Source organism: Salmo salar, chromosome 03 (assembly GCF_965601325.2).
Source record: "Salmo salar chromosome 03, fSalSal1, whole genome shotgun sequence".
NCBI classification, from domain to species: Eukaryota; Metazoa; Chordata; class Actinopteri; order Salmoniformes; family Salmonidae; genus Salmo; species Salmo salar.
Genome location: NC_138293.1, coordinates 32802926 through 32932863, shown reverse-complemented (window position 1 = coordinate 32932863; position 129938 = coordinate 32802926). Strand labels below are relative to the sequence as shown.

General features: G+C 41.8%; 4 protein-coding genes and 1 long non-coding RNA gene across 10 annotated transcripts; 3 read left to right on the top strand and 2 right to left on the bottom strand.

The window, feature by feature from the left end:
* The first annotated feature begins 32274 nt into the window (after nt 1–32274).
* LOC106599769 (uncharacterized) lies at nt 32275–39191 on the top strand. 4 transcript variants are annotated; one of them, XM_045714723.2, is made up of 13 exons: nt 32281–32420; nt 32897–33030; nt 35100–35217; nt 35507–35664; nt 35830–35916; nt 36058–36107; nt 36525–36670; nt 36789–36867; nt 36992–37117; nt 37283–37372; nt 37488–37571; nt 37875–38034; nt 38200–39191. In XM_045714723.2, the coding sequence occupies exons 4-13, from the start codon at nt 35608–35610 to the stop codon at nt 38401–38403; spliced, it is 1083 nt and encodes a 360-aa protein (XP_045570679.1). In that variant the 5' UTR covers nt 32281–32420; nt 32897–33030; nt 35100–35217; nt 35507–35607; the 3' UTR covers nt 38404–39191. The 4 variants fall into 4 exon arrangements, with proteins under 4 accessions (XP_014046557.1, XP_014046555.1, XP_045570679.1 ...); XM_045714726.2 differs by having other exon boundaries at nt 32282–32420; nt 35507–35622; XM_014191082.3 differs by lacking the exon at nt 35100–35217 and having other exon boundaries at nt 32275–32584; nt 35507–35622.
* A 519-nt stretch (nt 39192–39710) lies between these two features.
* On the bottom strand, nt 39711–51753 carry LOC106599765 (ankyrin repeat domain-containing protein 13C). The gene is made up of 13 exons (XM_014191078.3): nt 50863–51753; nt 50028–50069; nt 49264–49368; nt 44156–44241; nt 43682–43727; nt 43251–43317; nt 43021–43165; nt 42714–42845; nt 42269–42430; nt 42044–42123; nt 41750–41848; nt 41342–41442; nt 39711–41211 (listed from the first exon to the last, which is right to left on the bottom strand). Exons 1-13 carry the CDS (start codon nt 51260–51262, stop codon nt 41081–41083), a joined length of 1596 nt encoding a protein of 531 aa, XP_014046553.1. The 5' UTR covers nt 51263–51753; the 3' UTR covers nt 39711–41080.
* Nucleotides 51754–51763: 10 nt separating this feature from the next.
* Nucleotides 51764–54078, top strand: LOC106599772 (zinc finger protein 830). Its single transcript, XM_014191084.3, has one exon. It carries the CDS (start codon nt 51967–51969, stop codon nt 53002–53004), a length of 1038 nt encoding a protein of 345 aa, XP_014046559.1. The 5' UTR covers nt 51764–51966; the 3' UTR covers nt 53005–54078.
* On the bottom strand, nt 53565–81805 carry LOC106599764 (EF-hand calcium-binding domain-containing protein 14). Of its 3 annotated transcripts, none has more exons than XM_014191075.3 (10): nt 81035–81805; nt 74505–74653; nt 74116–74261; nt 73851–73949; nt 71875–71985; nt 71268–71357; nt 70803–70967; nt 67682–67814; nt 67456–67578; nt 53565–56491 (listed from the first exon to the last, which is right to left on the bottom strand). In XM_014191075.3, exons 1-10 carry the CDS (start codon nt 81211–81213, stop codon nt 56313–56315), a joined length of 1374 nt encoding a protein of 457 aa, XP_014046550.2. In that variant the 5' UTR covers nt 81214–81805; the 3' UTR covers nt 53565–56312. The 3 variants fall into 3 exon arrangements, with proteins under 3 accessions (XP_014046550.2, XP_014046552.2, XP_014046551.2); XM_014191077.3 differs by having other exon boundaries at nt 67688–67814; XM_014191076.3 differs by having other exon boundaries at nt 74505–74650.
* Nucleotides 81806–89162: 7357 nt separating this feature from the next.
* Nucleotides 89163–91087, top strand: LOC123741891 (uncharacterized). Its single transcript, XR_014391879.1, has 2 exons — nt 89163–89303; nt 90834–91087. It is a non-coding gene; the product is annotated as an uncharacterized LOC123741891 (long non-coding RNA).
* Nucleotides 91088–129938: the final 38851 nt, after the last annotated feature.

Genomic DNA, 129938 nt, shown 5'->3' with positions numbered 1-129938 from the left:
GTGGCACTATATAACAAGATCTACTCCAATGCTGTTCCTCTGGGTGGAAGCTCATCGTAGAGGTCACATGCAGAGTGCTAGTCACTTAACCAATCACCTTGGGGAAGGTCTGAGACAGGATGCAATGACTGCCCTAGCAGGGCATCACCCTCTCTGGGTGAGTGAGTGCACAGAGAATATTGGCTGTTGTGAGCTGTATTCACAGGAGAAACCAGCCAGTGTAGCTCTCCAGCACTTCTGGTGGATGTGAACCCACTGGTTTGGAATCACTCATGGCTGGCATATGAGTGCAATGTGTGAGTTGGAGTATACCTCCAGAACCCAATTCAGACTACTCTCTGCCCACTGTTTTGTTCTCAAACTACTGTACCCCTTTCTCTCACGTTTACTCTTTCAACTAAATAAAAAATACTTTTATTATTCAAATTTCAGTTATTATTAGACTACTCTACCCAAAATCCCGAACTATCCCTTTAATGACTGATCTTTGCTTCTTGATTTGCATATTCCCAGAATTCTTCACTCTAGTTTGTACTATTTTGTTACAGAAACAACCACAGACCTAGGTGGGATTGTTGATAAACAAAAATGATCATATGTAAAATATATTCTCTGCCCATGATTCTTTTTAAACGGTAATTTTATAAGTAGTTGCAAAACCGTAATAGAAGAGGTCGAGGTTGCTGTGGCACTATATAACAAGATGTACTCTAATGCTGTTCCTGTGGATGGAAGCTCATCATAGAGGTCACATGCAGAGTGCTAGTCTCATAACCAATCACCTTGGGGAAGGTTTGAGACAGGAGTCAATGACTGCCCTAGCAGGGCATTACCCTCTCTGGGTGAATGAGTGCACAGAGAATATTGGCTATTGTGAGCTGTCTTCACAGGAGAAACCAGCCAGTGTATCTCTCCAGCACTTCTGGTGGATGTGATCCCACTGGTTTGGAATCACTCATGGCCGGCATATGAGTGAAATGTTGGAGTATACCTCCAGAACTCTGCCCACAGTTTTGTTCTCAAACTACGTTTACTCTTTCAAATAAATAAACAACTACTTTTATTATTCAAAATTAAATTACTATTAGACTACTCTACCCAAATCCCGAACTATCACTTTAATGTCTGATCTTTGCTTCTTGATTTGCATATTCCCAGAATTCTTCACTCTAGTTTGTACTATTTTGTTACAGAAACAACCACATACAACTGTACCTAGGTGGGATTGTTGATAAACAAAAATGATCATATGTAAAATATATTCTCTGCCCATAATTCTTTTTAAACGGTAATTTTATAAGTAGTTGCAAAACCGTAATAGAAGAGGTCGAGGTTGCTGTGGCACTATATAACAAGATCTACTCTAATGCTGTTCCTGTGGGTGGAAGCTCATCGTAGAGGTCACATGCAGAGTGCTAGTCACTTAACCAATCACCTTGGGGAAGGTCTGAGACAGGAGCCAATGACTACCCTAGCAGGGCATCACCCTCTCTGGGTGAATGAGTGCACAGAGAATATTGGCTGTTGTGAGCTGTCTTCACAGGAGAAACCAGCCAGTGTCGCTCTCCAGCACGACTGGTGGAAGTGAACCCACTGGTTTGGAATCACTCATGGCTGGCATATGAGTGCAATGTGTGAGTTGGAGTATACCTCCAGAACCCAATTCAGACTACTCTCTGCCCACTGTTTTGTTCTCAAACTACGGTACCCCTTTCTCTTACGTTTACTCTTTCAACTAACAAAAAAATACTTTTATTATTCAAATTTCAGTTATTATTAGACTACTCTACCCAAAATCCCGAACTATCCCTTTAATGACTGATCTTTGCTTCTTGATTTGCATATTCCCAGAATTCTTCACTCTAGTTTGTACTATTTTGTTACAGAAATAACCACAGACCTAGGTGGGATTGTTGATAAACAAAAATGATCATATGTCAAATATATTCTCTGCCCATGATTCTTTTTAAACGGTAATTTTATAAGTAGTTGCAAAACCGTAATAGAAGAGGTCGAGGTTGCTGTGGCACTATATAACAAGATCTACTCTAATGCTGTTCCTGTGGGTGGAAGCTCATCGTAGAGGTCACATGCAGAGTGCTAGTCACTTAACCAATCACCTTGGGGAAGGTCTGAGACAGGAGCCAATGACTGCCCTAGCAGGGCATCACCCTCTCTGGGTGAATGAGTGCACAGAGAATATTGGCTGTTGTGAGCTGTCTTCACAGGAGAAACCAGCCATTGTAGCTCTCCAGCACTACTGGTGGATGTGAACCCACTGGTTTGGAATCACTCATGGCTGGCATATGAGTGCAATGTGTGAGTTGGAGTATACCTCCAGAACCCAATTCAGACTACTCTCTGCCCACTGTTTTGTTCTCAAACTACTGTACCCCTTTCTCTCATGTTTACTCTTTCAACTAAATAAAAAATACTTTTATTATTCAAATTTCAGTTATTATTAGACTACTCTACCCATAATCCCAAACTATCCCTTTAATGACTGATCTTTGCTTCTTGATTTGCATATTCCCAGATTTCTTCACTCTAGTTTGTACTATTTTGTTACAGAAATAACCACAGACCTAGGTGGGATTGTTGATAAACAAAAATGATCATATGTCAAATATATTCTCTGCCCATGATTCTTTTTAAACGGTAATTTTATAAGTAGTTGCAAAACCGTAATAGAAGAGGTCGAGGTTGCTGTGGCACTATATAACAAGATCTACTCTAATGCTGTTCCTGTGGGTGGAAGCTCATCGTAGAGGTCACATGCAGAGTGCTAGTCACTTAACCAATCACCTTGGGGAAGGTCTGAGACAGGAGGCAATGACTGCCCTAGCAGGGCATCACCCTCTCTGGGTGAGTGAGTGCACAGAGAATATTGGCTGTTGTGAGCTGTCTTCACAGGAGAAACCAGCCAGTATAGCTCTCCAGCACTTCTGGTGGATGTGAACCCACTGGTTTGGAATCACTCATGGCTGGCATATGAGTGCAATGTGTGAGTTGGAGTATACCTCCAGAACCCAATTCAGACTACTCTCTGCCCACAGTTTTGTTCTCAAACCCTTTCTCTCACGTTTACTCTTTCAACTAAATAAAAAATACTTTTATTATTCAAATATCAGTTATTTTTACACTACTCTACCCAAAATCCCGAACTAATGACTGATCTTTGCTTCTTGATTTGCATATTCCCAGAATTCTTCACTCTAGTTTGTACTATTTTGTTACAGAAACAACCACAGACCTAGGTGGGATTGTTGATAAACAAAAATGATCATATGTAAAATATATTCTCTGCCCATGATTTTTTTTAAACGGTAATTTTATAAGTAGTTGCAAAACCGTAATAGAAGAGGTCGAGGTTGCTGTGGCACTATATAACAAGATCTACTCTAATGCTGTTCCTGTGGGTGGAAGCTCATCGTAGAGGTCACATGCAGAGTGCTAGTCACTTAACCAATCACCTTGGGGAAGGTCTGAGACAGGAGCCAATGACTGCCCTAGCAGGGCATCACCCTCTCTGTGTGAATGAGTGCACAGAGAATATTGGCTGTTGTGAGCTGTCTTCACAGGAGAAACCAGCCAGTGTAGCTCTCCAGCACGACTGGTGGATGTGAACCAACTGGTTTGGAATCACTCATGGCTGGCATATGAGTGCAATGTGTGAGTTGGAGTATACCTCCAGAACCCAATTCAGACTACTCTCTGCCCACTGTTTTGTTCTCAAACTACTGTACCCCTTTCTCTTACGTTTACTCTTTCAACTAACAAAAAAATACTTTTATTATTCAAATTTCAGTTATTATTAGACTACTCTACCCAAAATCCCGAACTATCCCTTTAATGACTGATCTTTGCTTCTTGATTTGCATATTCCCAGAATTCTTCACTCTAGTTTGTACTATTTTGTTACAGAAATAACCACAGACCTAGGTGGGATTGTTGATAAACAAAAATGATCATATGTCAAATATATTCTCTGCCCATGATTCTTTTTAAACGGTAATTTTATAAGTAGTTGCAAAACCGTAATAGAAGAGGTCGAGGTTGCACTATATAACAAGATCTACTCCAATGCTGTTCCTGTGGGTGGAAGCTCATCGTAGAGGTCACATGCAGAGTGCTAGTCACTTAACCAATCACCTTGGGGAAGGTCTGAGACAGGAGCCAATGACTGCCCTAGCAGGGCATCACCCTCTCTGTGTGAATGAGTGCACAGAGAATATTGGCTGTTGTGAGCTGTCTTCACAGGAGAAACCAGCCAGTGTATCTCTCCAGCACTTCTGGTGGATGTGATCCCACTGGTTTGGAATCACTCATGGCTGGCATATGAGTGCAATGTGTGAGTATACCTCCAGAACTCTGCCCACAGTTTTGTTCTCAAACTACGTTTACTCTTTCAACTAAATAAACAGCTACTTTTATTATTCAAAATTAAATTACTATTAGACTACTCTACCCAAATCCCGAACTATCCCTTTAATGTCTGATCTTTGCTTCTTGATTTGCATATTCCCAGAATTCTTCACTCTAGTTTGTATGATTTTGTTACAGAAACAACCACATACAACTGTACCTAGGTGGGATTGTTGATAAACAAAAATGATCATATGTAAAATATATTCTCTGCCCATGATTCTTTTTAAACGGTAATTTTATAAGTAGTTGCAAAACCGTAATAGAAGAGTTCGAGGTTGCTGTGGCACTATATAACAAGATCTACTCTAATGCTGTTCCTGTGGGTGGAAGCTCATCGTAGAGGTCACATGCAGAGTGCTAGTCACTTAACCAATCACCTTGGGGAAGGTCTGAGACAGGAGCCAATGACTTCCCTAGCAGGGCATCACCCTCTCTGGGTGAATGAGTGCACAGAGAATATTGGCTGTTGTGAGCTGTCTTCACAGGAGAAACCAGCCAGTGTAGCTCTCCAGCACTACTGGTGGATGTGACCCCACTGGTTTGGAATAACTCATGGCTGGCATATGAGTGCAATGTGTGAGTTGGAGTATACCTCCAGAACCCAATTCAGACTACTCTCTGCCCACTGTTTTGTTCTCAAACTACTGTACCCCTTTCTCTTACGTTTACTCTTTCAACTAACAAAAAAATACTTTTATTATTCAAATTTCAGTTATTATTAGACTACTCTACCCATAATCCCAAACTATCCCTTTAATGACTGATCTTTGCTTCTTGATTTGCATATTCCCAGATTTCTTCACTCTAGTTTGTACTATTTTGTTACAGAAATAACCACAGACCTAGGTGGGATTGTTGATAAACAAAAATGATCATATGTCAAATATATTCTCTGCCCATGATTCTTTTTAAACGGTAATTTTATAAGTAGTTGCAAAACCGTAATAGAAGAGGTCGAGGTTGCTGTGGCACTATATAACAAGATCTACTCTAATGCTGTTCCTGTGGGTGGAAGCTCATCGTAGAGGTCACATGCAGAGTGCTAGTCACTTAACCAATCACCTTGGGGAAGGTCTGAGACAGGAGGCAATGACTGCCCTAGCAGGGCATCACCCTCTCTGGGTGAGTGAGTGCACAGAGAATATTGGCTGTTGTGAGCTGTCTTCACAGGAGAAACCAGCCAGTGTAGCTCTCCAGCACTTCTGGTGGATGTGAACCCACTGGTTTGGAATCACTCATGGCTGGCATATGAGTGCAATGTGTGAGTTGGAGTATACCTCCAGAACCCAATTCAGACTACTCTCTGCCCACAGTTTTGTTCTCAAACCCTTTCTCTCACGTTTACTCTTTCAACTAAATAAAAAATACTTTTATTATTCAAATTTCAGTTATTTTTACACTACTCTACCCAAAATCCCGAACTAATGACTGATCTTTGCTTCTTGATTTGCATATTCCCAGAATTCTTCACTCTAGTTTGTACTATTTTGTTACAGAAATAACCACAGACCTAGGTGGGATTGTTGATAAACAAAAATGATCATATGTCAAATATATTCTCTGCCCATGATTCTTTTTAAACGGTAATTTTATAAGTAGTTGCAAAACCGTAATAGAAGAGGTCGAGGTTGCTGTGGCACTATATAACAAGATCTACTCTAATGCTGTTCCTGTGGGTGGAAGCTCATCGTAGAGGTCACATGCAGAGTGCTAGTCACTTAACCAATCACCTTGGGGAAGGTCTGAGACAGGAGCCAATGACTGCCCTAGCAGGGTATCACCCTCTCTGGGTGAATGAGTGCACAGAGAATATTGGCTGTTGTGAGCTGTCTTCACAGGAGAAACCAGCCAGTGTAGCTCTCCAGCACTTCTGGTTGGTGTGAACCCACTGGTTTGGAATCACTCATGGCTGGCATATGAGTTAAATGTTGGAGTATACCTCCAGAATTCTGCCCACAGTTTTGTTCTCAAACTACGTTTACTCTTTCAACTAAATAAACAACTACTTTTATTATTCAAAATTAAATTACTATTAGACTACTCTACCCAAATCCCGAACTATCCCTTTGATGACTGATCTTTGCTTCTTGATTTGCATATTCCCAGAATTCTTCACTCTAGTTTGTATGATTTTGTTACAGAAACAACCACATACAACTGTACCTAGGTGGGATTGTTGATAAACAAAAATGATCATATGTAAAATATATTCTCTGCCCATGATTCTTTTTAAACGGTAATTTTATAAGTAGTTTCAAAACCGTAATAGAAGAGGTCGAGGTTGCTGTGGCACTATATAACAAGATCTACTCCAATGCTGTTCCTGTGGGTGGAAGCTCATTGTAGAGGTCACATGCAGAGTGCTAGTCACTTAACCAATCACCTTGGGGAAGGTCTGAGACAGGAGCCAATGACTGCCCTAGCAGGGCATCACCCTCTCTGGGTGAATGAGTGCACAGAGAATATTGGCTGTTGTGAGCTGTCGTCACAGGAGAAATTAGCCAGTGTAGCTCTCCAGCACTTCTGGTTGATGTGAACCCACTGGTTTGGAATAACTCATGGCTGGCATATGAGTGCAATGTGTGAGTTGGAGTATACCTCCAGAACCCAATTCAGACTATTCTCTGCCCATTGTTTTGTTCTCAAACCCTTTCTCTCACGTTTACTCTTTCAACTAAATAAAAAATACTTTTATTATTCAAATTTCAGTTATTTTTACACTACTCTACCCAAAATCCCGAACTAATGACTGATCTTTGCTTCTTGATTTGCATATTCACAGAATTCTTCACTCTAGTTTGTACTATTTTGTTACAGAAATAACCACAGACCTATTGTTGATAAACAAAAATGATCATATGTCAAATATATTCTCTGCCCATGATTCTTTTTAAACGGTAATTTTATAAGTAGTTGCAAAACCGTAGTAGAAGAGGTCGAGGTTGCTGTGGCACTATATAACAAGATCTACTCTAATGCTGTTCCTGTGGGTGGAAGCTCATCGTAGAGGTCACATGCAGAGTGCTAGTCACTTAACCAATCACCTTGGGGAAGGTCTGAGACAGGAGCCAATGACTGCCCTAGCAGGGCATCACCCTCTCTGGGTGAGTGAGTGCACAGAGAATATTGGCTGTTGTGAGCTGTCTTCACAGGAGATACCAGCCAGTGTAGCTCTCCAGCACTTCTGGTGGATGTGACATCACTGGTTTGGAATCACTCATGGCTGGAATATGAGTGAAATGTTGGAGTATACCTCCAGAACTCTGCCCACATTTTTGTTCTCAAACTACGTTTACTCTTTCAACTAAATAAACAACTACTTTTATTATTCAAAATTAAATTACTATTAGACTACTCTACCCAAATCCCGAACTATCCCTTTGATGACTGATCTTTGCTTCTTGATTTGCATATTCCCAGAATTCTTCACTCTAGTTTGTATGATTTTGTTACAGAAACAACCACATACAACTGTACCTAGGTGGGATTGTTGATAAACAAAAATGATCATATGTAAAATATATTCTCTGCCCATGATTCTTTTTAAACGGTAATTTTATAAGTAGTTGCAAAACCGTAATAGAAGAGGTCGAGGTTGCTGTGGCACTATATAACAAGATCTACTCCAATGCTGTTCCTGTGGGTGGAAGCTCATTGTAGAGGTCACATGCAGAGTGCTAGTCACTTAACCAATCACCTTGGGGAAGGTCTGAGACAGGACCCAATGACTGCCCTAGCAGGGCATCACCCTCTCTGGGTGAATGAGTGCACAGAGAATATTGGCTGTTGTGAGCTGTCTTCACAGGAGAAACCAGCCAGTGTAGCTCTCCAGCACTTCTGGTTGATGTGAACCCACTGGTTTGGAATCACTCATGGCTGGCATATGAGTGCAATGTGTGAGTTGGAGTATACCTCCAGAACCCAATTCAGACTACTCTCTGCCCACTGTTTTGTTCTCAAACCCTTTCTCTCATGTTTACTCTTTCAACTAAATAAAAACTACTTTTATTATTCAAATTTCAGTTATTTTTACACTACTCTACCCAAAATCCCGAACTAATGACTGATCTTTGCTTCTTGATTTGCATATTCCCAGAATTCTTCACTCTAGTTTGTACTATTTTGTTACAGAAACAACCACAGACCTAGGTGGGATTGTTGATAAACAAAAATGATCATATGTAAAATATATTCTCTGACCATGATTCTTTTTAAACGGTAATTTTATAAGTAGTTGCAAAACCGTATTAGAAGAGGTCGAGGTTGCTGTGGCACTATATAACAAGATGTACTCTAATGCTGTTCCTGTGGATGGAAGCTCATCGTAGAGGTCACATGCAGAGTGCTAGTCTCTTAACCAATCACCTTGGGGAAGGTTTGAGACAGGAGCCAATGACTGCCCTAGCAGGGCATCACCCTCTCTGGGTGAATGAGTGCACAGAGAATATTGGCTGTTGTGAGCTGTCTTCACAGGAGAAACCAGCCAGAGTAGCTCTCCAGCCCTTCTGGTGGATGTGACCCCACTGGTTTGGAATCACTCATGGCTGGCATATGAGTGAAATGTTGGAGTATACCTCCAGAATTCTGCCCACAGTTTTGTTCTCAAACTACGTTTACTCTTTCAACTAAATAAACAACTACTTTTATTATTCAAAATTAAATTACTATTAGACTACTCTACCCAAATCCCGAACTATCCCTTTAATGACTGATCTTTGCTTCTTGATTTGCATATTCCCAGAATTCTTCACTCTACTTTGTATGATTTTGTTACAGTAACAACCACATACAACTGTACCTAGGTGGGATTGTTGATAAACAAAAATGATCATATGTAAAATATATTCTCTGCCCATGATTCTTTTTAAACGGTAATTTTATAAGTAGTTGCAAAACCGTAATAGAAGAGGTCGAGGTTGCTGTGGCACTATATAACAAGATCTAATCTAATGCTGTTCCTGTGGGTGGAAGCTCATCGTAGAGGTCATATGCAGAGTGCTAGTCACTTAACCAATCACCTTGGGGAAGGTCTGAGACAGGAGCCAATGACTGCCCTAGCAGGGCATCACCCTCTCTGGGTGAATGAGTGCACAGAGAATATTGGCTGTTGTGAGCTGTCTTCACAGGAGAAACCAGCTTTCCAGCACTTCTGGTGGATGTGAACCCACTGGTTTGGAATCACTCATGGCTGGCATATGAGTGCAATGTGTGAGTTGGAGTATACCTCCAGAACCCAATTCAGACTACTCTCTTGCCCACTGTTTTGTTCTCAAACTACTTTACCCCTTTCTCTCACGTTTACTCTTTCAACTAAATAAAAAATACTTTTATTATTCAAATTTCAGTTATTTTTACACTACTCTACCCAAAATCCCGAACTAATGACTGATCTTTGCTTCTTGATTTGCATATTCCCAGAATTCTTCACTCTAGTTTGTACTATTTTGTTACAGAAATAACCACAGACCTAGGTGGGATTGTTGATAAACAAAAATGATCATATGTAAAATATATTCTCTGCCCATGATTCTTTTTAAACGGTAATTTTATAAGTAGTTGCAAAACCGTAATAGAAGAGGTCGAGGTTGCTGTGGCACTATATAACAAGATCTACTCTAATGCTGTTCCTGTGGGTGGAAGCTCATCGTAGAGGTCACATGCAGAGTGCTAGTCACTTAACCAATCACCTTGGGGAAGGTCTGAGACAGGAGCCAATGACTGCCCTAGCAGGGCATCACCCTCTCTGTGTGAATGAGTGCACAGAGAATATTGGCTGTTGTGAGCTGTCTTCACAGGAGAAACCAGCCAGTGTAGCTCTCCAGCACGACTGGTGGATGTGAACCAACTGGTTTGGAATCACTCATGGCTGGCATATGAGTGCAATGTGTGAGTTGGAGTATACCTCCAGAACCCAATTCAGACTACTCTCTGCCCACTGTTTTGTTCTCAAACTACTTTACCCCTTTCTCTCACGTTTACTCTTTCAACTAACAAAAAAATACTTTTATTATTCAAAATTCAGTTATTATTAGACTACTCTACCCAAAATCCCGAACTATCCCTTTAATGACTGATCTTTGCTTCTTGATTTGCATATTCCCAGAATTCTTCACTCTAGTTTGTACTATTTTGTTACAGAAATAACCACAGACCTAGGTGGGATTGTTGATAAACAAAAATGATCATATGTCAAATATATTCTCTGCCCATGATTCTTTTTAAACGGTAATTTTATAAGTAGTTGCAAAACCGTAATAGAAGAGGTCGAGGTTGCTGTGGCACTATATAACAAGATCTACTCTAATGCTGTTCCTGTGGGTGGAAGCTCATCGTAGAGGTCACATGCAGAGTGCTAGTCACTTAACCAATCACCTTGGGGAAGGTCTGAGACAGGAGGCAATGACTGCCCTAGCAGGGCATCACCCTCTCTGGGTGAGTGAGTGCACAGAGAATATTGGCTGTTGTGAGCTGTATTCACAGGAGAAACCAGACAGTGTAGCTATCCAGCACTTCTGGTGGATGTGATCCCACTGGTTTGGAATCACTCATGGCTGGCATATGAGTGAAATGTTGGAGTATACCTCCAGAACTCTGCCCACAGTTTTGTTCTCAAACTACGTTTACTCTTTCAACTAAATAAACAACTACTTTTATTATTCAAAATTAAATTACTATTAGACTACTCTACCCAAATCCCGAACTATCACTTTAATGTCTGATCTTTGCTTCTTGATTTGCATATTCCCAGAATTCTTCACTCTAGTTTGTATGTTTTTGTTACAGAAACAACCACATACAACTGTACCTAGGTGGGATTGTTGATAAACAAAAATGATCATATGTAAAATATATTCTCTGCCCATGATTCTTTTTAAACGGTAATTTTATAAGTAGTTGCAAAACCGTAAAAGAAGAGGTCGAGGTTGCTGTGGCACTATATAACAAGATCTACTCTAATGCTGTTCCTGTGGGTGGAAGCTCATCGTAGAGGTCACATGCAGAGTGCTAGTCACTTAACCAATCACCTTGGGGAAGGTCTGAGACAGGAGGCAATGACTGCCCTAGCAGGGCATCACCCTCTCTGGGTGAGTGAGTGCACAGAGAATATTGCTGTTGTGAGCTGTCTTCACAGGAGAAACCAGCCAGTGTAGCTCTCCAGCACTTCTGGTGGATGTGACTTCACTGGTTTGAAATCACTCATGGCTGGCATATGAGTGCAATGTGTGAGTTGGAGTACACCTCCAGAACCCAATTCAGATTACTCTCTGCCCACAGTTTGGTTCTCAAACCCATTCTCTCATGTTTACTCTTTCAACTAAATAAAAAATACTTTTATTATTCAAATTTCAGTTATTATTACACTACTCTACCCAAAATCCCGAACTAATGACTGATCTTTGCTTCTTGATTTGCATATTGCCAGAATTCTTCACTCTAGTTTTTACTATTTTGTTACAGAAATAACCACACCTAGGTGGGATTGTTGATAAACAAAAATGATCATATGTCAAATATATTCTCTGCCCATGATTCTTTTTAAACGGTAATTTTATAAGTAGTTGCAAAACCGTAATAGAAGAGGTCGAGGTTGCTGTGGCACTATATAACAAGATTTACTCTAATACTGTTCCGGTGGGTGGAAGCTCATCGTAGAGGTCACATGCAGAGTGCAAGTCACTTAACCAATCACCTTGGGGAAGGTCTGAGACAGGAGCCACTGACTGCCCTAGCAGGGCATCACCCTCTCTGGGTGAATGAGTGCACAGAGAATATTGGCTGTTGTGAGCTGTCTTCACAGGAGATACCAGCCAGTGTAGCTCTCCAGCACTTCTGGTGGATGTGACATCACTGGTTTGGAATCACTCATGGCTGGAATATGAGTGAATTGTTGGAGTATACCTCCAGAACTCTGCCCACAGTTTTGTTCTCAAACTACGTTTACTCTTTCAACTAAATAAACAACTACTTTTATTATTCAAAATTAAATTACTATTAGACTACTCTACCCAAATCCCGAACTATCCCTTTGATGACTGATCTTTGCTTCTTGATTTGCATATTCCCAGAATTCTTCACTCTAGTTTGTATGATTTTGTTACAGAAACAACCACATACAACTGTACCTAGGTGGGATTGTTGATAAACAAAAATGATCATATGTCAAATATATTCCCTGCCCATGATTCTTTTTAAACGGTAATTTTATAAGTAGTTGCAAAACCGTAATAGAAGAGGTCGAGGTTGCTGTGGCACTATATAACAAGATGTACTCTAATGCTGTCCCTGTGGGTGGAAGCTCATCGTAGAGGTCACATGCAGGGTGCTAGTCACTTAACCAATCACCTTGGGGAAGGTCTGAGACAGGAGCCAATAACTGCCCTAGCAGGGCATCATCTTCTCTGGGTGAATGAGTGCACAGAGAATATTGGCTGTTGTGAGCTGTCTTCACAGGAGAAACCAGCCATTGTAGCTCTCCAGCCCTACTGGTGGATGTGAACCGACAGGTTTGGAATCACTCATGGCTGGCATATGAGTGCAATGTGTGAGTTGGAGTATACCTCCAGAACCCAATTCAGACTAATCTCTGCCCACTGTTTTGTTCTCAAACTACTGTACCCCTTTCCTCACGTTTACTGTTTCAACTAAATAAAAAATACTTGTATTATTCCAATTTCAGTTATTATTAGACTACTCTACCCAAAATCCCGAACTATCCCTTTAATGACTGATCTTTGCTTCTTGATTTGCATATTCCCAGAATTCTTCACTCTAGTTTGTACTCTTTTGTTACAGAAATAACCACAGACCTAGGTGGGATTGTTGATAAACAAAAATGATCATATGTCAAATATATTCTCTGCCCATGATTATTTTTAAACGGTAATTTTATAAGTAGTTGCAAAACCGTAATAGAAGAGGTCGAGGTTGCTGTGCACTATATAACAAGATCTACTCTAATGCTGTTCCTGTGAGTGGAAGCTCATCGTAGAGGTCACATGCAGGGTGCTAGTCACTTAACCAATCACCTTGGGGAAGGTCTGAGACAGGAGCCAATGACAGCAATAGCAGGGCATCACCCTCTGTGGGTGAATGAGTGCACAGAGAATATTGGCTGTTGTGAGCTGTCTTCACAGGAGAACCAGCCAGTGTAACTCTCCAGCATTACTGGTGGATGTGAACCCACTGGTTTGGAATCACTCATGGCTGGCATATGAGTGCAATGTGTGAGTTGGAGTATACCTCCAGAACCCAATTCAGACTACTCTTTTCCCACTGTTTTGTTCTCAAACTACTGTACCCCTTTCTCTCAAATTTACTCTTTCAACTAAATAAAAAATACATTTATTATTCAAATTTCAGTTATTATTACACTACTCTACCCAAAATCCCGAACTATCCCTTTAATGACTGATCTTTGCTTCTTGATTTGCATATTCCCAGAATTCTTCACTCTAGTTTGTACTATTTTGTTACAGAAATAACCACAGACCTAGGTGGGATTGTTGATAAACAAAAATGATCATATGTCAAATATATTCTCTGCCCATGATTCTTTTTAAACGGTAATTTTATAAGTAGTTGCAAAACCGTAATAGAAGAGGTCGAGGTTGCTGTGGCACTATATAACAAGATCTACTCTAATGCTGTTCCTGTGGGTGGAAGCTCATCGTAGAGGTCACATGCAGAGTGCTAGTCACTTAACCAATCACCTTGGGGAAGGTCTGAGACAGGAGCCAATGACTGCCCTAGCAGGGCATCACCCTCTCTGGGTGAGTGAGTGCACAGAGAATATTGGCTGTTGTGAGCTGTCTTCACAGGAGAAACCAGCCAGTGTAGCTCTCCAGCACTTCTGGTTGGTGTGAACCCACTGGTTTGGAATCACTCATGGCTGGCATATGAGTGAAATGTTGGAGTATACCTCCAGAATTCTGCCCACAGTTTTGTTCTCAAACTACGTTTACTCTTTCAACTAAATAAACAACTACTTTTATTATTCAAAATTAAATTACTATTAGACTACTCTACCCAAATCCCGAACTATCCCTTTGATGACTGATCTTTGCTTCTTGATTTGCATATTCCCAGAATTCTTCACTCTAGTTTGTATGATTTTGTTACAGAAACAACCACATACAACTGTACCTAGGTGGGATTGTTGATAAACAAAAATGATCATATGTAAAATATATTCTCTGCCCATGATTCTTTTTAAACGGTAATTTTATAAGTAGTTTCAAAACCGTAATAGAAGAGGTCGAGGTTGCTGTGGCACTATATAACAAGATCTACTCCAATGCTGTTCCTGTGGGTGGAAGCTCATTGTAGAGGTCACATGCAGAGTGCTAGTCACTTAACCAATCACCTTGGGGAAGGTCTGAGACAGGAGCCAATGACTGCCCTAGCAGGGCATCACCCTCTCTGGGTGAATGAGTGCACAGAGAATATTGGCTGTTGTGAGCTGTCGTCACAGGAGAAATCAGCCAGTGTAGCTCTCCAGCACTTCTGGTTGATGTGAACCCACTGGTTTGGAATAACTCATGGCTGGCATATGAGTGCAATGTGTGAGTTGGAGTATACCTCCAGAACCCAATTCAGACTACTCTCTGCCCACTGTTTTGTTCTCAAACCCTTTCTCTCACGTTTACTCTTTCAACTAAATAAAAAATACTTTTATTATTCAAATTTCAGTTATTTTTACACTACTCTACCCAAAATCCCGAACTAATGACTGATCTTTGCTTCTTGATTTGCATATTCCCAGAATTCTTCACTCTAGTTTGTACTATTTTGTTACAGAAATAACCACAGACCTATTGTTGATAAACAAAAATGATCATATGTCAAATATATTCTCTGCCCATGATTCTTTTTAAACGGTAATTTTATAAGTAGTTGCAAAACCGTAGTAGAAGAGGTCGAGGTTGCTGTGGCACTATATAACAAGATCTACTCTAATGCTGTTCCTGTGGGTGGAAGCTCATCGTAGAGGTCACATGCAGAGTGCTAGTCACTTAACCAATCACCTTGGGGAAGGTCTGAGACAGGAGCCAATGACTGCCCTAGCAGGGCATCACCCTCTCTGGGTGAGTGAGTGCACAGAGAATATTGGCTGTTGTGAGCTGTCTTCACAGGAGAAACCAGCCAGTGTAGCTCTCTAGCACTACTGGTGGATGTGAACCCACTGGTTTGGAATCACTCATGGCTGGCATATGAGTGCAATGTGTGAGTTGGAGTATACCTCCAGAACCCAATTCAGACTACTCTCTGCCCACTGTTTTGTTCTCAAACTACTTTACCCATTTCTCTCACGTTTACTATTTCAACTAACAAAAAAATACTTTTATTATTCAAAATTCAGTTATTATTAGACTACTCTACCCAAAATCCCGAACTATCCCTTTAATGACTGATCTTTGCTTCTTGATTTGCATATTCCCAGAATTCTTCACTCTAGTTTGTACTATTTTGTTACAGAAATAACCACAGACCTAGGTGGGATTGTTGATAAACAAAAATGATCATATGTCAAATATATTCTCTGCCCATGATTCTTTTTAAACGGTAATTTTATAAGTAGTTGCAAAACCGTATTAGAAGAGGTCGAGGTTGCTGTGGCACAATATAACAAGATGTACTCTAATGCTGTTCCTGTGGATGGAAGCTCATCGTAGAGGTCACATGCAGAGTGCTAGTCTCTTAACCAATCACCTTGGGGAAGGTTTGAGACAGGAGCCAATGACTGCCCTAGCAGGGCTTTACCCTCTCTGGGTGAATGAGTGCACAGAGAATATTGGCTGTTGTGAGCTGTCTTCACAGGAGAAACCAGCCAGTGTAGCTCTCCAGCACTTCTGGTGGGTGTGACCCCACTGGTTTGGAATCACTCATGGCTGGCATATGAGTGAAATGTTGGAGTATACCTCCAGAATTCTGCCCACAGTTTTGTTCTCAAACTACGTTTACTCTTTCAACTAAATAAACAACTACTTTTATTATTCAAAATTGAATTACTATTAGACTACTCTACCCAAATCCCGAACTATCCCTTTGATGACTGATCTTTGCTTCTTGATTTGCATATTCCCAGAATTCTTCACTCTAGTTTGTATGATTTTGTTACAGAAACAACCACATACAACTGTACCTAGATGGGATTGTTGATAAACAAAAATGATCATATGTAAAATATATTCTCTGCCCATGATTCTTTTTAAACGGTAATTTTATAAGTAGTTGCAAAACCGTAATAGAAGAGGTCGAGGTTGCTGTGGCACTATATAACAAGATCTAATCTAATGCTGTTCCTGTGGGTGGAAGCTCATCGTAGAGGTCATATGCAGAGTGCTAGTCACTTAACCAATCACCTTGGGGAAGGTCTGAGACAGGAGCCAATGACTGCCCTAGCAGGGCCACCCTCTCTGGGTGAATGAGTGCAAAGATAATATTGGCTGTTGTGAGCTGTCTTCACAGGAGATACCAGCTTTCCAGCACTTCTGGTGGATGTGAACCCACTGGTTTGGAATCACTCATGGCTGGCATATGAGTGCAATGTGTGAGTTGGAGTATACCTCCAGAACCCAATCCAGACTACTCTCTGCCCACTGTTTTGTTCTCAAACCCTTTCTCTCATGTTTACTCTTTCAACTAAATAAAAACTACTTTTATTATTCAAATTTCAGTTATTTTTACACTACTCTACCCAAAATCCCGAACTAATGACTGATCTTTGCTTCTTGATTTGCATATTCCCAGAATTCTTCACTCTAGTTTGTACTATTTTGTTACAGAAATAACCACAGACCTAGGTGGGATTGTTGATAAACAAAAATGATCATATGTAAAATATATTCTCTGCCCATGATTCTTTTTAAACGGTAATTTTATAAGTAGTTGCAAAACCGTAATAGAAGAGGTCGAGGTTGCTGTGGCACTATATAACAAGATCTACTCCAATGCTGTTCCTGTGGGTGGAAGCTCATCGTAGAGGTCACATGCAGAGTGCTAGTCACTTAACCAATCACCTTGGGGAAGGTCTGAGACAGGAGCCAATGACTGCCCTAGCAGGGCATCACCCTCTCTGGGTGAGTGAGTGCACAGAGAATATTGGCTGTTGTGAGCTGTCTTCACAGGAGAAACCAGCCATTTAGCTCTCCAGCACTACTGGTGGATTTGGAATCACTCATGGCTGGCATATGAGTGCAATGTGTGAGTTGGAGTATACCTCCAGAAGCCAATTCAGACTACTCTCTGCCCACAGTCTTGTTCTCAAACCCTTTCTCTCACGTTTACTCTTTCAACTAAATAAAAAAAACTTTTATTATTCAAATTTCAGTTATCTTTACACTACTCTACCCAAAATCCCGAACTAATGACTGATCTTTGCTTCTTGATTTGCATATTCCCAGAATTCTTCACTCTAGTTTGTACTATTTTGTTACAGAAATAACCACAGACCTAGGTGGGATTGTTGATAAACAAAAATGATCATATGTAAAATATATTCTCTGCCCATGATTCTTTTTAAACGGTAATTTCATAAGTAGTTGCAAAACCGTAGTAGAAGAGGTCGAGGTTGCTGTGGCACTATATAACAAGATCAACTCTAATGCTGTTCCTGTGGGTGGAAGCTCATCGTAGAGGTCACATGCAGAGTGCTAGTCACTTAACCAATCACCTTGGGAAAGGTCTGAGACAGGAGCCAATGACTGCCCTAGCAGGGCATCACCATCTCTGGGTGAGTGAGTGCACAGAGAATATTGGCTGTTGTGAGCTGTCTTCACAGGAGAAACCAGCCAGTGTAGCTCTCCAGCACTACTGGTGGATGTGATCACACTGGTTTGGAATCACTCATGGCTGGCATATGAGTGCAATGTGTGAGTTGGAGTATACCTCCAGAACCCAATTCAGACTACTCTCTGCCCACTGTTTTGTTCTCAAACTACTTTACCCATTTCTCTCACGTTTACTCTTTCAACTAACAAAAAAATACTTTTATTATTCAAAATTCAGTTATTATTAGACTACTCTACCAAAAATCCCGAACTATCCCTTTAATGACTGATCTTTGCTTCTTGATTTGCATATTCCCAGAATTCTTCACTCTAGTTTGTACTATTTTGTTACAGAAATAACCACAGACCTAGGTGGGATTGTTGATAAACAAAAATGATCATATGTCAAATATATTCTCTGCCCATGATTCTTTTTAAACGGTAATTTTATAAGTAGTTGCAAAACCGTAATAGAAGAGGTCGAGGTTGCTGTGGCACTATATAACAAGATCTACTCTAATGCTGTTCCTGTGGGTGGAAGCTCATCGTAGAGGTCACATGCAGAGTCCTCGTCACTTAACCAATCACAATGGGGAAGGTCTGAGACAGGAGCCAATGACTGCCCTAGCAGGGCATCACCATCTCTGGGTGAATGAGTGCACAGAGAATATTGGCTGTTGTGAGCTGTCTTCACAGGAGAAACCAGTCATTGTAGCTCTCCAGCACTTCTGGTGGATGTGAACCCAGTGGTTTGGAGTCACTCATGGCTGGCATATGAGTGCAATGTGTGAGTTGGAGTATACCTCCAGAACCCAATTCAGACTACTCTCTGCCCACTGTTTTGTTCTCAAACTACTGTACCCCTTTCTCTCACGTTTACTCTTTCAACTAAATAAAAAATACTTTTATTATTCAAATTTCATTTATTATTAGACTACTCTACCCAAAATCCCGAACTATCCCTTTAATGACTGATCTTTGCTTCTTGATTTGCATATTCCCAGAATTCTTCACTCTAGTTTTTACTATTTTGTTACAGAAATAACCACACCTAGGTGGGATTGTTGATAAACAAAAATGATCATATGTCAAATATATTCTCTGCCCATGATTCTTTTTAAACGGTAATTTTATAAGTAGTTGCAAAACCGTAATAGAAGAGGTCGATGTTGCTGTGGCACTATATAACAAGATTTACTCTAATACTGTTCCGGTGGGTGGAAGCTCATCGTAGAGGTCACATGCAGAGTGCAAGTCACTTAACCAATCACCTTGGGGAAGGTCTGAGACAGGAGCCACTGACTGCCCTAGCAGGGCATCACCCTCTCTGGGTGAATGAGTGCACAGAGAATATTGGCTGTTGTGAGCTGTCTTCACAGGAGATACCAGCCAGTGTAGCTCTCCAGCACTTCTGGTGGATGTGACATCACTGGTTTGGAATCACTCATGGCTGGAATATGAGTGAAATGTTGGAGTATACCTCCAGAACTCTGCCCACAGTTTTGTTCTCAAACTACGTTTACTCTTTCAACTAAATAAACAACTACTTTTATTATTCAAAATTAAATTACTATTAGACTACTCTACCCAAATCCCGAACTATCCCTTTGATGACTGATCTTTGCTTCTTGATTTGCATATTCCCAGAATTCTTCACTCTAGTTTGTATGATTTTGTTACAGAAACAACCACATACAACTGTACCTAGGTGGGATTGTTGATAAACAAAAATGATCATATGTCAAATATATTCCCTGCCCATGATTCTTTTTAAACGGTAATTTTATAAGTAGTTGCAAAACCGTAATAGAAGAGGTCGAGGTTGCTGTGGCACTATATAACAAGATCTACTCTAATGCTGTCCCTGTGGGTGGAAGCTCATCGTAGAGGTCACATGCAGGGTGCTAGTCACTTAACCAATCACCTTGGGGAAGGTCTGAGACAGGAGCCAATAACTGCCCTAGCAGGGCATCATCTTCTCTGGGTGAATGAGTGCACAGAGAATATTGGCTGTTGTGAGCTGTCTTCACAGGAGAAACCAGCCATTGTAGCTCTCCAGCCCTACTGGTGGATGTGAACCGACGGGTTTGGAATCACTCATGGCTGGCATATGAGTGCAATGTGTGAGTTGGAGTATACCTCCAGAACCCAATTCAGACTACTCTCTGCCCACTGTTTTGTTCTCAAACTACTGTACCCCTTTCCTCACGTTTACTGTTTCAACTAAATAAAAAATACTTTTATTATTCCAATTTCAGTTATTATTAGACTACTCTACCCAAAATCCCGAACTATCCCTTTAATGACTGATCTTTGCTTCTTGATTTGCATATTCCCAGAATTCTTCACTCTAGTTTGTACTATTTTGTTACAGAAATAACCACAGACCTAGGTGGGATTGTTGATAAACAAAAATGATCATATGTCAAATATATTCTCTGCCCATGATTATTTTTAAACGGTAATTTTATAAGTAGTTGCAAAACCGTAATAGAAGAGGTCGAGGTTGCTGTGCACTATATAACAAGATCTACTCTAATGCTGTTCCTGTGGGTGGAAGCTCATCGTAGAGGTCACATGCAGGGTGCTAGTCACTTAACCAATCACCTTGGGGAAGGTCTGAGACAGGAGCCAATGACAGCAATAGCAGGGCATCACCCTCTGTGGGTGAATGAGTGCACAGAGAATATTGGCTGTTGTGAGCTGTCTTCACAGGAGAACCAGCCAGTGTAACTCTCCAGCATTACTGGTGGATGTGAACCCACTGGTTTGGAATCACTCATGGCTGGCATATGAGTGCAATGTGTGAGTTGGAGTATACCTCCAGAACCCAATTCAGACTACTCTTTTCCCACTGTTTTGTTCTCAAACTACTGTACCCCTTTCTCTCACATTTACTCTTTCAACTAAATAAAAAATACATTTATTATTCAAATTTCAGTTATTATTACACTACTCTACCCAAAATCCCGAACTATCCCTTTAATGACTGATCTTTGCTTCTTGATTTGCATATTCCCAGAATTCTTCACTCTAGTTTGTACTATTTTGTTACAGAAATAACCACAGACCTAGGTGGGATTGTTGATAAACAAAAATGATCATATGTCAAATATATTCTCTGCCCATGATTCTTTTTAAACGGTAATTTTATAAGTAGTTGCAAAACCGTAATATAAGAGGTCGAGGTTGCTGTGGCACTATATAACAAGATCTACTCTAATGCTGTTCCTGTGGGTGGAAGCTTATCGTAGAGGTCACATGCAGAGTGCTAGTCACTTAACCAATCACCTTGGGGAAGGTCTGAGACAGGAGCCAATGACTGCCCTAGCAGGGCATCACCCTCTCTGGGTGAATGAGTGCACAGAGAATATTGGCTGTTGTGAGCTGTCTTCACAGGAGAAACCAGCCAGTGTAGCTCTCCAGCACTTCTGGTGGATGTGAACCCACTGGTTTGGAATCACTCATGGCTGGCATATGAGTGCAATGTGTGAGTTGGAGTATACCTCCAGAACCCAATTCAGACTACTCTCTGCCCACAGTTTTGTTCTCAAACCCTTTCTCTCACGTTTACTCTTTCAACTAAATAAAAAATACTTTTATTATTCAAATTTCAGTTATTATTACACTACTCTGAGACAGGAGCCAATGACTGCCCTAGCAGGGCATCACCCTCTCTGGGTGAATGAGTGCACAGAGAATATTGGCTGTTGTGAGCTGTCTTCACAGGAGAAACCAGCCAGTGTAGCTCTCCAGCACTTCTGGTGGATGTGACATCACTGGTTTGGAATCACTTATGGTTGGCATATGAGTGCAATGTGTGAATTGGAGTATACCTCCAGAACCCAATTTCAGCCCACAGTTTTGTTTTCCAACTACTGTCCCCCTCTCTCTCACTTCTACTCTTTCAACTAAATAAACAAACACTTTTATTAGTCTATTTTCAGTTTCTTTTAGACTGCTCAACACACACACTTTGTATTAGGCAGTGTTTAGGCCTGCCCACAGTTTTGTTCTCCAACTACTGTCCCCTTCTCTCTCACTTCTACTCTTTCAACTAAATATACAAACACTTTTTTTATTCTAATTTCAGTTTCTTTTAGACCACTCTACACACACACTTTGTATTAGGCAGTGGTTAGGCCTAACTGTTCTGTCCGAGATAGACTCTGGCTCTGTCTCAAATGTTCTGATTTGGCCACATTTCTTTCCCATCTTGCATGACAAAGAATTATGTTTTCCCTGCCTTTAGAGCTGCAGCCACCAGTTTCTCCCATGTCACTTTGTCCGCAGAGGTCAGATCCTCCGTGAACCTCATTTTTTGCTTGATGAGGAACTTACAGTTCTTTGCTCACCTCCAGAGAAGATCCCGTGTAGATCTGTTGGTGAACTGGATGATCTTAGAGTCTTCCCAAACGATGAACGATGTCTACATTTTCCTGAAGTTTTGCTTTGATTCGGGAATGACAGCTCCACAGATGTCAACAACTCTGTGTTTGATGTCCTCATCCGCCTGCTCTGGAATTCCATGGAGCCTCAGGTTCCACCTGCACTGGTATCTCTCCGCCTCATTCACCTTAAACCCGAGTTCAGCCACCTTCTTTTCATTTTCCTTAACTTCCCCCTTCTTCATGTCACTTTTGAGGGTTTTCACTTCTCCAGAGATGAAGTGAACAGATTTTCTTATGGCCTCAACTTTCATCGTATTCCTCCTAACCGTGTCCTCCAAGCCATCTGCCCTTTCATCTATCTTTGCTCTCAAAACCATCATTATTTAGCATCTCAAGAAGTGACATACCCTCTTGCCCTCTCATCTTTTTCCCCTGGGGCTTGACTGGAGGGTCGGGGCGTAAGGTAATAGCCTGAGCTGGGGACTGGATAGGCGTAGGTTGTCAGCATGTTATCCATGCACATCATTTTTTCATCACCAACAGAAGTATTTCCCCCAACAGTTACATTCAATACATGTCATAGACATCATCCAACGTCGTCATAGTGCACAGCTGCGCGGTTGGCTTTTAGCAGCTAGGACCGCTTTTTCTTGTCCCGGAATCCTGCTTAACTGACAGGTTAAAGTCTCCTTGAAAGAGCCGCTAACCTAGCTAAGTTACTAACGTTAGCCATCAAGCTAACAAAGTAAGTCCCAGATGATGAGTTTTCCAACAGAGCCCTCTTTGTCTGGCGAGGTAAATGAACGGTTCCAACGCTGTAGGAGCTGTATCTACTACGCTTTGTTTCAGGACAAACTGGATCACTCAGAGTTCCAATGCGGCAATAGTTTGCTTGCCGAGGATTATAGGCTTGAGGTGGCTTCTTTGATCATGCAGGTCGCCAACCTACGTAAGAAACTTGGGAAACCGCAGAGTGGAATGTTTACCTTTTCTACGCCGGTGGCTGGACGGCATTTGGCATTTGGATGCATCTCCGTCTTGTTGTTTGTCGTTATCCAACTGGCCGGTGCTGCCCGGGGTTCGTTCGCCAGGGGAGCCATCTCCTGCCTCTCCTCCCCCATCTGATAGGGTAGTCGAAGGAGCACAGCAAGAGGAGCATGGCAATCAACGCTGGTCGCATGTCACAAGCCGTGGAAGCCGAAGACCGCGACCTCCCACAAACAACGAATCGTTTCGCTGCCCTGGAGCCTGATCTTCTTATTTGTCTTCTTCTTATTATTATTCTGTGTGATTTATGGTGGACTACACCCAAAAAGGTGTATTGTCGCCACCAACTGGACGTTTGAAAACTTTTTTTTTAAATAAATAAATCCATATGTAACAGTGAAACTAACTTAATCCACCCTAATAAAAATAGTACATTGCCAAAACAAACAAAACTCCCACTTCCTTCTTTTAGTATTTTTTTTACGTTTTAATATTTTTTTTTTTCAAGTTTTTAAGTAAGTTTTTGTATTTTTGAGGACTTTGTAATTCGCGCCACGCCTATCATTGGATATTGGAGCAGGTGTTCCGCTAGCGGAACGTCTAGATGTAAGAGGTTTCACCACAATAAATGTCAGGTGTGTAAAAACGAAAGTAAGAGCACAGTCGGTTTTATCCTTTTTAGAAAGGTTTAACTCAGATGTGTTTTTTTACAGGAGTGTGGTCTACGCTTTTTATCCTCTTACAGTAAATGGCAGGATAAGTGGCAGCACGGGCCCTCCATTTGGAGTGGTTCCAATTTTAACAAGAATGACAGTGTTTCCATTTTAATCAAGACCCCACAGGTGGTGGTGAGGGGGAGCACGGTGATGGTAGGTGGGCGTGCTCTTTTAGCCAATTGCACTTTTATGGGAGGGATTTTAAGGTGCTTAATGGGTATGGTTTTAACGACAAACATGACCGGTAGAAGAAGACCTGCAGTCCCACATGCTAGGGAGGGATCCTCTAGTGGTGGGTGGGAATTTTAATTGTGTTTTAAGTAGAGCAGACAGGAGAGGGGTGGGAAAGGATTTAAGGTAGATGGGATAAGTGTTTTATTGCAAGGGCTGTGCAGGGATTTTAAACTGACTGACTGTTTTAAAAACCTGCATCCAAGAGAGGAGGGCTTCACCTGGACCAGTGGTGACGGCACCAGAGCCTCTCGCATTGACTATCTGTTTACCCGTGACTGTCCCCCAACTGTTGCTAGAATAACCCCTGGTGTGACTGTAGGAAGAGGGCCCTGGAAACTGAACTGCTCCCTTTTAGAAGATGATAGAGTAGTTAGTCAGTACAGGGAGCAGTTCAGCCAGTGGCAGACGCTTACAGGACTTCTTTGACACACAAGCACAGTGGTGGGAAATGGTGAAGGGTAGGACGAGGACCTTCTTTAGAGAGATAGGAAAGACGAAAAGTAAAGAAAAAGATACGCATGGTGGGACTGTAGAGGCGACTGGAAAGGTATTTTAATCTAGGTCAACAGGGCTTTGATTTTATCTGACCTTTAGGGATGTTTTAGCCAACAAACTTCTGACTGTTTTTACTGACTTTGAACAGCTTGACAGACTACCTGACAGTTTTAGAGTAGGGATCGTGAATCTTTTACATAAAAAAAATGACAGAACTGACCTGAAGAACTGGAGACCGATTACCCTTTTAAATTTGATTGTAAACCTTTTACCAATGTTTTCACACTCAGAATGTCTTCTGTTTTAGGGGAGTTAATCCACCCGGACCAAAACTGTGTCATTCCCGGAAGGAAGATCACGGACAGCCTGGTACTGATCAGAGATTCCATCTGTTATGCGAGAGACAGAAACATGCGGCTTGTAGTCCTAAATTTAGATTTGGAAAAAGCCTTTGATCGGGTCTCGCACCAGTACCTCTTCAAGGTACTGCAAAAAAGGGGCTTCCCGGACAGGTTCTTAGCTTGGGTGGGACTGCTGTACAGGGATGTCACCAGCAAAATCCTTATAAATGGGCATTTGTCAAAAGCAGTGGGAGTACACTGCGGTGTCCAGCAGGGCTGCCCTTTATCTCCTCTTCTGTTTGTGGCCTGCATCGAACCACTGGAACAGGTCTTGCAAAGGGACCAACGGCTCAGTGGGGTGGGTATCCCGGGGAGTGGGGGGGGATGACAGCCAAGTGCTTTTTTTTACATGGACGATGTGAACATTTTATGTACCAACTTTTTATCCGTCGACTGGACCCTGGACAGGACTGACTGGTACGGACGAGCCTCTGGGGCGAGACTGAACAGAGACAAGACAGAGGCCCAATTTTTCGGACCGTGGGCAGACCCAGACTTGACCAGACTTCCACTGACTGTTAGAAAGACGGACGTAAGGATACTGGAGGTAAAGTTTGACTGGGAGGGAGGAGGGAGCGGCAACTGGAGTGGGATCCTGGGGAAAGTAAGACAAAGACTGGGTTTTTGGGGACTTCGACAGCTGACTTTTGAGGGCAAGGTTTTAATCATTAAAGCTGTGATTTTACCTGTGCTTTTATTAATCAGTTCTGTTTTTATCCCCCCACAAAGAACTCTTTTAGCTCTGGAAAGGATGCTGTTCTTCCTCCTGTGGGGAAGCAAGTGGGAGAGGCTGAGGAGGGAGGTGGTCAAGAGGCCCAGGTCCAAGGCTTGCCTGACCTCTACTTGTTCCTGGGCAGCTGCTACACAGTGTTTCATCTCAGTCTTGCCACCTCCCCGGTCAACAACAAGACACAGGCCCTCGCATGGTTCTGGCTGGGATCTTACCTCAGAACCCTGAGGCTGATCCTAGTCGACATGCGAGCCCCAGTTTCTTTCCTGCCCCACGCACACTTCGTACAGCTCCAGAAGTTTTTAAGACATTTTAAACTGAAAAAAGAAGCAGTCACGGTTTGAACTTAACACCGCTCTCTTCTCTCTCTTGTGCAAGAGCGGGAACCAGTGTGTCCAGTGCGCGGGCTTGCTATAGGCGAGCCCACAATGGATTGGCGTAACGTGGCCCATCCTGCTCTCCTGAATCCGCACCGGGACCTGTCCTGGATGGTTGCCCACGAGATCCTCCCGGTCAGGGCCGTTATGCACTCCCGGGGCATGGCGAGGATATAAGCATGCCCCCGACCAGGCTGCGGCCAAGAGGAGTCGGTGAGGCACTTGCTCTGGGAGTGCAGAGCCGCCAGGGACCTGTGGAAGGAAGCAGGCCCCCTGATCTCCCCGTGTCTGCCTGCAGGGGAGGACCTAACACCCCAGCTCATGCTGTATGGGGTGGGCCGAAGGCCTATTCCACCGAAGGCCTTCACCAAGCTCTGGTCCACCCTCACGTGTCTGAAGGATGCACTGTGGTCCTCCTGCAACCTGCTGGTAGTGAAACGAGAAGAGACCACCCCCCAGGCAGTGGCCACGGAATCCCTGGGGTGGTACAGAAGAAAGGGTGCCTCGACCCCAGGCGAAGGGTCCCCCTCACACACCCAAGGTCCTGGCGGCCACAGCCTGACAGCGCTGCGGCGCCTAGGGGAGGGATCTCCTCTGGGCCCCGAAGGACAGGACGGTGATTGATTCGGAAGAGCAGGAGGAGGCGAGTTTGTTAAGGACTCACCCCGCTCCTGTACAAAGGACCGAAGACAGCTTTTTTTTTGTTTTCCATGTTTTAAAAATGTTTTACTTTTGTTAAATCATTTGTACACATTTTAAATGGCTTTTACAGAATTGGATGTGTTACATAGAAAATTACTTTTATTTATGGTTGTTTTATTGGTTTTAACAACATGTACTTTTTACACAAAAATATATATGAGCTGTTTTAAAAGAAATGCGATAATAAAACTTTTCAGAAAAAAAAGAAAAGAAAAAAAAGAAAAAACAACTCTCTTTACTGCTTCGGCATATGACACGTTCTGTACTACTCTGACTCTAACAACCTCAATCTGCCTTTTTCTCACCGGACACCTCCAATCTCCAGCTCCACGGACACCTCCACAACTAACACACATAACTTTCCGCTGAACTTTTACTAATAGTAGTAATAGTGTGTGGGGAGAGTAGCTAAAGCCATCTTCATAAAATTGCTAGGTGGATAGTAATATTACAGAGATTATATGTATATATATATATACATGGGCAAGAAAAAGTATGTGAACCCTTTGGAATTACCTGGATTTGTGCATAAATTGGTCATAAAATTTGATCTGATCTTCATCTAAGTCATAACAATAGACAAATACAGTCTGCTTAAACTAATAACACACAAACAATTATACGTTTTCATGTCTTTATTGAACACACCGTGCAAACATTCACAGTGCAGGGTGGAAAAAGTATGTGAACCCTTGGATTTAATAACTTGTTGACCCTCCTTTGGCAGCAAGAACCTAAACAAAAGGTTTTTTGTAGTTGCGTATCAGACCTGCACAACGGTCAGGAGGAATTTTGGACCATTCCTCTTTACAAACTGTTTCAGTTCAGCAATATTCTTGGGATGTCTGGTGTGAACTGCTCTCGAGGTCATGCCACAGCATCTCAATCGGGTTGAGGTCAGGAGTCTGACTGGGCCATTCCAGAAGGTGTATTTTCTTCTGATGAAGCCATTCTGTTGTTGATTTACTTCTGTGTTTTGGGTTGTTGTCCTGTTGCATCACCCAACTTTTGTTGAGCTTCAATTGGCAGACAGATAGCCTTACATTCTCCTGCAAAATGTCTTGATAAACTTGAGAATTCATTTTTCTGTCGATGATAGCAAGTTGTCCAGGCCCTGAGGCATCAAAGCAGCCCCAAACCATCATGCTCCCTCCACCATACTTTACAGTTGGGATGAGGTTTTGATGTTGGTGTGCTGTGCCTTTTTTTTCTCCACACATAGTGTTGTGTGTTCCTTCCTTACAAACTACTCAACTTTAGTTCCATCTGTCCACAGAATATTTTGCCAGTAGTGCTATGGAACATTCAGGTGCTCTTCTGCAAAGTTCAGATGTGCAGCAATGGTTTTTTTTAGACAGCAGCGGCTTCTTCTGTGGTGTCCTCCCTTGAACACCATTCTTGTTAGTGTTTTACATATCGTAGACTTGTCAACAGAGATGTTTGCATTTTCCTGAGATTCCTGTAAGTCTTTAGCTGACACAGTATTCTTCTTAACCTCATTGAGCATTCTGCTCTGTGCTCTTGCAGTCATCTTTGCAGGACGGCCACTCCTAGGGAGATTTGCAACAGTGCTGAACTTTTTCCATTTATAGATAATTTGTCTTAACGTGGGCTGATGAACATCAAGGCTTTTAGAGATACTTGTGTAACCCTTTCCAGCTTTATGCAAGTCAACGATTCTTAATCGTAGGTCTTCTGAGATCTCTTTTGTTCGAGGCATGGTCCACTTCAGGCAATTCTTCATGTGAATAGCAAACTCACATTTTGTGAGTGTTTTTTATATTGCTGGGCAGCTCTAACCAACATCCCCAATCTCATCTCATTGATTGGACTCCAGGTTAGCGGAGTCCTGACTCCAATAAGCTTTTGGAGAAGTCATTAGCCTAGGGGTTCACATACTTTTTCCAACCTACACTGTGCATGTTTAAAATATGGATTCAATATAGACAAGGAAAAAAACAATAATTTGTGTGTTATTAGTTTAAGCACACTGTGTTTGTCTATTTTTGCGACTTAGAGGAAGATCAGATCACATTTTTTGACCCATTTATGCAGAAATCCAGGTAATTCCAAAGGGTTCACATACTTTTTCTTGCCACTGTATACACTACCGGTCAAACGTTTTAGAAAACCTACTCATTCAAGGGATTTCTTTATTTTTGCTATTTTCTACATTGTAGAATAATAGTGAAGACATCAAAACTATGAAATAATACATGGAATCGTGATTGTGGAGGCCAGGTCATCTGATGCAGCACTCCATCACTCTCCTTCTTGGTCAAATATCCCTTGTCCTGTTGAAAAACAAATGATGATCCCACTAAGAGCAATGGGATGGCGTATTGCTGCAGAATGCTGTGGTAGCCATGCTGGTTAAGTGTGGTTTGAATTGTAAATAAATCACAGACAGAGTCACCAGCAAAGCACCCCCACACCTCCTCCTCCTCCATGCTTCATGGTGGGAACCACACATGCAGAGATAATCTGTTCACCTACTCTGTGTCTCACAAAGACATGGCGGTTGGAAACAAAAATCACAAATTTGAACTCATCAGACCAAAGGACAGATTTCCATCGGTCTAATGTCCATTGCTCGTGTTTCTTGGCCCAAGCAAGTCTCTTCTTCTTATTGGTGTTGTTTAGTAGTGGTTTCTTTGCAGCAATTTGATCATGAAGGCTCCTCTGAACAGTTTATGTTGAGATGTATCTGTTACTTGAACTCTGTGAAGCATTTATTTGGGCTGCAATTTCTGAGGTTGGCAACTGTAATGAACTTATCCTCTGCAGCAGAGGTAACTCAAATGTGTTATTTAATAGTTTTGAAGTCTTCACTATTATTCTACAATGTAGAAAATAGTAAAAATAAAGAAAAGGCCTGGAATGAGTAGGTGTGTCCAAACGTTTGACTGGCACTGTATTTATATGTATACATATTAAATATATAATCTCTGTAATATTGCAATCCACCTAACAGTTTTATGAAGTTGGGTTGAGACCTGTTGCTCCCTTCTGATGGGAGCGGTTCTGGGGTTAAAGCCCCAAATTATCAAAAATAAACAGTTAAAAAATAAAGAACATTTTTAAAAGCACGCTATCGTATGATTTTCATTTTACTAAGACTAACACATTATTTTCTTAAAGTACACTGCTTCTATCTACTGGATTGAAATGGGATGAACATAATTTACATCCATGAGTGGTATCCACTTGGGGAAGTAGATTGCCAAAATCCCAAACTATCCCTTTACTTGCCAATCACAGCTGTCCTGATTTGCATATTCCCAGGATGCTTCACTCTAGTTTGTCTGATTTTGTAGTAGAAACAAATGCAGGCAACTGTACCTATGTGGGAATTTTCATAGAAATAATACATATAAAATATGTTTGCTATAATCATGGTTAATTTTAAAAGTTAATTTTAAATGTTGTCATAAAACCGTAACAGAGATTGTCTGGGCTGATGTGAAACTATATAAGAACATTCACACTTCCTCTGAACATGTGGGAGGAAGCTCATTGTAGAGGTCACGTGCAGGGTGCTAGTCACTCAACCAATCACCTTGGGGAAGGTCTGAGACAAGAGCCAATCACTGCCCTAGCAGGGTATCACCTGATCTGGGTGAGTGAGTGCACAGAGAAAATGGGCCATTGTGAGTTGTCTTTACAGGAGAAACCAGCAAGTGCAGCTCTCCAGCACTGCTGGTGGATGTGAACCTCACTGGCTTGGAAACACTCATGGCTGGCGTATGAGTGCGATGTGTGAGTTGGAGTATACCTCCAGAACCCAATTCAGACTACTCTCCCCCCACGCTTTTAAATTTTACAATTCTTCCCACATATTTTCACATAAACACTTTTAATATTTAATTTCAATTTATCGGCTTTATTCTATTTCACTAGAATAAAGCATATTAAAAAAAGAATAAAGACATTTCAAATGTATATGCCTTTTATGTCATTAGTTAAAGTACAAATAGTTAAAGTACGAATGGGAAATTAAATGGTGTTTGTTCTTCACTTTTCTTGTGGCTACAGGTCACAAATCTTTCTGCTGTGGTTGCACACTGTGGTATTTCACCCAATAGTTTATCAACATTGGATTTGTTTTGGAATTCTTTGTGGAAGTCTTTGTGAGTCTGTAATCTGAGGGAAATATGTGTCTCTAATAAGGTCATACATTTGGCAGGAGGTTAGGAAGTGCGGCTCAGTTTTCACCTCATGACTATCAAACTACTCTCCCCCTGTCATAGTGTTTTACAGCAATCTTGTAGTTAATTAGTGCCATTTTGGAATAAGCTCAATAACTGTCTTTAGTTTAACTAGTATTTTAGTGGCATACTCCACTTCTCTACCTGTAGGCTACCTAATCACTCAGTGGCCTGGACTGGATCAGACCAGACTGGACTACAACTAATGTCTGTGTCTGTGTTTGCACAGGAGTGTGTGAGACTGAATTAGATATGAAGGTAATAAAGTGTATTCACAAACAACGCACAGTACAGACTGAAAACACACTAAAAGCACACATACGTCTTATAAGAGCGCTTTGTTGAGGTCAAGTGACATAACCAAAAACATTTACAGACTTTATGGAGATAAAGAGGGACCTTCAACTGAAAAACAGGTTGTGTACTCCCACAGCCCTTTACAGCGTCAGATACAAATGACCTCCAAAAATGAATGACAAACAGACGATAGGCCAGAATACCACCACCCCTGAGATTTGGACTGAGCTGAAGGAGCTGAGAGACATGGTGCACAACAGTGAGGACCAGACAGAGGAGTAACAATTGCTCTTGCTTGTTTGTTTCACTTTTGTGAAAGCATATTCAAACAGTCAATGTCTGTTATCATTATGATTACCATCGGAACATAAAATATCTCTTGGCCTGAGTTGCACCATCTATTTCAATTAGCCTAGAAATCAAATTCACTGTCTATTACATGCCACAGAAACGTGAGAAATTTCACATTTGATTCCTGGGAGAGAGCGACCTCTAACTGGCACACATCACCACTAGCTACATCACCGCAGGACTTTCACAATGCGCATGCGCTGTTTTGTGTATTCAAGCTAAACAACATGGCGGCGAAACGAATCGAGATCTTTATTTGAGTTTCTAAAACGCCTTCGACGAGGATAGCAACTAATTGACTATATTTATAGAATAATACTTCTGGAATAGAGAGGTAATTGTTTATATATATTTGTTTAGACTATTTGGTGAAAAAATGAATTGTACCACGAACGTAGTGCAGGTGACGAACGTGTCGCCAAGCACAACATCCGAGCAGATGCGAATGCTGTTCGGGTTTCTTGGAACCATTGAAGAACTCAAATTGTTTCCACCAGAGTAAGTAGCTCATATTTGTTGAACGGTTGTCGCTAGCTATATACAGTTATTGTTTATTTAGTTAATCACGTCCTACCACTTTGTGATTTGATTGATTTCAATGTAGTATTATTAACGATGCTAACGTTAGCATCAGGAGGCCCCATCTCTGGCCGTCCGCGAAACTTAAGAAGGCGAATCATTAACTACTATAGTTGGGTAACAATATGTTGCTTAGCTACTTCGGGGTTGTTTTGCTAGATACAATCTACTATGGTGTCGCTAGCGGACTAACTAAGGTTAGTTAACTACAAAATCATGTTTTTATTGCAGTGAATCGCCTCTGCCAGTGACGTCGCGTGTGTGTTTTGTGAAGTTCCAAGAGTCCGAGTCCGTGGGGGTGTCTCAACATCTGACCAACACAGTCTTCGTGGACAGGGCGCTGATCGTCGTCCCTTTTGCCGAAGGTTGGTGCTTTGTTCTTCCCTTTCTGTATGAATGATCCTTGATTGTATGATGTAGTGATGGGAGAGTGACGCCTGACGCCCCCATTGATTTCAGGATGGAGTTCTATGAGCCTGTGGTTTGAGCCACTGCTAAACATGTATCCTAACTATTTCAGATTATATCAGTTTCACTTGCTTTGGCAATGTAAACATATCTTTCCCATGCCAATAAACCCCATTGAATTGAATAGTATCCATTTTTGATCTGATAAGCCTATCTGATTCTGTAATCAATGATGTCATGCCACTCTTCCTGTCCTATCTTGTACGATCCCTCTGTTAATTGCAATGAGAGGGGTGTCTATACCAGCTCTCACAACCCAGACCCTTGGTATACTATGGAACTAAAGACCAAACCTATAACCATACACATATTATGTCTTATATAAAGTTTCTGCCACACTGTAAGGTCATAATGTCATCCATGATGCGTTGGACTTGGTAGACACTAAACAACACAGATGACCTTGAGTAGTCTGTAGTTGTCTCCAGAGCCAATTCTTTGTCCTCCTCCACCAGTAAGCACAGTATACCAAGGTCTGCTTTAGGGACTGGGACTTGCTCCGACTGAGAGGGCTGAACAAGCCCAGACCCGTGGGCAGACAGACGCACCTCCTCAAAAGAAAGCAGAGATGAACTTACATGTGTATAAAAACTTAACCATGCTTTTTATTTTCTCCCCCATATTGGACTATCCTCTATTAAACTTCTCTCTGTTATTTGTGTGTGTGATTTGTTGTAGTGGAGAAGGCAAAAGCAGAGCCCCCTCCTTGATGGCTGAAAGTGGTCCTCTGCCTGCCAACAGGGGATTGTAGGCATTTACAAAAGGCCAGCAAGCGTTCAAGCAGCCCCCCCAGACCCTTCTCTTTCTCTTTTTTCCTGTGTCCTTTCTTCTCTCTTTCTCTCTCATTTTCTCTTCTTTAGGGTATTTTAGTTTAAATTGAATGCAGTAGCATAGATATTACTGTTAATACTATAATGCATATCACATGTATTACACAAATATTACTTGACCACTCACAAGTACATATTTATCAAAACAGGTGTGTTAATAATCTGACCTGTATAATGTCCAATCTGGTTTTCTCATTGGATCCAAGTGGTAAGAAGTAAACCATAGCAGAGTATCAGAACAATAAACCATACACTTCTCAATAACACAGCTATTGGTATACCTGCATTTCATACTTTTTTCACCTTTAACGTTAAGGGACTTCCTGGTTTGGGGAATTGGGCGACCAATAGTATCCGATTTAAATTCAGCAAGAAATTACATGCACTCACTCACCACTCTGTCCCTGAAATTGGCAGATTAAAATAGCTAGTCTGTGTGTTTTCTATGTTGACCAGTGATGCTGTACTTTAAGGTTCCTGACTGTATCTAGTTGTTAATTGTCTTAGATATCCACCCCACATGGCAATGGCAACTGGTTCAGTGCTCTCTCTTTAACAGTGGTCTTTCTTTTTTGTTGTTGTGTTTTACAGTTCTTTTTCCTGGCTCAGCCAGTCCTGTATACCAGGCCCCGCTGAAAATACCACCCAACCGTTTTGTCTCCTGCAGCTAAATTCTCTCCCCCATGTGCCCTTTTTAAATGTTGTTTGTGAGTGTGTGTGTTTGTGTGTCTTCTGTATTAAAAAAAATGTTATTTTTGCTATTGTATCTTGATTAAGATATTGTATGTTTTCTTTTTTTAGGTAGCAATGGCAACATTGAGATCTGAAACCATAGTTTTTTTTCTTTTTCTGATCACTATGTTAGGCAAACAAGCTAATCTAATGTTGCCAAGATGATTTTACACTTAAACAAAAGGCATTGGTTCATTTGTTGCATATTTAATGCAGTGACAGGTAAGGTTCTTGGGAGCGTAGATATCACCTACCCAAAATGTGAATGCTAGCTGGGTTTTTTTCCCTACTTATTACTGTATTGCTGGTAAGTAGTAGAAAATGTCAGTAATCACTGTTGACCTCCAACTCTCTGAAATTCTTTTTGTTTTGTGTATCTCGATTTTTCTCTGTGTGCTCCTTAGTAGTGAAGCCGCCAACGTGAGTCGCTTGTTCAATCTAAATGAAAATTGAGAGCACACCCCACTGGAGAAGCCGCTGTGCTAGCTAACGTTTGGTTCATGACTTAAAAAACACGTTCAGGTGATACAATCTTGGCAGTGTTCACTGGAGTAGTGTGTATTGTGATATACTATTTTCCCAATCTTAGTTATTTTTCAATCTACACTGATTAAAATAATAAAGGGAACAAACCTTCTCAAATCTAGCAGCTATCAAAGGTAACAGTATTGAAAGCTTTACAAATGTTTTTGAAGAATACTTGAGCAAGTCATCTGTGTTTTTTTTGTTTTTCAAAATGTCTCTCCTTTTTAGTAGAGTCAAGACGTTGATGTTCTCTTCTTCCCCTAATGCCTGTTTGGTTTTTCTGTAGGCGTTATCCCGGAGGAGGCTAAAGCTTTGTCACTGCTGGCGCCAGCAAATGCTGTTGCAGGGATTCTGCCCGGGGGAGGTCTCCTTCCAACACCAAACCCCATGTCTAATCCACAGGTAGGACTTCTCCCAACACCAAACCCCATGTCCTATCCACAGGTGGGTCCTCAGCACAGAGATACAATGTTTAATTGTTCTATTTAATTCTATGGTCCTTAATTAAGTTATTCAAATTAAACATCTGTCTTAATGACTTGATAATAGTCCGCTCGTGTGTATATATAGACAATGAAGGGGTTAATGATGTGCTGTTGTTTTTTTTAGATGGGTGGCAATCCTTTCGGCGGTCCCTCCATGGAAGCGATGGCAGCGTTCGGGTTTCCAAACCCCAATATGAATATGAACCCCCAGGTGAGTGTTGGCTTGAAATCTGGTGATATTTTTGTGTCCGCGCACAACTGCTGGTGTTGAAGGGAAATGTTTAAAGGATATCAGATATCTAACTTGTATATTATATATTTCACACTTTTCTTCACTCTTCTTCCCCAACAGTCATTTCCCACTGACCAGCTTCTGAAGTTTATGTCGCAGGTGGATCCAAAGTAAGTCATCATGCCTCTAGAAAATGTCCATTACAAGACATTAAACACCTATGAGCTGTTCATTTGTTGGATGGCCCTCCAGTCTGTTCTAATTAAGCAATAAGGCCTGAGGAGGTGTGTTATATAGCCAATATACCACGCCTCAGGGCTGTTCTTGTGCACGGAGGGCCTAGATACAGCGCTTAGCAGATGTATATTGGCTATATACCACACCTCCTCATAACACAAACCCGAGGTGCCTTATTGCTTTGTAAACCGTTTGCCAACATAAGTATGACAGTAAACAAGTAGTTTTGTGTCATACCCTTAGTATATGGTCTGATATACACACGGCTGGAATGCTGTTTCAGCCTATCAGCGTCTAGGACCCAAACTCCTCGGTTTATAATCACCACTAAATAATGTCCTCTTCTTCAGAATGAACCACATGGGTGTAGGGATGAACATGAACATAAACATGAATCCGGGCCTGAAGGCAGACTCCTCCAACAAAGAGATAGAAGAGGCCATGAAGAGGGTCAGAGAGGCCCAGTCACTCATCTCTGCTGCCATCGAGCCTGGGAGTGAGTAGCCCAAGCATTGCATCTCCAAAGGATATATTATGTCTGATAAATTACTGGTAGCCCTAGCTATAAGCTGTTATTTGCTCTACCAAAGTAATTTAATGTTTTGTTTATGCAGACAAGGAGAGCAAGAGGAAGCACTCGCGTTCCAGGTCCAGGTCTAGACGCAGAAGGTCCCGTTCTCGCTCCAGACACAGGTGAACACAAACTCTATTCTCCTGACAAATAATTTGGATTGTGTTAAAAAATAAAGGTAGTACGTTTTTCTGTTTGTTTTCATATTGAGGGTAGAGACTAATGTTGTGTTTGTGTGATCTGCAGGCGTTCAAAGAGCAGGTCAAGGCGACGCTCGCACTCCAGGAACAGGAGACGCTCCAAGAGCCCCCGAAGGAGGAGTGGGAGGTCCCACTCCAAAGACAGGAGCAGACCATCACCAAGCAAATCCAGGTGAGCCACAGAGCACAGACTTGACCCATTCTTAATCCTCAAGCTGCACAATCTGAACTTCTGAGACAGCCCTGTGATTACTGTCTACCTCCTTATCACAACTCTAATCCCAATATACAGTAAGAAATGTTGATCAGATGTAATTAACTTGTCTCCGATCCACAGGGATAGGAAGAAAGAGGAGCGGGATAAAAAGCGCTCCAAAACACCTCCGAAAAGCTACAGTACTGCCAGGAGGTCTCGCAGTATCGATCGGTTAGTGCAGCTTTCATTGGTCAGAGTTGTGGCTCTGTTTCACCATGCTGTCCCAACATGTTGTTGATTGGTCAGATATTTACTACCATTTTTTTTTTCATGCTGTTGGGTATAGAAGGCGGAGAAGGAGTCGCAGTGCCAGCCGATCTCCTAAGAAATCCCCCAAGAGGAAAGTCTCCAGGACTCCCTCTCCTAGAAGGTTGGTGTTTTGGGGATCTCGATTCTCATGATTCTCATAGAACAAGAGAATTTTCTTAGTGAACACATTTTCAATATGCTGCCAGTGGTATTTTATTGCTATTTAGAGACTGACAATGATGAGACATTTTGTTTGCAAAGTGTAACTGTAAATGCCCTCAGAACACTCACTCAAATAATTTATTTAGATTCAAATTTCAAGGTTTCTTTAAATTGACCCGGAAATAAGCCATTTTAGACAGTCAACTTCTCTTTGGATTTGGAGACTTTGTTCCTTAAGCTTTTAACTCTCCTCTCCCTACAGACATAAGAAGGAGAAGAAGAGGGACAAGGAAAGAGAGAAGGATCGTGAGCGCAGGAGCGATAAAGACCGCAGTCGGGATGAAAGGAAGGAAAAGAAAGAAAGGAGTAAAGACAAAGAAAAGGAAAGGGAGAGAACTGATGGGGAGAAAGGAGATGTAAAGGTCAGCACCAATGACATGTTTGATGTCCATGTTAATTTTCTTTCTTCCTTCTGTATTTTGACCTCTGTTAGAGATCTAGCGTTTACTCGCTGTATATGAAAGAATAACAAGTAATATGGAATGAGTGTCCGAAATATTAAACTTGGTCATTTCAAATTTCCTTAGGCGTCTTTGCAGGTTACCAGAGACTATGATGAGGAAGAGCAGGGCTACGACAGTGAGAAGGAGCGGGAGAGGCTGGACAAGAAAGATTCCGACCAGGACTCCGGAGCCCAGTCTCCTCACTCGGTGGAAGGCAATGGCACTGGGCTTTCCAAAGTCAACGGAGACGACCACCGTGAAGAGGACGACATGGATGTCAGTGATTGAGTCACCCAATAATAGAGACGGATGTATAGACCTCTATGTACCCAATCCTCCATTGTAGCAAAACCTCCATGCCCCACTGAGCTTACTGTATTCGTGCTTCATTCAACTCAACCCTTCTTTATCTCAGTTGAATTGTTAGTTTTCCTTTTGGATTGACTAGACAAAATAGATCAAGTAGAAGATGAACCGAAAGATGTTTCTGTTTTGTCATCATTTTCTGTATGTATCATAATTACTTGTTCCTATTTTGAAGGTGAAAATGTGAAAAGGTTGTGGTTGGTTGAAAGTTTTATTGCTGTAATTTGAAAGTGGATACTATTTGGCAAAGCGTGCAACTTGATTTTCTTTTTTCAAGCACATGATAATGGTATTTGTGTATTTTTTGTTGTTTAAATCTAGTTTCTACACGTTGCTAGGAGCAGAAGCAGCCAGTTACACTGCTTGACAAGTTCACTGTATGTCCATTTTCATCAGACAACATGGCTGCTACATAGAACAGCGCTGTGGACTTAGCTTTTTATTATTGAGCTTCTGTATTGAAGTCGCCTCAATAAATTCACCATCTACTCTTTTGTCACTCCTATACGTGGTATATTGTGTTTATATCCCATCCGTTATTATACGGAAGATGTATACCTATACTGAGTCTTGTGGCGCTATAACCTGTCCTTATATCTCTCACCTATTCACAATACCCAGTAGATCTGATGCTTGTTGTAATTCTTAGAAGTTTGTATTGTTTTATCAGTGACTTTTTATATACAATAAAAACCTGGGGAAAAATTTGATTTAAACTTCAGGTGCTCATTTTAGGTTTAGGGCAAAGTTTTAACATGGGCCCTTGTATGACCCAGTATCAAATGCTGAGCTATCAGGCCTGGTTGATCAATAGAGAATTAGGCCAGGGGCTCTATTCAATCACGTATCGTGGAAGTTCAGTGTGATTTAAAGGCAATGGTGTCGTGTTAGTGGAGACTGCATTCACGGGTATATAACTTACACTTTCTCATTAACTTGTAACATGGGTAGGGTATAAGGATGGGTGTGGTTTCATGACAATGACCACAGGAGCAGTCATTCACCAATTTGACAGCTCCAACGCAGTTACACCGCCGACAAAAGCATTAAGGTATACATATGTCGGCTACCGTGGGTTAACGTTGATCTGATTGAATCCAAATTACACTCCCATTGGATTATGGCCAATGTCTTGGAGGCTTGACTCCATGGATTCAGAGACACCTAGCTACAGTCTGCTGGAGACTACAATTAAAATACCACTGAATAAAATACAAAGAAACAGTCAGTGCTGAGACATGATGGTGCTGGTGCTTTATTTAAAGGGATGGGAAGTTGGAAAGCTGCAATACATTTAGAAATACCAGTAGGCCCGAAGCCAGATACACATCTGATTTCAAAAACCATATATATCTTACATTTTAATGAGCTTATACCGTTCAACTGTAAGCTCATTGAAATGTACAGAAAAGTCTGTAAAGTAATACGGACAGGTATACACTCAATGAAAGTAAGTACATTTGACCAAAGGGTTTTAGTGTGATTACAATATTTATACGGTAGAAGTTAGTCTTCCTGAATAATCAGAAAGGATAGGGAGATGGTAGCAGGTATAACAAGTGTAGGAAATATACGCTCAAGAGTATACAAGTAATCCAATTGGGTCAACGTAGCATGCGATTAAATATACTTAATGTCAGTGCAGTATCAAACCAGAACAGCTTTCCTGATACCCCATCTGGGTTCGCTCACACAATCTCTCACACACACACACACACACACACAACCCTTTAAAGTCCTCACTCGCACACAAAACCGATTAAATTCACAGTCACTTGAAACAGACAGTGATAGCCAGGAGGTAAGATAGATGAGCTAACCTGCGCTAGAGAGAAAAGGCTTGGGTGTTGATATCTTTGTAAGAATGCAGTTTTATACCATACTTTCTCCCAGCTGGTTTAAAAAAACATTCTTATGTACTGGAAATGTATTGCTACACAGTGTTTCTCCTTTGACATACATACAGTACATTTGGTACATCATTTTCTCAGTTCAGTTATGACATCTTTATATTTCTAACACTTCATTTATACCATAGTCATTTACAGGCAATGAATGTCCAAGGGTACTTAAACATGTTGAAAAAGGGGCAGTCCCCAAAGGGCAGACGCTAGATAAACTGGGTGCAGTGAGTGCTAAACCTGGAGAAGTGCACGCTTAAGATGTCACAGATGAAGCCAACTCCATAACATTTCACAGGAGCTGGTTTGCAGTACAAAGCAGTGATCACGTAGTCGGTGAACAATAAGCTGTTACGGAGATGACATAAAATATTTTTTCAAACTCCTCATCCCCTCAATTCTTCTCTTCTGGAGTTTGACCTTGTGCTGTTGTTGCTACACAGCTGAAAATTATTGATTCTTGTTTGCTATAAGGAAATAGCTACAAAATGAAAAAAAAAAACTCAGGGCCAAGAGATAATTCCCCTTTTTCATCAGAACACACAGACAGATATCAAATAATACATTGGCATCCTTTATTTAATCTCAACTGTCTTTAGTTGGTTCTTTTCCTTTTAATAGTGTAGGTAGGTAGAGTTCGTTTCTCTCTCAGTTTCCGAATGGGCGGAAGGGAACCTCTGGTTGCTACGACAACCAGGTCAGAGGTCAGGGAAGCGACTGGGATCCTCCTTGTAGTCCGCTGGGATGGAGAAGATGGACTCCTCAAAGTCATCATAGCGGAACTCCTGGAAGGTGACCGTAGCTGTGATAGTGGGGAACACAGGGATGTCTGGCACACAGAAATAGGAGGGGTTATTTAGAGCGTTTAATATTTGTCAATTTCTTCATTATTTCACTTTATTTTTTAACTTTAAAATAAAATCGTCCATGTGGCCACACGATGTACAGTAGATGCATACCAAGCTTGACTGGGAACCCAGGAGGAAGCTTCAATTGAACAAATTCTCTGAGTTTGTTGAAGTGCTTAAATGGGGCTATGACCTCCAACACGTTCAGTAACCTGGAAGAAGATCGAAAAAAAGGGGAAACACTAAATCATTAGGGTCAGGGTTAAATAGAAAATGTTCTTACAGTACATTATTTGATGAGGTCCCATTTAAACAATAAAACCAATAAGTAATAAAAAAATAAAATTAGAGGCCTTTGAAAAGAATTAGCTAGACACGAATCTGCAACAGCCTAATATACATTGAACTAGAACCTGTGTGCACAACAGTGATCAATACATGGACGTTTCCAATAGCACTGCAGTCAGTGATGAGACTGACCAGAGACTATTAGCCAATAAGAGGAAAGATTCTACTCACGACTCAATGCCCAAAGGAAAGTCCTGGCTCATGGCTACATTCGCTTTGAAGTTCTTCTTGCTCTCCTTACACACAAGCTCTCTCCCAAGATGAGGTGCCCTAGGGATGAACACACACTGGCTAAGTCAGCATCATTGGCGTATACATTTGGAGGTTTAACAGTAAGCCACTGCTAGTAATGATCTTCAATGCACCGACTTGTCAATAACTCAATAATAAACACAGTGCCTTGAAATTCCTCTGGACAGTAGTGTCATCTGTGACCTTTCTTAAAAGGAACAATGCAGGGCTTACTTTACGTGCTCTGCAGAGATGTACTCCTCCCAGGAGATAGTGTTAGGACCTGGAGCCATGAGGGACAGCCTTCTCTGAGGCTGAGGGAAAGGCCGCAAGGGAGAGGATCACATGTAGGCTTACTTTTATATCCATCTAATGTGCACCACACCACAACCACCACTGAAGAAGAGACTGAAGGCCCAAAGCTTCCCTCCATCCTAGTGCCTCCCTTCCATCCCTCACCTCATAGTTCTGCTCCACCAGGTTCCCTCCTTTGCTCAGGCTCTCCACGATGGCCTTGTTCCTCAGGATGTCCTCCTCACTCAGGTGCTCCCGGCGCTTCCTGGACTCCAGCACCAGGCCGTTGACAGAGTAAAAGTCTGCCAGGAAGTTACCAACCCTCTCCTTCAGGGACAGACACAAGCCAGATGTATAATACTGGCTGAGTTATGGCACCCTATTCCCCATACAGTACACAGATTATGAGACCCATTGTATTATAAACGTTATATTCCAGTGACTGGCCTGGTTTGACCACAGGGTCGTATTCAGAACGACACACTGTGGGAAAATGTTTTGCAACCGGTCAAAGAAATCTGTGTTCTAATTGGACAACTCCAGGTAGATCCCCATTTCAAAACATGTTGCACCCTTCTGAACAGGACCCAGGACGGGGAGGGGTGCTTACCGTCTTGTCCTCCCTGAAGAGCCAGCCGATCTGACTGCGGGAGAAGGTGATGGACTTGGTGGACAGGGTGGCAGAATAGACGTCACTGCTCATCAGGATGTCCACCTCCTCCTCAGTCTCCATCTCAGACTCCTGCAGGGACACAACAGGCAGTCAGCCAGATAGTATCACGCTGGATGGTGACATGACTTCTGCACAATATTGAATCCGTGCAAATGTTAATTTTACTGTGACCCCCTGCAGAGCATTTCCGTAAGATCGGTTGGCTTGGAGGATGGTGATGTTAAATGTTGACCAGACAGCTCACCTCGTGGTGTATACGCTGGTACACCTTCTGTTCATTGTCCAGAACATAGAAGGACTTGGCGGGCGGAGCGTCTCCGTTGAAGATGAAGCTGAGGTCTCCTCTCTGACACTTCATATCTGTGAAGTCTACCAGAGTGGTGTCCAGTCTGTCAGCGGAGAGAGAGGAGAGAAAGAGTTTACAGGGTTAACTCTGGAAGGTGAGTGGTGTCAGACGTGTATTTGATGCCTTACCTGATGTTGATCCCCTGCTTGTAGATCTTGCAGTTATCAGATGGCAGAATCCGGGAGAGCAAGGGCACTATGAGACAGGAGAAAGAGAAAGTACTGATCGACAGCATTTGATTCGTAAGATTAACCAAGAAACTGAAGAGATAATACGTGGTATCATTACATGGTATATAAATGAACACGGCTGTGGCTAGGCACTGAATCCCTGAGCCAAGAGACAGAGAGCCCCAAACCCACTGAGCAATTAACACATCACACTAACAGCCAGGATAGAATGGGAACAGAACACTAATTAGAGTGGAGAATGAAACTACTTGGCTAAGGTGTCCTCCACCAAGAATAACAATGAATGCAGACAGAGCGTGTGAAAGGAGATGTTGGCTCATCGCTGTAGCATATTTTAATGTACTGCATATGATGTAGAGTCGACTCACCCCAACTTTGAAAGTCCCAGTGAAGCTCCAAGTAGAAGTCCCCAAGCTATGAAAAAAAGTGGTACATTATTAACTTGTCATGCAAGCCACGAAACACCAAACAAAATCCATCAATACTTTTTCTTTATAGCTTGAGGCATAACTTGTTAGAGCATTTTAATAAGGGAAAGAGTGTGTTTTGGTGAGCGGTAGAGGCTGTTACATTGGACAGATGCTAATGTTGGAGAAAAGGGGTAAAGGTGTAGCAAGATAGTGGTTGTAAACCGAAACTCGGTATGGAGTGGACCAGACCTGCCTCAAATGCATATAAAATCCGTCCAAATGCTTTTGGGACTATTCCATTTATTCCACTGTACCAGGCAAACTAAATCAAGCGCAGCTCAAGTATTTGACATATGTATATAGAGTGCAAAGATCCTATTTCTAACCAGACACTGTAGTAGTCCCTCGTCTAGTCGGCTGTCAGAACCTCACCTCTTTCAGTGCTCTTAGCAGCTTGGGCCTCTTGTCCTCCACACTCTCTCTGGACTGCTGCTTCAGCTTCCGCAGTAGAGCCGTAACTAAGGAGGGGAGAGGAGGGAGATAAACAAAGCCTTAACAAGGCCCAACACCACACAAAAGAGACAATATATTCCATAGCCCTAGACATTCTATATGTGTATGTTTCTACACAAACAGCAGAAGGGATTACAAGGGCACATGCTCTTTCAAAAAGCAACGTTCACTAAAGTGAAAAGTGAACTTTGCAAACCCACACTTCATTGACAGTGAAAGTCACGAGCGATAAATCATTCAAACAAGTGATATACTGTAACAGTAATCCAATGGGGTTTAGGATGATACTACTTTGACACTGACAGTGTAAGTGAGCGGTAAGGTGACCCCAGGTCTTCTCTCCAAAGCGTGTCACGTCGCTGCATGTCATCATGAAACACACGTGTGTGACTGTTACAAGACATGAATGCTCAGCACTGACGCAGCCAGCTATCTGGACTGTGGATTGTTGGTGCAGTAGAGTATTCAGGGGAGGCTGCGCATGACATGAGTCACCTTACACACTGCTCGTTCTAATATGCAATTTAATACAGGCTGAACCTCAGTTATATAACCCCACTTAGCAATCTGTCCAAAAACTCACGTCCTAAGTGTGTGCTATCATGCAATGAATTATAATTGGGGTGATCTTCTATCCAGTAATCTTGACCAGTGAGAAACATTAGAATGGGGATTTTGAGTGTGAGGAAGTGCTGACAAAGCAAGCACTCGCTGCAGGGGCAGAGCAGTGTTGCATGGCGGATATGGACACCTAGAGTGAGCTGCTGTCGCAGTGCGTGTGTGAGAGATGAAAGCCTAGTTACTATGACATTATCTGATCTTATGCAATTGAAAAAGAAGGGGGGGAAGAAAAAAAAAAAAATCAGGGCTCCATCTATACGAGATTACCTTCTCTTCTCGCCGTAGGCCTCCCTCTCTGTATCTTTCTCAATAATAAGCCCTAGTACAGTGGTTCCCAACTCCAGTCCTCCAGTACCCCCAACATAACACATTTCTGTTGTAGCACCGGACAAAAAACACCAGATTCAACTCGTGGAGGGCCTGGTGATTAGTTGACAAGTAGAATCAGGTGTGCTTGTCCGGGGCTACAATAAAATGTGTACTGTTGGGGGCACTCGAGGACTGGAGTTGGGAAGCACTGCCCTAGTATACGCTGCATTATTTTCATTTTACCACTACTAGCACTGCCCCAGTCACTGGCCAGAGTTTGGCTGCCTTTGCGTGTCCTTGCTGTACTGTGAGGCTAGAGCCATGCTGTCCTTTCCTCTGATCCCTGCCCCCCACACCCCTCACTGAGATCTGACCTTCCCATGCCTGACCTCTGTGTCCCCAGTCTGCCAAATCATCCCTACTGCAGGACTGGAGCTGCATACTAATACATGCTGGGGTGACAGGGTCATGGCGCTAACCCGCTCAACATATAACAGGGAATTTAATAGGAGGGAAATAAAGATTTGCATACTGAACAAAAATATAAAACAAAACACGTAAAGTGTTGGTCCCATGTTTCATGAGCCGAAATACAAGATCCCAGAAATGGTCCATACGTAAAGAAACACATTTCTCTCAAATTGTTAATGAGCATTTCTCCTTTGCCGAGATAATCCATCCACCTGACAGGTTTGGTATACCAAGAAGCTGATTAAACAGCATGATCATTACACAGGTGCACATTGTGCTGAAGACAATAAAATGGCACTTTAAAATGTGCCGTTTTTCACACAACACAATTAGAGGTCGACCGATTATGATTTTTCAACGCCGATTCCGATTATTGGAGGACCCAAAAAAAGCCGATACCGATTAATCGGACATTTTTGGTATTTATTTGTAATAATGACAATTACAACAATACTGAATGAACACTTATTTTAACTTAATATAATACATCAATAAAATTAATTTAGCCTCAAATAAATAATGAAACATGTTCAATTTGGTTTAAATAACGCAAAAACAAAGTGTTGGAGAAGAAAGTAAAAGTGCAATATGTGCCATGTAAGAACGCTAACGTTTAAGTTCCTTGCTCAGAACATGAGAACATATGAAAGCTGGTGGTTCCTTTTAACATGAGTCTTCAATATTCCCAGTTAAGAAGTTTTAGGTTGTAGTTAATATAGGACTATTTCTCTCTATACGATTTGTATTTCATATACCTTTGACTATTGGATGTTCTTATAGGCACTTTAGTATTGCCAGTGTAAAATATAGCTTCCGTCCCTCTCCTCGCTCCTACCTGGGCTCGAACCAGGAACACATCGACAACTGCCACCCTCGAAGCAGCGTTACCCATGCAGAGCAAGGGGAAGAACTACTCCAAGTCTCAGAGCGAGTGACTTTTGAAACGCTATTAGCGCGCACCTGCTAACTAGCTAGCCATTTCACATCGGTTACACCAGCCTAATCTTGGGAGTTGATAGGCTTGAAGTCATAAACAGCGCAATGCTTGAAGCACAGCAAAGAGCTGCTGGCAAAATGCACGAAAGTGCTGTTTGAATGAATGCTTACGAGCGTGCTGGTGCCTACCACCGCTCAGTCAGACTGCTCTATCAAACAGAAATACGAGCCTTAGGTCATTAATATGGTCGAATCCGGAAACTATCATATCGAAAACAAAACGTTTTTCCTTTCAGTGAAATACGGAACCATCCCGTATTTTATCTAACGGGTGGCATCCCTAAGTCTAAATATTCCTGTTACATTGCACAACCTTCAATGTTATGTCATAATTACGTAAAATTCTGGCAAATTAGTTCGCAACAAGCCAGGCGGCCCAAACTGTTGCATATACCCTGACTCTGCGTGCAATGAATGCAAGAGAAGTGACACAATTTCACCTGGTTAATATTGCCTGCTAACCTGGATTTCTTTTAGCTAAATATACAGGTTTAAAAATATTATTGATTTTAAGAAAGGCATTGATGTTTATGGTTAGGTACAGTCTTGCAACGTTTGTGCTTTTTTCCGCAAATGCACTTTTGTTAATTCATCCCCCGTTTGGCGAAGTCGGCTGGCTTTGTTAGGAAGAAATAGTCTTCATAGTTCGCAATGAGCCAGGCGGCCCAAACTGCTGCATATACCCTGACTCTGTTGCAAGAGAAGTGACACATTTTCCCTAGTTAAAATAAATTCATGTTGGATGGAAATATTAACTAAATATGCAGGTTTAAAAATATATAATTGTGCATTGATTTTAAGAAAGGCATTGATGTTTATGGTTGGAGCAACGTGTACCTAAGCGATTATATGCAACGCAGGACAGGCTAGATAAACTAGTAATATCATCAACCATGTGTAGTTAACTAGTGATTATGATTGATTGATTGATTGTTTTTTATAAGATAAGTTTAATGCTAGCTAGCAACTTACCTTGGCTTCTTACTGCATTCGCGTAACAGGCAGGCTCCTCGTGGAGTGCAATGTAAAGCAGGTGGTTAGAGCATTGGACTAGTTAACCGTAAGGTTGCAAGATTGAATCCCCAAGCTGACAAGGTAAAAATCTGTCGTTCTGCCGCTGAACAAGGCAGTTAACCCACCGTTCCTAGGCCGTCATTGAAAATAAGAATGTGTTATTAACTGACTTGCCTAGTTAAATAAAGGCGTAAAAATAAAAACCGGCCAAATCGGCATCCAAAAATACCGATTTCCGATTGTTATGAAAACTTGAAATCGGCCCTAATTAATCGGCCATTCCGATTAATCGGTCGACCTCTAAACACAATGCCACAGATGTCTCAAGTTTTGAGGGAGCGTGCAATTGGCATGCTGACACGAGGAATGCGCTGTTGCCAGAGAATTTCATGTTAATTTCTCCACCATAAACCGCCTCCAATGTTGTTTTAGAGAATTTGGCAGTACGTCCAACCGGCCTCACAACCGCAGACCACGTGTAACCACGCCAGCCCAGGACCACCACATCCAGCTTCTTCACCTGCGGGAAGCTGATGACAGCTGATGAAACTGAGGAGTATTTGTCTGTAATAAAGCCCTTTTGTGGGACAAAACTCATTCTGATTGGCTGGGCCTGGCTCCCCAGTGGTTGGGTCTGGCTCCCAAATGGGTTGGCCTATGCCCTCCCATGGCTACGCCCCTGCCCAGTCATGTGAAATCCATAGATTAGGGCCTTAATTATTTATTTCAATTGACTGATTTCCTTATATTAACTGTAACGCTGTAAAATCATTTTAAATGTTGCATATTGCGTTTCTATTTTTGTTCAGTATACATTATCAGTATCTTTGGGTATTATTTGAGTAAAATGATTTGCCTAACCTTAACAATTACTCACATGGAATTTTTGATGAACTAGCCTATTTATAATATTATGCAGGTTGATTTTTTGCTAACAAGGCATTAAACAGAAAAAAAACAGTAAGCTAGTAAAGCCCACGGGGAAAACATGGCATTGGATTCAAGCCTCTCTACACTACTCCCACCATTTCAAAAAGGACACTCCACTTAACTGGCATTCCTTACAAACATTCAAATAATCAATACACATAAAACATATATTGAGGCCTGTATTTTACAGTGCTGTGTTAAAAGCATTAGTATGGGGCATTAAATGTGAACAGACAGAGAGGAAGCCAGCCAGCTGTAAAGCTGCTCAGTGCCCTCGCAGTCACACTAAGCCCCTGGCCAGGCTGGGTTCCAGACCGTATGGATGTGGATAGAGCGCTCAGAGAAAATCCCCTGCATGGCTTTGGCTGGCTAGGGCAACCTACAACCCAACCTCTCATCAGCATCAGAGAGAAATCAGAGTTAGTCTACAGCCGGACAGCCCAGGAAGGATCCAATTAGGACAGCGTCAAACAAATACAAAACAAATAGAGGGAGGACCATGAACTGAGATAACCTGAGTGTAAATGTGTAAATTTGTAGACTTAAATACAGGATAAACTAAAATATATATAAAGAAAACTCAGGGATGGAACATCACTGTTCAATGATGCAGAATCTATAATATAAAATAATAGCTTTCCGGTCCCGGGTACAAAAAAAGGATATAAAATAGCCCATATCCTTACTCATCTGTCGGTCTCCATAGCTGATGGCCTCTGCCAGGGGGCTCCAGCCCTGTGCATTCTTCACCTTCACAGGGGCATTATGGGCGAGGAGCAGGAGGGCACACTCTGTAGCACAAAAAAAAAAGAATTTAACAAACATCAAGCTACTTTTAGACAAATTATTTTCGGCTAAGCCTACTACCCGTCTCCATGGCCTTTGTACTTGGACAGTGGATTCTCATTACCATAGTTAATTATGTTACCAGTATATTACATTTTGACAGTTAATTTACTGTCTATGACCTTCACATAAGAGAGATGTTGCTTTGCATTTGAGTCAGACTAATCAATGGGATTAAGGGATCCTGTGGACCTGTCCCACCCATGGGACCAGCCGCTGCTATGAGACGACTAGACTATGTAACACACTGCAGTCTACAGAGGTCAGCCAGGATAAGCTCAGTACGGCAGAACAAAAAGGGAATTTATCCCAGAAAAAAAAGCCATATGGAGGATTTACTGAAGGAGAGCTGGAAAACATGGTGATTATGTTATGTAAATGGAAAAACCCCTGGCTGGGCTTAGATTTAGGCCAGAGATGAGAATATGAGGCAAAACATCCTATCAAACTCGGCTGATATGTGATGTTTAGAGAAGAGTAGTACAGATGTACTAGGCAGTCTGCTCTCAATGGGAAACAAGGCTGTTTGCATGTCTCTGTCCTGCCTATGTATCTGTTATGCTCCATATCAGATATTCTTGATTACAAAAGTCAAAGCCTTTACCTTTGTGGCCCATCATCACAGCTAAGTGAAGAGGTGTGTTTCCTGGAAAGATAGACAGATAACTGTTATGAGATAATTTGTCACAGCTGGTGCACAAGGACAATGTTTGTGTAATTCAATGTACTTGTTGTGAGCAAGCACTGACTATGTTGGTCACATGATTGTCAGGTAAGATTTCATGGCTCCAGAAGTAGAAGTGATAGCCTAGCTATGTGATTTCCTAGATCAGTTACATGTACTAAGTTCGGGTTACCTAGATTTCAAAAACCCTTCTTATCCGTAGGGTTTTCAGCAGTTATCCCCCACGGTTGCTGCATGTTAACTCCAATTCTGACTCGGTGCTTTAACGTTTAGAAACGTCAATAATCACTGCTTGCAAAACAGTTTAAAATATATCCTGATATGCCCTTTACCTTTCATATCAGCTAGAAATAATCTTTCAAACAAAATAAATACACATATACTGTAGCAGTGTTGCACAGATCCATACGCTGTGTGCCTCCAGTTGACAAACTACACTTTCTCCCCAGTTATGCATACATACAGGTGTTCGGAGGATGCTAGACAGCTGAAGCCCAAGTGGCTGCCAATGTCTTCCATAAACATGCGCTGTAACATGGAAATATGGCTATATGGGAACACTACCCTTATAAAAAAAGGTGTGTAGTAATTTAACCTTTTGTTTTTTGACAATTATTTCCTGCTGATATGAAAACCGTTTTAACGGGCGTTCGGGCCTTATCAAAACACCCCCTGACAGAAGATACTAGCTATCATCAATAGGCGCTAAAGGTAGTTAGCGTCTATAAATGGGTAAGGGTTACCATGCACTCACCATGTACATCTTTCTGGGAGATGTTCTGGGTCCGAATGAGTGAGGACAAGCGACGCACATCTCCTTTGAACACACATTCGTGAACAGGGAATTCCAAATTGAAGCCCTCATTGCCATTGGTCAGAAGGATTGGGTTCTTGTTATTATCATCGATGATGCTGACAACTGATTGATTGCCATTGATATTGTTTGCATTGATATTCGACAGCTGCTGCAGTACCAAAGGTTTTACCGTCTTGTTATGGTTCTTGTTTGATTTGTACGTGATGATGGTACCGTTGGGGGTTGGAGATGATATTGTCCCATTTGTAGATTCATCATAGGTTTCCATTATATCCCCATCCTTACTAGGCTTGTTGTTATGGTCTTTCCGCAACGTGCGAATCTTTTCCCCGGTCATGATTTAACGTAACTAACCAGCAAGCAGACTACCTAAAATAAATGTTGTATTAATGATGTTGACTAATTGCCAACGACACCTGCAATTGCTACCTTAACAGTTAGTATTTAGCTAACCTAGCTAGCAGTTTTGCTAACATAGAATGGATGTGGGTAGAGGTGCAGTGTTGACAACAGCAGAAACAACACACACACAAACGTAAAAACAATGCAGATGGAAAATATACTCTCACTATTGTAACAATCGATTAAGAATGGAAATACCAAATTTTTCGGCTACATCCTTGATAACACTTGTTTCAAAAATTTGCTCGTTGCAGCTTGCAGTGCGGTTGTTTGCTTGCCTTGGTTAACTAAGTAGCTAGAAAACAAGATTACCGAGTGAAAAGACTATCTGCCATTTTCCGCTTAGTATCTCACGAGAATGACAAACATCAGACCACATTCCCTTAGATATCGCGATAATTAGTTGTGCATCTATTTAGAAACGCGAAATATTTTTTTTAAAGCACACAAAATATGTTGTAAACTCGTGATGATACATGCAATGTAAAAGTACCAGCGTTAGGTATAATTTACAGTATTTGTTTTCAAACTTAAATCTGGCAATATGTTTGACGCCTACTACGGGTCTTGAATGAAGACACTCCGGATTTTTCTTCTTTCCCAAGCTTTCTGAAATTTGGTTTGAAACTCAATGAAAGAATGCCTCCAAAAAATAAGCTGAAGAAAGTGATACATCAAGATGAACTGCGACGGTTAATGAGAGAGAAACAAAGGCAAACGATAGATAAGAAGAAACGTGTCGAATCCCCATACGCCAAGTACAACAGTCTCGATCACCTTAGCTGCGTACTCTGCAACGAGCGAGTAAAGAATGAACTATTGTGGCAGACTCACATTCTTGGAAAACAGCACAAGGAGAAAGTTTCCGAGCTCAAGGGGTCTAAACAGAGTTCTACAAGTCAAGGACCCCAGACTCCGCTTAAAAGGAAAGCTTTGGATTCTGAAGACACGAATGGGAAGAAGTTTAAACCAGTGGCAGGTACAGAGCAGTTATCTATGTCAGGGCTACCTGATGATTTCTTTGCTAAACCTGCCCCGCCTGGGCCGAAGAAACTACCTGGAATATTGAAAAAAACGACATCTGCTGGGCTGAGTCTTTTGGCCGGAGTCTATGATGAAGAGGAGGCTGGTGACCAGGGGGCAGATTCTAGCTTGGGTGTACAGAAGGGGGAACCCGCCCCAGGACTCCCATCTGATTTCTTCGACAACAGCACCATTCCAGCTGTCCCACCTGCTTCTCATTCAGGGTCTATCCTCAAACCAGATGAAACTGAGAAGAGTGTGGAGAAGGGAAATACACCTGAAGCGCTACCAGAAGGCTTCTTTGACGACCCAGTGAGAGATGCCAAAGTCCGTAATGTCGATGCTCCCAAAGATCAAATGGATAAGGAGTGGGAAGAGTTCCAAAAGGAAATGCGTCAGGTGAACACCAAATCAGAGGCCATTGTAGCAGAGGATGACGAGGAGGGTCGTCTTGAGCGTCAGATTGATGAAATCGATGAGCAAATTGAATGTTACCGGAGGGTTGAGGTATTGAGAGATAAGCAAGATGTGGTGAAGAAGGTTGTGAAGGAGAAAACAGAAGACCAGGAAGACTCCAGCAGAAGTGATGAGGATGAAGAAGAGCTGCTCCACTTGTTGTCAAGGGACTGGAGGGCCAAAGGGGCCCTTGCTTAAAACTCCCAGGGCCTTTTGACCCTAACTTCATCAAAAGGTTTCTCCAGATTATAAAAAAAAGAGTGAAGTTGCATAGGAAGCCACTTCTTTCCTCCCTCCATGTCAGTGACAAACATTTGTTGAGGATATTGAATGTCTAAGTGTTGTCTTCTACAGTTTTTATGTCTATATAACATGCTTTTGTGGTAAATGCTGTTTTTCCTACTGTCAGACTGTCACACACTTGCAGAAATACTATACTATCAGCATTCATTAAAAAAATGAACGGGAGCCAAATCCAGAATTCTCATTCCTGGATCCCTTACACACAGCTCAAACTCATAATAAAATCCACACTAATTTAGTTTCCTCTGTGGTTGCACAACAAATATATCATCACAGCTAACACAAACAAAACATTCAATTTACACCCCATCTGTTTCTCATTATCGGAACCTGGTGCATACTGGTACGTGATACACTGCATTCCAAAACAGAAACTACAGAGTTCTCCTTTATGAGAACCTTGACTTGAATACCGTCTAACGCTTGAAAAAGTATGGAAACTACACATTGTAAAATCCTGTTAATCCACATTTTCATTTATTCATTAGTGCTCGCACAAAACATTCATAAAATTCCCAAAGCACACATCTTTGTAGGGATAATATTCCTGTCGGAAATCTAAATGACAATTCAAAATCTGTTTGACAGAATTCCACACCATTACCCTGCAAAACAAAATTACTTTCAAACAGTCCTTTATGTTAAATTGATAAATTACACATTTATTCATGTTACATTGAGAAACATGCAAAGCACAACTTCATAAAACAATTTCCGTTACAATGCTGAGGATTATCTACAGTCCTCTAGCTATATAAAGCAGCCCAAGTCCCCCCCCCCCCAAGTAAGTCAATCTTACATGATGCCATATAAAACAATTCTACCATATTTACATCATTCGACAGTGTTGAGTGATTTGACATGTCCTGATTTGTACATTTGCATTTCATCATGTAAAGGCCCACACAAAATGACAAAATCAAATAAAGAGGGATCAGTGCTTCTCTCACTACCAGTTACATTATCACAGCCAGGTGTGCCTACTTTGGTCTTTCTAATGTACTACACACAACACTTACAGTACCAATCAAAAGTTTGGACACACCTACTCATTCCATGGTTTTACTTTATATTTACTATTTTCTACATTGTTGAATAATAGTGATGACATCAAAACTATGAAATAGCATATGGAATCATATAACCAAAAAGTGTTAAACAAATCAAAATGTATTTTATATTTGAGGTTCTTCAAAGTCGCCACCCTTTGCCTTGATGACAGCTTTTCATACTCTTGGTATTCTCTCAACCAGCTTCATGAGGTAGTCACCTGGAATGCATTTCAATTAACAGGTGTGCCTTGTTAAAAGTTCATTTGTGGAATTTCTTACCTTCTTAATGCATTTGAGCAAATCAGTTGTGACAAGGTAGGGGTGGTATACAGAAGATAGCCCTATTTGGTAACAGACCAAGTCCATATTATGGCAAGAACAGCTCAAATAAGCAAAGCGAAACGACAGTCCATCATTATTTTAAGACATGAAGGTCAGTCAATACGGAACATTTCAAGAACTTTCAAAGTTTCTTCAAGTGCAGGCGCAAAAACCATCAAGTGCTATAATGAAACTGGCTCTTATGAGGACCGCCACAGGAAAGGAAGACCCAGAGTTACCTCTGCTGCAGAGGATAAGTTCATTAGAGCTACCAGCCTCAGAAATTGCATCCCAAATAAATGCTTCAGAGTAGAAGTAACAGACACATTTCAACATCAACTGTTCAGAGGAGACTGCGTGAATCAGGCCTTCATGGTCAAATTGCTGCAAAGAAACCACTACTAAAGGACACCAATAAAAAGAAGAGACTTGCTTGGGCCAAGAAACATGAGCAATGGACATTAGACTGGTGGAAATCTGTCCTTTGGTCTGATGAGTCCAAATTTGCGATTTTTGATTCAAACCGCTGTCTTTGTAAAACGCAGAGTAGGTTAACGGATGATCTCCGCATGTGTAGTTCCCACCGTGAAGCATGAAGGAGGTGGTGTGGGGGTGCTTTGCTGGTGACACTGTCAGTGATTTAGAATTCAAGGCACACTTAACCAGTATGGCTACCACAGCATTCTGCAGCGATACGCCATCCCATCTGGTTTGCGCTTAGTGGGACTCATTTGTTTTTCAACAGGACAATGACCCAAAACACCTCCAGACTGTGTAAGGGCTATTTGACCAAGAAGGAGAGTGATGGAGTGCTGCATCAGATGGTCTGGTCTCCACAATCACCCAACCTCAACCCAATTGAGATGGTTTGGGATGAGTTGGACAGCAGAGTGAAGGAAAAGCAGCCAACAAGTGCTCAGCATACGTGGGAACTCCTTCAAGACTGTTGGACAAGCATTCCAGGTTAAGCTGGTTGGAGAGAAGGCAAAGGGTTGCTACTTTGAAGAATCTAAAATATATTTGTTTAACACTTTTTTGGTTACTACATGATTCAATATGTGTTATTTCATAGTTTATGTCTTCACTATGACTCTACAATGTAGAAAATAGTAAAAATAAAGAAAAAGGTGTCCAAACTTTTGACTGGTACTGAATATACTGCAAATTGAAGTGATCACTATAGTCCGTTAGTATAAGCTCATTTACACTGTATTATTGCTACATATGCTTCAGGAGTTAATATTTCAACATGATTCATTCTGAACTAGTTAAAAGTGTGTGTTTATAGCCCTTCAAATATTGCAGACTTAAAAACAACTTAAAAACAAACTATGGTTGGGTTAAGGATGTCTACAGTCTCTGTGTTACATTAAAATCCAAATAAGAATGCAGAAAATAACTCAAGACTTACAACAAAACGTATAAAGACAGAAAATAAGCAGACGATCTGAACTTATCTAAAATGGGAGTGTGTGTGTGTGGTAGGAACTACATTATAATAAGTGATATTTTGACCCTTCTCAACAATTCATTTGACATCAACTGGTCATAAATGAATAAAACATTTTTTTTCTGTAAAGTACAATTTTGTGAACTGTTTTGGAAAATAATAAGAAATATCAAAGCTTGGATCTGTGTTGCTTACTCTAGCGTAGGCGTGTAGGACCAGTAAGGTGTGTAAAGGGCGGGGGGCATACCAGTGCTACTGTTCCACATTCAGTTTGTTATTAAATACTCAGTTCAATAAAAGTGCAACCGTCTTTACTGTGTGGCACTCCACACACACACCAGAGACCTCTTCTTCCACTGCTGCCTCTGCCACTCCTCTTCTCACAGACCTGCAGCAGCTTTCATTTCAGCCAGTGAGAACCTCTGGTCCCCATCTTTGTCGTAGCGTTCCAGGCTATGGGGGTCTGGCGTTGCTGTGTCAAAGAATTTCCTCAGGACTTGGTAAGACATTCCCTGAGAGGCGGGGTCGGTACCCGAGCGCTCAAAGAGCTCTTTGAGATCTATTGGAAGTAGAAGAGGTTTCAGGTAATTGTTCACAAAATAAAATGCAATCTGACTTTTACAGCTGCATTTCTCCTTGTGCATGTATGCAGGATACTTTGTAAACAAGCACGTTTCCATCCACAGTTTTTATGTGAGTAAAGTCATGCAGTATAAAATTAAATGACAGGCATGATGGAAACAGGAAGTGTCAGTACAATGTCAAATGTCGAGAGACAATTTGTTCGTTCGACATGGTGGGATCTGTGTGTCGAAAAAATCATTATGCATCAATTGTCTTGGAAACTCCTTTATGTGCAAATATTGATATCATAAACCATGTTGAAGAAAACTTGGAGTCACAGGATGAAATACTACGTTGTACTACTACTACCGCATGAAACACATTAAGAGTTTATAGACAGATTCAATAAAATGAACTTCATGGTGGTTAAGTGATAAAATGCAATTGTGTTCGTTGTCCATAGCTTATGCCTGCCTATACCATAAAACCACTGCCAACATGGGGCACTCGGTTCACAACGTTGACATTGGCAAACCGCTCGCCCACACAACGCTGTCTGCCATCTGCCCAGTACAGTTGAAAACAGGATTAAAAACAGGATTAATCCAGTGGCCATCGAAGGTGAGCATTTTCCCACTTAAGTCAGTTACGACGGCGAACTCCAGTCAGGTCAAGACCCTTGTGAGGACGACGAGCACGCCTATGAGCTTCCCTGAGACGGATTCTGACAGTTTGTGCATAAGTTCCTCGGTTGTGCAAACCCAGTTTCATCAGCTGTCCGAGTGGCTGGTTTCAGACGATCCCACAGGTGAAGATGCGGGATGTGGAGGTCCTGGGCTGGCATGGTTACATATGGTCTGCGGCTGTGAGGCCGGTTGGAGGTACTGCCAAATTCTCTAAAACGACGTTGGAGGCGGCTTATGGTAGAGAAATTAATATTCAATTCTCTGGCAACAGCTCTAGTGAACATTCTTGCAGTCAGCATGCCAATTGCACTCTCCCTCAAAACTTGAGACATTTGTGACATTGTGTTGTGTGACAAAACTGCACGTTAGAGTGGCCTTTAATTCTCCCCAGCACAAGGTGCACCTGTGTAATGATAATGCTGTTTTATCAGCTTGTTAATATGCCACACTGGTAATGTGGATAATCTTGTACTTTTCACACCATACATTTTCCTTAACACCCAAAAGTACTCATTTCATTTTGAATGCTTAGCAGGATAGGAAAATGCAACTTACACACTCAAGAGAACATACCTGGTCATCCCTACTACCGCTGATCTATCGGACTCACTAAACACATACTTTGTAAATTATGCGTTGGAATGTGCCCCTGGCTAAAAAAACAACATGCCGTCTGGTTTTCTTAATATAAGGAAATTGAAATGATTTATATCTTTAATTTGGACACTTAAGTATATTTAAAACCAAATACTTTAAGACTTTTACTCAAGTAGTATTTTACTGGGTGACTTTCACTTGAGTCTTTTTCTATTAAAAATCCATAGCAGTCTAAGCCCTGTCTAATCCAGGGGAGAGGGGTTCTACTAATGAGCTATATGGAATTGTATTATGAAGGTCATAACAAGGATCATTTTGCGATTTGATTTAGAATTTAATAATATGAAGAAAAAAAAAAACAATGTTGGCCTTACATACTGTTTTTTGAATTTTAAAATATAAAACCCAAAACATTTTCCATTAGCCCATACAAACACATAGAACAACAGATAGCCCCCCACCCAAAAAATCAAAAGGATGTTTATTCTGAAGTGTCTGAGAGATGCACATTTTGGGGAATATTCAGAGGTGGAAACTTTCCATGGGAATTAATGGAAATATATGCAAATTATTTATTTAGACATTTAAATGTAGAATTTTTTTGCATTGGATATACTTATATCATATGGAGAACGAAACATGAAACATTTACCTTATTATAATTATGTCTAATTGCAAATGATTAAAACCTTCCAATAGAAATAAAAAAACAATTTAGTTACAAATTGAACTTTAATTAAACGAGTAGTCTCTTCACATGGGATGATTTCACTGAACAACAAAAGGGAATATTGAATGATCCCCAATGATCCATCGCATCTCCTAAAAACGTTTTCAACATACATCTGTAAAATGATAGTCTAGAAACTAAAGCTTTGGTTGTCTTCCTCTCAGGCTTCCATGTCTTCTGCCTGGACCTCCTCAATGTCCACCTCTTGAACATAAGACTCTGAGGCTTCATCTTCACTGTGACCTTCCAACCCTGTTGAGGATGGCATGCTGTCAGCCTCAAAATCTCTAATTTGGCCACCAATTTTTCAACCCTTTTATTGGTCAGCCTGTTGCATGCGTGTTCCCAAACAAGGACCAGTTGCACTCTGAGGTGGCTGATGTTGGTGGGATTTGGAGGATGATGAGGCAACAGGGGAAAGAGCCTCAGATCCACAAAGACCCTTCCACCGGGTGGCTGATGAGATATGTTGGCACGACTGCCATATTGCATCTCCATCCCAAAGCCCTTGCTTGGAAGTGTACTTCGCCAGACTGCCAAGAAAATGGCGAGACACGGTAGTGATGACACCATAGGCCTTGTTGATCTCTGCACCAGACAGGATGCTCTTGCCAGCATACTTGGGGTCCAACAAGTACGCTGTGGTGTGTATGGGCTTCAGGCAGAAGTCTTCACGCATTTTGATGTATTTCAGAACTGCAGTTTCCTCTGCTTGGAGCAACAGTGAAGTGGGCAGGGCAGTATGGATTTCTTCTCTTACATCTGCAAGCAGAGTCTGAACATCAGACAGGATGGCATTGTCTCCCTCAAGCCGTGCAATGGCTACTGCTATAGGTTTCAGGCTGCTTACCACTCTCTCCCAAAATACATCATCCAGGAGGATCTCGGCAGACTGTGATATGGCCATTTCTTGGAGAGACTCCTTCCTCTCCAGGAGACTGTCAAACATGATGACAACACCACCCCAACGAGTGTTGTTGGGCAGCTGCAATGTAGTGCTCTTATTCTTCTCACTTTGCTTGGCGAGGAAGACTATTGCTATAACTTGATGACCCTTCACATACCTAACCATTTCCTTGGCTCTCTTGTAGATTGTATCCATTGTTTTCAGTGCCATGATGTCCTTGAGGAGCAGATTCAATGCATGAGCAGCACAGCCAATGGGTGTGATGTGACAGTAGGACTCCTCCACTTTAGACCAAGCAGTCCTCATGTTCGCCAGTGCAAACTTTCCATGGGAATTAATGGAAATATATGCAAATTATTTATTAATACATTTAAATGTAGTGGTCCAAGGTCATTGATGACTGCCTTCAGCTCATCTGCAATGTAGAGACCAGTGTATCTGTTGTCCATTGTGTCTGTGCTCTTGTAGAATACTGGTTGAGGGGTGGAGATGATGTAGTTAATTATTACTTGCCCACAACCATTCGACCACCCATCAGAGATGATTGCAATATAATCTGCTTTCTCGATGATTTGCTTGACCTTCACTTGAACTCTGTTGAACTCTGCATCCAGCAAATGAGTAGATAAAGTATGTCTGGTTGGAGGGGTGTATGCTGGGCGAAGAACATTCAGAAATCTCTTCCAATATACATTGCCTGTGAGCATCTGAGGTGAACCAGTTGCATACACAGCTCGAGCAAGACATTCATCAGCATCGAGTCAAAAAAACTTGATTCCAAGGAGGACCATGAGCTGTTGCTATCGATAAGGTGTCTGATTCATCATTTTCACCTCGAATAGAAGTAGAGGGAATCTTTGTCAGAGGTTGCTTGTTGTGAGTGCTGAGGGAACTTTATGCACTTGGCCAGATGATTCTGCATCTTTGTTGCATTCTTCACATACGATTCGGCACAGTATTTGCAAATGTACACAACTTTTCCTTCTACATTAGCTGCAGTGAAATGTCTCCACACATCAGATAGCTTGGTCGCAAATGGACAATGACCCCAAATACACCTCCAAAGTTGTGGCAAAATGGCTTAAGGACAACAAAGTCAAGGTATTGGAGTGGCCATCACAAAGCCCTGACCTCAATCCTATAGAAGATTTGTGGGCAGAACTGAAAAAGCTTGCGCGAGCAAGGAGGCTTACAAACCTGACTCAGTTACACCAGCTCTGTCAGGAGGAATGGGCCAAAATTCACCCAACTTTATGTGGGGAGCTTGTGGAAGGCTACCCGAAACGTTTGACTCAAGTTAAACAATTTAAAGGCAATGCTACCAAATACTAATTGAGTGTATGTAAACGTCTGACCCACTGGGAATGTGATGAAAGAAATAAAAGCTGAAATAAATCACTCTACTATTATTCTGATATTTCACATTCTTAAAATAAAGTGGTGATCCTAACTGACCTAATACAGGGTATTTTTACTAGGATTAAATGTCAGGAATTATTAAAAACCGAGTTTAAATGTATTTGGCTAAGGTGTATTTAAACTTCCAACTTCAACTGTACTTGACGGAAGAGTGCACTGCACATGTAATGGAAGAATGCATGAGGAGGGTTGCAATTCCATTGAATTAGGGATAGTTTAACCAAAAAATGCCACAAAACCTAGAATTGCCTTGTGTATCCCACAAAAAAAGGTTCACTGTTATAATCTAACTTGTGATGAATTTAAGCAAAATTCCCCAAATTTCCGGGCTTAACATCACATGGAAATTTACCGGAAAGTTTCCAACACGTTGCAACCCTAATAGTGCACTCGGAAAGTATTCAGACCCCTTGACTTTTTCCACGTTTTATTACATTACAGCCTTATTCTAAAATGGATTCAATATTTTTTCCACCCTCATCAATCTACACACATAATGACAAAGCGACGATTCTGTGCTTCCAACTTTGTGGCAACAATTTGGGGAAGGCTCTTTCCTGTTTCAGCATGAAATGCCCCCACTCATAAAGAGAGGTCCATACAGAAATGGTTTGTTGAGATCGGTGTGGAAGAACTTGACTGGCCTGCACAGAGCACAGAAGCTATTGCTTCGTCACCTTTCACATCAGATGTGGAAGTGCAACATTGGTGGATGCAGTGGATTGAGACGCATCCAGTTGTTGGGTTCTGAGAATATGAAAATATACTTATTCAGGTAACTGATGGAGTGCTGAGGTTTAGAGGGTCTACACCAGAAGATAATGGTTATTGGAGGAAGGTATATAGTGTGCGCAACTAAGCTTGGAATGTGTTGAGTGCAGGGAAGCGATTATGTGTGACAGGAGAGAGAGCCATGGATTGGTGATCAAACCAAATTTTATTGGTCACATACACATGGTTAGCAGATGTTAATGCGAGTGTAGCGAAATGCTTGTGCTTCTAGTTCCGACCATGCAGTAACATCTAACACGTAATCTAACAATTTCACAACAACTACCTTTTACACACAAGTGTAAAGGAATGAATAAGAATATGTACATATACATATATGGATGAGCGATGGCCGAACGGCATAGACAAGATGCAGTAGATGGTATAGAGTAAAGTACACTGCTCAAAAAAATAAAGGGAACACTTAAACAACACAATGTAACTCCAAGTCAATCACACTTCTGTGAAATCAAACTGTCCACTTAGGAAGCAACACTGATTGACAATAAATTTCACATGCTGTTGTGCAAATGGAATAGACAACAGGTGGAAATTATAGGCAATAAGCAAGACACCCCCAATAAAGGAGTGGTTCAGCAGGTGGTGACCACAGACCACTTCTCAGTTCCTATGCTTCCTGGCTGATGTTTTGGTCACTTTTGAATGCTGGCGGTGCTTTCACTCTAGTGGTAGCATGAGACGGAGTCTACAACCCACACAAGTGGCTCAGGTAGTGCAGCTCATCCAGGATGGCACATCAATGCAAGCTGTGGCAAGAAGGTTTGCTGTGTCTGTCAGCGTAGTCTACAGAGCATGGAGGCGCTACCAGGAGACAGGCCAGTACATCAGGAGACATGGAGGAGGCCGTAGGAGGGGAACAACCCAGCAGCAGGACCGCTACCTCCACCTTTGTGCAAGGAGGAGCACTGCCAGAGCCCTGCAAAATGACCTCCAGCAGGCCACAAATGTGCATGTGTCTGCTCAAACGGTCAGAAACAGCCTCCATGAGGGTGGTATGAGGGCCCGACGTCCACAGGTGGGGGTTGTGCTTACAGCCCAACACCGTGCAGGACGTTTGGCATTTGCCAGAGAACACCAAGATTGGCAAATTCGCCACTGGCGCCCTGTGCTCTTCACAGATGAAAGCAGGTTCACACTGAGCACGTGACAGTCGTGACAGAGTCTGGAGACGCCGTGGAGAACGTTCTGCTGCCTGCAACATCCTCCAGCATGACCGGTTTGGCGGTGGGTCAGTCATGGTGTGGGGTGGCATTTCTTTGGGGGGCCGCGCAGCCCTCCATGTGCTTGCCAGAGGTAGCCTGACTGCCATTAGGTACCGAGATGAGATCCTCAGACCCCTTGTGAGACCATATGCTGGTGCGGTTGGCCCTGGGTTCCTCCTAATGCAAGACAATGCTAGACCTCATGTGGCTGGAGTGTGTCAGTAGTTCCTGCAAGAGGAAGGCATTGATGCTATGGACTGGCCCGCCCGTTCCCCAGACCTGAATCCAATTGAGCACATCTGGGACATCATGTCTCACTCCATCCACCAACGCCACGTTGCACCACAGACTGTCCAGGAGTTGGCGGATGCTTTAGTCCAGGTCTGGGAGGAGATCCCTCAGGAGACCATCCGCCACCTCATCAGGAGCATGCCCAGGCGTTGTAGGGAGGTCATACAGGCACGTGGAGGCCACACACTACTGAGCCTCATTTTGACTTGTTTTAAGGACATTGCATCAAAGTTGGATCAGCCTGTAGTGTGGTTTTCCACTTTAATTTTGAGTGTGACTCCAAATCCAGACCTCCATGGGTTGATAAATTGGATTTCCATTGATTATTTTTGTGTGATTTTGTTGTCAGCACATTCAACTATGTAAAGAAAAAAGTATTTAATAAGATTATTTATTTCATTCAGATCTAGGATGTGTTGTTTAAGTGTTCCCTTTATTTTTTTGAGCAGTGTATATACACATATGAGATGAGTAATGTAGGGTATGTAAACATTATATTAAGTGCCATTGTTTAAAGTGACTAGTGATACATTTATTACATCCAATTTTGTATTATTAAAGTGGCTAGAGATTTGAGTCAGTATGTTGGCAGCAGCCACTCAATGTTAGTGATGGCTGTTTAACAGTCTGATGGCCTTGAGATAGCTGTTTTTCAGTCTCTCGGTCCCAGCTTTGATGCACCTGTACTGACCTCGCCTTCTGGATGATAGCGGGGTGAACAGGCAGTGGCTCGGGTGGTTGTTGTCCTTGATGATCTTTTTGGCCTTCTTGTGACATCGGGTGTTGTAGGTGTCCTGGAGGGCAGGTAGTTTGCCCCCGGTGATGTGTTGTGCAGACCTCACTACCCTCTGGCGAGCCTTACGCTTGTGGGCGGAGCAGTTGCCGTACCATGCGGTGATACAGCCCGACAGGATGCTCTCGATTGTGCATCTGTAAAAGTTTGAGAGTGTTTTTGGTGACAAGCCAAATTTCTTCAGCCTCCTGAGATTGAAGAGGCGCTGTTGCACCTTCTTCACCACACTGTCTGTGTGAATGGACCATTTCAGTTTATCCGTGATGTGTACGCCGAGGAACTTAAAAACTTGCCACCTTCTCCACTACTGTCCCGTCGATGTGGATAGGGGGGTGCTCCCTCTGCTGTTTCCTGAAGTCCACGATCATCTCCTTTGTTTTGTTGATGTTGAGTGTGAGATAATTTTTCTGACACCACACTCCGAGGGCCCTCACCTCCTCCCTGTATGCCGTCTCGTCATTGTTGGTAATCAAGCCTACCACTGTAGTGTCGTCTGCAAACTTGATGATTGAGTTGGAGGCGTGCATTGCCACGCAGTCATGGGTGAACAGGGAGTACAGGAGAGGGCTGAGAACGCACCCTTGTGGGGGCCATGTGTTGAGGATCAGCTGGGTGGAGATGTTTCCTACCCTCATCACCCTGGGGGCGTCCCGTCAGAAAGTCCAGGACCCAGTTGCACAGGGCGGGGGTCGAGACCCAGAATCTCAAGCTTAATGACAAGTTTGGAGGGTACAATGGTGTTAAATGCTGAGCCGAAGTCAATGAACAGCATTCTTACATAAGTATTCCTCTTGTCCAGATGGGTTAGGGCAGTGTGATTGCGTCGTCTGTGGACCTATTGGAGTGGGCCTAGGGTGTCAGGTAGGGTGGAGGTGATATGATCCTTGACCAGTCTCTTAAAGCACTTCATGATGACGGAAGTGAGTGCTACGGGGCGATAGTCGTTTAGCTCAATTACCTTAGCTTTCTTGGGAAAAGGAACAATGGTGGTCCTCTTGAAGCATGTGGAAACAGCAGACTGGGACAGGGATTGATTGAATATGTCCGTAAACACATCAGCCAGCTGGCCTGCGCATGCTCTGACGACACGGCTAGGGATGTCGTCTGGGCCAGCAGCCTCGCGAGGGTCAACACGTTTAAATGTTTTACTCACGTTGGCTGCGGTGGAGAGCCCACAGGTTTTGGTAGTGGGCCGTGTCGGTGGCACTGTATTGTCCTCAAAGCGAGTAAAGAAGTTGTTTAGTTTGTCTGGGAGCAAGACATCGGGGTCCGCAACGGGGCTGGTTTTCTTTTTGTAGTCCGTGATTGACTGTAGACCCTGCAAAATACCTCTCGTGTCTGAGCCATTGAATTGCAACTCCACTTTGTCTCTATACTGACGCTTAGCTTGTTTGATTGCCTTGCGGAGGGAATAGCTACACTTTGTATTCGGTCATGTTTCCGGTCACCTTGCCCTGATTAAAAGCAGTGGTTCACGCTTTCAGTTTTGCACGAATGCTGCCATCAATCCACGGTTTCTGGTTGGGGAAGGTTTTAATAGTCATCGTGGGTACAACATCACTTGCTAATAAACTCGCTCACCAAATCAGCGTATACATCAATGTTGTTGTTCGACGCTATCCGGAACATATCCCAGTCCACGTGATCAAAGCAATCTTTAAGCGTGGAATCAGATTGTTCAACGCTGGTCCGACCAGACCTGAGCACGTGCGTTTCCTGTTTAAGTTTCTGTCTATAGGCTGGGAACAACAAAATGGAGTCGTGGTCAGATTTGCCAAAAGGAGGGCAAGGGAGGGCTTTGTATGCGTCACGGAAGTTAAAGTAACAATGATCCAGAATTTTGCCAGCCCGGGTCGTGCATTCGATATGCTGATGGAGGGGGGGGGGGGTTGAGGTCAGGTCACCTTAAGGGAGAAATAAAAGTTTATGGCCCATATCACTAGTGTCCCGCCTAGCAGTAAAGAACGATGTTTGTTCAGATGTGTAGGAGGAGACTCAGCATGAAAGGAACGGTTAAATATCCGTGCTTGTGTGAAAATGTTTTTGTCTAATGCAGCTGTGTTGATCCTCTGGGAAGAATTAAACTTGGTTAAGCTTTCAAAGTGTCCTTCGAGTTTTTTAGAGCTTAACATAGTAAAAAAAATAAAAATAAACAGATCTCTAGCTTAAACTGACAGATTTTTATGGGGATTTAAAAAAAAAAAATCTAATTATACTTCCGTGGGGGCGCGGACATCGACTCAGGGGGTTAAGGTATGTTTACTTTTACTCAAGTACAGCGGTGAAAGTAGATCTCATTTTTTACCGGTACGGGACACCCAAGTGCGCGTACACTTTTTTAATACTACAAAAATGACTGGGTAGCCTACTCTGCCAACATTGAAAAAAAAAAAAAAAAATGATCCATATAATCGGCCTACGAAAAGGGGAGACACAAATACAATATAACGTCCATCTAACCTGGAGGAAATGATTGTCCAAAAACAAACAAAAGTGGCACTGACACAATGATAAAGACAGTGAATATGCACACTCACCGGTAATATGGCTAATGTCCTCCGCATGCCAATAAGATGTTCGCTCAATTAAGTTACACATTTTGTTAACTAAAAGACAGATTGGAGTCTTTTCATTGTCATCTCTTTACAGCAATAGCCATTTGCTTTCCAAACAGTTTTTCCGCGATGGTATTTTTAAATATTGCTATATGCCTGGCTGGATTGCTCTGCTTTTCACTGACAGTCGCAACTCAACAATATATTTGGTATTTGCAGTGAGCCCTGCACAAAATGCAGGCCCTTCCAACTGTAGGCCATGCGATTTAAAACAATCCACAGCTTTGTTGTTGTTGTTGTAAGAAGCTAATGATCCTCTCTGCTCAAATCCTGTTTTTACTGGTGTAGTAGCCTATTTTGAGTGATTTTATTTATTTCTGTATAGACAGGAGTAAGCTAATTTTGGCAATTTAATTCTATTTACTTTAGGGAAAGCTTAGCTTCCCCTAGCCTTATGGACACCCCGCCTATACCTTTTAATGTGGCGTAAACACAACCAGTCATGTTTTCATCTAATTGTCAAACAATCACTTAAAGGTACTCCTGTAGGCTACATTCTGCGATTGTCATTAGGCCTACACTTGTAACATGAATTGATGCATCCATTGTTGTCCACGCACGCCTCGGTCTTGGCCCCTCATCTCCGACTTGACAAAATGTAAGTGTTCTCCTCGAACCACAACTCAATTTACAGGGTATACCACACGGTTTCCAGTTAATTCGCATGCGGCTGACATACAGTAATGTTAAATAAGGGTGTAATAGCCTATAGTTTTTTGGGCATGTTATATTAATTGTGATAGGCTCATGTTTTACCGGTACAGTGTACCCCCACTATTTATTTTGCCATGACGCCATACCGGACCGACTTACATTCACCCCTGCTCAACTATGACAATTGGGTACTTTTTCCACCACTGCGTATGACTAAGATTGTGATGTATGATCACAGATATTAAACTTCATAACTAAAAACGTATCCAATACCTTTAAGAGAGCTGACTCCAGGGAATGACACAGTCTTTGGGCTTTCTGTTCCAGACTCTCTCTTGGTGCGGTTTGGAGTCAAAAACCACGGACGTTTCGTTGGCTTTGAACCTGTGGATTTTTCTGGAGAAAGAACAGGCCAAAGTCATCCAAAAGGTAACATTGTACATCACTGTACTTATTTTTTTATGAAAATGTAATAGACAATTAAGCTTTCTTGTCTTACTTATACCATGTGTAGCTTCTGAAGTTGCTGCTTTAAGTCCATCTGCATTGGTGTCCCTCTCTGTGACCAGGTCCTTTACTGGTTCTGTTGCATCTCCACTGACAGGAAATGGTTCAACTACCTCCACCAGGTCCTTAGAGGTTGAAATGTAAATTTTGTTTTATATACAGTACATTCAGAAAGTATTCAAACCCCTTCCCTTTTTCCACATTTTGTTACGTTACAGCCATATTCTAAAATTGATTGAATACATTTTTCTTCCTCATCAATCTACACACAATACCCCATAATGACAAAGAGAAAACATGTTATTAGAAATGTTTGCAAATGTATTAAAAAGTAAAAAACTGAAATACCTTATTTACATAAGTATTCAGACCCTTCCCTATGAGACTTGAGCTCAGGTGCATCCTGTTTCCATTGATCATCCCTGAAATTGTTCTACAACTTGGAGTCCACCTGTGGTAAATTCAATTGATTGGATATGATTTGGAAAGGCGCACATCTGTCTAGATAAGGTCCCAGAGTTGACAGTGAAATGGAGAACCAATATTAAACTCTTTGGCCGGAATGCCAAACGTCACATCTGGAGGAAACCTGGCATCATCCCTACGGTGAGGCATGGTGGTGGCAGCATCATGTTGTGGGGAAGTTTTTCAGCGGCAGGGACTGGGAGACTAGTCAAGATCGAGGGAAAGATGAGCGGAGCAAAGTACAGATAGATCCTTAATGAAAACCTGCTCCAGAACGCTCAGGACCTCAGACTGGGGCGAAGGTTCAACTTCCAACGGGACGACCCTAAGCACACAGCCAAAACAATGCAGGAGACCTGAAAATAGCTGTGCAGCGACGCTCCCAATCCAATTTCACAGCGCTTGAGAGGATCTACAGAGAAGAATGAGAGAAACTCCCCAAATACAGGTGTGCCAAGCTTGTAGCGTCATACCCAAGAAGACTCCAGGCTGTAATCGCTGCAAAGATGCTTCAACAAAGTACTGAGTAAAGGGTCTGAATACTTTTTGTTTAAATTTTTTATTTTTTTTTGCTTTGTCATAATGGGGTATTGAGTGTAGATTGATGAGGGGAAAAAAAACAATTGAATTCATTTTAGAATAAGGCTGTAACGTAACAAAATGTGGAAAGTCTAGGGGTCTGAATACTTTCCGAATGCACAGTAGATAATCTTTTTTACATTCAAGTGATCATAGCATAATTGATGGTATTGTGATACATGCGAGCACACCTACAAATCATGAACGCCCCAATTTGAAATGCATCTCAACTCCAGTGCAGTAAGAACAGTACTTCTTATCTGGGCAAAAAGCCACTGCGTGGCAAGCAGCTCTTTCTACAGCTCATTCTGAATCTGTATTTTATCGGTCTGTGTGCCATAACAGGACTATGTAATCTGAACCATCTGTAACAGGAATTTCAAGGTGAACCAAAAGGAGAGCAATCATTGATAAATTCAATCAGAAATAAATCCGGTTTATTCCAAGTTGCAGAGAGACACCTCCAGAACAGAACAAGAAAAAATGTCTAACGAGCCTCTTGGAGACAGGCCATTTACATTCTAATCAGAAAGTGACAAATGTTCTCTAAACCTCAGCCTGAGAAGCTTGAACCATGTACAAAGTCAAAACAAAAGACAATGACTTTGCCAGCTGCCACAAACGATATGGGGCGATTCCACGGCAGGAAGGCCCAAAAATATTTTCCGCCTCTCAGATTGTTGTGGCAAGTCTCACATTGGGAAGAAGGCTATTTGATATGCTTTTTACATTTGTATCACAAACCATATGAGAAAATCATGATGAAAGTGGCCATTTTAGGCCCCTTTTAGACCTATACATGCCTTCTGTAAGACCCTATGATCCGTGAACCATACATGATACAGACATCGTGGTGTCATTATACTCCTTATAGGTGTGCTCTAAAATATGGAGCATGTTTAGATTCTGAAATACAATTTTTCACAAATGTATTTTACATTAGTAAAAATGTGTATGAATATCTCAAAAGTACCCTTTATGATTTTGTAAATTTTTAGACATGTACTTTAAACAATACTCTACAAGTACATCAAATTATCAGAGTGGGTACTCTGTTACAGTACTTCTGAAGTCATGATACATTTTATGAGCACCACCACAGTGAATGGGAAAATGGATTCAAAGAGAACTCCTTCTACTGGTGATTTGTTGATGACCTATAAATATACATTTCTATGGTGTAGAGTTTCTTTCCAAAACGCAATATATCCATGTTAAGAAATTTTTATTGTTTAAAGAAATGAAAGAGATTGGTGTGTTTTTTCACTATCGAATCATGGCATGGGGTTGTGTATTTGTTTGAAATCTATCATTGATGGTTTCATTTCAGAGACAAATAAAAAAAAATTGCAAAACGCTATATATAGCCACCTCACTTTCAGAGAAATAAGTAGTACTGCTAGGTTTTACACAGTCAAATGTAACAACTACATTTTTAATAAAGCACTGTACAAATGATACATTTGACATCAATATTATTATAAATGTTGTATTATTATCATCATCGTCATCATCATCAATTACAGTAGGACATTTTAATAATTTAACAGATGCTCTTATCCAGAGGGACTTAGTTTGTGCATTCATCATAAGATAGCTAGCTGAGACAACTAAATATCACAGTCAAATATACAAATATTCCATTCCAGCTAAACAATGGATATATAGCGTTTTGCAAAAGAACATTATAACACACAATCTATGAATGAAATATCTGAAAACAGTAATATTTTACACATAAATGAAGATACCCATAAATAATCATTTCTGGTAAAAAAGAACAAAAAGGTGAAAAATGGGTGGATATAGCGTTTTAGAAATAAACTCGTCATGTATAAAATGGATCACATCTTCAAAAGTAGCAGAGCACCCACTCTGGAAATGTGACACGTTGAGAGAGTACTATAATGTTCTAAACGACACATCTAAAAAAATAAGATCAACCAAAAAGGGTACTTTTGAGTTATTCATATAAATATTTTTAATGTTGAATACATTTTGAAGTCTTAAATTACTGAATATTTATTCATTGTAAATATTCCCATTACACCATCAATGCCATTACTCACACTGTGTGGTGTTGTCTGGGGAGAGCCCTGCTCCATGGAAGACACCCTCTGAGTGAGGTGGGACACAGCGGTTTGGAGATTCTGGATCTGGTCACCAGTCCAGGAGTGGTACAGCCCTTGGGTCTTGTTAACCTCGCTCACAACCTCTCTCAGGTGAGTTACATCCTGTAAGAATACCACACAAACAAACAAATATATATTATTTCTTAATCTGATTGATGGACATATGTGTTAAAAATGAATTTTTGATATGTAAGAAACTGAATATAAAATGTAAAAGAAACTTAATATAATAATATAAAATCATATTAAATGAACCACGCTCTATTTTATCCCAACAAAGTACTTTTGTGTGAGAAAATGAATCCATGAGAAGAATACTCAGTATTCTACACTTCATGAATGGAATGCTTTGAAAGGGTAAGAGAATGGAGTTGATCAACAGTAAGAGTAGTGTACCAGTACCTGGTTTTGAGCTAATGTTGATGAGCGGTTGCTTGTTTCTTTTTCAACTGAGGCTGTCGATTTCACATTTGGTTCTTTAGCCTCGGCATCCTATTTTGCCCACAGAGAATAAAATAGCAAGTCTTTAGTTGATCTGACAGAAACTGACCCAGATGCACTTTGCAGGCTGGCCTATTTTATATGCCAAAACAGGGATCAGCACTTGTGCGGATACTGTTAGATTGTTTCATGTAATGTGGATGGCGCACGCACACACAGCTAATCCCATCCATGTTACACATTGAACATGGGGCCCCATGTTTATTTCACGTATAATCTGCTACAACATTCAAAAGGTGCACAACAAATCAGTGGGGAGAGTTGCTAGTTCTGGCAGCTATAACAAAAACAACTAAAAACTGTAGCTAGTTCAATGATAGATTAGTGTACTGACCTGTTACTTCTTTCTACTGGTCTAGATGTTGTATAATCTGTCATCTAGTTCATTCTGCAGCTCATGCATTTGGACACTGGTACCGCTAACTGGCTCGGACGAACTAAAAGCAGGCATAGGTTCAAGCTGAAAAGAGTGATGTGTAAAGGAAGCTAGTATTTTTATGTTCTTTACCATGGTCTTCTTTAGGTCGTCTGTTTCTTTCTTGTGGTCCTCAAGGGCCGTCTGCATTGTCTTGACATCATGCTGCACACTGGTTAAAGTGCTGCCGATTGTAGCCACACTCTGCAAATTAAAACATTTAAGCCTTACTTTCCAGATGCATAAACATTTTTTAATAGCAATATGACAACCCAATAGACCGTGGGTGAATACCGGACAATATTTATGGGAATAATTGCAAACAAACATGGCAAATACTTCTGAATATACAGTTGAAGTCGGAAGTTCACATACACCTTAGCCAAATACATTTAAACTCAGTTTTTCACAATTCCTGACATTTAATCCTAGTAAAAATTCCCTGTCTTGGGTCAGTTAGGATCACCACTTTATTTTAAGAATGTGAAATGTCAGAATAATAGTAGAGAGAATGTTTTATTTCTTTCATCACATTCCCAGTGGGTCAGAAGTTTACATACACTCAATTAGTATTTGGTAGCATTGCCTTTAAATTGTTTAACTTGGGTCAAACGTTTCGGGTAGCCTTCCACAAGCTTCCCACAATAAGTTGGGTGAATTTTGGCCCATTCCTCCTGACAGAGCTGGTGTAACTGAGTCAGGTTTGTAGGCCTCCTTGCTCCCACACGCTTTTTCAGTTCTTCCCACACATTTTCTATAGGATTGAGGTCAGGGCTTTGTGATGGCCACTCCAATTCCTTGACTCTGTTGTCCTTAAGCCATTTTGCCACAACTTTGGAAGTATGCTTGGGGTCATTGTCCATTTGGAAGACCCATTTGCGACCAAGCTTTAACTTCCTGACTGATGTCTTGAGATGTTGCTTCAATATATCCACATAATGTTCCTCCCTCATAATGCCATCTATTTTGTGAAGTCCACCAGTCCCTCCTGCAGCAAAGTGCCGCCACCCCCGTGCTTCACGGTTGGGATGGTGTTCTTCGGCTTGTAAGCCTCCCACTTTTTCCTTCAAATATAACGATGGTCATTATGGCCAAACAGTTCTATTTTTGTTTCATCAGACCAGAGGACATTTCTCCAAAAAGTACGATCTTTGTCCCCATGTGCAGTTGCAAACCGTAGTCTGGCTTTTTTTAATGGCGGTTTTAGAGCAGTGTCTTCTTCCTTGCTGAGCGGCCTTACAGGTTATGTTGATATATAGACTCGTTTTACTGTGGATATAGATACTTTTGTACCCGTTTCCTCCAGAATCTTCACAAGGTCCTTTGCTGTTGTTCTGGGATTGATTTGCAGTTCACACCAAAGTACGTTCATCTCTAGGAGACAGAATGCATCTCCTTCCTGAGCAGTATGACGGCTGCGTGGTCCCATGGGGTTTATACTTGCATACTATTGTTTGTACAGATGAACGTGGTACCTTCAGGCATTTGGAAATTGCTCCCAAGGATGAACCAGACTTGCGGAGGTCTACAATTTATTTTCTGAGGTCTTGGCTGATTTCTTTTCATTTTCCCATGATGTCAAGCAAAGGGGCACTGTTTGAAGGTAGGCCTTGAAATACATCAACAGGTACACCTCCAATTGACTCAAATGATGTCAATTTGCCTTTCAGAAGCTTCTAAAGCCATGACATCATTTTCTGGTATTTTCCAAGCTGTTTAAAGGCACAGTCAATTTAGTGTATGTAAAGTTTTGACCCATTGGAATTGTGATACGGTGAATTATAAGTGAAATAATCTGTTTGCAAACAATTGTTGGAAAAATTACTTGTGTCATGCACAAAGTAGATGTCCTAACCGACTTGCCAAAACTATAGTTTGTTAACAAGAAATTTGTGGAGTGGTTGAAAAACGAGTTTTAATGACTCCAACCTAAATGTATGTAAACTTCCGACTTCAACTGTACATATGAGAAACCTTACTCGTCTCTCTTTTGTGTCTCAATTATGCTTCATATGCTTCATATGCTTGCATTCTGTATATTTCACAGAAGTGATCAAGTTTAGATCTACCTTTTGGAGCTCTTCAAGTGTAGTTGGAAGGTTGATTAAGTCTGAGGCTGATTTGATGTTGGCCTTTAGATGGTTCACCGCAGTGTCCAGAAAACTGATCTAATGAGAGAGAAACATTCCAGAACACAGAACATTCAATTACACATGGCAAACAGACTTCCCTTTCACTCTACAATCCGAACCTTGATTTAACCTGCTATGGGGGTGACAGATGACAAAACAAGATAGTTCTACAGATAACATCACTTTCCCTTTAACACTTTACCTTTCTGTTAATCTCTGTAAGGTTGGACCACAGTTTGTTCAGACCCTTGTCTCCACTTTCAATATCCTCCAGCATTCTCTGCTTTGTCTTCAGATCTTCACTTAGTTTTAGTATTTCATGTGATGACACCTTCTGGCCGGATTCCACTGTAGAGAAAATATGCATAAAAAAAAGAAACATACAATGTACTAAAACTGTAGTCACTGAGCTGTATGATTGTAAAACTCAGCCATAAGCAATGGATGTGCAAAGGTTAGCCTACTACTTATTGCGAAGTAAAGTGGGATAGTGTGTACTATTGTGGCTGAATTCATGCTTGAACCTGAAGGCCTTTTCTAAAGATTGACATGGGACAAATGACAGGTTGCAGTGTTTGTCTGATGGCTTACTTGTATGCAGCTTTTCTTTGAGGGAGTCTAGATCTTCTTTCAGGGCAATCTGCATCCATATCAGTCCGGCACAAGCCGTAACACAGGCAGCCAGTATGATGAACAGGAACAAGGGATAGCAGACATTGCAGCACTTCACGTAACTTCTTCTATGTAGAATGAGAAAGTTTTTATTAATATTTTACATTCACAAGCTTTATGCATCATAGCTAAATAATGGACTAAAGGAGCCTAACGTTACTCCTTATAGTCCAAGGACCTTACACGTTCTGTTCAGAGGTGAATTGGCTCCATCAGCCAAAACAGCCAAAAACTCCATCTAAACATGAATGGATTCTCAATTCCGATACGGTTCTGGAAACATAAATCCCTCTACTTTCATATCACATCAAAATTATTTCACAAATGCAAAGTACACACTTACTGTACACTGTTTTAACACAGTGACAACATGCTTGTGGCGTCCGTCTTCCATTCGGAAACACAGATAGCTCATTAGCATAGTATATGCCGCAATTGTCAATGGAGCAGTCTGTCAACGCTATGTTGGGGGTGCCGCATTATGCCATGTCTACCAGATGCGCATGCGTTTTGCCCTATGTTGTTTTTTCCGGATGTCTAGCCCGCATTTTCCTGTACACGGAGTATATAATTTTCGCCCTGTTCGACCAAAGCTAATAATTAGAACAGATTAAAGTTATTCTCCCATCAAGCTACTGGTTTCATATACTGCAGGGCTACCAAAAGACTGGTCAATCAAATCTATTAATAAAGCCCTTCGTACATCAGCTGATGTCACAAAGTGCTGTACAGAAACCCAGCCTAATAGCCCAAACAGCAAGCAATGCAAGTATAGAACACGGTGGCTAGGAAAAACTCCCTAGAAAGGCCAGAACCTAGGAAGAAACCTAGAGAGGAACCAGGCTATGAGGGGTGGCCAGTCCTCTTCTGGCTGTGCGGAGATTATAACAGAAGATGGCCAAGATGTTCAAATGTTCATATATGACCAACAAGGTCATATAATAATAATAATAATAATAATAATAATAATAATAATAATAATAATAATCACAGTGGTTGTCGAGGTGTGCACAAGGGCACATTACAACAATTAATATAGTTTGTTTCTATTCTTCAGTCACCCATCTCTAGCAACATTGATAAATTGAACTGGTTGTTCCCATATAGATTACTGACTTCAAATCACTAGCTTGCTAAATTACGTATTCATTTTGCACGCCATTCGGTTGGCTGGTCTCATGAAAACTAGCCAACAGGGCTCACTAACCAAGTGTAGTAATGACGAATTGTCCTAGCGTCATTCTTAACAGACAAATTTACAGTCGGTCAGCTGGTATTTTCTCATCTCTACCTACACAAAAGTCATCATCATTTGGCCTCTGTATGGTGCCACCCCATTGGAACTTTTACGAACTTCCATTTGTACCACTGCATGGTAATGCAACTCACAACTTGAAAGTATTGAACGCTTGCGGTACACTGAACCCACCGCAGCCTAGTGAGGCATCCCTAACTTTGCGGACTGCTCCATTGACAACTCGTGCGTTGCTTCACCGTGTGGTGGTACTATCGGAAGTACACAGACAGACTCCAACTACTGTAGCTAGCTTGAAGCACATGAGCGTCAAGTAAGGAAAATGCTGGCTAGACATCCGGCAAAAGAAAACGCATATGGTGGACAATGGCATAGTCCACTCTGCCCTCCGTCTGTTTTCGTAAACAAGCGCTGTAACATGGTAACATAGAAATATGACCGCGTGGGAACCTTAACCCTATAAAAAGGTATATATCAATTTAGCCTTTTTAAAACATTTGTTTTATTATTTCACACTGATATGAAAAATAAGGTCCGGAAGTGATGCGTGTTAATGTTCAGGCCGAGCGTCAGGGCTCTTAACAAAACTTCCCCATACAGAAGAAGCCTTGTCCAATGACTTGTGTAATGTAAATGGAACAAAGAGTCATGATCAAGAGGGCTACATGGATCATTGATAGACCTATGTGACCCGTTTCAAGAAGCTAGGCGTATGTGTTTTTTTGGGCAAAAATGCCTTCTGGAACATGTTAACTTTCATCTGCCTTAATATCAAACTTGTATGCCATCTGGTAATATGAATAAAACAGAATTACGAGCCTAGTTGGTTTAGCCACAGAAAAAGACAGGAACCTTCCTGCTAGCCATGATTGGCTGAGATAATGGATGGGCTTGGACATGCCGAGAGATGAGTTTGGATTGGTCTGCCACGTAGCACGCTTCTCTCTATAACATGAGCTGCTCAGCATGTGTAGATAATCCTTGCGAATGTGGCCTTTTTGAAAGATATAACGTTAGCCATGGAGAACTGCAAAAGTGTTGCTATGGATCAACTGCCCAGAATTTAGCAGGCGCTATCGACAAAGATCAGTGGGAAAACATTGTGATGGACTACTTTTTGCCCACGGTCACTGTGAACCGGAGTGACTTGACACAACGGGCCAAACAAGCAGTTGCTAGTTACAAACCAAACGGAAAGACATTCTGCCATGGAGCGTTCATCCATGTATACGGGTAAGAGTCTAGCTACATTTCATATATTATTTGTTTCTAATTTTGTCAGAAAGTTGTTTTCATTGCAAGTTAAAGCGTAGTTTTAGAGCTTGCTGGCTCGCTAGCTAACGTTAAGTGTATGATCTGTGTAGTAATACTATTTGTATCTCAGTAAGCCATTTGCATTTCTAGTCATTGCCTAATGTTAGCTAGCTAGCTAACATTGAACTTAGCTAATCAACTAAAATCAGAATGTACATTAGTTTCATCTTTTTTCCCTACCCTTGCCACACTTATTAGATATTATGCGTATTGACAGCTTGATATCAAACGTCCTTGCCATGTGATTTATCATAGTAGCAGGAAGCAGATATCTAATTGATCAGACTCTAAACATGCAAGGAAAAGTGATCGGTGAAATTATGAAGCGAGTGGTACAGGACAAATACAGCTTCACTCTATCCAATCAGAGCAGCAGGATCAATGTACAGCCCGCCCTTCTCTTTGAAGACAGGCAAACTACACAGTTGCGTTTTGACCACGCACATGACTGACTCAATGACAGTACAGTTTGGTTTAGAAAGTCTGACTGACACGAGAAACATGCTTGCTGGCACCCACATTTTTTTTTTTTTATCATAGAAAATAAAAAATATATATACTTGGATCATAATCGTATCCAGAAAATTGTCCAAATCCGTTAAGATACTCGTTTTGTCTGACTACTCGGCACACCCCTAGTGTCTGGATAAGCATCATCTAATAATGATAGAAATTGTCCAGATAAAAATATTGTATTTTTGATATTGCTACTACGCAAATAACCATTTCACTGTACTGTTTCCACCTCTGTATCCTATGAATGTGACAAATAAACTTGTGAAGAACAACATGACCTGCACCAAAGTCAGATTAGGATATAGGACTAGATAAAGTGTATTTTTATCTGGAGTTTTTCCTCATTGTAGGCTACTACTTTCACCACTTTTAGTCTTGAAATCTTTGGTTGTTTATTACACTACCTTACTCACTCTATTTAGCACATGGGCTCACATGTGAATCCTTAAAGAGATGGGTGGGGCTAAGGCTTTAGAGGGTGTGAACTAGAAGTCGACCGATTATGACCAAAAAAAAGCCGATACCAATTAACCGGACGATTTTTATATATATATATGTAATAATGACAATTACAACAATACTGAATGAACACTTATTTTAACTTAATATAATACAGAAATAAAATCTATTTAGTCTCATAAATAATGAAACATGTTCAATTTGGTTTAAATAATGCAAAAACACAGTGTTGGAGAAGAAAGTAAAAGTACAATGTGCCATGCAAAAAAGCTAACTTTTAAGTTCCTTGCTCAGAACATGAGAACATATGAAAGCTGGTGGTTCCTTTTAACATGAGTCTTCAATATTCCCAGTTAAGAAGTTTTAGGTTGTAGTTATTATAGGACTATTTCTCTCTATACCATTTCCATTTCATATACCTTTGACTATTGGATGTTCTTATAGGAGCTTTAGTATTGCCAAGCCTATCAACTCCCGAGATAAGGCTGAAGTCATAACCAGGCTGTGCATCCCAGCATTGCTAAGAGCTGCTGTTTGAATGAATGCTTACGAGCCTGCTGCTGCCTACCACCGCTCAGTCAGACTGCTCTATCAAATAACAAATCATATACTTAATTATAATAAACACACAGAAATACGAGCCTTTGGTCATTAATATGGTCAATTCCGGAAACAAAACGTTTATTCTTTCAGTGAAATACAGAACCGTTCCGTATTTTATCGAACAGGTGGCAGTCCTAAGTTTAAATATTACTGTTACATTGCACAACCTTCAATGTTATGTCATAATTATGTAAAATTCTGGCAAATGAATTAGTCTTTGTTAGGAATAAATGGCCTTTCAACAGTTCATGAGCCAGGTGGCCCAAACTGCTGCATATACCCTGACTCTGCTTGCACTGAACGCAAGAGAAGTGACACAATTTCCCTAGTTAATACTGCCTGCTAACATGAATTTCTTTTAACTACATATGATGGTTAAAAAATATATGCTTGTGTATTGATTAAGAAATGCATTGATGTTTATGGTTAGGTAAATTTGTGCAACGTGATTCAATGATAAATTAACAGGCACCGCATTGATTATATGCAATGCAGAACAAGCTAGTTAACCTAGTAATATCATCAACCATGTGTTGTTAACTAGTGATTATGTGAAGATTGACTGTTTTTTTAAGATAAGTTTAATGCTAGCTAGCAACTTACCTTGGCTCCTTGCAGCCACAAGGTCCTTTTGATGCTGCACTCACGTAAAAGGTGGTCAGCCTGCCACGCAGTCTCCTCGTGGATTGCAATGTAATCGGCCATAATCGGCGCCAAGTTATGAAAACTTGAAATCGGCCCTAATTAATAGGCCATGCCGATTAATCTGTCGACCTCTAGTGTGAACGATGCTGAGTAGGTGTAGACAAAGAGCTCTTTTTTATTTAACCTTTATTTAACTAGGCAAATCAGTTAACAACTCATTTTAAATTTACAATTTTTTTATTTCACCTTTATTTAACCAGGTAGGCTAGTAGAGAACAAGTTCTCATTTCCAACTGCGACCTAGCCAAGATAAAGCAAAGCAGTGTGACACGGACAACAGAGTTACACATAGAATAACATGGAATAAACAATAAACAAGCCAATAACACAATAAACAAGTCAATGACACAGTAGAAAAAAAGAAAGTCTATATATATACAGTGTGTGCAAAAGGCATGAGGAGATAAGGCAATAAATAGGCCATAGTAGCAAAGAATTACAATTAAGCAGATTAACACTGGAGTGATAAAAGAGCAGATGATGAGATGTGTGCAAAAGAGCAGAAAAGTAAATAAAAACAGTATGGGGATGAGGTAGGTAGATTAGGTGGGCTATTTACAAATGGACTATGTACAACTGCAGCGATCGGTTAGCTGCTCAGATAGCTGATGTTTAAAGTTGGTGAGGGAAATATAAGTCTCCAGCTTCAGCGATTTTTGCAATTCGTTCCAGTCACTGGCAGCAGAGAACTGGAAGGAAAGGCGGCCAAATGAGGTGTTGGCTTTGGGGATGATCAGTGAGATATACCTGCTGGAACATGTGCTACAGGTGGGTGTTGTTATCGTGACCAGTGAACTGAGATAAGGCGGAGCTTTACCTAGCATAGACTTATAGATGACCTGGAACCAGTGGGTCTGGCACGAATATGTAGCGAGGGCCAGCTGACAAGAGAATACAGGTCGCAGTGGTGGGTGGTATAAGGTGATTTGGTAACAAACGGATGGCACTGTGATAGACTGCATCCAGTTTGCTGAGTAGAGTATTGGAAACTATTTTGTAGATGACATCGCCAAAGTCGAGGATCGGTAGGATAGTCAGTTTTACTAGGGTAAGTTTGGCTGCGTGATTGAAGGTGGTTTTGTTGCGAAATAGAAAGCCGACAGATTTGATTTTGGATTGGAGATGTTTAATATGAGTCTGGAAGGAGAGTTTACAGTTTAGCCAGACACCTAGGTACAATGACGGCCTACCCTGGCCAAACCCTAACTATTTTTTTTTTGTGCCACCCAATCACAGCCGGTTGTGATATAGACTGGAATCAAACCAGGGTCTGTAGTGACGCCTCTTGCACCGAGATGCAGTGCCTTAGACCGCTGCCCCACGAGTAGGTGTACCAACACATTTAAGGGACATTTTCTCAAAAGTGGGGTTACAAGTTTATCAACTTTCACATTGTTCCTCAACTGCAGTGTATTATTATATATCGTGTTGTAGCTCTGAGTCTCTACTTTTATCATATGTAAAAAATAAAATTATAAAAAAACGATTTAAAAATGTTGCTACATAAGACGAATTGAGGCAGTCAGTCACATATTTGGAATTGACGTTGCGTCAGCGGGAAATACACAGGGGCTAAGTAGCTAGATCGATCACTTACTTTCCAAAAGCAGCGACAGTACCAAGGTTGCTGAATTCATCATCATCTGAGCTTGATTCGGATTCTGAGTCTAGTGGAGGCTCGGTTCTGAGGAGCCTGTGGCCGGACCCCTTTTTGGTTTTCTTCCTTTTACTGTCCCCAAGTCCGATCAATGCATCGAGTTCTTTCCTCTTCTTCATCCTCTTCTGTGGGGTCAGCGAACCCGCTGAGCCCGACTTAAAACCGACCAAATCCAACGTTTTATCCAGTTTGGTTGTTGTATAAAGTCCTCTAGGTAGCTAGTCAGTGCTACAGTTGATTATCTGATAAGGCTTGTTGTTAGCCAACTAGCTAGTCGCTTGGCTAACTAGCTACCTGGCTAACGTTAGCTAGCTAACGTCGTAATTTGAAACTACTACCATGAGCTACCAAGCATGTAGCTAAGCTTGTTAGACAGCTAGCATGATATTTTGAAAGCTCGTTGTACTGGGTCAACGTCTAAAATAGTGAGCTAATAGCTAGCAGCTATTTTGACACTGGCCGCTCAACCCACCGCCCAAGGCACAACCAGAAGTTAAAATGGCGGTTTTGAGATAGCTACTGAGCGAAAGACGGTATACAGTGTAAGCTATACATCAAGTTACTTTTAGTAGCACTTCCAAGCCAGTATACATCTAACCAAAATGGTTTAAATGTCTGTGCAGTCGTAAATGCATCTGACGCGCTAATAATGTTGTTTTGATGTTGAACATCTGACAGAGCCGCCCACACTGGCAGCTTCCTTGATTTTCTTCTTTGCTATCATTGTGTTCGCACATTTTGTTGTACATGCCGCCACCTACTGTGCCGGAGTGTGTGGTCAATCACGTTGCATTTTGTGATAACAAAAATAAAGGGGAAAGGAATAAATTGCACCACCAATTTACCCTACACCTATAGACCACCATTTAACCCTTGTGTGGTGTTCATGTTTTGTTATTCACCCAATGTTCGCGGGTCTGATGGACCCACAACATTATTGGGTTTTTAAAACAATACAGCCATAACAATTTACGTAAAAATATTTAATACTTAATACTTAGATGTTGACTTATATCAATTACAAGCAATATAGACAGCTTACATGGTTAATATTTGCCATTTACCTCTGCTAGATCACATTTATCAATAAAAGCGCTATTCGTTTGCTTTGATAAAATGTAATTTATGTAAACAAAAATCAATTATAATTAAAAATATATATTTCGCCTTTATTTAACCAGGTAGGCTAGTTGAGAACAAGTTCTCATTTGCAGCTGCGACCTGACCAAGATAAAGCAAAGCAGTTCGACACATACAACAACACAGAGTTACACATGGAATAAACAAACATACAATCAATAATACAGTAGAAAAATCTATATACAGCATGTGCAAATGAGGTAGGATAAGAGAGGTAAGACAATAAATAGGCCATGGTGGCGAAGTAATTACAATATAGCAATTAAACACTGGAATGGTTGGATGTGCAGAGGATGAATGTGCAAGTAGAGATACTGGGGTGGAAAGGAGCAAGATAAATAAATAAATACAGTATGGGGATGAGGTAGATTGGATTGGCTATTTACAGATGAGCTATGTACAGGTGCAGTGATCTGTGAGCTGCTCTGACAGCTGGTGCTTAAAGCTAGTGAGAGAGGTAAGAGTCTCCAGCTTAGTGATTTTTGCAGTTCGTTCCAGTAATTGGCAGCAGAGAACTGGAAGGAGAGGCGGCCAATGGAAGAATTGGCTTTGGGGATGACCAGTGAGATATAGCGAGTGCTACGAGTTGGTGATGCTATGGTGACCAGTGAGCTGAGATAAGGCGAGGCTTTACCTAGCAGAGACTTCTAGATGATCTGGAGCCAGTGGGTTTGGCGACGAGCATGAAGCGAGGGCCAGCCAACGAGAGCATACAGGTCGCAGTGGTGGGTAGTATATGGAGCTTTGGTGACAAAACGGATGGTACTGTGATAGACTGCATCCAATTTGTTGAGTAGAGTGTTGGAGGCTATTTTCTAAATGACATCGCCGAAGTCAAGGATCGGTAGAATTGTCAGTTTTACGACGGTATGTTTGGCAGCATGAGTGAAGGATGCTTTGTTGCGAAATAGGAAGCCGATTCTAGATTTAATTTAGGATTGGAGATGTTTAATGTGAGTCTGGAAGGAGAGTTTACAGTCTAACCAGAGACCTAGGTATTTGTAGTTGTCCACATATTCTAAGTCAGAACCGTCCAGAGTAGTGATGCTGGACGGGCGGGCAGGTGCAGGCAGCAATCGGTTGAAGAGCATGCATTTAGTTTTACTTGCATTTAAGAGCAGTTGGAGGCCACGGAAGCAGAGTTGTATGGCATTGAAGCTCATCTGGAGGTTAGTTAACACAGTGTCCAAAGAAGGGCCAGAGGTATACAGAATGGTGTCGTCTGCGTAGAGGTGGATCAAAGAATCACCAGCAGCAAGAGCGATATCATTGATGTATACAGAGAATAGAGTCGGCCCGAGAATTGAACCCTGTAGCACCCCCATAGAGACTGCCACAGGTCCGGACAACAGGCCCTCCGATTTGACATACTGAACTCTATCAGAGAAGTAGTTGGTGAACCAGGCGAGGCAATCATTTGAGAAACCAAAGCTGTTGAGTCTGCCAATAAGAATGTTGTGATTGACAGAGTCGAAAGCCTTAGCCAGGTCGATGAATATGTCTCTTATCGATGGCGGATATGATATCGTTTAGGACCTTGAGCGTGGCTGAGGTGCAACCAAGACCAGCTCTGAAACCAGATTGCATAGCGGAGAAGGTACGGTGGGATTCGAAATGGTCGGTAATCTGTTTGTTAACTTGGCTTTCGAAGACCTTAGAAAGGCAGGGTAGAATAGATATAGGTCTGTAGCAGTTTGTGTCTAGAGTGTCTCCCCCTTTGCAGAGGTGGATGACCGCAGCAGCTTTCCAATCTATGGGAATCTCAGACGATACGAGAGTTTGAACAAGCTAGTAGTAGGCATTGCGATAATTTTGGCAGATCATTTTAGACAGAGAGGGTCCAGATTGTCTAGCCCAGCTGATTTGTAGGGGTCCAGATTTTGCAGCTCTTTCAGAACATCAGCTATCTGGATTTGGGTGAAGGAGAAGTGGGGGAGGTTTGGGCAAGTTGCTGTGCGTGGGGAGGATTCAAAAGGAGGATGCTGGTGCCCCATCCGCAAGACCAGCAGAAGCTGGGGTCATTGGGATTGGTTGCCTCCTCTGGATTTGAGGTCTTACCAATGCCTTGCCCAACTCCTCGAGAAAGAGCCATCTCATCTGGAGCTTCCCTCTGTTCCAATCTGGGTCCAACACCATCCAGATGACAAACACGTTGTACGCCGAGATGTCCAAGATGTTGAAGAATATAACAAGTGGCCAGCGTAGGGTTCTTCTTTTGCAGCTGTAGCCAGTAACCAGCTTGTCTAAATTGTCCACCCCTCCTTTTGTGGCATTGTAATCCATTATGATTTCTGTTTTTTTATGTTCCTGGTCACAGATTCTCCCATCCCTATGCAGCGTACTCATGAGTACCACATTTTTGCCTTTCTTTGGCACGTAGGATACTAGGGACGTGTCGGCCGTGAACACAAACAGAAGCTAATTTATAGGCCTGTTCCGTGTATTCAATAGCTGAGGTGGGAGCACTGGCTTGTTTTTTCGAACTGTTCCGACCAGCGTCAGCTTCCACTTGAGGGGCTCCTATTTCCCAGCTTGTGCGAAGTAAAAACGTTATCGCTTGTGATGTTGTTGCCATGGAGTCCCTGTGTCACATCCAGGACAACCCGCATCCCTTGGTTCTTCTCAGGGGCTCCTCTATCTAGCTTCCCCGTATACACTTGCAAGTGCCACGCATATGATGAAGCAGCATCACAAGCAGCCCAGATCTTGATTGCATATTTTGCGGGTTTAGACGGTATGTACTGCCTGAAGGTGCAGCTCATCAACAGTTACAGTACATATAGACATATACTGCTCAAAAAAATAAAGGGAACACTTAAACAACACAATGTAACTCCAAGTCAATCACACTTTTGTGAAATCAAACTGTCCACTTAGGAAGCAACACTGATTGACAATAAATGTCACATGCTGTTGTGCAAATGGAATAGACAACAGGTGGAAATTATAGGCAATTAGCAAGACACCCCCAATAAAGGAGTGGTTCTGCAGGTGGTAACCACAGACCACTTCTCAGTTCCTATGCTTCCTGGCTGATGTTTTGGTCACTTTTGAATGCTGGCGGTGCTTTCACTCTAGTGGTAGCATGAGACGGAGTCTACAACCCACACAAGTGGCTCAGGTAGTGCAGCTCATCCAGGATGGTACATCAATGCGAGCTGTGGCAAGGAGGTTTGCTGTGTCTGTCAGCATAGTGTCCAGAGCATGGAGGCGCTACCAGGAGACAGGCCAGTACATCAGGAGACGTGGAGGAGGCCGTAGGAGGGCAACAACCCAGCAGCAGGACCGCTACCTCCGCCTTTGTGCAAAGAGGAGCAGGAGGAGCACTGCCAGAGCCCTGCAAAATTACCTCCTGCAGGCCACAAATGTGCATGTGTCTGCTCAAACGGTCAGAAACAGACTCCATGAGGGTGGTATGAGGGCCCAATGTCCACAGGTGGGGGTTGTGCTTACAGCCCAACACCGTGCAGGACGTTTGGCATTTGCCAGAGAACACCAAGATTGGCAAATTCGCCACTGGCACCCTGTGCTCTTCACAGATGAAAGCAGGTTCACACTGAGCACATGTGACAGACGTGACAGTCTGGAGACGCCGTGGAGAACGTTCTGCTGCCTGCAACATCCTCCAGCATGACCGGTTTGGCGGTGGGTCAGTCATGGTGTGGGGTGGCATTTCTTTGGGGGGCCGCACAGCCCTCCATGTGCTCGCCAGAGGTAGCCTGACTGCCATTAGGTACCGAGATGAGATCCTCAGACCCCTTGTGAGACCATATGCTGGTGCGGTTGGCCCTGGGTTCCTCCTAATGCAAGACAATGCTAGACCTCATGTGGCTGGAGTGTGTCAGCAGTTCCTGCAAGAGGAAGGCATTGATGCTATGGACTGGCCCGCCCGCTCCCCAGACCTGAATCCAATTGAGCACATCTGGGACATCATGTCTCGCTCCATCCACCAATGCCACATTGCACCACAGACTGTCCAGGAGTTGGCGGATGCTTTAGTCCAGGTCTGGGAGGAGATCCCTCAGGAGACCATCCGCCACCTCATCAGGAGCATGCCCAGGCGTTGTAGGGAGGTCATACAGGCACGTGGAGGCCACACACACTACTGAGCCTCATTTTGACTTGTTTTAAGGACATTACATCAAAGTTGGATCAGCCTGTAGTGTGGCTTTCCACTTTAATTTTGAGTGTGACTCCAAATCCAGACCTCCATGGGTTGATAAATTGGATTTCCATTGATTATTTTTGTGTGATTTTGTTGTCAGCACATTCAACTATGTAAAGAAAAATGTATTTAATAAGATTATTTCATTCATTCAGATCTAGGATGTGTTATTTTAGTGTTCCCTTTATTTTTTTAGCAGTGTACATACATACATACATACATACATACATACATACATACATACTACATACATACATACATCACATACACAACATACACCCGTCCCGGCCTTGCAAAAGTATTAATCTCCCTTGGCGTTTTTCCTATTTTATTACATTATATATTTTTATTTGGATTTCATGTAATGGACATACACAAAATAGTCCAAATTGGTGAAGTGAAATGAAAAAAATAACTTGTTTCAAAGAATTCTACAAAAAAAATTACGGAAAAGTGGTGCATGCATATGTATTTACCCCCTTTGCTATGAAGCCCCTAAATAAGATCTGGTGCAACCAATTACCTTCAGAAGTAAAAAAAAAAAAGTCCACCTGTGTGCAACCTAAGTGTCACATGATCTGTCACATGATCTCAGTATATACACCTGTTCTGAAAGGTCGCAGAGTCTGCAACACCGCTCAGCAAGCGACACTACCAAGCAAGCGGCACCATGAAGACCAAGTAGCTCTCCAAACAGGTCAGGGACAAAGGTGTGGGGAAGTACAGATCAGGGTTGGGTTATAAAAAAATATCAGAAACTTTGAACATCCCACGGAGCACCATTGAATCCATTATTAAAAAATGGAAAGAATATGGCACCACAACAAACCTGCTAAGAGAGGGCCGCCCACCAAAACTCACGGACCACGCAAGGAGGGCATTAATCAGAGGCAACAAAGAGACCAAAGATAACCCTGAAGGAGCTGCAAAGCTCCACAGCGGAGACTGGAGTATCTGCCCATAGGACCACCTTAAGCCATACACGCCACAGAGCTGGGCTTTACAAAAGAGTGGCTGGAAAAAAAGCCATTGCTTAAAGAAATAAATAAGCAAACTCGTTTGGTGTTCACCAAAAGGCGTGTGGAAGACTCCCCAAACATATGGAAGAAGGTACTCTGGTCAGGTGAGACTAAAATTGAGCTTTTTGGCCATCAAGGAAAATGCTATGTCTGGCACAAAACCCAACACCTCTCATCCCAACACCATCCCCACAGTGAAGTATGGTGGTGGCAGAATCATGCTGTGGGGATGTTTTTCATCTGCAGGGACTGGGAAACTGGTCAGAATTGAAGGAATGATGGATGGTGCTAAATACAGGGAAATTCTTGAGGAAAACCTGTTTCAGTCTTCCAGAGATTTGAGACTGGGACGGAGGTTCACCTTCCAGCAGAACAATGACCCTAAGCATAATGCTAAAGCAACACTCGAGTGGTTTAAGGGGAAACATTTAAATGTCTTGGAATGGCCTCGTCAAAGCCCTGACCCCAATCCAATTGAGAATCTGTGGTATGACTTAATGTTTTTTTGTCTTTTTTCTTGTTTGTTTCACAATAAAATATATTTTGTATCTTCAAAGTGGTAGGTATGTTGTGTAAATCAAATTATAAAAACCTTCAAAAAATCTATTTTAATTCCAGGTTGTAAGGCAACAAAATAGGAAAAATGCCAAGGGGGATGAATACTTACACAAGCCGCTGTATACTCCAAAAACATTCAATTAAATAGGAAAACAAACCCAGTAAAATTCAACATTTGTATAAATGTAACCCTCTGTTGAACATCCTAACAAGCCAGAACACAGAAAATTGACTGGCAAATGCTTGGTAATTAATACCCGTCCTGCAGAGCTGCAGTGTTCACTCGGCTATACAATCTGCAAACCCGTGCCATCTGCCACCAAGCACCAAGGCGAACCAACCAGTCAAATAGTAAAGAATAATACACATGGTCCTTTGGGAGTATACGCTTGTATGTATTAAACATGCTCAGATTATGTTAGTAGGGTATCTTATTAAGGCATGGAAAGAGAGCTCATTGGCTAGCCTTAGGTAGCGACTAGGCTAATTACCACGCCATCTAATTACCGCGCCATATAGCACAGTGGCAATACAGTCGCAGCTAGTTGGTAAAAGCTAATTGTGCCATGTACTGTAAATAAACTACTATTCAAACTATATTGTCCTTGTGAGAACATGTCACCCTATACATACCTTCATTGTTCATGACGTTAAGTTACTGGATGAATATTTGTAATTCTTTTGGCAGCCTCGTGGAGGCACGTTACTAATCAAGATATGACTTCACTAGTTGATCCCTGGTCGCATTAACACGGATAGTGCAGGGTCACAGTATAAGCCCACAATGGCTAGTTAGTATTTTGTCGCCTGTCCTCCAGTGGATGTGGGTGTGCGATAATGTATTCTTTGGACTTGGTTGGGTCTAAGAATGTATTCTGCTCGCTGGAGGGATTAGTGTTCTTCAGTACAGCTGGGTAAAGTATGCCGAACTTGGTGTCCAGAGCGTTGTTGGAGCCCCATCACCTAGTTTAAAGCTGACCTCTTCTTCATGACTGCCGTGGTGTAGTCCAGGTAAATGTGAATATTCCGGCCACCCGTGGGTGATGGGAGACACTCGTGCTTAATTACTGAAGATATCCTCCTTCCCCTGAAGGTAGTGAAATGTATCTACTATGGGTCTGGGTGGCTCCCCATTCTTTGATTCGGACTGTATGCTTCTGTGCGCACGGTCACGAGTGGGGGCGTAAACGAGGCCTAGAATTTCCTGTACCTGTTTAGCTATGGACAGGGTAGGCCGCATTCCGCCTACGGTCTTGAGTCCCTCTCTCATTCAGAAAATGCAACCGTTCCCCGGCGCTGTCTGTTCTCGAGGTCCTCAACCTTGGAAGTGAGTTTGACGACATCTGATGATAGCCGGGTGACTTGCTCTTCCAGTGTCACCACTTTGTCGGAGTAAATATTTGCGCCATCTTCCAGGCTATTCAGATGGGTGTCATGTCTCGCCAAGTCTTCGTTAACGGAGTCAATGTTTATGTTGACCTTGGTGCGAGAATAGCTATTTGTGCGGATAGGTCAGTGGATAATGACTCCACCTTAGCCAGCACAGTGTTAATGATAGCCACCATTACCATGGCTCGGTCGGGGGGATCAGAGTCCGTGACAGGTGAGCCCGAGGCTTCTGCGGAAGCCTGCTCCTTTGTGGCCCACGGCCGTTGTTGTCTCGACATTTTACGATTAAAAGGCCAACATTTTCAGACAAAAAAAGTCAGATTAGTAAATTGGGTTCGATTCCAAATGAAATGTTACAAAATGAACACGGTGGGGGAGGTGCTGATCAAGTATTAATAGTAAATTGTTCGCCCTGGATAGGAGCACCGAGAAAACGTGTCTTCACATGTTGCTGCTCACCACCGCCCCCCCAAACTGAGAAACTTTAACGCAAGGGTGAAAACGTACTCATAATATTCCCCAAAAAACTGAAATCAAAGAGCCAACAAAAAACCTTAGTCTTATTCATGTCTACTCAGATCCCTACAAAGGCTCTGGGGCCTGAGAGGAAGGGGGAACTTATTCTCAGAGTATTCCCTGCAATGTTTTTCGGGTGTGAAGTCCTTGAGATCCAAAAACCTTTTAGCTGCATTCACAATGATATCAAGTTTCTTAGATTTCTTGTTAGTTTGGCCAGTATAATTTATCATCTGCGCAATAAATGCAAAAAGTCCACTTTCTTCAAGATCAGTGTTTCAGGATTCCTTAACTGCTGAACAACATTCTCAGCATGCTGCAGGGACATACACTGCCATGTCTTCCTCATCTCCATTCGGTCCTTCAACTATTTCCACGGTTTACTTCTTACACTTGCAACATTGTAGTGGGTTTTGCACATACACTTTCAAACCGTATCTCACATACCCCAGCATTACGTGTCGGGAGAACGTCATGATACAGCACTAAAACCAATAGGCATTCATCCCTTTTCCCATCCACAATACGAGCCAAATGACGCTTCCCTGTGTTAATACTAGGCATACTTTAAGTAACTTGTTAAAGTATCCCTGTTGATACTGCCTCCAAAAGGTTTGTTAAGTCAGTGCACAGAATGATGTCTCAGAGCCATCTGTACATTGTTCATAATTTGTCTGCATGAGGAAATATCACTCATCTCAATGAATACCAAAGATTGTACATTTACTATTATCTATATGAATACATTCACTGACATAAACAATTCCTTAAATTGAACAATTTCTTGAATTTAAATCATATAGTTTTGGGCACACGTTTAGCAATTAACACTGGAACTTCCATGGTTGAAGTATTCTTCACTTTTCTTCTGGTACTTAAATGGTTTAACACTTTTGCTGTTTAATGCTACTGTCTCTGATGTACCCTTCTCCATTTATCTTCCCCGACATAGCATCAGTGGGGAGCCATCCGTTCCTGACAGAGCTGAGCTGAAGCTGCCAAGGCCCTGTTGAGTGGACTTTGACCTTGGCCTGACCTATCTCCTCTAGAGTGGAACCCCACTGTGAACCTCCTGGCTGGAATTGCCCTGACCTTTTTGCACTTGACCCTTCGGCCTGTATGGACTACTGCGCTATAGGCTACAGTGCACGTGCTTATTAGATCATAAATAAAAGTGAGAAAAATAAAATAAAAATAATAAATAAAGACCCAATGCATATCTTTATTCTATCAACTCACTAATTTCACTCACATTCCTACTTAAGTGATTGATACCGCTACCACACGGTTCTCTCTGTACACCAAACCTGCAAAGGATTGGGGTAAGAGGCCACTAAGATCCAGTGAAGGGAAATCTTAACGCTACAGCATACAATGACATTCTAGACAATTCTGTGCTTCCAACTTTGTGGCAACAGTTTGGCGTAGGCCCTTTCCTGTTTCAGCATGACAATGCCCCTGTGCACAAAGCGAGGTCCATACAGAAATAGTTTGTCGAGACCGGTGTGGAAGAACTTGACTGGCCTGCACAGATCCCTGACCTCAACCCCATCGAACACCTTTGGGATGAATTGGAACGCCGACTGCGAGCCACGCCTAATTGCTCCATATCAGTGCCCGACCTCACTAATGCTCTTGTGGCTGAATGGAAACAATTCTCTGCAGCAATGTTCCAACATCTAGAAGAAAGCCTTCCCAGAAGAGTGGAGGCTGTTATAGCAGCAAAGGGGGAACTAACTCCATATCAATGCCCATTATTTTAGAATGAGATGTTTGACGAGCAGGTGTCCACATACTTTTGGTCATGTAGTGTACCATTATACTCTGCCTTTGTGCTGCAATGGGAATGAACAGAATAGAAACTATTGTGTGCAAGCAAATACATCCAGTATAGCAGTAGAGGCATGTAGGTGGTAGAGTAAAAATTTAATCAGAGGCTCACCTCTACTTAGAACACCTGGTGAGGGGACATGCATCACGCTGTGGGTCTTTGCTAAACCCTCAGCATGATGCTCCAATTCAAAGCATCGGGGGATGTTTCATCTCTTCGCCGGATTTTTCACTTTTTCATCTCGGGGTTAAGACTGAAAAGGATGGCATTTTAACATGCCGCCTAGTCACAGCCATGAAGCAGGGATTGGGTGGTATTACCAGTCTACCGTACAATAAAACACTTGTTTGCACACTTTGTTCACAGTAGGGGTCCCCCTATTCTCATCAGGACTGATCCCTGCCAACGCAACTGTCTGTCAGGCAGTGATCTTTCTCGTGCGTTGAGTGAGAATGTAAATTGTGGGCATGATGGGAGATACTGCATAGAATTGACTACTAATTGGATGCTTTCATCTGACATGACAGCCTGTTCGAATACAGATTAACAGCGTCAGTTCGTGGAAGGGCCACTCCTGGAATACTGATTCTGCTCACTCGGGGCTATGTTACCCATTTCTTGTGGTCCACGGACCTTAATGTTTAATAGCTGTATCCATACATCTCCATCAGGAATTATATTCAAGATGGTCTTATTGTCTATGATGCAAGGCCTAAGGCTAAAACAGTATGTGGTACTCAGTTGAAGAAGAGCTACGCTGAACAAAAATATGTAATGCAACATGCAACAATTTCAAAGATTTTGCTGAGTTTCAATTCATATAAGGAAATCAGTCAATTGAAATGAATTCATTAGGCCCTAATCTATGGATTTCACATGACTGGGAATACAGATATGCATATGTTGTTCACAGATACCTTAAAAAACAGTAGGGGTGTGGATCAGAAAACCAGTCAGTATCTGGTGTGACCACCATTTACCTCATGCAGCGTGACACTTCTCCTTCACATAGAGTTGATTAGGCTGTTGGTTGTGGCCTGTGGAATGTTGATCAGGCTGTTTGAAGTTGTTGGATATTGGCAGGAACTGGAACACGCTGTTGTACACGTCGATCCAGAGCATCCCAAACACGCTCAATCGGTGACATGTCTGATGAGTATGCAGGCCATTGAAGAACTGGGAAATGTTCAGCTTCCAGGAATTGTGTACAGATCCTTGTGACATGGGGCCATGCATTATCATGAATGGCACGACAATGGGCCTTAGGATCTCGTCAAGGTATCTTTGTCCATTCAAATTGCCATTGATAAAATGCAAATTGTGTTCATTGTCCGTAGCTTATGCCTGCCTGCCCATACCATAACCCCACCACCACCATGGGGCACTCTGTTCACAACGTTGACATCAGCACCAAACGGCTCGCACACACAACACCATACACACTGTCTGCCATGTGCCAGGTACATTTGAAACCGGGATTCATCCGTGAAGAGTACACTTCTCCAGTGTGCCAGTGGCCATCGAAGGTAAGCATTTGCCCACTGAAGTGAGTTACAACGCCGAACTGCAGTCGGGTCAAGACCTGGGTGAGGATGACGAGCACGAGATGAGCTTCCCTGAGATGGTTTCTGACAGTTTGTGCAGAAATTCTTCGGGTTGTCTAAACCCACAGTTTCATCAGCTGTCCAGGTGGCTCGTCTCAAACCATCCCGCAGATGAAGAAGCCAGATGTGTAGGTCATGGGCTGGCGTGGTTACACGTGGTCTGCATTTGTGAGGTCAAATTCTCTGAAAAGACAGTGGCTTATGGTAGAGAAATTAACATTAAATTCTCTGGCAACAGCTCTGGTGGACATTCCTGCAGTCAGCATGCCAATTACACACTCCTCAAAACGTGAGACATCTGTAACATTGTGTTGTGTGACAAAACTGCACATTTTAGAGTGCCGTTTTATTGTCCCGAGCACAAGCTGCACCTATCTAATGATCATGCTGTTTAATCCTCAAGAGTCTAGTGACATACCCGTGTGTCAATTTAAGTACCACAATAAAAAAAATCCCTATCAAAACCCGTCAGTTTAAGATAGAGATATCCCCTCCACCCCTACTAACCCCTCCATCCCTACTATGGGGGGGATAATAGGGGTGGAGGGGATATTAGGGGTGGAGGCGATGATAGCAGTAGAGGGGATTTCGCTAGCGTTTTTCATGGGCTGTGTCTCAATCTGCCGCATCCGCCTATGGTGACCTTCCGCATCTGCGGTGGAAGGTGACCAAGCTAGAGCGATGTTTGTCAGACCATGAGACATCCCGAAAATTGGTCTTCTCACGAAAACGTCTGTAGCGTCCCAACAGTTTGGCCTACTGACTAATATGACCCCACGAACATGATGGTGTTCTTCACAAGTGCCACAAGACTCATCTGAAGGTAACCCATACAAATGAATGGAATTATGGAGTTAGTTTTGTGCCAACAAAAATAAGGGGTTAAATATGTATAAAAAAAAATAATAATAAAATAAATAACACACATTTCCTGAGCTTTCTTATCCCTCCTAGATATAGGACACACTTCAAAATCTTATTCCTTATGATTTATTTTCTTAAGGGGGGTCTATCTTAAAACAATTCCATATGTTAGCTTAGTACTCCCCCCAACGGCTTAGACTTTGATTATAATCAGCTTCTTGACATATGTCGCCTGTCAGGTGGATGGATTATCATAGCCTACTCACAAACAGGTATGTAAACAAATTTCTGCACAAAATTTTTGTGCATTTGGAACATTTCTGTGATATTTTATTTCAGCTAATGAAACATGAGACCAACGCTTTACATGTTGCTTTGATATTTCTGTTCAGTATATGTCGGGTCTATAAGAAATATATCTATTAAGATCATTGGTCTCTTCACAGTATGCTTAAAGCTACTTTTTCTCTCAGAATGAGCTGGTGTATATGCAATTGATTATTCATTGACATTCATCTTGTACTGCACATTGTTGGTTCAACAAAGATTTAGCCTCATGAGACATTTGAGACATCCAATTGGAGTTCACTAAATGGAATATTAGAAACCAGTACATGGGCGTTTCGTCCTATACCAGAGCTATTCAATCACAACATTGAAGGACCACATCACTGCTGGTTTTATTCTTTCCTTATTACATTTACATTACATTTAAGTCATTTAGCAGACGCTCTTATCCAGAGCGACTTACAAAATGGTGCATTCACCTTATGATATCCAGTGGAACAACCACTTTACAATAGTGCATCTAAATCTTTTAGGGGGGGGGGGGGGGGGGGGGTTAGAAGGATTACTTTATCCTATCCTAGGTATTCCTTAAAGAGGTGGGGTTTCAGGTGTCTCCGGAAGGTGGTGATTGACTCCGCTGTCCTGGCGTCGTGAGGGAGCTTGTTCCACCATTGGGGTGCCAGAGCAGCGAACAGTTTTGACTGGGCTGAGCGGGAACTGTGCTTCCTCAGAGGTAGGGGGGCCAGCAGGCCAGTGGTGGATGAACGCAGTGCCCTTGTTTGGGTGTAGGGCCTGATCAGAGCCTGAAGGTATGGAGGTGCCATTCCCTTCACAGCTCCGTAGGCAATCACCATGGTCTTGTAGCGGATGCGAGCTTCAACTGGAAGCCAGTGGAGAGAGCGGAGGAGCCTTATGGTTCCACAGTGTGAAATAATGCTGTGTTGATAACCCATCCACTTAACCCGGAAGCCAGCCACACCAATATGTCAGAGGAAACACAGTTCAACTGACTACCGAAGTCAGCCTGCAGGTGCCCGGCCCGTCAAAAGGAGTCGCAAAAGCACGATGAGCCCCCGCCCCCCCCCCCCCCCCGGCAAACCCTACCCTAAAAATGCTGGGCCAATTGTGCGAAGTCCCATGTGACTCCCGGTCACAGCCATTTGTGACACAGCCTGGGATCAAACCCAGGCCTGTAGTGATGCCTCAAGAACTTCAATGTGATGCAGTGCCTTAGACCGCTGCTCCATTCAGGAGACAGTTGCTCTTCTGTTTTTTTTCTAGTATTTGCTTGTGTATATCAGCAGGGGGCAATGTTCTCATATAATACAACTGACTCCTGCCATGCCTGTCAGATAGAGCATGGCAGAGAGTTAGTGTGCAGTGCAGAGTTGACTACCCAGCTAAAAAAGGTCTAGCTTGCAGATGGAAGTATTGTTATTGAGGTGTCAGCAAAATGATATGTCAGTTTGATATTCATTTTATTTCAATCATGTTATCATCAATAATGAATTTGCATATTTGTTGATGATCAATGGCATATTGATCATTAAATATTTACATATCTGTCAGTGCATCTGTAGTTTGAACATACAGTACCTGTCAAAAGTTTGGGCACACCTACTCATTCAAGGGATTTTCTTTATTTTTACTATTTTCTACATTGTATAATAATAGTGAAGACATCACAACTATGAAGTAACACATTGGAATCATGTAGTAACCAAAAAAGTGTTGAACAAATCAAAATATATTTTTGATTTTAAATTCTTCAAAGTAGTGACCCTTTGCCTTGATGACAACTTTGCACACTCTTGGCATTCTCTAAACCAGCTTCACCTGGAATGCTTTTCCAACAGTCTTGAAGGAGTTCGCACATATGCTGTGCACTTGTTGGCTGCTTTTCCTTCACTCTGCGGTTGAGGTCAGGTGATTATGGAGGCCAGGTCATCTGATGCAGCACTCCATTAACCTCCTTCTTGGTCAAATAGCCCTTACACAGCCTAGAGATGTGTTGGGTCATTGTCCTGTTGACAAATAAATGACAGTCCCAATAAGTGCAAACCAGATGGGATGGCGTATTGCTGCAGAATGCTGTGGTAGCCATGCTAGTTAAGTGTGCCTTGAATTCTCAATAAATTACTGACAGTGTAACCAGCAAAGCACCCCCACACCATCACACCTCCTCTTCCATTCTTCACTGTTGGAACTACACATGTGGAGATCATCCATTCACCTTCTTGGCGTCTCACAAAGACACGGCAGTCGGAACCAAAAATCTCAAATTTGGACTCATCAGACCAAAGGACAGATTTCCACTGGTTTAATGTCCATTGCTCGTGTTTCTTGACTCAAGCAAGTCTCTTCTTCTTATTGGTGTCCTTTAGTAGTGGTTTCTTTGCAGCAATTCGACCGTGAAGGCCTAATTCACGCTGTCTCCTCTGAACAGTTGATGTCGAGATGTATCTGTTACTTGAACTCTGTGAAGCATTTACTTGAATTCTGTGAATACTTTTTTTGGGCTGCAATCTGAGGAGTAGTTAACTCTAATGAACTTATCCTTGGCAAATGAAAATAAATTCAACGTTTATTTGTCACGTGCGCCGAATACAACAGGTGTAAACCTTACATTGAAATGCTTACTTACAGGCTCTAACCAATAGTGCAAAAAAGGTGTTAGGTGAACAATAGGTAAGTAAAGAAATAAAACAAAAGTAAAAAGACAGGCTATATACAGTAGTGAGGCTATAAAAGTAGCGAGGCTACATACAGACATCGGTTAGTCAGGCTGATTGAGGTAGTATGTACATGTAGATATGGTTAAAGTGACTATGCATACATGATGAACAGAGAGTAGCAGTAGCGTAAAAGAGCGGTTGGCGGGTGGTGGGTGGCGGGACACAATGCAGATAGCCCGGTTAGCCAATGTGCGGGAGCACTGGTTGGTTGGTCCAATTGAGGTAGTATGGACATGACTGTATAGTTAAAGTGACTATGCATATATGATAAACAGAGAGTAGCAGCAGCGTAAAAAGAGGGGTTGTGGGGGGCACACAATGCAAATAGTCCGGTTAGCCATTTGATTACCTGTTCAAGTGTCTTATGGCTTGGGGGTAAAAACTGTTGAGAAGCCTTTTTGTCCTAGACTTGGCACTCCGGTACAGCTTGCCATGCGATAGTAGAGAGAACAGTCTATGTCTGGGGTCGCTGGGGTCTTTGACAATTTTTAGGGCCTTCCTCTGACACCCCCTGGTGTAGAGGTCCTGGATGTCAGGCAGCTTAGCCCCAGTGATGTACTGGGCCATACGCACTACCCTCAGTAGTGCCTTGCGGTCAGAGGCTGAGCAATTGCCGTACCAGGCAGTGATGCAACCAGTCAGGATGCTCTCTATGTTGCAGCTGTAGAATCTTTTGAGGATCTCAGGACCCATGTCAAATCTTTTAAGTTTCCTGAGGGGGAATAGGCTTTGTCATGCCCTTTTCACGACTGTCTTGGTGTGTTTGGACCATTCTAGTTGTTGTTGATGTGGACATCAAGGAACTTGAAGCTCTCAACCTGCTCCGCTACAGCCCCCTTGATGAGAATGGGGGCATGCTCGGTCCTCCTTTTCCTGTAGTCCACAATCATCTCCTTAGTCTTGGTTATGTTGAGGGATAGGTTGTTATTCTGGCACCACCCGGCCAGGTCGCTGACCTCCTCCCTATAGGCTGTCTCGTCGTTGTCGGTGACCAGGCCTACCACTGTTGTGTCGTCTGCAAACTTAATGATGGTGTTGGGGTCGTGCCTGGCCATGCAGTCGTGGGTGAACGGGGAGTACAGGAGGGGACTGAGCACGCACCCCTGTGGAGCTCCAGTGTTGAGGATCAGCGTAGCAGATGTGTTGCTTCCTACCCTCACCATCTGGGGGCGGCCCGTCAGGAAGTCCAGGCTCCAGTTGCAGAGGGAGGTGTTTAGTCCCAGGATCCTTAGCTAAGTGATGAGCTTTGAGGGTACTATGGTGTTGAACACTCAGCTGTAGTCAATGAATAGCATTCTCACATAAGTGTTCCTTTTGTCCAGGTGGGAAAGGGCAGTGTGGAGTGCAATAGAGATTGCATCATCTGTGGATCTGTTTGGGCAGTATGCAAATTGGAGTGGGTCTAGGATTTCTGGGATAATGGTGTTGATGTGAGCCATGACCAACCTTTCAAAGCTTTTCATGGCTACGGACGTGAGTGCTATGGGTCTTTAGTCATTTAGGCAGGTTGCCTTTGTGTTCTTGGGCACAGGGACTATGGTGGTCTGCTTGAAACATGTTGGTATCACAGACTCAATCAGGGACATGTTGAAATGTCAATGAAGACACCTGCCAGTTGATCAGCACATGCCTAGAGCACATGTCCTGGTAGTCCGTCTGGCCCCGCAGCCTTGTGTATGTTGACCTGTTTAAAGGTCTTACTCACGTCGGCTACGGAGAGCGTGATCACACAGTCATCCGGAACAGCTGATGCTCTCATGCATGCCTCAGTGTTGCTTGCCTCGAAGCGAGCATAGAAGTGATTTAGCTCGTCTGGTAGGCTCGTGTCACTGTGCAGCTCGCGGCTGTGCTTCCCTTTGCAGTCTGTAATTGTTTGCAAGCCCTGCCACATAAGATGAGCGTTGGAGCCGGTGTAGTATGATTCAATCTTAGCCGTGTATTGACGCTTTGCCTGTTAGATGGTTTGTCGCAGGGTATAGCAGGATTTCTTGTAAGCTTCCGGGTTAGAGTCCCGCACCTTGAAAGCGGCAGCTCTAACCTTTAGCTCAGTGCGAATGTTGCCTGTTCCATGGCTTCTGGTTGGGGTATGTATGTACAGTCACTGTGGGGACGACGTCCTCAATGCACTTATTGATAAAGCCAGTGACTGATGGGGTGTACTCCTCAATGCCATCGGAAGAATCCCGGAACATGTTCCAGTCTGTGATAGCAAAACAGTCCTGTAGTTTAGCATCTGCTTCATCTGACCACTTTTTTATAGACCAAGTCACTGGTGCTTCCTGCTTTAATTTTTGTTTGTAAGCAGGAATCTGGAGGATTTGAGTTGTGGTCGGATTTACCAAATGGAGGGCAAGGGAGAGCTTTGTACGTGTCTCTGTGTGTGGAGTACAGGTGATCTAGAATGTTTTTCCCTCTGGTTGCACATTTGACATGTTGATAGAAAGTGGTAGAACTGATTTAAGTTTCCCTGCATTAAAGTCTCCGGCCACTAGGAGCGCCGCCTCTGGGTGAGTGGTTTCATATTTGCTTATTTCCTTTACAGCTGACTGAGTAGCTGACTAGCTGAATATTCTTGTCGTCATTCAGCCACGATTCCGTGAAACATAGGATTTTACAGTTTTTGATGTCCCGTTGGTAGGATATTCGTGATCGTACCTCGTCTAATTTATTGTCCAATGATTGCACGTTGGCGAGTAGTATTGACGGTAACGGCAGCTTTCCCAGTCGCCTTCTCCGGGTCCTGACCAGGCTCTTTGTCCTCTGTACCTGTGTCGCTTCCTCTTACAAATAATGGGGATGTCGGCCCTGTGGGGTGTTTGGAGAATGTCTTGTGCGTCGTCCTTGTTGTAGAAAAAATCTTTGTCTAATCCGAGGTGAGTGGTCACTGTCCTGATATGCAGAAGCTTTTTTTGCCATAAGATACGGTTGCAGAAACATTATGTACAAAATAAGTTACAAATAACGCAAAAAAACCCATAATACCACAATTGGTTGGGCGCCCGTAAAACTGCTGCCATTTCTTCCGCCACCATTTTCTGGGTGAACAACAGAGGTAACTCTGAGTCTTCTTTTCCTGTGGCGGTCCTCATGAGAGTCAGATTCATCATAGCGCTTGATGGTTTTTGCGACTGCACTTGAAGAAACTTTTCAAGTTCTTTAAATTTTCCGGAGTGACTGACTTTCATGTCTTAAAGTAATGATGGACTGTCGTTTCTCTTTGCTTATTTGAGCTGTTCTTACCATAAAATGGACTTGGTCTTTTACCAACACTTTTTTGGTTACTACATGATTCCATATGTGTTATTTCATCGTTTTTATGTCTTCACTATTGTGATGTAAACAATGTAAATATATATATATATATATATTCTACAATGTAGAAAATAGTAAAAACAAAGCAAAACCCTTGAATGAGTAGGTGCCCAAACTTTGACTGGTACGGTATATGTACCATGGTCTTTTGATCCTTCTCCTACTTTTTTTTTACGTATCCGTGACCAATTTATTTCAGTTGACTGATTTCCTTATATGAACTGTAACTCAGTAAAATATTTGAAATTGTAGCATGTTGCATTTATATTTTTGTTCAGTATATTTAATTACTACCAATGATATATTGTTTAAAGTTTTGCATATTCAAAGACAGTTAGCATTTCTGGGTATTCACATTACAATCTAGTTATATTTTAGACAAAAAACGTGTGTCCGAGCGAATGTTTCTCATTACCATAGCATTTCTTCAAGTTCCTGTACAAAGTATTTTTTATTATTTATTTATCATTTTTATTTTATTTTACCCTGAACGCATTACTAAGAAGAGAAGATCAAAGATGACTACAAGGTAAGCTAGTGTTTTCGCTTTGTAATACTTGATGTTGAGCAAAATTATTGATTCAACTATTTACAGTATAATAGATTAGAAAGAGCATGAATTGATTATGTAATTTTTTCTGCCATAATGGCTTCTGAAATTTGCTGAGGGCTTCTTATTACCATAATGCCCATTTCTCATCATGCCATATGGTTCTCTGTTACGGTAATTATAAGTTCAGTTACGGTAACGATAAAAACTGTTTCTGGTGCATGTACAATGTAACTCCATCACACCGCTAACCAAACAACAATGCTAGGTGCATGCACACCTGAATTAAAGGGTAACTACACTACAAAATCTTTTTTATTTAATGTATTTGTCCCAGACCTCAAAAATTGTCTCCTGGTGTGGTTTAAGCTTAGCTAGCTCATCTAATGTTGCTGTTTTTCTATTAGAAAGGTGTAACAGTGTGAAAACCTGAAGTAAAAATCTGAACAACCACCACCCCTTCCCCCTTCCACGGCCTTTTCAGTACCACCACTGCTAGAAAAAATATACTGGAGGGGCAACACTGAGTTACCATTTATAATTAGGCTTTTTAAAGGGACATTACACTTAAAAATCTAAAGTTTGTCTGTTTTCAGAACTCAGAAGTGGTCTTCTGTCAACACATTTTCCCATCCTAGACCATCTGTAGATCCAGCTGTTTGCAAACAATCCAAAATGAATGGAAAAAATGACCACCAAATAATTTCCAGATTTGTGGTGCTTATCTTTTACACTAAAAACTGAAGCTCTTGGTGTTATATTAGATTGTAAACTGTCATGTTCAAAGCATATTGATTATATTGTTGTAACGATGGGGAGAGGTTCGTCTGTGATAAAGAAATGCTGTGCTTTTTTAACATCAAACGCAACTAAACAAGTCCTGCATGCTCAGGTTTTGTCGCATCTTGACTATTTTCCAGTTGTATGGTCAGGTGTGGCAAAATAGGACTTAGAAAAGCTGCAGCTGGCCCCCGAACAGAGCAGCACGTCTGGCCCTCAAATGTACACAGAGGGCCAATGTCAATAACATGCAGGTTTGTCTTTCCTGGTTTAAGGTGGAGGAGAGATTGACTGCATCACTGCTGGTCTTTGTTATAAGTATTGACATGCTGAAAGTACCAAATTGTCTGTTCAGCCAGTTAATTATTCATAGTTAAAATTTTTGTTGCTGTTCCTGTCCATTAGTGTTCTGTATTTGATCTGTTCTATGTTTTGTGTGGACCCCAAGAAGAATAGCTGCTGCTTCTTCAACAGCTAATCGGGATCCAAATAAAAATAAATACAATTACTAATTTGGTGTTGAGGCATATAGCACTATGTTATAATTGTTTGCATGCGTAGTGGACTCTTGACATTGTACTACTTTTGAGATCTGAAAACACCTGACAAACTGTGATATAAACTGTTAAAGGGGCGTTACACTCAAAAATAAAAAATTAACTATTGTCAGATTGAATACAAGAAGATGCCGAAACGTTGGTGGTTTACCCATAGACATTACTGGGAGCTTATGCATTGTGTCTGACTATCTATATTTTAGAGCCTACAGCTTACTCATTGTTAATCAGCACCTCTACTAACGTTTTTGGGGTGTGCACCAGCTCATGCTTTATACAAGATAAATGCAGACCCCATGTGATTGATTGTGTAGAGCCAGCTGTATGCCTCAACACCAACAGGAAAAGAGGAACGCCTTATGATTTCCAGGTCTTATTTGGTGCTTATCTTTTCTTATTCATGTGGGGTTTTTGCATATAGGTGTATCTACACAATTAATGCCCTGGGATGTGGACTTAAAGGGATAGTTCACACAAATTACAAAATTACATATCGGTTTCCCTACCCTGTAAGCAGTCTATGAACAACATAAGACAGCAATCGATGCTTGGGTTTTGTTTACCTGGTCACTGTCTCCTTTTTAGTTTTCATAGCACAAAACCAATGTATGTGAATATCCCTGATATTAGCATTTTTCGCTTTTCATTTCCAAATCATCTTCAAGTAGCTTTATTGAGCTATACAGTCAATTGTTGACACCTTTGGGATGATTTGGGCTTGGAATGTGAAAATGCTTATAATGAGGATACCCCCTTGCATTGGTTTTGTGCTATAAAATGCTAAACAAAACCAAAGCATAGAATACGGTCTTACCTTGTCCAATGACTGCTTACTGGTTAAGGAAACAGCTGTACCAATGATGCAATTTGTGTGAACTATCCCCATAAGACTACTTTTCAGGTATTGAAACATCTGACAGACTTAAAATGTTTTGAGTGTAATGCCCATGTAGGTGTTGTGTAGTAATGTAGTAGTCTAATAAACCGAACAATTGAATTAATCTAAACTTCTTGTTGTTAAGATTGGCAGATAAGGAAAGCGGGCTGCATCAGAAGCCAGGGTGGAAAAGCATAGAGAGTAACTGTACAGAAATCCAGAGCTTCTTGAGGAGTACAGAAGAAAGGAAAAGAGGTATATAGAGAAAAGTTGCCAACAAGAGTGTTATTGCTCACTCCCTTGTCCTTACAGAAGTGTTTGGTAACAATGCACAACATTGCTTTTATACCTGTGTTGTAACCATGGCTTTTTTAATAATGTTCATTGGTAACACTGTTTTTCATTGGTAGAAATTTTAGGAGCACCACATACAATTTAGAAGCACCAGAAAAATAGATTTATAAACTGAATGAGATATGGCCTACAATGGGCCAATGTGAATCCTACTTACTTTTGAAGCTCATCTCCTGAAGAAGATAGCCATTTTCCTTTCTTTCTGTGCCACCAAATGTTTGCATATACTGGTACCAAGTTATTAGTAGGGCTGCACGATATGGGCCCAAAATAATCATATTGCGATTTTTCAACCAAAGATTGCGATTTGACTTGCGCTATAGATCAGAACAGGGTGAACTGTTGTAATCATAGAAATATATTGGTTATTCTAATTCTATGGTTGGTGCTGTTTGGCATGACAACAAACGAAAAAGCCAGGTAGGAGTTATAATAGGATAGGAATCAAAGTGTTGGCTGATGTTTCCCAGGGGACCCTAATCACATTTGAATAGCATTTAAACAAAGATTTTAGAGTAGGCTATCTGATTCAGAACATGCCATTGTACAAACAACATGCTGATCTAGATTGTAGCACCACCACTTGTAGCAACCTGTATTAGAGCTAATGTTTGCTTTTCCCTAGCTAGTGCATTTAGCTAAATGGCATTTAGCTAGCCAGCTAGCTAGTTAGCGATTAGCATTATTTTAGGCGTTGGTTGTAACACTGTAAGCCTACACTAGTAGAACTGTAATCATGTTATTGCATTGTAATTGCATGCTAATGGAGTTTAGATGTGTATGTAATTACACAAGAGGAATAGGGAGGAGCTGGGCAGTGGTGGGGAGTTATGATTAATTTGTTGTGATGATTAAAACATTGCTTAATGCTTCAAATTGTTAATATGTTTAAAAAATTTATATTTTTTTGCTCTTGATGAAGCACTGTTTGCTCATTTGCTCATTACCATAATGCAGTCTCTCATCTACTGTAACATGGATCTCATTACCAAAATACAACATCAATGATAAAATATTCCTAGAATAATATTACAGAATTCAAAATATTTGAGCTGTGCATAAAATTATTTGCTCTTTATATTTGTGTACTTTTTAAACAATAATAATAATAATAGTTTAAAACATAAATAATTAACAATCCAGGTTATGAACATGCCACACGTAACAGTAATGAGAACTGATTAAAATGGAAATATATTTAAAATCAAAATGTCATTTTTTTTATCAAATATATATTTTTGTAACTATCCAGTATCTTAGGAATTATTCTTTATTTACTTTTCCACCTTCCTATGTTTTTTTTTTTATGTGTAAAATGTGTAAAAAATAATTAAATCTGAACAGTTAAGATGATTAATTTAACATGGACAAAAATTACAGATGGTATTTAATCCATTACAAAAGATGCAATTTTTCTCTTTGTGTTTTCAAAATGTACCAAGAGTAATATCAAGTGAAGTAAAAGACCATCGATGGAGTGTTAGGAGTAGATGACCACAGTACGGTGACTCTTTCTGTAGACTGCAATTACACTGATACAGCAAAGGTTGGGTAACATCTCAGATGGATGAAAGAGAATAGATTAATACATTTAGTAAATGAAAGAGGGTAGGGAGATCGAGCGAGAGGCATTTGATTCATGGCAAATACATTTATTTAATAAGCCTATCAGCCCCCTGATGTATTGCATTTAAACTTTTATTTGGTGAATAATTTCATAAATTATGCTCTTAATTCATCACTCAGTTAGACATTTAAATATACAAGTCATTTAATACACATAGCGAAGAGCCTGCTGAGAAACAACACCACATTCATTTTGTGTGGTGCTAATTCAAAGGCATGCTTGAGCATCCACAGGTAAAACACACAGAGAGAGTCAAAGACTGAGCATGTGTAATCAGTATAGGGATCAATAGTTCATAGAAATACAGATGTTATTGAGACATCTTCTGCCAAATAATATTTACTTAATAATGTTGACAATAATACATTAATATCAAAATGAATGAATTCTTATGCAATGGTAACAAAAAACTGGACATTAATTCTGACGTTTTAGATGCAATCTGCAAGCCACTGAAAAATAAAAAAGGAGTATTAATACTTGCTATTATGTGCAAGGTTTCTTTTTTTGCTTATAGGTCACGCCTTGTTGAATAGGATTTGTAATTCTATTGTTGTGGTAGAGAAAGAGGCGTCCCTGTTTGGGTCTTCCTGTGTTTGACTGTATTCATGTACTGAGGTTGATCAGGGATTCTCTTTGTATAGGCTTCTCTCCCTGCACAGCTTAACAGGCCAGCCACAAAGAGAGAGAGAGAGAAAGAAAGAAACAAAGAAAGAAAGAGAGAGAGAGAGAGAACCCTTGATGAGGTGCAGAAGAGGGAAACCAGCACATTCATTCGGCTATAACCAACCTTCTTCAAAGCATTCTCAGAGAACTGGATCATATATGCTCCAGCTAGAGGCACAGAAAACAGCCACACTGCACGTTGGGAAAGTGAAATGCCATATTTTGTCATCATATTTTGTGTGTTAGGACTCTAAGGTCTAGTGTTACTCTCAACAATATGAGTGTGAAACTGCGGCAGAGAGCCAATCTAAATAGAAGAATATATCTGCTGCTAATGAGACCAAGAGCAAATGAGAAAGGTATATTTACAGGAGAAAAGGAGGAAGAGAGAGAATTAGGAGTGGATTTATATGTAGCCTCCCACTAAGACAAGCATGTCCTGCTGTGGAGTGCCCTGTAGATGGCAGGGCAGGGGGTGGAGAGGACTGAGGAGTTCCCTGTGGATGGCAGGGCAGGGGACAAGGGATTAGTCTAACATGGGGCTGTTTAGAATGGAAGTGACTGACAGGCAAAGACAAAAAGTTGTAGGGAGAACACATGCAAAATGTCAACTATTGTTGTGATGGCGACAGTGATGTTGATGGATAGAGGGTGATGCTGATGATTGTAGTGAGGGTGAGGGGGATGATGATGATGATGATAGTCTTGGTGGCTGGCTTTATGCTGCTGTAGGCTACTGAAAGTGTGTTCTATTTAACCTGTGTTTGTGTGTCACAGGAAAACATTTATTATGAGAGGCTCCATTCCATATTCTGAAAACAATTGGCTTTGATGTTCAACAGAATAACACTCAAGGCAGTTCAGATGGTTCTTTTAACTCACTAATAAGAGATGATGAAGTTAAGACTTTGCCCTTCTGGGAAATTGCCGCAAAGAAACCTAGCAGCAGCCTCATGCATATTCATGAGCTGTTGATGGTTATCAAGTCATCACAATCAAAACAAACATCCAGGGCCATCGGTATTGGTTTCTAAATTACACCGCACCAGGAAATAGGACCAAAACAGCTCGGCACCAGATGGAATCCTCAAAGCACTGTGAAATTTGACAAGGAAAACCATGTTGTGTTTTTATTGGGGAAACTATCCATTGGTCCGTGTTGATCAGAAAAATATATATTACTGATGAAAACGGACAAAATCTTTGCAGAATGTGTTGTTTAGGGGTTCAAATGTGTGGTTTAGAGATGATAGCAAGTATTTTTTTCTCAGCATGGCAATTTAATTGAATCGAGTTAATGGGATAAGAAACAGAAAAACAACAACTCAAATATCAAGAAAACTGAATATGAAAATTGAAATGACTAAATAGTAATAGCAGTGTATTTCAAGGTTTTGACATGCATCAACATTGGTCTAACTTTGACCAATTGGACTACAAAAGTATGATTTGAAAGGTAATTGTTATTATAATGATTACAGATAATGCCACACATGAACCAGAAACAAGCATAAATGGTTAACTTGCAGTGTACCCCAACATTCTTCCTACTGAACTAGTAGGTGTTTAGATCTAAAGTCCAACTTTCCTAATTGGAGCAATTACTATGCTGAACGGAACACATTTTGGCTGGCTTTGAAACAGGTCCACAGACGTAAAACCATATCCTTATTATCAAATCAAGGTAATAATAGGCTTGATTGATATTGGCAATGCGAATATTAACAATTTTCTGGAAAGTAATGACGATTTGCCTATTTTCCCTCATGGAATATAGGCAATTGAAAGTACAGTTACTTATTGAAAGTACGCTCACTCATTTTGGCCAAGGCCAGTACTGATGTCCGGAAATAGTACAGTGGATAAATAAATAAATAAAATGACTGAAAATCCATTATTTCTATGTGTGGAGGTTTTACAGCAGAATAGCGGTGACGTCATTGTTCCAACATATTGTAAAATCTCCCTCACTATGCCTCTAACAGCTCCTTAAATCGTATCAGTCAGACCATTTAAGTTTTTCCTGCAATCTTCAAACGCTTATCGGGTTGACCACCCTACCAATTACTGCTCAGCCATGCTGCAGGGCCTCATACACCAACACCACACAGAGCACATCGTAGAGTCAGAAATACATTCAGAAATACACACTCCACTCAAAACATACAGTGACAGGTTTTTTACTAACACAGGTCTTAAATGACAGTTTCATTTGGATAACACAAAATGATCATAAATGGACTTCACTGTATGTAATATAATCACGTCACATTGGTCGTTTTTAGTGAAGGGAAGTGGCTCATCCAGGTTAAAGGTATGCTACAGTACATTTTTTACATTTTTACATTTTAGTCATTTAGCAGACGCTCTTATCCAGAGCAACTTACAGTAGTGAATGCATACATTTCATACATTTTTTTTTTTTTTTTTTTCCTGTGCTGGCCCCCCGTGGGAATCGAACCCACAACCCTGGTGTTGCAAACACCATGCTCTACCAACTGAGCTACAGGGAAGGCTGAATACAGTAAATGTATTCAACTCATACATTGTCTTCTTATAAAGTCAAAGCTATTTAATCAAGCAAAATATGAAACGGAATGATTCTGCACAGTGTATATAGTGAGTGGGAAGATACTTCTCATGATAAAATGTGCCATTTTCAATTAACCAAAACCACCTGTGAAACAGTCTGTTTGGCTGGATAATGAAACAAATCGCCATGGTGACACAGAGGCAATGAGGATGAAGGAGGAGGATGTGCCCTGTTTCCCTCACTGTCTACCAGTGTGTGTATGTTTCAGTGTGTGGGTTTCAGTGTGTGTACAGTCTCCTCAGTTACCCAGAGGGATTACCAAGGGAGAGGAACACTTATACCATCCAATTCCTGTTTCATAAATTACTGCTTCTTGGGTCATTTCCAGGAGGAAAAATAGACCTGTGACATGTTTAATTCTCCTATAGTACCTTCAGAAATAGAGAATCTCTTCCCAAGCAGGATCCCAGCTCACTTTTGTTTGACATTTTGTAAGAAGAATTACTAGAAAACTTTTAACAACTTCCATTCTGGGCCATTTTCAATCAAACTCACACTGCAGAAAAATTGGATAATTTCCATTTACATCAAAATGTGTTTTGTTTTATTTTAAATTGCCTGAGCTCCACATGTTTGATTGAAACCCAACCTGTAAGCAGCTCAATTAATTAAATCCAACTGCTATTGCAATTTTGACACAGTAGCTCAACCTTCATCACAGAGTGGTTTTGGGTAATATAAAACTCTAACGTGTATATTTCAAATTAGGAAGACTGTTTTTTGCTCATTAAGATGAGTTTTGAAATTAAATTCAAATAAAATAAGTGTCATGAATATTGACTTAGAGGGACATTTCAGAAATGTTCTACTTAATATTCATCAACTCAAGCACCACCCCAACATTAACAAATGGCATGTTTCTACAGTACCAGTCAAAAGTTTAGACACACCTACTCATTCAAAGGTTTTTCTTTATTTGTAATATTTTTTACATTGTAGAATAATAGTGAAGACATCAAAACTATGAAGTAACACATATGGAATAATGTAGTAACCAAGAAAGTATTAAACAAATCAAAATACATTTTAGATTTTAGATTATTCAAAGTAGCCACCCTTTGCCTTAATGACAGATCTGCACACTCTTGGCATTCTCTCAACCAGCTTCACCTGGAATGCTTTTAAACAGTCTTGAAGGAGTTCCCACATATCCTGAGCACTTGTTGGCTGCTTTTCCTTCACTCTGCGGTCCAACTCATCCCAAGCCATCTCAATTTGGTTGAGATCAGGTGAATGTGGAGGCCAGGTCATCTGATGCAGCACTCCATCACTCTCCTTCTTGGTCAAATAGCCCTTACATAGCCTGGAAGTATGTTGGGTCATTGCCCTGTTGAAAAACAAATGATAGTCCCACTAAGCTTAAACCAGATGGGATGGCATATCGCTGTGGAATGCTGTGCTAGCCATGCTGAATTCAAGTTTGCCTTGAATTCTAAATAAATCACTGACAGTGTCACCAGCAAAGCACCCCCACACCATCACACCATCTCCTCCATGCTTCACAGTGGGAACCACACATGTGGAGATCATCTGTTCACATGCTCTGTGTCTCACAAAGACACGGCTGTCAAATTTGGAATCATTAGACCAAAGGACAGATTTCCACTGGTCTAATGTCCATTGCTCGTGTTTCTTGGCCCAAGCAAATCTCTTCTTATTATTGGTGTTGTTTAGTAGTGGTTTCTTTGCAGCAATTAGATTATGAACAGAACTAAACAGATGATGTTGAGATGTGTCTGTTACTTGAACTCTGTGAAGAATTGATTTGGTCTACAATTTCTGAGGCTGGTAACTAATGAACATATCCTCTACAGCAGAGGTAACTTTGAGTCTTCCTTTCCTCTGGCGGTTCTCATGAGAGGCAGTTTCATCAGAGCACTTGATGGTTTTTGCGACTGCACTTGAAGAAACTTTCAAAGTTCTTGAAATGTTCCTTACTGACTGACCTTCATGTCTTAAATAAATTATGAAGTGTCGTTTCTCTTTGCTTATTTGAACTGTTCTTGCCATAATATGGATTTTTTATTTTTATTTTTACCAAATAGGGCTATCTTCTGTATACCACCCCTACCTTATCACAACACAACTGATTGGCTCAAACACATTAAGAAAGAAAGAAATTACACAAATAAATGTTTAACAAGGAACATCTGTTAATTGAAATGCATTCAAGGTGACTACCTCACGAAGCTGGTTGATAGAATACCAAGAGTGTGCAAAGCTGCCATCAAGGCAAAGGGTGGCTACTTTGAGAATACAAATATATATTATATTATATTATATATATTTATTTATTTATTTAACACTTTTTTGGTTACTACATGATTCCATTTGTGTTTTTTCATAGTTTTGATGTACTCATTATTATTCTACAATGTAGAAAATAGTAAAAAATAAAGAAAAACCCTTGAATGAGTAGGAGTGGCCAAACGTTTGACTGGTACTGTATGTTCTATGGATAAATAGATAGAGGAAGATACGTTTTTCTAATGACATCAGTGTGCATCAAATAATTGTAACCAATTATGAGTAGGTATTGCCTACTAATTGCTTCCTTGCCTACTAACCAATTAATTGCCTACTAATTGGTTGATGATGTCATTGGAAACACTTCCTCTATCTATTTTGAAATTTCCCTTTAAATATAAAAGCTGTGGATGGATTATTTAATCATTTATATTCACTTGTATCCTTGATTATTCCAGTCACAACACAATATGTTGACTTCAGATTCATCATAACCTAAAGTAAAATATTCAAATAATAACGCAAGTTATTCAATTATAAAATGCCAAATTTTAACTAATTGGGATGTTCTTAGTTGGGATGCTGAAGTTTTTATTGATGCTGAAATGTGATTCCTCTGAATTTGTTAATAACTTTCATATGTCATTGAGCTGTTCTCAGAGTCATGGGACAATTCTCTTTAGCTCCATGCTCGTAGAATTGAGAGCCCAACCTTCTCACATAACATGGTTTATATACGGGATGTGAGGTCACTTTTCCATCGTTGAATGAGACAGTGACTATACCCAAAGGGATTTTTTTTTTACTCTGTAGGAAGGCTGCATGGAAAGACAGTCTCTCAGGTGTCATGTCAATCATAGCAGGGATCATGGTCTGACATCCATTTGACATGTGTTTGCATTTTCTCAATTTCCCTCCATTTTAGAGAGCAGATCTACTCTATGATAATGTCCTGGAGTCAAACTCTAATACCCTTGGTGTCCATACATTCATCCCGGGATTCCTCCTGTGAACTACAATTTATATATAGTATGACAGGAAAGTCCTCATTTATTTTTGTCCAATAGCTATGCACAGTTGAAGCACACAAAAATAATAGTATTAATAAATAACTAGCTTCATCAATATTATTTCAGTAATTATAACACCACACTAAGAGTCCAGACTAATTTGTGCAAAACATGTAATTATAGAGGCATTATTTCAGGGTAACTATAAGGGAAAGGATTTATGTCATTACAATGTACCAGGCATCTTAGACTAGTCTGTAGCATAATACCTGGCTAATTTCTAACTAAATCCAAACATATGAGATCAAAAGTGGTAAGTACATCCACAAATGTAACTTATTACTAGCTTGTTACAGTAATTACAAAGGTTATTCATCTGCAGTTACTCAGCTATAAGTCAACATAGTTGAACTCCGCTTCCTTTTTGCTAAATATTTAGATCAACAACAAATATTTTATTTTATCCGTTGGTTAGAGAGCCATGTGAAAACTTGGATGTTTCATATTGATATTTCATATGGAATTCTTATTCATATCGAGAGGTTTAAGGTCTGAACCTTGCTTCAGCATACACTCAGTAGATAAATGTGTATCCTTCACATGGGAGAAGCTCTCAATGGTAGGAGTCAAGGTTCATTACTTTTCCATTCCCATACAGTTGTATCCTCTACAGAGGCCAACATATGATATATACCGCACTCTGCTTTGATTCCCTGTAAGTATTGTTGGTAATAATTTATTGCACAGTTTAACTCTTAAAAGGCAGAAAAGAAGGAGACACAACTGTGGTAAGCCAGCCAAAGGAAGGAACACACTATCTGTCTGAAAGTGACACACTAGAGACAATTGAAAACAATTATTTTCTGACAGAACACCATTGGGAATATCAGGCAATATCAAGACCTTTATTTTTGAGACCATATGGTTTTGATATATCATCATAGCTGCAAAATCTTTTTTAAAGGACGTCACGTATGACATTTATATAAAGCAATTATGTTATAATGTACTGTATAAGGAAAAACATGCCATGGATTCAGATTCGTACTGTGCATAGACATCATGACTTTCTTTCTCTGTCTCTGACAATTTCCCTCTAGCAAGCACCTGCCATGAAACAAAAGACAGTATTTCAGTCCGCCAATAACTGCTTCTCTGCATTTACAGTGAGGTCTGAAATTATTGACACCTTTGATAATGGTGAGCAAAAATGACTGTATAAAATAACGAATTATAATACAGCAGCACACAAGTCTAAGATCACCAAGCCTTTGGCTGGAGTGGTGTAAAGTTCTTGGACTCTGGGGCAGTGGAAACGCGTTCTATAGGGGAATTGTATTATTTTATACTAATCCAAGTATAACATTTTTTAAAGGTAGTGGTCAAAATTATTGACACCCCTGTTTTCAATATCTTACCTTGTGAAGATAACGGCACTGAGCCTTTTTCTAAAATGTTTTATGAGTTGGTGAATCCTTCCAGATGATTTGATGTCCTTTGTCTGCGCTTGTGGACTGCCCTTTTCAATTCATAACCCATGTTTTCAATGGGTTTCAAGTCCAGAGACTGAGCTGGCCGTTGCAAAATGTTGATTTTGTTGCCAATTAACATTTTCTTAGTGGATTTTGATGTGTGCTTGGGGTTATTGTCTTGCTGGAAGATCCACTTTTTCTAAAACACCCTGCGGGGCTAATCAGGATGGCCTACTTTTCCTGTCTTCCTTTTTAAGCCCTCCTGATGGATTTTTTTTATTTTATTCTAATCCTATGAATTTTCATGAGGAGTGAGGAGACCGAGACAGGTCTTTAAATTAAGGTGTATTTTGCCAACAATGTGCATATTTTAAAGAACACACACTGAGATTTACGTATACAACCAGTAAGAAGTTGGATGATCTCATGAACAAGCTGGGAAATGTAGATACATTTGTTTTTCAGGGGCAAGTCGAGGACATATTTTGTCATGCTTTTAAATTATTTGGTCTGCGAGGGTGGCAAATCAAACCGATATTATCTATAATCTGAGGGGCACTGATGTCTGTCTTTTAAATCTTGTTGATCTCAATTCTGGAATTCTGTGGAATCCCAATTTTTATGCAATTGTGTCAATAATTGGTAATAATAAGATCCCTGGGAGCTATTGCAACAGTGACCAAACCACAGTAATTGTGACTCAAATCCTTTTTGACACTCATCTTGTGTTTAAGGCCAGTCCCAGAAAGCATATTCCTTGGGTGCATAATTCCCCCTACACTCTGCCAGCACAATGTTCTGTGTCATGCTCATCACGACACAACGCATTTGTCAGACACTCTCCACCTCGTTTCCTCCATCCATCAGCCTGTGTTTGTGTAAACATTCAGAGTGGCCAGGCACATGGAAATACAGCTGTCAATGGACTACAATTACAGTTACAGCGTACACAACAGCAGTTTACACAATGACAACACCACTCAAAACAGAACAAGTTTGCTAAGCCAAGAGAGATAAACTGTTGCCACTGGGAAGTTGGACAGTAAAACGAAAGGAGGATGCCATAACAAGATATCCAATTGACTGACATTAGTGTCAGGTCGTATGTGAAGGCTGTTGGGCACACAGTTAGAGAAATGTCACGTAGTGCACAATACTTTACATGGTTACATGGTGCCAGAACATGTCCAGTACACAAGAGCAGAATTTGTATAATAGCTGCTAGCTCTGGGTGACTGGTGCCCTCACTATAACCATTGATAAATGGCTTCAAATCAAATCAAATTTTATGTCACATGCACCGAATACAACTAGTGTAGACTTCACCGTCAAATTCTGGCTTACGAGCCCTTCCCAAAATGCAGAGGAATAAAATAAAATACACAAGAAAGGAGCTGTATACTGGGAGTACCAGTACCAGACTTGTCCTGGTACTGGTACTCCCAGTAAATAGCTGGGAGTAGCGATAGTTAATTTGGAATTCTATCAAATCCATGTTGACTGAAGGATCAATTATTCTGAAACACAAAATACTGGAAAAAGCCATACTATAGAACTAACTTATCATATAATCATATTTGTATACCTGATGCCAATAGAAATAGACAGACCATCACCAACAGGACAATGTGAGTGTAGATATCATGACCAACTACTGAGCTGCTGTCTTTGGGAATATGCCATAATATGAACGTACAGGGCTGGCGTTATGGGTGGGCCTTAAGGGGCCTGGTCCGCCCTACCGCACCTCCTTGCCCGTCCAAATGAAATATTAATAATGTATTTGACACACTGAGACACACCCATAAAGCTGTCATGAAGGCAAAGGGTATATAAAATATATTTTGATTTGTTCAACACTTTTTTGTTTACTACATGATTCCATATATGTTATTACTCAGTTTGGTGTCTCCACTATTATTTTACAATGTAGAAAATAGGAAAAATAAAGAAAAATACTTGAATGAGTAGGTGTTCTCAAACATTTGACCGGTAGTGTAAGTTAAATGCATTGGATACAAAACAAACACTGGCATATTATAAAGGAGAACATATCCAATGTAATTATATTGATTCATATCAAACAAGAAAATACAGTGCATTCAGAAAGTTTCAGACCCCTTCCTTTTTCCCACATTTTGTTACGTTACAACCTTATTCTGAAATGGTTTAAATCGTTTTTTCCCTCCTCAACCTACATACAATACCCCATAATGACAAAGCAAAAACAGGTTTTTATACATTTTTTTAAATGTATAAAATATAAAAATAGAAATACCGATTTTACATAAGTATGTAGACCCTTTGCTTTGAGACTCAAAATTGAGCTCAGGTGCATCCTGGAGATGTTTCTACAACCAGATTGGAGTCATCCTGTGGTAAATTCAATTGATTGGACCTGATTTGGAAAGGCACAACTGTCTATATAAGGTCCCACAGTTGACAGTGCATGTCAGAGCAAAAACCAAGTTATGAGGTCAAAGGAATTGTCCGTAGAGCTCCAAGACAGGATTTTTGTGAGACACAGATTTGGGGAAGTGTACCAAGACTCTTCCTAGAGCTGGCCACCCAGCCAAACTGAGCAATCGGGGGAAAGGGACCTTGGTTAGGGAGGTGACCAAGAACCCAATGGTCACTCTGACAGAGCTCCAGAGATCCTCTTTGGAGATGGGAGAACCTTCCAGAAGAACAACCATCGCTGCAGTACTCCACCAATTAGGCCTTTATGGTAGAGTGGCCAGACGGAAGCCACACCTCAATAAAAGGCATATGACAGACGGGTTGGAGTTTGCCAAATGCACCTAAATGACTCTCAGACCATGAGAAACAAGATTCTCTGGTCTGATGAAACCAAGATTGAACTCCCTGCCCTGAATGCCAAGCATCAGGTCTGGAGGAAACCTGAAACCATACCAACGGTGAAGCATGTTGGTGGCAGCATCATGCTGTTGTGATGTTTTTCAGCAGCAAGGACTGGCAGACTAGTCAGGATTGAGGGAAAGATGAACGCAGCAATGTACAGAAAGATTGTTGATGAAAACCTTCTCCAGAGCACTCAGGACCTCAGAGTGGGGAGAAGGTTCACCTTTCAACAGGATAATGACCCTAAGCACACAGCCAAGACAACGTAGGAGTGGGTTCGGGACAAGTCTCTCAATGTCCTTGAGTGGCCCAATCAGAGCCCGGACTTGAACACGATCGAACATCTCTGGAGAGACCTGGAAATAGCTGTGCAGCGACGCTCCAAATCCAACGTGATAGAGCTTGAGAGGATCTGCAGAGAAGAATGGGAGAAACTCCCCAAGAAGGCTCAACGCTTTAATCGCTGCCAAATGTTACAAAATTTGAAAACTGTCAAGGGGTCTGAATATTTTCCGAATGCACTGTATATTCAGTTAAATCAATTCACCATTGTAATATTATGAATGCCTTTCTCTCTCATTGCAGGGGATTAGACAGAGCCTCAAAACCAGAACCCTGGGGAGACATGAACACTTCTCATGTTTAATAAATATGAACACTTTTATTGTTTTTCCTGTATCTGTGCATTAATCCTTAGAACACAGTCCATTGTACAAAATAAGCCAAGTTTCAAGTTTTATTAGTCGTATGTACAGGATACACATAGTCCAACGAAATGCTTACTTACAGGTTCCTTCTCGACAACGCAACAACAATAAGAAATAATTAAAGATAAGAATATGAAAATAAAGTAAATGGCTCAGTAGAATAAACCTTTTACCATCCCCAAGTAAGGGACATCAAGGAGATTAACATTCGAAAGCTTGTTCAGTACATGAGGGCAAACCAGAGTTTTTTTGTACACTGGACAGGAGCTCACAGCTTTTGTTCCAACCAATTACTAACACCTCATTCAACTAATTGTGGTATGTTATGGTATTTGCTGGGCAGGAATAAAAACTTGCACTGAGCAGTACCCTGGGGCAGAAATCACCCACGTCTATTTTATAATAAGCTACAATAAGATGACAATTCTGCATGACAGAGAATAATGTTTGGATCTACTTCTAACATAGTGATGCTGCACACTGCTGAATAAACTCCTGACTAACTCCTGGGATAGGGTGATTTTCCTGGTGGATGGGAGGTTCCCAAGTTCTTTACATCTGTTTGGGTGATGAGGTGGGATGTGCTTCATCCTGAGGAGAATAGAGCAGAAACATAAGGCCACGGGAGGAGAAATTAACCTCACTGCTCAAAAATGAACCATGCGCGCCACAACACTACAGCCAAAATGGAAGCCACTTACAAAAACTACAAATTGTAGCTCATTTTTCAAAAAACAAGCCTGAAACTCTTTCTAAAGACTGTTGACATCTGCTGGAAGCCCTAGGAACTGCGATCTGGGAGGATTTACATTGATTTCCCCATAGACAGGCATTTTAAATGGTGTCACCTCCAAAAACAATAAATCCGGATGGATCCTCCTCGGGTTTTCACTTGCTATATCAGTTCTGTTATACTCACAAACATTATGTTAACAGTTTTGGAAACCTTAGAGAGTTTTCTATCCAATACTAGCAATTATATGCATATCCTAGCTTCTGGGCCTGAGTAACAGTTAGTTTACTTTGGGCACCTCATTCATCCAAACTTCTGAATACTGCCCCCTATCCCTAAGAAGTTAACTACTCATGGTGTGATTGTGATAACATACAGGAACTCAAGTCCTTATGGTCACCTGACCTAGAATACAGTGATTCTTCCTTTAAAAGTTTAGAGCTTATGCTGCAACCGTTTGTGGTAGATGGTGGCATTCTTTCATTGCACCACACTATCACAAGGGGGAGTTAGAATGCTGATCTATCGGTAGTCTAAACTGTGGTACAAATTGACTACCTGTTCGTAAAATTGACAGCTGTGCCATATAGATTGCAAAATAGTTGGGAAGAGATTTTCGATGTACTGATTCCATGGCACATGGTTTATGAATTGACACGTAATTTTCCGTTCCTCCTGAAAGCCCTAATATTAAAAACAGTCAAATTGTAACGGCCGTCGAAGGGAGTAGACCAAGGCGCAGCGGTTTGAGTGCTCATAATTAACTTTATTTAGAACACTAAACAAAACAAGAAAAAACACGACAGCCAAACAGTACTGTCAGGTACACAAAACACTGAACAGAAAATAACCACCCACAAACACAATGAGAAAAAAACCCTACTTAAATATAGTCTCTAATCAGAGGCAACAAGATACAGCTGCCTCCAGTTAGGGACCAATCCCAAACACTTCCAACCTAGACATAGACAACCTAGAATAAACATAGAAATAGACTAACATAGAACATAACCCAAAAACCCCAAAACACACAAAACAAACACCCCCTGCCACGCTCTGACCAAACTACAATAACAAATAACCCCTTTTACTGGTCAGGACGTGACAGTACCCCCCCCCCCCCCCCTCCCCAAAGGTGCAGACCCCGAAATGCACCTCAAACAAAAAAAACACAAAAACAACCCCAAACTTAAAGGGAGGGAAGGGAGGGTGGCCACCGTCAACTACGGCTCCCGTGCTACACCCCCCCCAATCCTCCAAATACAGAGGTGGCTCTGGCTCCGGGCTTAGTCCCCATTCTAACCTGCCCACCCCCGCTGAAGGCTCATGGCTGTAGACCACTGCTGAAGGCTCTGGGCTGAGGTGCGTTGCTGGAGACTCCGGGCTGAGGGGCGTCGCTGCAGGCTCCGGGCTGTGGGCCGTCTCTGCAGGCTCCGGGCTGTGGGCCGTCTCTGCAGGCTCCGGGCTGTGGGCCGTCTCTGCAGGCTCCGGGCTGTGGGCCGTCTCTGCAGGCTCCGGGCTGTGGGCCGTCTCTGCAGGCTCCGGACTGTGGGCCGTCTCTGCAGGCTCCGGACTGTGGGCCGTCTCTGCAGGCTCCGGACTGTGGGCCGTCTCTGCAGGCTCCGGACTGTGGGCCGTCTCTGCAGGCTCCGGACTGTGGGCCGTCTCTGCCGGTTCCGGACTGTAGGCCGTTTCGGACTGTAGGACATCGCCGGAAGCACTGGACAGGGAACTGTCGCCGGAAGCTCTGGACGGGGTACTGTCGCCGGAAGCCCTGGACGGGGAACTGTCGCTGGAAGCTCTGGACGGGGACTGCGCACTGAAGGCCTGATGCGTGGGGCTGGCTTAGGAGGCGCCAGACTATTGACATGCACCTCAGGGCTAGTGCGAGGAGCAGGAACAGGACGTACTGGACTGGGCAGGTGCACTAAAGGCCTGATGCGTGGGGCTGGCTTTGGAGGCGCCAGACTATTGACACGCACCTCAGGGCTAGTGCGAGGAGCAGGAACAGGACGTACTGGACTGGGCAGGCGCACTAGAGGAAGAGTACGAGGAGCAGGAACAGGATACACTGGGCCATGAACCCTCACCGGCGGTCTGATGCTTGCAACTTGCATCACCGGTCCTGGCTCGATGCTGGCTCTAGCATGACACCTGTGAGGAGCTTTCATCAACCGCACCGGGCTGTAGCTGCGCACTGGCGATACCGTGCGTATCTCCACATAACATGGTGCTTGCTTAATCCGTCGCTCCCCATAATAAGCACAGGTGCTCCTTCGTGCCCTTTCCGCCAGTACCTCTCTCCGGAATCTCGCGTCAAGCTCCTCGCTTGATTCCTTGACTGGCTCCTTTATGCTCCACAACTCTCTCCTGTACACCCGGGAAGTTAGGTCAGGGCTCCCCCCTGACTTAGCTAAACTCCCCGTATGCCCCCCCAAAACATTTTTGGGGGCTGCCTCCTCTCCTCCTGAAATGGAGGATATAATGCCTCATACCTCCGTCGTTCCCTTTTAGCTTCCTCCAGCTCCTCCTTCGGGCGCTTGTACTCCCCAGCCTGGTGCCATGGTCCTTTACCATCCAGGATCTCCTCCCATGTCCAAGACTCCAAGAAGCTCTCCTGCTGCTCCTTCCTCCGCTGCTTGGTCCTACTTTGGTGGGTGGTTCTGTAACGGCCGTTGAAGGGAGTAGGCCAAGGCGCAGCGGTTTGAGTGCTCATAATTAACTTTATTTAGAACACTAAACAAAACAAGAAAAAACACGACAGCCAAACAGTACTGTCAGGTACACGAAACACTGAACAGAAAATAACCACCCACAAACACAATGAGAAAAAAACCCTACTTAAATATAGTCTCTAATCAGAGGCAACGAGATACAGCTGCCTCCAATTAGAGACCAATCCCAAACACTTCCAACCTAGACATAGACAACCTAGAATAAACATAGAAATAGACTAACATAGAACATAACCCAAAAAACCCAAAACACACAAAACAAACACCCCCTGCCACACCCTGACCAAACTACAATAACAAATAACCCCTTTTACTGGTCTGGACGTGACACAAATGCATTTTCTCCGTCGCCCACATGCACTTTAAACATTTGGATAATAAAGCATTTAAAGCATATTGAAGATAGAAGCCGCCTCTTAATGAGTTCCGAGAGCCAATCTGTTATCCAATGATTATTATTGTTATTATTAACTCTGCATTATAATTATATAAAAGCCCCTTAGATATTCTCACAGACCAGAAATAAATCCTAGTGATAATGAATAATCAGATGCGTGTTGCAAGCTAGATTTATTTTTTTGCTTACTATATTAGGTATTGGATCACAAAAAAAGATTACTTTTACATTACCTTGTAGTTTACCAATAAAATGGACTGACGGGGATGTGGACATACTTGGTATACATATCCCGAAATAAATAAATAATCTCACTCCAATAAATGTTAATAGAAAGTTAGCAAAAATAGACAAGATCTTGCTACAGGAAAGGAAAATACCTGTCTATTTGTGGAAAATCACCATGATTAACTCTTTAGTCATATCACAGTTGACCTATTTGCTTATGGTTTTGCCTACACCTAGCGACCTGATTACATTATATGAGCAAAAAATATTCCATTTTATTTGGAATGGCAAGCCAGACAAAAGTAAGAGGGCCTATTTATAGAATGAATATGAATTCGGAGTGCAGAAATTAGAAATTACTTCATCAATTGGAACCTTTATCAAGTGGAAGGGGTAAAAGTAAGGAACTTGTCTGTCGGCCCTGCATTAAAGACCAAAATTGGTTAAAGAAAATTGTGATAAATAAAAATATATACCAGTTTCATTTAAGGAACAAAGAATTGACAGCTGTGCCATATAGATTGCAAAATAGTTGGGAAAAGATGTACCGATTCCATGGCACGCAATTTTCCATTTATTATAACCTATTGCAGGCCTAAAACCTATGGGTTTAACCTTCTGAATTAATGATTATATTGAAGATAGCCGCCTCTTAATGAATTCCGAGAGCCGATCTGTTTTCCAACGATTATTATTCTTATTGTTCTTATTATTACTAGAGAATGACAGATAATGGGGACTGGTCTTGATAAATCAATGCGATTTTTATTTGGAAATGTCAGGTATATGCTTGTAAAATTCATCAAATCAAATTGTATTGGTCACATACACATGGTTAGCAGATGTTAATGCGAGTGTAGCGAAATGCTTGTGCTTCTAGTTCCGACAATGCAGTAATATGTAACAAGTAATCTAACAAATTCACAACAACTACCTTATATACACAAATGTAAAGGGATGAATAAGAATATGTGCATATAAATGTATGTATGAGCGATGGCCGTGCGACATAGGCAAGATGCAGTAGATGGTATAGAATACAGTATATATATATATATATATATATATATATATATATATACATATATATATATATATATATATATATATATATATATATATATATATATATATATATATATATATATATGAGATGAGTAATGTAGGATATGTAAACATTATTAAAGTGGCGTTATTTAAAGTGACTAGTGATACCTTTATTAAATCCATTTATTAAAGTGGCCAGAGATTTGAGTCTGTATGTTGGCAGCAGCCTCTCTATGTTAGTGATGGCTTTTCAACAGTCTGATGGCCTTGCGATATAAGCTGTTTTTATGTCTCTCGGTCCCAGCTTTTATGCACCTGTACTGACCTCGCCTTCTGGATGATAGTGGGGTGAACAGGCAGTGGCTCGGGTGGTTGTTGTCCTTGATGATCTTTTTGGCCTTCCTGTCATATCAGTGGTGTAGCTGTCCTGGAGGGCAGGTAGTTTGCCCCCGGTGATGCGTTGTGCAGACTGCACTACCCTCTGGAGAGCCTTGCAGTGGAGGGCGGTGCAGTTGCTGTACCAAGCGGTGATACAGCCCAACAGGATGCTCTCGATTGTGCATATGTAGAAGTTTGTGAGTGTTTTAGGTGACAAGCCAAATTTCTTCAGCCTCCTGAGGTTGAAGAGGTGCTGTTGTGCCTTCTTCACCACACTGTCTGTGTGGGTGGACCATTTCAGTTTGTCCGTGATGTGTACGCCGAGGAACTTAAAACTTTCCACCTTCTCCACTACTGTCCCGTCGATGTGGATGTGGGGGTGCTCCCTCTGCTGTTTCCACGATCATCTCCTTTGTTTTGTTGACGTTGAGTGAGTGGCTATTTTCCTGACACCACACACCGAGGGCCCTCACCTCCTCCCTGTAGGCTGTCTCATCGTTGTTGGTAATCAGGCCTACCACTGTAGTGTCGTCTGCAATCTTGATGATTGAGTTGGAGGCGTGCATGGTCCCGCAGTCATGGGTGAACAGGGAGTACAGGAGAGGGCTGAGAAGGCACCCTTGTGGGGCCCCAGTGTTGAGGATCAGCAGGCTGGAGATGTTGTTTCCTACCTTTACCATCTGGGGGCGGCCCGTCAGAAAGTCCAGGACCCAGTTGCACAGGGCGGGGTTGAGACCCAGGGTCCCAAGCTAAATGATGAGTTTGGAGGGCACTATGGTGTTAAATGCTGAGCTATAGTCAATGAATAGCATTCTTACATAGGTATTCCTCTTGTCCAGATGGGATAGGGCAGTGTGCATTGTGATGGCGATTGCATCGTCAGTGGACCTATTGGGGCGGTAAGGAAATTGGAGTGGGTCTAGGGTATCAGGTAGGGTGGAGGTGATATGATTCTTGACTAGTCTTTTAAAGCACTTCATGATGACAGAAGTGAGTGCAACGGGGCGATAGTCATTTAGTTCAGTTACCTTAGCTTTCTTGGGAACAGGAACAATGGTGGCCATCTTGAAGCATCTGGGGACAGCAGACTGGGATAGGGATTGATTGAATATGTCCGTAAACACACCAGCCAGCTGGTCTGCACATGCTCTGAGGACGCGGCTAGGGATGTCTGGGACGGCAGCCTTGCAAGGGTTAACACATTTAAATGTATTACTCATGTTGGCCACGGAGAAGGAGAGCCCACAGGCTTTGGTAGCGGGCCATGTCAGTGGCACTGTATTGTCCTCAAAGTGAGCAAAGAAGTTGTTTAGTTTGTCTGGGAGCAGGACGTCGATATCCGCAACGGGGCTGGTTTTCTTTTTGTAATACGTGATTGACTGTAGACCCTGCCACATACGTCTCATGTTTGAGCCGTTGAATTGCGACTCTACTTTGTCTCTATACTGACGCTTTGCTCATTTGATTGCTTTGCGGAGGGAATAGCTGCACTGTTTGCATTCGGTCATGTTTCCAGTTGCCTTGCCATGATTAAAAGTGGTGGTTCGCGCTTTCAGTTTTACGCGAATGCTGCCATCATTCCACGGTTTCTGGTTAGGAAAGGTTTTAATAGTCACAGTGGGTACAACATCTCCGATGCACTTGCTAATAAACTCGCTGACCGAGTCAGCGTATACATCAATGTTGTTGTCTGAGGCTATCCGGAACATATCCCAGTCCACGTGATCGAAGCAATATCTTGAAGTGTGGAATCCGATTGGTCAGACCAGCGTCGGATAGACCTGAGCACGGCGTTTCCTGTTTCTGTTTCTGAATCATGGTCAGATTTGCCGAAGGCATGGCGGAGGAGGGCTTTGTATGCATTGCAGAAGTTAGAGTAGCAATGATCCAGAATGCAACCAGCTCGTGTCGTGCTTTTGAGATGCTGATAGAATTTAGGAAGTCTTGTTCTCAGATTAGCTTTGTTAAAATCCCCAGCTACAATAAATGTAGCCTTAGGATGTATGGTTTGCAGTTTACATAGAGTCCAGTGAATTTATTTCAGGGCCGACGAGGTATCTGCTTGGGGGGGATATACACGGCTGTGACTATAATCGAAGAGAATTCTCTTGGAAGATAATGCGTTCGGAATTGGATTGTAAGGAGTTCTAGGTCAGGTGAACAAAAGGACATTAGTTCCTGTATGTTGTTGTGATTACACCATGAGTGGTTAATCATAAGACATACACCCCCACCCTTCCCCCACCCTTCTTCTTGCCAGAGAGATGTTTGTTTCTGTCTCCGTGATGCATGAAGAAACCGGGTGGCTGTACCGACTCTGACAACATATTGCGAGTGAGCCATGTTTCCGTGAAACAGAGAATGTTACAATCTCTGATGTCTCTCTGGAAGGCAACTCGTGCCCTAACTTCGTCCACCTTGTTATCTAGAGATTGGACATTGGCGAGTAATAATTGTTTTGGGTCGGCCTTTGGGATAAGATCCCATGTCCAGGATGGAGGTCCGAACATAGGATCCGCTTCAGGAAAGACGTATTCCTGGTCATAATGTTGGTAAGTTGACATCGCTTTTATATCCAATAGTTCCTCCCGGCTGTATGTAATAACACTTGAGATTTTCTGGGTTAACAATGTAAGAATAAATACATCAAAAAACAAATTGCTGCATAGTTTCCTAAGGACCTGAAGCAAGGCGACCACCTCTGTTGGCACCATGTTACACAAATAAGATTGTGATTGTAAAATGAATCAGCTGATGCATTGGTCCAGAGCCAGGTGTCATTGGCGGAGAGTCAGGCGGAGAATGACGCGTTGAAGAGGGCGAGGAACGAGATGGAGTCACAATCCATGCCAGGCACACCTGTGAGCTCTGGAACTCCACCTGTTTGTGGACTCTGCAAACAATGTGACCTTGATGAAAATACCTGTTTATTTGTGGAAAAATCACCCTGATTAACGCTTTAGTCATATCACAGTTTACCTATTTGCTTATGGTTTTGCCTACACTTAGCGACCTGTTGAAATGATATGAGCAAAAAACCTTATATATTATTTGGAATGGCAAGCCAGACAAAATGAAAAGGGCCTATTGTATCACCCAATGTTCAAGAATGGCCTTTTTCCCTTTATTTTGATTACAACCGCTCACTTTTGGTTATTTGAAAACGAAATAATCTCCAAAATATCGCTCATCTCATATCGCTCATCGGTAGTCTAAACTGTGGCACAAATTGACTATCTGTTTGTAAATGAATGGAGGTGTTTTCATATTGAATAATCAGATGTGTGTTGCACTTTAAACATTTGGATAAAAAAAACATTTAAAGACTGACATTGTGTCACGTCCTGACCATAGTAAGCTGTTATTTTCTATGGTAGAGTAGGTCAGGGCGTGACAGGGGGTTTTCTAGTTTAGTGTTTCTATGTTGTTATGTTCTAGTTTTATATTTCTATGTTGGGTTGTTCTAGTTTTTTATTTCTATGTTGGGCTTTGTTTGGGGTGTTCTCCAATTAGAGGCAGCTGGTCATCGTTATCTCTAATTGGAGGTCATATTTAAGTTGGTGTTTGTCCCACCTAGGTTTGTGGGAGATTATCTTTGAGTCAGTGTATGTTTCACCACTGCATCACGGTTTGTTTTTGTCATTCAGTTTATTTATGTATTGCATAGTTTCACAGTGTAAATAAAATGTGGAACGACACACACGCTGCACTTTGGTCCACTTCTCCTTTCGACAACAGTGACACATTGGTTGATTTTAATACTTCTGACAGCCAAAATTAGAACTCCACCCGTAACTTTTGGACTTTTAAACATTCCCGAAAGGCACGGATTATTATAACCTACTGCAGGCCTAAAACCTAGGGGTGTAAACGTTTCTATGATGGGCTATTTGCAGGACAATAGACACCTATCAAAAGGATAGCTGGGCTAGGTGTGAAAAAAAGTCCCTCCAACTTGCAATGTGTTAAGTACTCTAAAGTTTTACATTTCTAACTCCAAACCTCATGCTACCGCAACATGTCGGATAAAGCATATACTGTACAGTATTTCTTCATCAACATCTTTATGCTTTCTTTATTTTTATTAAATAATGATAAAATACTCTTTCAAGATGCAGATGTTTATTTCAACTATCAGCAGGTTAATAGACTCTTGCCAAGTTTAGGGACATTAAGTACATTAATGGAACAAATTGCTATGGGAAGAAATATCACTAAATTACATGGGGACTGGTCTTGATATATCAATCAGATTTTTATTTGGAAATGTTAGGATTATTTTGTTCTTTACTATCACAATGTTAAAAACGTTCAAATGCATTCATGAATTAAATCACTTTAGCTGACATGTTGCGGTTCATCTGATGAATGTGCACATGGGCCTATTTATATAATGAATATGAATTCCGAGGGCAGAAATGATTAAATATTAAAGCATTAGACCTCTCAATAAAGGCATCAGTCATACAAAAATTATACTTAAATCCGAACTGGTTCTCTAGCAAATAAGTAACAATGTCTCACCCCATGTTCAAGTTATGTCACACATGCAGCTAGCACAAATATATGGAAATGTCTGCTCTATACAAAATTACAACCAACTAATTGCAGCATTACCGCAAAAATGGAAGGGGCAAATGGAAGGGGGAAAAAGTAAGAAACTTGTCTGTCGGCCCTGGAGGCATTTTGAAAACGTGCTTGTTTTTCACAAGGGCTATTAGCAGGACAATAGACACGATGTGGTCCCAAAAACTCCTCTCTGACATCTGGTCCAGCATATATCTTGAAGATGTCATTGAATGTCTCACCAGCTTTGATCCATGCCTGGGCCTGCAGCACGCAAATGTCTTTGTCAGACGAATCATTGGGTCGAAACTACAGAACAGTACAAAACAAGAGAACACACATGGTTAATGTTCTGAAAAAAAAGAAGAAAAAAAGTGTATATATATATATATATATATATATATATATATATATATATATATATATATATATATATACACACATATACACATCTATAACATGTCTTACAGAGCCTTTCTATAAGTCCACTCAAATTCCTTCAACTGTCTTCTGACTGCAATTAAAGCAATGTTGATGTTGTGCTGTGATGCCAGCAGATTCCAAATTGCCTTTGCAGATTGCTCATCATCTTCAACCATTAGTGAGTTGATGGCTTGAATGTGCAGCTTACATTAAAGACCAGCAGTCGATGTATTTAAGCATTATTTTTTGCATTATTAGGCCTACTTTACAGTATTGTAGCCTACTGTACCTGTTACTTTTCCTGGGCTTTCGTGTTCGGCGTAACACAGGCGAATAGCACTGTCCGTGACCATAATCCCCATGGCCACGCACGCCTTCAACTCAATCATCAAGTTTGCACACGACACAACAGTAGTAGGCCTGATTACCAACAATGACGAGACAGTCTAAAGGGAGGAGGTGAGGGCCCTGGCAGAGTGGTACCAGGAAAATACCCTCTCCTTCAACGTCAACAAAACAAAGGAGCTGATCGTGGACTTCAGGAGACAGCAGAGGAAGCACGCCCCTATCCACATCAAGACCACAGGCGAGAAGTTCATCCAGGGACTTGTCTCAAAGCCACTCCTGCGTTGTCTTGGGTATGTGCTTATGGTCGTTGTCCTGTTGGAAGGTGAACCTTCACCCCAGTCTGAGGTCCTGAGCCCCCTGGAGCATGTTTTCATCAAGGATCTCTCTGTACTTTGCTCCGTTCATCTTTGCCTCGATCCTGACTAGTCTCCCAGTCCCTGCTGCTGAAAAACATCCCTACAGCATGATGCTGCCACCACCATGCTTCACTGTAGGGATTGTTCCAGCTTTCCTCCTGAAGTGCCGCTTGGCATTCAGGCCAAATATTTCCATTTTGGTTTCATCAGACCAGAGAATCTTGTTTCTTATGGTCTGAGAGTCTTTAGGTGCATTTTAGCAAACTCTACGCAGGCTGTCATGTGCCTTTTACCGAGGAGTGGCTTCCGTCTGGCCACTCTACCATAAATGCCTGATTGGTGGAGTGCTGCAGAGATGGTGTCCTTCTGGAAGGTTCTCCCATCTTCATAGAGGAATACTAGAGCACTGTCAGAGTGATCATTGGGTTCTTGGTCACCTCCCTGACCAAGGCCCTTCTCCCCCTATTGCTCAGTTTGACCGGGCGCCAGGTCTAGGAAGAGTCTTTGTCATTCAAAACTTCTTCCATTTAAGAATGAGGGAGGCCACTGTATTCTTGGGGACCTTCATCCTTTTTTTGTACCCTTCCCCAGATCTCTGCCTTGACAATTCCTTGGACCTCATGGCTTGGTTTTGCTCTGACATGCGCTGTCATTTGTGGGGCCTTATATAGACAGGTATGTGCCTTTCCAAATCATGTCCAATCATTTGAATTTACCACAGGTTGTGTCACGATCATTGTAAGAACTGGACCAAGGCGCAGCGTGATTAAAAACAATAAAGAACAAACAAAACGTGACGTTCTGGCATGATCACAGGCAACTACACAAAAATAAAACAAGATCCCATAAAACACAGTGGGGAAATGGCTGCCTAAATATGATCCCCAATCAGAGACAACGATAAACAGCTGCCTCTGATTGGGAACCATAACAGGCCAACATAGAAACAAAACAATCTAGATTACCCACCCTAGTCACACCCCGACCTAACCAACATAGAGAATAAAAGGCTATATGCCCCCAAAGGTGCGGACTCTGGCCGCAAAACCTGACTCAATAGGGGAGGGCCTGGGTGCGCATATAGCGTTGGTGGCGGCTCCAGTGCAGGTCATAACCCCCGCCCAGACCCCGGATCCGGCCATGGCGCCGGACTGAACGTTGTGCCTGGACTGGGCACTGGCGCAGAAGAGGGCTCCGGCCATGGAGTTGGGTTGAACGCCGCACCCGGACTGGGCACTGGCGCATCGGAGGGCTCCGGCCTGTGGACCGTCGTAGGAGATTCCGGACTGTGGACCGTCGTAGGAGGTTCCGGACTGTGAACCGTCGCCGGAAGCTCTGGACTGAGAACCGTCGCCGGAAGCTCTGGACTGGGAACCATCGCCGGAAGCTCTGGCCTGGGAACCATCGCCGGAAGCTCTGGACTGGGAACCATCGCCGGAAGCTCTGGACTGGGGACCGGCACAGGTTGCACCGGACTGGTGACACACTCTTCAGGGCGAGTGCGAGGAGCTGGCACAGGACGTACTGGGCTGTGGAAGCGCACTGGAGACCAGGTGCGAAGGGCCGGCACAAATCGTACTGGAACGATGACACACTTAGCACGGCAAGTGCGGGGAGCTGGCACAGGATGTACTAGGCTGTGGAGGCGCACTGGAAACCTGGTGCGTAGAGCCGGCACAAAATGTACCGGAATGATGACACACTTCGCACGGCAAGTGCGGGGAGCTGGCACAGGATGTACTGGGCTGTGGAGGTGCACTGGAGAGCTGATGCGTAAAGCTGGCACACATGGTACCGGACAAATGATACGCTCCTTAATAAGGCGAGTGCGGAGAGCTGGCACAGGACGTACAGGGCTGTGGAGGCATACTGGAGACCTGGTGCGTGGAGCCGGCACAGTTTTTACCAAA

Coding starts and splice junctions, on each gene's coding strand:
- LOC106599769 (XM_014191080.3), top strand. CDS start 32,463: ATGAATTGTACCACGAACGTAGTGCAGGTGACGAACGTGTCGCCAAGC. Junction 33,031..35,506: donor CGTCGTCCCTTTTGCCGAAG/GTTGGTGCTTTG, acceptor GTTTTTCTGTAG/GCGTTATCCCGGAGGAGGCT. Junction 37,118..37,282: donor CCATCACCAAGCAAATCCAG/GTGAGCCACAGA, acceptor TCCGATCCACAG/GGATAGGAAGAAAGAGGAGC.
- LOC106599765 (XM_014191078.3), bottom strand. CDS start 51,262: ATGACCGGGGAAAAGATTCGCACGTTGCGGAAAGACCATAACAACAAG. Junction 42,431..42,713: donor TCTTCAGGGAGGACAAGACG/GTAAGCACCCCT, acceptor CTGTCCCTGAAG/GAGAGGGTTGGTAACTTCCT. Junction 41,443..41,749: donor TTTCCTTTGGGCATTGAGTC/GTGAGTAGAATC, acceptor ATCTTCTTCCAG/GTTACTGAACGTGTTGGAGG.
- LOC106599772 (XM_014191084.3), top strand. CDS start 51,967: ATGCCTCCAAAAAATAAGCTGAAGAAAGTGATACATCAAGATGAACTG.
- LOC106599764 (XM_014191075.3), bottom strand. CDS start 81,213: ATGAAGAAGAGGAAAGAACTCGATGCATTGATCGGACTTGGGGACAGT. Junction 67,815..70,802: donor CCCAGACAACACCACACAGT/GTGAGTAATGGC, acceptor TCAACCTCTAAG/GACCTGGTGGAGGTAGTTGA. Junction 56,492..67,455: donor TGGAGTCAGCTCTCTTAAAG/GTATTGGATACG, acceptor TACTTCCAATAG/ATCTCAAAGAGCTCTTTGAG.